Here is a 120,062-nt window from a genome sequence, read left to right on the forward strand (position 1 = left end):
AGCGTGGTCTACGTGCTAGACGACCTGCAAGGGTACCTGACCACACCACCAGGCACAGGCATCATCGTCTTGCATGGACCAGGGAGCATTTACGCTGGACGAGGGACCAGTGGCCTCAGTGCTGTTCTCTGATGAAAAGATGTTGGAGACGTCAAGGAGAGCGCTATGCATCAGCAACTTGTCACCGGACGAGCCTTTGGTGGTGGTGGTGTTACAGTGTGGGCAGGTGTGTCTAGTCAATACAGAACTGCCCTACACTTTGTGAATGGTACAGTGACAAGCCCATACTACCTGAATAACATCATTAATCCATTCATTGTGCCCCTGCATGAACAACACAGGCCTAATTTCATCTTCATGGACGACAATGCTCCAGCTCATGGAGGTGGCATCATTAGGGAACGGCTGCTGGAGACTGGGGCACCTCAAATGGAGTGGCCTGCACTTTCTCCAGACCTGAATCCCATAGAAAACCTATGGAATCAGCTGAGTCGCCGTGTAGAGGCTCGTAACTCTGTGCCCCAGAACCTCAATGACCTGAGGACCACCCTTCAAGAAGAGTGGGGGACCAGGCCTCAGCAGACAATAAGTCGACTTGTGAACAGCATGAGACGTGGTTTTCAAGCTGTAATTGATGCTCAAGGGCACATGACAAGTTATTGAGACATTTTTTGTTGTGTTATACCCACCACTGTTGTTGGCTTTTGTTTCAATAAATTGTTTGAGATGAGGAAATCACCATTGCATGCTTCTACTTAAATGCCCTACTCTCATGATATAATATCACTGTGGGGTGAACTTTTTACGTTTTCCATAAATTTCACCTGAAAGCCAAATATCCCTAACTTTTGTGAGTAGTGTTTATACATACATACATACATACATACATACATAGAGTGTGTGTGTGTGTACACACTCCCAAGCCACTTTATTAGGTACACCTTGCTAGTACCGGGTTGGACCCCCTTTTACCATTAGAACTGCCTTAATTCTTCGTGGCATAGATTCAACAAAGTGTTCGAAACATTTTGGTCCAACAGAGATTTTGATCCATATTGACATGATAGCATCACGCAGTTGCTGCAGATTTGTCGGCTGCACATCCATGATGCGAATCTCCCGTCCCACCACATCCCAAAGATGCTCTATTGGATTGACATCTGGTGACTGTGGAGGCTATTGGAGTACAGTGAACTCATTGTCATGTTCAAGAAACCAGTTTGAGATGATTTGGATGGATCCATGCTTTCATGTTGTTTACGCCAAATTCTGACCCTACCATCTGAATGTCGCAGCTCAAATGGAGACTCCTCAGACCAGGCAACGTTTTTCACATCTTCTATTGTCCATCTTTGGTGAGCCTGTGCGAATTGTAGCCCCATTTTACTGTTCTTAGCTGACAGGAGTGGCACCCGGTGTGGTCTTCTGCCGCTGTAGCCCATCTGCTTCAAGGTTCCGAGTGTTGTGCGTTCAGAGATGGTCTTCTGCGTACCTTGGTTGTAATGAGTAGTTATTTGAGTTACTGTTGCCTTTCTATCATCTCCAACCAGTCTGCCCATTCTCCTCTGACATCAACAAGCCATTTTTCAACAAGCCCACACAACTGCCGCTCACTGGACATTTTCTCTTTTTCGGCCATTCTCTCTAAACCATAGAGATGGTTGTGTGTGAAAATCCCCGTAGGTCAGCAGTTTCTGAAATACTCAGACCAGCCCGTCTGGCACCAACAACCGTGCCACGTTCAAAGTCACTTAAATGCCCTTTCTTCCCCATACTGATGCTCGGTTTGAACTTCAGCAAGTCATCCTCACCATGTCTACATGCCTAAATGCAACGAGTTGCTGCCATGTGATTGGCTGATTGGATATTTGTGTTAACAAGCAATTGAACAGGTGTACCTAATAAAGTGGCCGGTGAGTACATATGTGTGTGTGTGTGTGTGTGTGTGTGTGTGTGTGTGTGTATATATATGTACAGTATATGTGTGTGTGTGTGTGTGTGTGTATGTGTATATATATATATATATATGTACACACAAGTTTTATTTTTGAGGATTCATTTTATTATTGAACAACTACAGTGCTCTCGGTCAATCCAAAATGTTAATAAACCTCAAACCTGAATATTTAAGAAAGTAAAAGTGAGGTTTTGCCTCTCTTAGGAGAATATCTATGTGTGCACAATTATTGGGCAACTATTAGTGTGCAGAATTATGCAACTAAATGAAAAATGAAAAATTTCCCATCTCACTTGTTGAAGTGAGAATAATAAACAACTCAAAATTTACAAATAAACATTTCTGACATTTAAAAAAAAAAAAAAATTGTTGTGACCAATATAGCCACCCTTCTTCTCAATAACATTCAAAAGCCTTCCATTCATGGAGTCTGGCAGTTTCTTTATCTGTTGACAATCAACTTTTTGTGCAACAGCAACCACAGCCTCCCAGACACTGTTCAAGAGACGTGTACTGTTTTCCTTCACCCTAAATCTCACGTTTAAGAAGGGCCCAGAAGTTCTCAATAGGGTTTAGGTCAGGTGAGGAAGGGGGCCATGTCATTATTCTTTCATCTTTAAGGCCTTTACTGACTAGCCACGCAGTGGAGTACTTCGATGCATTCGATGGAGCATTGTCCTGCGTAAAAATCATGGTCTTCTTGAAAGATGCAGACTTTTTCCTGTACCACTGCTTGAAGAAAGTGTCTTCTAAAAACTGGCAGTTGGTTTGGGAGTTGATTTTGAGTCCATCTTCAACCCAAAAAGGTCCAACTAGCTCATCCTTCATAATACCAGCCCATACCAGTGCCCCACCCCCACCTTGCTGGCGTCTGAGTCGAAGTGGAGTTCTGTGCCCATTACTGATCCAGCCACGGGCCCATCCATCTGGTTCGTCAAGTCACTGTCATCTCATCAGTCCATAAAACCTTTGAGAAATCTGTCCTCAGATATTTCTTGGCCCAGTCTTGACGTCTCAACTTATGTGTCTTATTCAGTGGTGGTCTGGTTTCAGCCTTCCTTACCGTGGCCATGTCACTGAGCACTGAACCACATACTCTGGGCACTCCGGGTAGGTTGCAGTTCTGGAATATGACAGCACTGGAGGATAATGGGTTCCTTTTAGCTTCACATTTGATTCTTCTCAAATCTTTGGCAGTTAATTTGCATCTTTTTTTCTCAACACTCCACACTCTCCCTCATTACACAAATACACATCACCTGATATGCTTAAATCCAATAAGCATTCAAGTTTATACAGCTTGGTGTTGGAAAATATGCATAAAAATTATTATATGGTCAAAATACTCACTTGCCTAATAATTCTGTGTGTGTGTGTGTGTACTGAATATGTGTGTGTGTGTGTTTATATGTGTGTCTTGATTGCAGTATTTATGTACAACAATACATTTAAAAAAAACAGGGGGTTCCTCTCTTGTACAACCCGTCCAATTGAACCTGAATGATGATATATTCTATTGTGGAGAAAATTGAGGGGAAAAAAGTGGGTTTGCGCATATGTACACAGTTCCATTTGATGAAGTGGATGTTTTTCTCCTTTACGTTGCATTTTACAATCCTCCCAGTTCTCTGCAATGCATAGCTAAAAGTATTAAGTAATAACATAAGAGGTGCTTGGGGCTCCACGTGAGCTTAAAAGAAAAGTGTCAAAACCTCAGTGGGGCCTTTACGGTGGACAAGTCAAATTTTTACGGATAGTTTCTTGCACGGGTTTTCTTTTTTGTATACTTTGTTTTTATGGATGTAGTATAAAAAAAAAAAAGGTTTTCAGGTTTCGTTTTTTTTCTCATTGTGTGTGATGGCGAAATAGGTGCGTTGTCGTGCCAATGCATGTACAGGTAATGAAGTTTTTTGTCCTTGTTTTGGTCATATGAAAAGACTTGTCTAAATATGCACATTAAAAAGACAATGGAGTTTTAAATTGATTTGATTCTAAGTTATTACATGTTGTCGCAGCTAATGAGACAATAGAGACACGATACAGCCACGACATTAAACCAGTGACAGGTGAAGACAGGTCTTGTGGGGTGTTCCTGGTATGCAGTGGTTAGTACCTACTACAAGTGGTCCAAGGAAGGACAACCGGTGAACAGGTGACAGGGTCATGGGCGCCCAAGGCTCATCGATGCACGTGGGGGGTGAACTCTAGCCCGTCTGGTTCGATTTCACAGAAGAGCTACTGCAGCACAAATTGGTGAAAAAGTTAATGCTGCTATGATAGAAAGGTGTCAGAACACACAATGCATCGCAGCTTGCTATGTTTGGGGCTGCATAGCCGCAGATTGGTCACAGTGTCCATGCTGACCCCTGTCCACCGCCCAAAGCACCAACAATGGTCACGTGAGCGTCAGAACTGGACCATGGAGCAATGGAAGAAGGTGGCCTGGTCTGATGAATCATGTTTTCTTCTACATCATGTGGATGGCCGGGGTTAGGGTTCAATCCGATGGAGCATCTGTGGGATGTGCTGGAACAACAAGCCCGATCCATGGGGGCCCCACCTCACAACTTCCAGGACTTAAAGAATCTGCTGCTCACATCTTGGTGCCAGATACCACAGGACACCTTCAAAGGTCTTGTGGAGTCCATGCCTCCACGGGTCAGAGCTGTTTGGGGGATCGAGGGGGAGCTACACAATATTAGTGGTTCTTAGTGGTGGTTTTAATGTTGTGGCTGATTGGTGTTATCCATAATTCATTACATATTTGTGTGTGTGTGTCTATGTATGTGTATATATATATATACATACAACATAATATATAGATATATATCTACGATTTATTGATATATAAATATTTAAAGATTTATGGATATAGTGTCTCTATTGTCCCAATATATATAAATATACTGATGTATTGCGATTATCATATTTGAATATATAGTTCAAGATTCAAGATTTTTCTTTGTCACATACATATACATACTTTCATACAAATATGCAGTGAAATGTAATGTTGTAGTTGTATATAGTTGTATATCACAATATAAAGTTATCGTTATATCTATTGTGTTTGGCTATCCGTCATATTGTGATTAAAAATATGCGATTTTCTCAACTTCATTGTTATTTCATAGGTTGTTTCTGAAATATTTCTTGTCTGTAAACATCTTATGAAAGCGCCTATATTCATCATCCAAAATATCGCCACTGTGTCATATCGGGGTCATCGTTCAGAAATAGTGATTTTCTCCATAGGGGCCGGTCCCAGGTCACATCCAGACCCCACCAGTATCGCACCACATGGATCTGGTTAAGCTGATTCTTTCTTTCTCCCCCTTTTTCCTCCATTTAAAGTGAAAGGCGGAGGAGGAGATGGAAGACTGAAACTTTAATTAGTTATTGAAATGGAAAAAGAAGGATGTCTGCATGTCAGTATTAATCCCACGGAAGCTCCGTCCAAACTCTCTCCCTCCCTCCCTCCCTCGCTGAAACTCTGTGTCCATCCGGACGCAGAGGCGACTTATTTCGTAAAAAAAATAAATCCAAAAAGCGCTGACCTGCTCCTATTTCATAATGGCTCTTTCAGTCTGCTCTCATTCACCCTCTTTTCTGCCAGAGAACCACTCACGAGATTAGCACCGGGGGCCATGGGATTGATCCGCCGGCCATGCATCCATCCATCCATCGTCCCGGGTCCCGAAAACAGCCCCTCCATTACCGAGCATCGCGCGGGAAGCCGATCGATCCGTCCAATTTACGATTTCACGTCTGAATGTGAGCGGTCTTTGTTCACGCACAAGTTGGAGTCTCACACCGAAAGTGGTCGCGTTGCTGCACGTCCTTAAAGTTCGGACGAAGAGTAAATCAGATGTTTCTCCCCCAGAAGCTCTGCCTCCTCCCTCCTTTAAATTAGGGATTGGAATTGGAGGGGTCGAGGTGTTTATTATTAATATTAATAATAAAAAGAGAACTCAGAGCAATCACATGCGTACTAGTACACTTCTAAGTACGCTCAGTTAGTGGTTATCGTGTCCTTTCGTAGTTGCCTCGTCAACCTGTTGAACCGTCAAATCCATCGACCAATCTCACCCAGTTATAGAAAACAATTAAAATTTGGCCACCGTTTTGTCAGTCTTGGCAACCAAAAGCCCATGCATGGTTGCCGACATGGTCACCATTTCTGAAATGGGATGTGAAATGTGCTGACTATATGTGAGACGTTCCAGGATGATATAATACATCCCGTGAAGTGTCATAGTATACAAACACTGCACGCTGGGAAATGTATCCCACAATGCATTTGGAGGGCAAGGTGCTGATAACAGTCACACGTTATGGGTCGATGACCACATGTAATATGCCGTGCATTAACTGCAGTTTGGGGGATGGTGATTCTTTATGCCATTTTAGATCCAAAATCTTCTTTTGTTCTTTTTAATCCCGTGGATCAGACGAGGAGGCTGAATGTCCACAATTCGCCAGAGTTCATGTTTCTCCTGAGTGGACCTTGAGACCTTGGTGAAATGGCATTTGTGAATAAATCTCTCTGAGGCTTTTTAGCTGTAAACCTTGATCCAGTGCTTGGCTCATGTATGACGGTACCATGAGACAAGTATTTATGAAGTATCGTAATAAAAATTATTTAAAAAAAATCTATGCTCAAAGCTGCAGCCTGACTAAGGATTGATAATGTATGATCGAAGATATATATATATATATATATATATATTTTTTGTGATTTTATGATATATCACTTTTTTTATTCGAAACCACATTTGTATTTTGATATGATATTTTTATATTCATATGATATATATTTTATATATATATATATATATATACACACATGTATATACATATATTATTATTATTTTTTTAACAAAGAGTAGACCTTTTTTACGCCAGAATTCTTGCATTTTTTTTTTCTTTTGGGGGTGCTCCAGATACATAGTTGCAGTACTCACTTACGGCCAGCAGGTGTCAGTAGTGTTCCACTGTGGGTTGGCCGTTGGACGAAGAGGAGGAGGAGGAGGGGGATGAAGAGGAGGAGTAGGAAGGCTCTGTGTATCTGGGGCACCCTGCTGCTGAAGCCTTCCAGCTGATGAGAGAGGGGTAGAGATGAAGGCACCGAGGTCTGATCACACCTCGCTGGGCACGTCTGTTACTGCAAGCAGGGAGAGAGGGATGGAGGGAGAGAGGAGGAAAATCCCCATCCCAGCGTCAGGAGAATCTGTTCTCTGCACCATCTCTGCGGACGTGGATCCTCTATGCACAATGTTCGTTTTCCCAACACACATGCCCGGACACACGCACATACACACACACACACACACACAGGGTAAACACACCTGTGCACATGTAGATGCTGCTTTGATGCGCATCATTAGCCACCGTCCACACACACACACACACACACGGTAGTATCGGCAGTTCAAAGAGAGCAGCAGAGTGTGTCCTCCTGTATACCTCCTCCTGACCAGTGGTTCTGCTGCTGCTGTTTTGAATCTCCATGCTGATATAAAGTGTGTGTCTCTCTCTCTCTCTCTCTCTCTCTCTCTCTCTCTCTCTCTCTCTCTCTCTCTATATATATATATATATATATCCAAACTATATATATATATATATATGAGTTCTTCTGGACCTAATGGAGTGACGAGCCGTGTCCTGACTGATGAGTGGCGGCCTGGTCTATCCGTCCATCCTCCCCTCCATCCATACTTCATGAGTAACCAGAACCGGAGGGTCATTGGGACTTGTTTACTGCAACACTGGGGCTAATTAGACCGTGAACGTGTCACACTGCACTAAATTACTTATATCCCTGCTAACCCCTCTGTGTGTCTAATATTTGTGTGTTGAAGGGAGAGAGATTGTGTGTTTGCATCTATTTGTGCATGCATGCGTACATGCGTGTGCGTTTGCGTGCGTGCATGCGTGCGTGCATGTGTGTGTTCACGCTGCAGAAGGCCCGGCGCGTGGGTGTGCCCCATTTGATGCTGATTGTGTAAGAGAAGGCAAAATGCGTACGTCCATAAGTTAACATCAAACGCAGGAGGCGGGGGGTGAACAAACTGGGAGGAACAGACGCAGAGAGAGAAGAGAGGATTTAACATTGACCACACTGCAGCCTGCAGGGTCATTTATTTTTGGCGAGACTGAGGAAAACCTGTGCTGCAGATGAGCCGCTCTGGGCCTGGCAAGCGGTGATGCTGGTGGAAAGTACTTTGTTGTTGTGTTTAAGTGCATTTCTACTTTCTGTACTTACTTAAGTGTATTTAGATTTGGAGATTTTCGACTTTTAGAGGAGGGAGTGTAACCAAATCCACTAAACCAATCAAATGGCACAGTCCGTATTATTCTTCTCCCACAGGACACTGGATACGACAAGTACTTTAACGTTTAATACTTTAATCACCACCAAGAGCAGCTACTTATGTACTCTTACTACTAGAGTAGAAAATGTCAATGTGGTACTTTTACTCCACTAATGAGTGGAGTAAGTTCTATTTGTACTTCTGAGTACTTCTTCCACCGCTGCCGTCATTGCCTTTTGGTCTGGAATTGCCACCTCTTGCCCCCAATCCGGCTCCACTGACCAACAGAGGATCTCTTTTCCCGAGAGACAAAAAAGGATTGTATTGGAAATACACAGACAGTAGTACACAAAGTGTGTACACAAACGTGCAATCCCAGGCCGCTCATTTCATCTCCAAAAGCCAGAAAAATCTTAAAAATGAACCCTGTAGTTTGTATTTTCAAGGTTTACTGGCCTCACGTGCTGCGGTGTTCGGCTTCTCTCAGGTATCTCTCTCTCTCTCTCTCTCTCTCTCTCTCTCTCTCTCTCTCTCTCTGTTTATCTGTCTGCCACCGTATCAGTGGTTTTCCATGGAGGATTTATCACGTGCACTCTGCACGAGGCTCAATATGAAAATGTAGTAAAATGACCAACTGGCGTCTGTGGCTCTGACGGATGCTGAGGATCCTCCTGCGATGCAGCTTTTTACGAGGGACTTTCTCCAACGTGCAGACGCTGTTGTGTGTTGTGTTGTGTGAGTGCACATGCACACTCACACAGAAACACAAAACATATACACAATCAATCCTGTGTGTGTTTTGATACTTAGATGCGTGTTTACACTTCTTTACTGTGTGTGTGTGTGTGTGTGTGTTCGTGCAGGTTGGAGGTTGTGAGGCATGTGATTATACAAGTTTCTATGTGTGTGTTTATGTCCAATTGTAAAACTCATATTTGTGTGTTTGTGTGCCTGTGCAGGGTGGTGTGTGCGTGTGCGTGCGTGTGTGTGTGTGGCAATGTGTGTGTTCAAGAGTAAAACTCATATTTGTCTGTCAGTGTGTGTATTTGTGTGCAGGGTTTAGGTACACACATATTTGTGTGTGTGTGTGTGTGTGTGTGTGTGTGTGTGCGTGTGCGTGTGCACGTGCACGGGACCCGGAACCAGCGGAGTGGGAAGGAGGCAGCCCGCCACGCCGCTTGGCTGCAGTCCTAATTGGCTGCTGCAGACAGGAAGCTGACGGAGCCGACAGGTAGCGTAGCTTCCTCCTCCAGCTTCACCATCAGAGGCGGAGAAACCCTCCCGCTGCACCGGCTTTCCATCAAGACAGAGGAGAGAAGCTTTGGTGGCTTGTTGTTGTTTTCCCGGTGTTTGGGGGAGAATATAACGAGGAAGAGAGTAAAGAGGAAGTGTGGTGCCAGCGCTAATGAGACTGTTTTGTCCTTTATCGGGCCTAAGTGTGTTTACTGTGGGTGACCTGCCTGGAACCCCACCCCCACTCCACCTACTGCACACTGGGGGTGGGTGCATATGCACAAATATGCACAAACAAACAGACACATTCTCGTACTGGGATCAAAGTTAGGTCCTAGTAAATACACTTGATACCGAAAGGGAGGACCGTGTTTCCGGTGCACTTCTAAACCAAAAATGAGTCAATTCGTAGATGGGTCCTCACAAGTACAGTAAAGCAAACACACTCAGTGACCAATGGGGATGCAACCAAGTAGAAAGGAATATTATTTCCGGGTATTATTTCCATGAAGGGAGACAAGATGGCTGCCTCTCAGATGGCTTTTAGCAGAAAACCCCCTTTGCTTCAGCGACTGAGCCTGCGATGCCTTCAGGTGCTTTTCATGTCACATGCATTTTGCTGCATTTGAAGTTATGTCACATCCGCCTTTTCAAAAGCAATGAAGGGCAATGCACCCATTCACCCTGCACACACACACGCACACACACACACACACACGCATTGCATCAACACCACGATTCAAACATCAAAGCATGCGGTCTGACTGGCTGGCTGCTTTTCTTTCTTTCTTTTTTTCTTTCGAGGGAATCTCTCCCCCCGAAAAAAAGGAAAAGGAAAGGAAAGGAAACACTGAGCGAGAACCAAAGCGTCTTTCATTTTCCCCCAAAAGACAAGTGTGGCCCTGAGAGCTGCCGATCTGAGAAAGCCAGGGTCCCCCCCCCCCCTTTCTCTCTCTCTCTCCTCTCTCTCTCCATCCTTCGTTCTCTCTCTCTCTCTCGTCCTCTTGATCACTTGCACTATTTCCCCCCTCACTCCTTCCCTTCATGTTCTTTGTGTACATGAATGAATTAAGTGTTTGGTAATTGACTTAATTTCTCACGTTGCAGGTCCTATACTTCTTCGTGTTATATCTCCAAAATGACTGCCAAGGAGCAGAAGACATTCCCCCTGATCTGATTTTTACAATTTCGCACCCTTTTCTAGGACTGAAAATCAACGTGTTTTGCTTTGTTCCATCTTAATTTTCTACGTTTTTGTGTTCACTGGATCCATATTCCGAGCCTCTCAGCTATCCGTGGAGACCGGAACTATGTGTATCAGCCTTTTAGTTGTGGACCTATGACTGAATTATGTTGCATATGTCATTTAGCCAGAATTTAAGAAGAAAAAAATTTCCATGGGTTCAAGCACCAGCACAAATCTTTTAAAACAAAGAGGAATTAATACCGATTGTCTGTGAAGAAACTGCCGACGATGGAAATATAAGTGTTTGAAAAACATTTCTGCTGTGTTTCTTTACAATATTTTAAAAAAAGTATTCGTTGGATAGACTGTAGGCTGCATGATCCGCTGTGCGTTTCTCCAAACAAAACCAATAAAAATAGTGTTTTTATTGTAGATGTTTTTATTTTATTTTATTTTATTTTCAGACGTTTACAGGGAACAGCAAAAGTCAAAACAAACTTTCAAATGAGGCCTTGTAGATCTAAAATGAGTGAAGATGCAGCGACTGGATTGTTTATTTCTCCGTCAAATTTGTTCAGAAACAGATTTCAGTGGACTGATATGGTGAAATCTGTGAAAGTTTATGAAATTAATACAACGAAACCCGGAGTAAATGTGAGACGACGAAACCCCATCGGCTCACAGAACCAGGAACTTGTGCTCAAACTCCATTGGCACAGAACTAGGGGCCTGGCTGCTCATTTACATTTAAAGCTACACAAACCGAAACAGCCTGTTTTGGACAGAGGGTTTTGAGGCATGTTTCAATGGCTTGAATGCATAATCTGAGTGGTATTTCAGCATTAAAAACTACAAAAGCATGTTTTTGGGACCTCAGAGACCTATATTAACTTGTTGAAAAGGAGCATAATAGGTCCCTTTTAAAATCTTGAGACATCTTCCCATAAAGTTTGTTTTTGCTTTGCTGCAGCTGACAGCTGTACAGACGATATCATACCTGTTGTTTGGATTATGATGGAAAATAGTTTTGGGTTATTTGCTGGGAAATTTGTGAGTCAAATATAAGGAATGATGCAAATTAGATTTACATGTCCACATTTGGGCTACAGGGGCCATTCTCAAAACCCAGCGGTAAATATTTGCTCATAGAATTGAATGTAGATAACAACACTATTATAAACAGCATTCTGCGGCTCCTAACGGTTTTAAAGCACCGACTGTTCGTCATCTCACAGAACTTCTGTTTTTATCCTGCGGGCCACGATACCGAAACTACGATGGAGCTCATTTTCTCCTCCCGCGCCTTCATTCCCACATTTCATAAATATGATATAAAACAAAAAAAACGACCTGTACTGTGAATATGAGGATCTTTTATTTTTCAAACAGCAATTATAGGATCTGAAGTGAGCGAACCAAGCACGTCGGCTGACGTGACGAATGTGGACTCCCCGACGCCGCCCCACATTTATTTAGTTCCCGTTCCGTCCCGTCGTATGAAAGGACGTGCTGGCAACTCTCAGACCCTCAGTATTTATTCAAACACTGTGGAAATGTTTCAAATCCCACTTCAAATACATCAACAATGGAAACTAGCTCTTGTGTTGCAAGTTCAAAATTGCCACTAATTCATCCAGACACAGCAGCTCTGTGTTGATCAAAACAAGATCCAGTTTCACAGGGTCGGCCGTGACAAAAGGTTCGACTCCTTTCGAGATTCGTTCCTGACGAGTCGCTCAGTAAAAAGAGTGGTTTGTTTTTTGCGACTCAGAAGAGTCATTTTAAAGTTGTGAATGGGAGAATCATTTCATTCTGTCCATATTATTCATTTTGGTGGAATGCAAAGAGTAAATCGGTCCCAATCACTATGGATTATGCCGAACGTCAAGACCTGTTTCACCATGGACTAATTGAGTCCTCAGAAATTATTTTCAGTTTGTGAGTTGACTCGCAAACCACCATTTTAGTTATTTAAAAGAGTTGTTTGATACGAACGAATCGTCACAAGTCGTTTTTAGCAGTCAACAGGATAGCTGTTCAGTGCCGTGGGGTTGTTTGTTGTAAAAAGTTTGCTGTGGCAGAAAAAAAGGCTAGAAAACTCTGCCTTCGATGCATTGTGAGCTCTGCAAAAAAAAGGATCTGAGGATCATTTCTTCACGGTAGACTGTGGAACGTCAGTGCCCTAGTGGAGGCTGTCGCTCTGATGTACGATCAGGAGCTGGGTCCAAACTGCAGCGCCTACTATGCAGCGCCAAGGCAGGTGTGGCCGGCGGCGCCGGCGGCCCACGTGGGCTCCACGGGGCCGTCTGAGCGTGCGGCGGAAGAGAGCTGACTCATAAATACAAATGAGAGCGCAACGTACGTCAAATTCCCACATCAAACAGAGCACTTCTGCCGAGCGGGCTGCCTCAATTCAATTTGGTGGGGTCGCGCCGGGGTCAGCCCACATTACGCTGTGTTCCAGGATGTGTCTGGACGAGGAGCCCCTATGATGATTCATCGCGAAAGATCTGTCGAAATCACTCCCCTCCAAATTGGAACAGTGAACCAACACATACGCTTTTCCTTAATTTCCTTGTGCAAAGGAGAGGACGAAAGGGGGAAAAGGGAAAAGGGAAGACGTAGTCCACAATTCTTCCTTCAGACAATGTGCGAATTAATGTGTGGTTGGGTTTTTTAGTGTGTGTGTGTGTGTGTGTGTGTGTGTGTGTGTGTGTGTCTTTGTGGGTGTGTGGGTGTATGTGTGTGTGTGTGCACATGGCCTCTGCACATGCATGCCCGGTTTAACATTTGGAAGTGTGTGGGCGGGTGGGTAGTTAGAGAGAGAGAGAGAGAGAGAGAGAGAGAGAGATAAAGTCGCAGGGGAGAGCACCATGCGTACGTTACTGTGCGGTTTCTCTCATAGTGTCTGGGAGGGAGTTGTGAGTTCTTATAGTGCATTCAGGGATTTGTCGGAAGTTCGGAACGTCGCACCTGTGACATCGTCACTCTGACTTCAGACCGTTCAGGTGCTTTTCGTCCAAAAGGAACTTAAAGCGGATGGACAAAAACATGGAGTCTGTCAAAAAGCTGTTTTGTGTGGATGTGCCTTACCTACAAATGTACTAATTCAGTGACTTGGAGGCTCATAGATAGCGAAATAGATGCCTAATGATTTCAGAGCTCTCCTGGGTTAGAGTTCAAAGGTCGGCAAACTCGGCAACTCAGGCATCATGGATGTAGATCGAGTTCCCCACTTGGAATTATCAGCTGGCGCCAGGTTGCACACCTTCCAGAATTCTGATTCCTGATTCCTGAATTCTGAGTTCTGAATACTGAATTCTGAGTTCTAAGTTCCAAGTTCTAAGTTCTGATTTCTGGGGCGTTGATTTCAATGCTATTTCGGTGGCTGCTCCCGCTCGTGAATATTCATGAGGCTCGCCTTGTCTTGGGTTGAAAGCCTGTTCTGTTCTGTTCTGTTCTGTTCCGCTTCAGTCCAGGTCCACAGCAGAACCCAGGGCCCGGGCAGAGGGTGAATCCATGTCCCATTAACGCCTGGAAGAGGGGGGAGGAGGGATGGAGGAACGGGTGGAGGAGGTGGAGGAGCTCCAAAACGCCCACGGAGAGTTTTGCTCATTTCTGGACCGCAGATAGAAGGATTTAGCCCGAAGATTTAAACATGAGAGGAACCACCAAGAAGGAAGAAGAAAGAGGCATGATGTGGCCGCCACGCTGCGGTATAAACAAGAATTCTAACGGGAGCAAATCATTTGTCTCACACAGACACACACACACACTACACACACACACACACACACACACACACACACACACACACACACACACACACACACACACACTCACCATACTCTTGCGCTACTTCTGCAGTGTGACAGGAATGCTGGATTTCTGTTTATGAATAAGTAAAGAGAAGTTGGACCGACGCCGCCTCAGTTTGCTGCAGAACCTTCCAGTCACTGCTGGGGAGGATGGTCACGCACACACACACACACACACACACATGCATGCACGCACACACACACACACACACGCATGCACGCACGCGCACACACACACACACACGCGCGCGCACACACACACACACACACACACACACACACATACACACACACACACTCACAAAACATTCATTCATACGTACACATTCATACACCATTATACATATACAGACTATATATATATATATACTGTATAATGAAGATTTGAAATACTATATTATATTAATTTAGTATGTACACTTTCATAAACACTTTTAAACACAACCATACATATATATATACACATATACACATTCACATATATATATATACAAACATACCCTCACACATACATTCAGTATACAGTTTATGCCCTCCAGACACACACACACACACACACACACACACACACACACACACACACACACACACACATAGTATAACGCACCTAGCAGCCCTTTAACGTCACAGACTCCACTTTCACCTCGGGCAGCGTCAGCACCGTCCTGCACCGTCCTGCACCGTGCTCCTTCCATCCTTACATAAGGCTGAGAGGACGAGGAGGAGGCAAGAGGAGAGAGAAGGAAAGAGAAGAGAAGAGAGAGGGAAGAAAAAGAGGAAGAAGAGGGTGAGGAGGACGCTCTGTCTTTATGCTCTGGCTTCATTGAGCTTTAGCGGCGCCCCAAGCGGCGTGTTAGCCCCTGCAGACTGCACCGGAACATACATAAAGACACAGAGTCAGCGTCGGGGCCCCGGACCCAAAAACCCTCCCTCCATTCCTCCTATCACATGCATGTTTAAAGCGGAATGATGAGTGAATGGGTCCAATGTGTTCGCGTACGCTTTAGAAGGAAACGCTCTGTTTCCTTTATCTGTCAGCGAACTAATGCGACAGGGCTTTTATTGTGAAAGGGGACGCACCTTTAATGGGTTAGTGGCGGATGGTGAAGGGGGAGAGAGAGAGAGAGAGAGAGAGAGAGAGAGAGGGTCGAGAGACGCTAATGGAGTCCAGCATCCTCCAATCATCAAGGCCAAATCATTCCAATGGGTTCTTTATAGAAATGAATTCACTTCGCTTTCGAGGCGGTTAGAGCGGCGTACACCCTCATGATGTAACTGTGACCTCACAACGGCACAACAACACAAGCGACCCCTCCAGTGGCCAAATTTAGATGTGAACAAAATGGGGTTACCAACAGTTTATCCCACTAATGGTCTCATCAATAACAAACGGGGAAGAACAGTTCATTTTCACCACCCATAACCTCTGAATAGGATTGCTCCACCCAACCGCAGGTCACAAACTGCAACAAATATTAATTAAATTAATGGAGGATTGTCTCCCTCTTTTCTGTCACAATTGCCATTGAGTCAAATTTATTTAACCCTCAATAATACTACAAAATAATAATAATAATAATAATAATAATAATAATTAAAACAGTGGCGAGCATTTTAGGGGCATTTTATATTTTTTTTCCGACCAAAGGGGCATCAGGAATTGCCACAGGTTCAAGTCACGATTTTTCTATTCGAGTCACCACTATTGTTCCTTAAATCGGATGATAGGAGGAGACAAGCTCCCTTGGTAAGACTTGGTGGCTCAAGTAGATAAGCCGCTGTAGGAGGACTTGCGGGTTCAATGCCGAGTGAGATGTGGTGGGCAGCACCCCAAGACATGTACAAAGTGCCCGGAGACCAGGGCCAAGCGTGAAGGTGACCTGGTGGTATGATGGTCTGGACGCTGCCTTCCAGCGTTGCTGTCACAGGTTCACAATTCTTCAGAAGATGATAGGAGGAGATGACCTTGCTCAGTAAGACTCAATTGTTGCAGGTAATTATGTTTCAGACGTTCAAAATAATCATGATTTCTTCAACTCCCTGAGGGAGGGAGGGAGGGGGTCTTACCCTTCTTCTGGTGAGAAGTGCCCAATTTCTGATTTTCACCCCTCCCCCTCAAATGCTCTTTGTACATCACTGCTGTATGTTGATCTACATGCTTCACTGAACACGTCTGTCGTTTGAGGTGATGAGTTCATTGTCAGCAATAACCCTCATGTCACGAGAAGCCAGTGAAGATCATCTCCGAGAAGCAGGACTTTGTGGTGAGACAGGTTGAGATGCCAGGTTTCAGCACTGTAGTCACAGGTTCTGGTTCTTCCATCCAAGTCCTGTTCCTTTAATCGGAGGACTGGAGGAGACGGCCAAACTGATAACACTCAGTGGCTCAAAGAGATCAGTCGCTGGAAGAGAACTTTGATGTTTGATGCCGGGTGAGTTTTTGTTCATGAAACCGTCATCGTTCCTGGAGTCGCCAAGCACTCCCCCCCCCCCCAGACCCAATGCAGCAGGATTTATTGTTGTTGCGATACAGCCAGGGGCTTGTCATGACAGGGCTCTTTTACGGAGTGTGTGTGGATAGGGTTTTTAAACCTGCCACGTGTTAGCCCAACCAACGAGCGCCAGGTGTGGCTGCTCAAGCCATCCCAACCACCACATGCATCCTCAGGGTGCCGCCTTTCAAAAGCTTGCCCGGCATTGATCACTGAACTCCACAATCCTGAGATCCTCCGTTTCCAGCAGCTTATCCCTTTGAGCCAGTGAGTCTTACTGAGCTTGGTCATCTCCTCCTCCTCCTCCTCCTCTTCTGATCAAAGAAAACATCGACTTCAAGACAAATCAGGACACAAACCTGAGACGGTAACACTGGAAGGAAGCATGTGAATCATCACGCCACCAGGTCTCCTTCACCCTCGACCCTGGTCTCTGGGCGCTTTTAAAAGCACACATCTTGCCAGTATGAAATGCTCACCCAGCAACACTCACACCAGTTGCACACCAGAGAACACCGAAGACAAATGTTCACCAAAAAGTATGTAGATCAATATAAAACAGTGGGGTGCGTATACAGAGCCTTTTAGAGGCAGGTGCAAAAATCTGAAAGTGCACTCACCGGTGGAAACAGAGCAGGTCTGTGGCGGGGCGTCTGAGATCTGAACACCATTTCCTGCAATCTAGGGCCATATGGTTGCATTTAGCAATTTGCATTTTTCTGCAAAATTATAGCATTTGTTCTAGAAAAGGGGGATGGTCCATAACACTTTCTCCAGTGTAGGGGCATGTCTATACTTTCCAGCTATCAATTACCTGAAGCTTTTATTCACATAGATATATGTATTTGTCAACTACACACGCACACATACACAGACACATTTCTTGTTTTGTAATGTTTTCTCTGTTGTAGGGGCACTCTAGAGGCCCTTCACACCGGCGTGCATGCCACTGGAAAAGAATAATTCCTCTATTTTTATTTCTTCTTTTGACATAGACATTGATTTGACATAAAGTGTTGGCGACTCATTAACCCTCTCATGTCCTGCACAGTGCTGCTTGCCCGCCAGGTCCCCGTACCCACTGCCCTCTATTTACCCTCCATATGACCTGTCTGCCCTCCATTTGCCATCCGTTTTCTCTCTGTTTGCCCTCTGTTTACCACCATTTGACCTGTCTGCCCTCCGCTTGCCCGTACATTTACCGACGTTTTCCCTCTTACCTCAGCTTTCCTCCCTTTGCCCTCTTTTTCCCCTTTTGCCCTCTGGTTGCCCTCCTTTTGCCCTCTGTCTGCCCCCTCTCCATTGTTGCCTCTAAATGTCGGTCCTGTCACTGCTCCTGCTGGCAGCGGAGCTCTGACCGTCTGTCCAGCTGAAGCCTCTCCATTATTAACCGTGCGTCTCAGGTCTCCCCCGTCATAAACACTCTTATCATTTAGGATCCAGTGTCTCATTACCGCCTTTCACTGCTCTGCTCCCACTCGTGCCATTTCAGCCAGGCCGGCACGCCAACCTCCACACCGCCACCGCCACCACCATCACCACCTCAACCCCCGTCCGTCGCTCCAGCACTCACTGGGGATCGTAATTTGGAAACAAAAAACGCCTCACGGCTGGAGGTAGTGAGGAGGGAGCTTCAGCGACGTCTCGGGTTTTTGTCTCCGTCAGGGTTCTGTGGCAAATACTGGGATATTTTGATAATGTTATTATGATTATTGTTTATTTTATTTATAATTCTCTTGTTTTACTGATGCGTAGTTTAAATAAAATAATATACAATAATACAATATGGAAGACAAAATACACCAAAGTATGAATGTGCCACATGTGCAAAATGTAAAAAAAAAAAAAAAGTTGTGCTTCAGTGCAATGACAATCATCAAAGTGATGCTTACCTTCTCTAACTTTACCAACTGTAACAACTTAAGGAAATAATTGTAATCATTTGAATCGTGTTATTAATTATTTGCGTTTTATCTTTGATTTTCGTCTTCATCAAGTATAGTTTCGGTGTCTACGAAACGCAAGGGAAAGATGAACTTTCCTCTTCCTAAGACGCAGTGAATTATAGTTTAATTGTGACATGCACATTGGCCTGCTCCCTTTGGCTAAATATAAAACCATGAATAGAAATAACATAATCATACAATAAAGTTTTTTATGTTATTATTTTGGTAGTCTCAATGTGACAGATCTAGGACGGAAAATTATCCAATCAACCTTTATTTCACCTCGAGAGGACATTAAGGAAGAATCCTCATTTACAGTGGTGTGAAGGTGAAGTTTAAATTGAAAATGCAAATATATGCCTTTAGAAACAGAATAGATAAATTAGTAAAAAGTTTAAAAAAAAAATCCTTAAATAAAATCAATAGAAAAATAACAATGGGGATATAAAAGCCATTGAGATAAAATGGAATCATTTACAAAAAAAATTACATTCAAAACAAATAAGCTCAAGTGTTTGACATGGCTGAGTTGGCAAAGATGCGGGCTAAAACTAAATAAAATGTAATTCAAAATAAATTTATATAGAATAATATCAGAATAATCAAAATGTTTCCCTGAGGCATTTAGCCTCCCATCAATTGTGCGTTGGTTGTCCGGTCGTCATCCCCATGAAAACCAAATCAACAGACTTGAACGTCATTTGGGGAACACGATACAAGCCAATCCAACGCCCCCCTCTGGCTATAGCCCTGTACTGCACTACAACCTCCCTTCCATATTCAGATGTTTTTGTTGTATCTTGTTTTAGCCCCAGCCAAGGTCGCCCGTCCCTAATTCGTCTTCCTCCTCCTCCTCTCCTCCCCCTATTCTTTTCCTTCCAAAGTAAATCAGTTCTCTCTTTCTCGCAACACACGCATATATAAACTCCTACATAATAACAACTGGCTTTGAGTCTCGTCCTCCCTGCACGTTCACACCATTATCCCCCTGAATGTCTTCAGCAAACTGGGCCTCTATCTGACGATCCACTATTAGCCTCCTTGTTTTCAAAAAACAAGGCGGAGAGGCTGCTAATTAAGGGCAAGGCTGCTGTTTTCTATTTAACGAGTGTATCCTCCTCATTAGAGTGCCAGCCGGTAATTAGAGAGCGAGCGGCGAAAAGAGAAGGGGTGGAAGAGGAACAAGGAGGGGAAGAAGGGGAAGAAGAAGAAGGAGCGTTCATCCTTCTCCTCTCACTGGAGGACAGGGATGCTGTTGTGACAACTCTTTGTACCGATCCGACTGTTTCTCGTGTCTTGTTCCAGTAAATCTCTATAAACTTTGCAGAAATTTTCTCTGGGAAGTTAAGCAGAAGGATTTTTGGAAATATTGTCATTTTTTTTAAAGTGATCTGATTTTTGAGGGGAAAATACATGCAACACGCAAAGAACATAGAGAGAAGAAATCGAGAGAACATGGAGGGGGCATGGAGAGAACATGCAGAGAACATGAGTAAATTAATAGGGCATGGTGAGAACATGTAAAGAACATGCAGAGAAGAAAATAAAGCGAGAGAACATGGAGGGGACATGGAGAGAAGACTGAGAAGATGAAGAGTACTTGGATAGAACATGGAGACAACATAAAGGAGATGGGAGAACATAGAGAACATGGAGAGAACATATAGAGAACATGGAGAAAACATACAGAGAACATAGAGGAGATGGAGAGAACATGGAGAGAACATGGAGAAGATGGGTTTTGTTGTTGATGTAATTTCAAAGGATGAATTTCATCATTTATCTGCAGGAATGTCAACACCTGAAAGCAAGGTGCTGCACTCTAGAATTTCGCCATTTAACAGACAACGGGTTATGTTTGTTGTTTTTGGATTAAAAATGTTGCATCTGATTCATCCTGACCCAACTTGTCCTATCAACCAAAAACCACCTAAACTATAAGCTCTGGCTTGAAGACGGTAATGGATCGAGTGGGGCTTTTACTCAATGCCACTTGACATTTCCATTACCATTTGCATTAGTTAAACACGACTAAAAAGACTTAGAAGCAAGACTACTGACGGCCTCGCAGGTCCCTGCACTGCATGGAGCCCCGTCGACTTCTTAGAATTCTAAACTATCGCTTTAAATTCTTAGCACAAGCTCATCAAAGGAGGGTGATGGCATAAAAACTATTTATATCAAGGTAACACTCTCTCCTACTATCTCTCTCTCCCTCTCTCTCGCCCTCCCTCGTTCTGAATCAGCCCCTACCATCTCTGCGGCAGGGATGAGTGTGCAGGGAGATGAGGAGATGGAAATCGTTTCCTTTGGCAGGCAGAGCCATCTTATCCGAGGCTTCCAGTGGCGCTGGCCCAGGCAAACGAGTGGGGGCGCAGGGCACAGCCGCCCACCTGGCGACCGGGGCCCGGCCGCCCACCTGGCGACCGGGGCCCGGCGTGGGAGGATGGAGCCAAGGAAGACGGACTGGTCGGGGCTCGAAACCGCAGTCGCCCGCCGTGACATGCTTATCACACACTGACACACACATTCAAAACTGACACAACACGGTATTCCAAGAATTTTCATCACACTGGGAATGCTTGCCACTTGACCATTTCTCAGTATATATACAGTGTGTGTGTGTGTGTGTGTGTGTATGTATGTGTGTATATATGTATGTGTGTATATATATATATATATATATATATATATATATATATATATATATATACATACACACACACACACACACACACACACACACACACACACACAATCAGCCACAACATTAAAATCACCACTGAGAACCACTAATATTGTGTAGCTCACACTCATTCCCCAAAACAGCTCTGACCCGTGGAGGCATGGACTCCACAAGACCTTTGAAGGTGTCCTGTGGTATCTGGCACCAAGATGTGAGCAGCAGATCCTTTAAGTCCTGGAAGTTGTGAGGTGGGGCCCCCATGTATCGGGCTCATTGTTCTAGCACATCCCACAGATGCTCCATCGGATCAGACCCTAACCCCGGCCATCCACATGATGTAGAAGAAAACATGATTCATCAGACCAGGCCACCTTCTTCCATTGCTCCATGGTCCAGTTCTGAAGAACCTACAATGGTTACGTGAGCTTTCACTTGACCACTGTAGGTTCTTTCGGTCACTCTGACCGGTCTGCAGCTACACAGCCTAATACGCAGCAAGCTACGATGCACTGTGTGTTCTGACACCTTTCTTTATTTTGTTTTTATTTTTTAACCTGTGCTGTCAGCATGCTGGGCATTCAATACAGAGTATTTGTGCCATCGTATCTAGGACAGAGTTAGTTTGCAAGTGGAGTTCAACTTCTCAACCTACAGTGCCACTCTTTAATCATTCTTTAATCATCAAGAACTGCTGCAATAACGACCTGTGGGACATGTGTCCACCGGTGAGTGCACAGGACTTGTCCCAATTAGTTCTGGTATATGAGGTCGGAATTATATTGTATTCCACCAAGCAGCCAAAAAGCCCTCGCAGCCACCCCTGAGTCCCGCAGCTGAAGAGACGCTCCACGACTGCAGGAAACCCGGGAGCACCATGCTCCCCAGCCACAGGAGACCTGCCAGCCCCCAGAGAAGCTGGGCGCCCGTGGAGCAATCGCCCACCCCACAGGCAAGCTGGCAGGGCCCCCATATACTCACCACTGCCCCGCGCAAAGGCGAGGCCCCCGTACCGGCAAGATGCCCTATCCCTCCACAAGCCTTGAGCGCCTACCCACTTAGCGGGGTGCTCTCTGTGCAGGACACCACGATGTCAGCTCCCCCCACACCGACGCCCATATACAGCCAGATATGTAGGCTGTCCACCATCCCCGCACCCGTGGCAGCCACCGCAGAGAAGCCACGTAGCGGGACCAAGGCCAACAGTTCCCACACTGCAACCCACTGACACTTTTCTATCATAGCAGCATTAACTTTTTAAGCTATCCGTGCTACAGTGTCTCTTCTGAGGGATCGAACCAGACGGGGCTAAACTTCACTCCCCATGCACATCAGTGAGCCCATGAGCACCCATGACCCTGTTGCCTGTTCACCGGTTGTCCTTCTTTGGACCACTGTTGGTGGGTACTAACCACTGCATACCGGGAACACCCCACAAGACCTGTCATTTTGGAGATGCTCTGACCCAGTCTAGCCATCACAATTTGGCCCTTGTCAAAGTGGCTGAGATCCATATGCTTGCCCATTTTTCCTGCCTTCAAAACATCAACTTTGAGGATTGACTGTTTCACTTGCTGCCTAATATATCCCACCCCTTGAGAGGAAGACTTTCAAAATAATTTCAATAATTCTTACCCATCCAGGTTGTGCACCCAATATAGGATCTAGCCGGACAGTGATCACAGGGAAGCATCTTGGGATTCTAGCACGTACAATAGGACCAGAGACTGAAGACTGAAGATAATGTCAAACCAATTTGATTCTCAGGCTAGTCTTGGACTGATCACATTTCTGACCATCTCAAAACCAGCGACCATGGGACCCTGGCTCATGGGGAACAACAACCTTTAAGACTTCCTTATGATTGTCTGAAGATCTTGAAAATTTGTCTGGGGCTATTCAACTCTTCAAGCTTCAATCGTGAATGACAATGAAAAGATTGAACAGCACACATTGTACGATTGACATTTACTTCTTCAGTTTCTTTTGCACACGCACATAACAGCTGCTGTCTAGGAGGAGCACAAGTCTAAAGACGGAGAATGGACGGACGGAGCTCTGTGGTACTCCAGCATGTATGTATCTTCTCGCGAGAGGCAGAACATTTTGTGCCATTCTGACACCAAAACAAACATGGATGCCATTCAGTTCGCTACTGTGGTTGTTTGTGCAGCAAACTTGCAGCGCTGACATTAAACACTAAGCAGACACTATTCCACAAGTCCCTCCTCCGTTTCACAAGTCCACACTCGGCCACTTGCTTTCCTTGGCTTCCCCATCGTGCGGGCGCACAATGTCATTGGCTGTTGAAAATCGCTGTAGCGATTTGAGACTTGGACTCGCACACACCAAAGGCCCCGATGGAAACAAATATGTTTGATTGGCCTGGCCGATTAGAATCGTATAGAGACAGATTTGAGTCTTTCACTCTAGCTGCGATTCTACAGCGCAACTACACTGGACTACCCCAGACTCGGCCCGATATCATATCATTGCCAAATCTGCCTTGAAAATCATGTAATGTGGCCCTAGCTTTAGCCGAAGTCCTTTGGTGTATCATAGACCTAAAATGTTGTCAGATTAAGAAGAACCCAAGCCCCTGAATTGTCATAGCCATGCCAGTGCTGTGTGGTATCTTCTGACATGTAAACGATGATGATGATGATGATGATGAGGATGGGTGCAACACACACTCATCTCTTCGGGCTTCGACCCCATTTTAAATCAGCACGTTCTCACTTGTCCAAACATGCGTGGCCTGCAGTTCCATGCGTGACACACGTCCACTCGGGGCGCCCCACTCTTATTTGCCACTGAGCTTTGGATGCGTGCGCAGGGAAGCAGGCTTTGTCATTTGCTGACAGCCGGGGATCTGTCATTCAGGCTTCCAGCTTCCCATCCCGATGTCCTTTTTAACACCCACCGCCCACCCCACCCCCACCCTCCGTCAGCACCTTTCCCGTAGAATACCACCCCACGTCCGGTGAAACCTCCGCTCCTGCCCCATCACATCATACCCCGTAGCTCTTCCCCCATCTCTTCCCACCTACCAACCTCTTGACAGCAGTTTTTTCTTTTATTCTCCACAGCACAAAATGTGACCGGCGGCTCATCACAGCAGGACAGAAAAAACTCTGAGTCGGCGAATTGCCTCAGCTCGCCTGGCGCTGAAATATACTGTCAATGCAGAAGGGAGAGGCAGGGAACGATGGAGAGGGAGAGATAGAGGTTGTTGGTTGATGGTGCGGGTGGGGGTGGTTGGGTGGATGGGGGGGTTAAACAAACATGACATATAAATAAGGGAACCAAACATAAATCAGTTTCTCTGCCAACACAGTTGTTCTTGGCAGCCACGAAGGGCGGCGGTGGAGCCATTTCAACTTTAGTTTTATTGAATTATTAAATCAGAAAAGGAGGGCATTAACATTTACAGAACATCCTGCAGACTGTTTTGGTGGGAGCAGGAAGAGGGGAGGAGGTTAGGAGGGGATGAGGGGACGAGTCTCACCGGCTGGACCAAGGCAATGTCTTGACAAGGACCCGAAAACAAGATTACTTAAATTGTAAATTAAATTGTATTAGGCTGCACTACGTCAATGTTTCGTTGCCGGGTCCACGTTACTCAGTCCTGGCCTGTGTGTGTGTGTGTGTGTGTGTGTCTGTATGTCTGTGTGTGTCTGTGCGTGTGCGCACGCGTTCCATGTATATATTGACTTTGAATAATTAGTTGGTGGGCTCCATGTGTGTTTGCTCAATAGTGTGTTCATGCCTGTGTGAGTCAGAGCGCCAACGAATCTGTGCACATGCGACGTCAAGTGGAAGAGGGGTGGGTGGGGCTGGGCGGGGCTGAAGATGCTTGATTAGACGCTGCACCGCAACACTCCATTTCCCACGGAGCCGGATGGGTTGCAGGGTCTGCAAGGGCCCGCAGGCTCTGGAGGGCCACGGAGGAGGTGTTCAAGGAGTGCGTCCACGCCATCCATGCCCACACCACGCTCTTAAACCCATGGACTCTTCTTACAATATGTAATTTCTGTCACTGGGAGTCTCTCAATCAAAACAATAACTAAAGACGGAGTGAAGTAACTTGGGGTCATGGGAGTTTACTTTACGGGGACAGCTTCGGTGACCGAACTCACCCAAACGACAATAAATAAGTGTGCTCCATCAAACAATAGTTACAGAAGATGAGTAATAGTAGAGCAATACAAACAATACAGTGGCTAGCTAACGTGAGGTACTTTGTTGAGTCCCTTCCTCACTCCCTGACGTATCATCCTTCTACGTGTTTCCCTGGAACACAGGGTGGCAGGGAACAGGGTGTGACAGGGTTGGGTCAAGTAAAAGGGTGAAGGGGATATGACGCCATCAACAGGCAACCAAATGAAACGGACTGTTACCAATATTACAATGACGGGTTTGAAAATTGTTTAAACATTTGCGATAATGTAAGTATAACGCACAACAAAATATATTTCCTAGATCAAGTCCTTTTTAGACATTTTAATGCGGAAAAGTTACAAATTGTACCTTTAATCTCAACCCTTAAATTGACGTCCATCTTCTTCGTCTGTCGTCTTCCGCCTTCTGTCCGTCTTCAAGATGCTTGGTGAGACGCTGCACCACAACAACACACCCTAGCCCTAACCCTCCATCATAACCACCCTTATCAAACGTCCATTTTGGATTTTGAGATACGTAATTTTGTGCGTGTGTTGTGTCCAAAATATTCCCTGGGACGTCCTTGCCCCGTCTCATCTGCAGTGCCTCCACCGGCGCCACTGCATTATGTTGCATCTGCATCCTATTGCCTCTCTGCATTGCCCCCAACCCCCCCCCCCCCCCATCCCTCTCTTCCCCCACCCCCGCCCCAGCGGGCTGGAGACTAGTGACTGGCAGGCTGCAGAGGTCTGGTGTCGGGGCCAGGCCAGGACAGGACGTGGATCAGCTGGTCTACGGTTTTAGAGGGTGGTGATGGTGGGGGCGGGGAGTGTGCCGAGTGGGGGGGCGTGCACGAGTGGGGAGCGTGCACGAGTGGGAGGCGTGCACGGAGCAGGGGGCGCGCACAGAGTCCCGGACAGATTACGTTGCAGCAGAGTGAAAAGAAAGAAATGAGTGAGGATGGAGAGCAACATGGGGGATACATAAGAAGGAGGAAATCCCTCACAAGGAGGAAGCACTTTCTCATTCTCCTTCCTTCCCTCAGTCTCTCTCCTCCTCCACCTCCCACATTACCCCCCAGTTGTTATTTGTTTTCTTCTCCTCTGCATTTCTCAAATTTCGCTTCATGCCCCCCCCTCCATCACCCCACCCACCTATCCACCCACACCCCCTCCCCACATCCACCCCTCCCTCCCACCCTCCCCCATCCTTTAGGGTTTATCCCCCTGAAAGAGATGCTGTGGCTGACGCAATGCACTGCCACCAACTCACCCCACCCCCATCCAGTACACGGTGATGAGAGGGGTGGCGGTGGTGGTGGTGGTGGGGGGGGGGGTGAAGGATTGTGTTTTTACTCACCCTTTCAACATCCCACCCCCCTGACACGTCTATCATATTGTTTCAGTTACAAAGGGACTTCTCTCGTGGCAGGATGTTCACCTCGCACCACTGATTTCTGTTTAACCCTGCCACACACCGCCACCACCAGCACCACCACCACCACAACACACCACCACCAGCACCACCAACGTCCATCGTTGGTGGTGCGACCACTAAAAACGCGAAAGAACGTCACAAACCAGAACTGTACTTATTATTATTATGGTCCACCAATAGTTAGAGAGGAAAACTATTCTCGCAAGCGATACGTTCTTAGCAAGCAAATTTGTTGAATGAGTCAGGATTCTGAGTCAAATTAGTGAATCTGTCACTCATAAACTGAAGATAATTAGTTTGAATCCAAGGCGGAAAAGGTCCAGGCGTTTGGCACAGTTCATAGTGGATGTGACGGATTAACTCTTTACAATCCACTAAAATAGGAGAAGAATTCCATTCACAACTCACAGCTGAAGCGTCTCTTCCTCCTCTGGTTCACGATTCAGGAAGTCCTCCCTCGCTCACCGTCCGTTACACCGACTGAACCAAACCAACCAAGAATCTGAAAATGGAACGATTCTGTTTACCGAGCGACTCGTCAATAACTGACTCTCAAAAAAGAGTTGAAATTTTCACAGCGTGAAACTTGTTCTGATTGACGCGGAGCTGTTGTTCTGCTGGAACTGATGGATTCGATGAATTAGTGCTACCGTGCAATGTAGATCTTGCAACGCAAAAGCTAATTTCCATTATTTATTTTCTTAAAGTGGAATTTGAGACATTTTCACGTCACACCTGGCGAGCTCTTACAGCATAGTGGTGGTGGGTGGGGGGGGTTAGGGTTGGGGGGGGGGGGGGGTGTAGGCGGGGGTGGGGGTGCCCCCAGGCCACAGGTGGTCGGGCTCCACGGTGCGGCCAGGTGTTCCTCACAGTTCAACCCAGTCCCCGGGCCGACAGACATGTATACCTTTCATGCCCCCCCCTCCACGACCCCATCCAGCAACACCCCCATCCATCCCTTCCAGGCGGTGGCAGGCTGCTCACCACTGCCCTGTTATTAAAGGCCTGTTTGTGTCACCTGCTGTTTTTTTTCATTAGCAGGAATCTTATATCATCACCTCTGAATATTGCATGAGGGTCTGGGAGGCTGCGGTTGTCGTGACACCGCCGTAATATTTCACAACAATCAAAGATGGATGAGCCTATTCTTCCAGGGTAAATGGAGAGGGGGCGGGGGGGGGGGGGGGGCCAAAGATGATGACAGTGACACTGACGCACCGTAAAGGGAGTCTGGGAGGGGTGGAGGCGTGCGGGAGGGCGGGGGTATCCAATAATAAAGTGGAATAGTGATGGTCGTCCATAAAAATGAAAGTGCCACCGTAACAAAAACAGGAGGGAGTAACGCAAGAGGAGGTTGTGCGAGGTAATAGGGTGGGAAAGAGGCAGAGAGAGAGAGAGAGAGAGAGAGAGGTGGTAAAGAAAGCTGAAACGGGAGGGTATGAGAGGGGGAGAATGAAAGAAGAAGGAAGAAAGAGAGGGGAGAGAAGGACAAGAGGGCCCATGCTGCTGGAAGGGATTGAAAAAGGGATTGAGAGCTTGGAGCTGGGATGGGGTTTGATGAAGAGTGCGTGTGTGTGTGTGTGTGTGTGTGTGTGTATGTGTGGGTGGGTCAGTGTGTGCCCACCCGCAGCGCAGCCCTCCAGCTTCCCTGCAAGTCGTCATTAGTGCAATTTGATGAGCGTGGCCCCAAACGTTAAGTATATATGTATATACTGTATATACTGTGTATATATATAATTATTATACACTAATTGTATTCATTTATTATTATTATTATTATTATTATTATTATTATTGTTATTATTGTTATACACTTTATTCAAATATATTATTTTAGGCTTAAGAGTCATACAGTATGGGATCTCATTTTACATAATTAGTTGCAGTTGACAAATCTATGAAATTGCTTTGCAATCAACAGTGGAGGATGCTCTTATTGTCCCCATCACTGTTTCATTTCATCACCCTTGGGCAAAATAAATCAATAAAACGTTTTTTCATTCTGAAAATGTGTCATTTGGGTTTCTATACATTCCCCTGTGTGTGTGAGAGAACAGCACGAGGCTGAACTGCTGCAGACATGAAGGATGGGGAGCGGTAGCGGAGCCTGGTGATTTGTGTGTGCGCGTGCGTGTGTGTGTGTGTGTCTGTGCGTGTGCGTGTGTGTGTGTGTGTACCTGGGTGTGTGTGTGTGTTTGTATCTGCTCGTATGGGTCATTGCACAGGTCTGTCAGTGTGTGTGTGTGTGTGTAATTGGGTGTGTGTGTGTTTATATCTGCTCGTATGGGTCATTGCATGTGTCTGTCAGTGTGTGTGCGTGTGTGTGTGTGTGTGTGTGTGTGTGTGTGTGTGTGTGTGTGTGTTTTGGAATATCTTGCTTCATTAGCAGGTTAGACCCGTCGCCTTGATGAGCTGAGCTGAATGTTGAGTAACTTCAGGCGCGCTCCCTCTTCACACAGGCAGGTAGCGGCGTACACGCACGCGCGCGCACACACACACGACCACACACACAACCACACATACACAGGGCCGTATCTCACAGGGCCCTCTCTTTCCAGAGGCTGCTGATACCTAATCTGGCCTTGTCGCTGCTTCTCGCCTTACTGCCTCTGCAGTGCGCTGCTTCATTTACACGTCCAATATTGATGTGCTTCATTTAACCCCGGGGTGCTCAGGTGTCTCTTCCTCACCAGGGACCGGGAGACTCGGCTCTTTTTGGGAGGGAGCTCATGAATCCACAGCCCTATCTGAACCCTGCCACCCCCCGCCTGGCCAGGGATTGGCTGGCGGTGCCGGTTGGGCAGGGCCTGGGTGCAGTAACCCCATCAAATCAACATAGCCCCACCCCGATGGAGACACCGACCCACCTGTTGTAATCTGTGTGTGTGTGTGTGTGTGTCTGCGCGAATGTGTGTGTGTTATATTTTGAAGTGATATCTATATGTTTATCAATAAGCTACAACATTAAAAACACCACTAAGAACCACTAATATTGTGTAGCTTCCCGTCATGCCCCAAAACAGCTCTGACCCGTGGAGGCATGGACTCCACAAGACCTCTGAAGGTGTCCTGTGGTATCTATCTAAATTTAAGACGTAGTCAGACGTATTCTGAACTCGGATAACACTGCCTCCACCAGCTTGCCTTCTTCCCATAATTCATCCTGGTGACGTCTCTTCCCCACGTAAACAACACACACACTGCTGGAACAACAAGCCCGATACATGGGGGACCCACCTCACAACTTTCAGGACTTAAAGGATCTGCTAACATATTGGTGCCAGATACCACAGGACACCTTCAGAGGTCTTATGGAGTCCATGCCTCCACGGGTCAGAGCTGTTTTGAGGGGAGCAACACAATATTAGTGTTTATTAGTGGTGGTTTTAATGTTGTGGCTGATCGCTATATATAAATAAAATAAATTAGGATTCTTCATTGTTTAATCTCCTTTAATGTCCTAGAGAAGTACTCAGCCTGATGCTGGCTCTCGCCTGGTTTGTGTGTGTGTGTGTGTGTGGGGAGGGTGGAGGGGAAACCAGCTGATCCTGGCTGCGGTCCAGATGCAGTCAGATCACTGTCCAAATATGGTCAAACAATGTGGCTGCAACATGGATTTATTTTATTTTTGGATTTAAAAGAGTATTGTGTGAGGAGGAACCAGCTGAGCCCCGGCCAACTCTCTCCTTAAAGTGTGTGTGTGTGTGTGTGTTTGTGTGCGTCTTTGGGATACGAAGGCTCCCAGTAGTGGCCTGGTTTGCCTTACTAGGACAAGCCAACATGGAGTCATCATCATCAGCATCATCGTCGTCGAAGCAGCAGAGGATTTATTCAAACTCCCACTTGCCTTTCCACAAAACCCCCAACAACCCAGTTACAGCATGTTCCTGTTGCTTGGCAACCCAGCGGGCCTGGGGAGAGCAGAGCGGCGTCATCCGTGCGCCTGTCGATCCAGCACTCCGCCTCTCCTACCGAGAGCAAACATGCCTGGCTACCTCTGGCCAAACATCCCAACACATGGATGTACATTATATTACATTTTGGACTGCTGGGACTCACATCGACAGAGCTGGAAAGTGACTAAGTACAAGCACTTCATGACTGTGCTTCAGTACATCTTTCCACTATCTGTACTTATTTAGGTAGGCTCGGAGACTTTCAAATTTTACTCTACTACATTTCTACATTTCATTTCTCACATTATTTTAGTTTATTTTTGAAATCTTGATTCATTACTGCATATCCTTGTGAATTACAACAATGCATGAGCAACCATCTGCAGAAAAGAGCTGCAGTAGCACTGTAGACACTGGATCTAAGTATTTATACTTTTTATATTTAAAGTACTTATAAACTTTGGCCATAGAAACATCAATGAGGTACTTTCAATTTTACTAGAGTACATTTTGTGTCAGGGGTATCTGTACCAATTTAAGTAAAAGGTCCGAGTACTTCTTCCACCATTGCAAATGCGACGATAACATGCTTCGGATTTTAATAATTCGCAGAAAATGACACGAGAAAATAAAGCGTAAAGTTCATGGTCTTTTTATTTGAAAAAAATAAAATAAAATAAAGACTAGCATGTACAACTTGGAATGAATGTAAACTGAACTCAGAGGAACACTTGCAAATGAGTGTGTGTGTGTGTCTGTGTGTGTGTGTGTGTGTGTGTGAGCAGAACGCTTCGTGAAACACACACACACACACACACACACACACATACACACACACTCCTCGCTGTGCTTCCCTCTGAGTCAAGAAACAGAAGAAAAAGAAAAAGAAAAAAGTGAAGGCCAGTGATTCTCTCTTGCCGAAAAGAGGGCAGACACTATCTCAGCAAAAAAAAAAAAAAAAAAAAAGAATAAAATAAGAATAAGAACGAAGCTCACCGTAAGACTTAGTCCCCCCCCCCACCTTGTTTTTGTTGGGTTTTTTTGGAGAAGGGCCGGACGTACAACTAGTTTGATAACCGTTCAAATGACAAAAAACTAAAACAAATGAACATGCCAAACATTTGAGGGGAAAAAAATAAAATAAAATCAGACAAAGCAAAAACAAAAATAAATGGTTGGGCTTTTTTTCCGTTATTTTGTTGTCTCTGTTTATCTAGCATTACAATTCATTTCACTTTCCGGCTTGAGTTGGTATATTCTCTCTTCATAACAGTAAAGGCGTTTCCTCTCTAAATACAAAAAAAAAAAAAAAAAAGTAAAATCAAATTTAAATAAAAGAAGAGAAAACAAACTGTACCAAAACCAACAAGAGGACAGCTTACAGTGGAGTCAGCAAGCTCTGGTACACCGGAAGGATGGAGTGGTGGATGGGGGGGGGGGGGGGGGGGGGGGGGGGGGGGTTAGCTCTCCGGCTCTCAAGCTGCATGCATGAAAAACAGAAAACAAGAGAAGGAGGAAGAGAAGGAGAAGTGAAGGAGAGATGGCCATCCAAGACATGTACCACTCAGCGGGTGGAACTTGAAGACGTTCGCCCAAATGCTTCAGCTTTAGTTCACAACGTCGTAGTTACAGGGTCCAAGTTGTTATTTCGTTTTTACTGGGTTTTTTTTCTCTTACGTACTGATGCTATACTGATCTCTGGGAGTAGTAGTAGTAGTAGTAGTAGTAGTAGTCGTAGTAGTAGCGGGGGGGGGGGGGGGGGGGGTCGGGGTCACTAACCATCATTTTCATGCAGATATTTTTATTTTTTTGTATTTTTTTTTTCCCTGTGTGGACAGAAGAATATTTTATTTCAACATTCAATTATTTTCTATACAGAAACAGTATGAATAAATGAACATTTTTTTTTCTTTTTTTTTTTTCCCAAGAGGTAAGTAAAACATTTTGATTCTTTTTTTTTTCTTTCTTCTAATAGGGGACAGGGCGGGCAACCTTCACTTTGCGGTCATCATCTGTACAAACTCTGCAGATGGAGAGATGGGGAGACAGAGAGAGAGAGAGCTGTTAGGGTGTCCAGTACTTGAAATGGCAGCCATCTGCTAAATTGATAAAATGTATTATTAGTTTTTTTTTTTTCCCCCTCATCTTTCTTTAATCAATTCAGACAGATTTAAAACACACATCCTAATTAGTGTCGCCGCTCCAAACGCATTCAATGTTCCTCTCATTAAGCCTCTTTGATTAAAAAGCCACACACACACACACACACACACACACACACACACACACACACACACACACACACACACACACACACACACACACACACACACACACACACACACACACACACACACACACACCTAAACAAAAAAAATAAATTGTCCTCAAGTATAGTCACACACACGCATGCACGGCGCCAAAAGGGAGGCTTGCACTGCTATATACTGTCCATGGTTTAATGAGACTTAACACGGGTTTATTAAGCCAGCAACAGCTTTTTAAATGTCAAACTAAGGTCATTCCAGACTCAACTTTCCTGACTTCTCAGTAGATTTCTTTCAGCGACATTTGACATCTCTAGTACAAGTAATGACATGTTTACTGTGTCATTATTACTACAGAATAGGGGTTATAGTCTGGAGACTAGTAATAATTAACTGGAAATGACCAAAATCTGATTCCGTACTTTTCCATGCTGCGCATGCTGCAGGAAGGAATGCAAAAAAAAAAAAAAATAATATTTTTTGATAACATATCTGCACCTTCATAATTGACCTGTCCGTCCCCGTCGATGTCTGCTTCTCTGATCATCTCGTCCACCTCCTCGTCCGTTAGCTTCTCTCCCAGGTTTGTCATGACGTGACGGAGCTCCGCGGCACTGATGTAGCCGTTCCCGTCCTGGAAGCCAATGCCAACGCAACCATTACAAGGGTGGATGGAATGGATGGAGGTGGAAATCCACCACCAACCGGGCGGAGCGGACACAGTGGCTGTTGCTAGGTCAATGTTGAAATAAATACAAAACCTTGAGGTTTTTCCGATAAAGGTTTTTGGTTTTTTGAAGCATATCGGGGCTGGTTTGGTGAGCGTTAGATTTCTGTAAGCAATGTCATGTTTAGTCATTTAATTTACTTAAAATTCATTCATTTTTAATTAATTTCATTAAATGTTTTAATTTTTAATTACATTTAATTCATTTTTTATCAATTTTATTTATACATTAACGCCTGTCTCACTTGTTCAACCAGTTTGATGAAAATGCAACAAAAATACAGCAATTTTTTTTCAGAACCTCATTTAGACGGACATTGGAATATACTGTATGAGCAGACTGTAAAATGACATAAGGTATTACTGGTGATGAAAGGGATGCATGTGGAATGATATAATGTGATGATTTCATAATACAAAACTCTTCACCCAACCCTAAATTAAATTGAACCGCTTTACCTTGTCAAATACCCGGAAGGCCTCACGGATTTCCTCCTCGCTGTCCGTGTCCTTCATTTTTCTGGCCATCATGGTCAGGAACTCAGGGAAATCGATGGTTCCATTACCTGGAACAGCAGGTACATTTAATCAGCAAAAAACGCAATTACATAAGCGTGAGTGCACATGAAAGACAGATAAAATAACAAAGCACTTCGTTGATTACAAGATGGTAATATTCATCTGGTCAAACCTGTCCTCCTTTTCCCACCAAATCTACAGATTATGTTGTGAGCATGTGTGGGGAGAGAGGGGGAAACAATGACTAAGCAATTTGAGCCGTGGGAAACTGCACAGAAGGAACAACCTACAAAAAAAAAACAAAAAAAAAAACATCTTCCTTGTACAGTCAAGGCCCCCCCGCAGTACAGAAAGCTACGTCAGGCGAGGAAGAGGGCTCTGCTCCTTGCTCCTCCTTCAGGGAAACCAATGGAGAAGGTCGTGCACGTTCTGCATCGCAGGGAAACCCACGACGAGGCATACATAATGCATGGATGTAGCTTGGGCTGCGACCAGGCTTCATAAATCAGAGCAGCATCCCTCCCCGCCTCAAGAAGCATAGGTGCCGTTGTGTACTGGAGAGTATGTGTGTGTGTGTGTGTGTGTGTGTGTGTGTGTGTGTGTGTGTGAGTGAGAGACAGGGCTGCGCAATATGTTGAATTTAGGGCAGGGTGAAATTGATGAAATATTGCAATATATTCAACCAATACCTCACTATCGATATTTTGACACTATGTTTGTTGTGGATATTAGTGATTTCATTCGATATTTACGCACAATAAATATTTGAAAAAGAAAATTAATTTAATAATGTGGATATTACGACCAAACAGGAAGCTTAGACTAGAACTAGAGCGGTTTAGGAGCTCAGAAAATAATGTGCAACTATAATAATATATTTAACTATGCTGTGATATTTTGATAACCACAATCCCAGATGATTAACATTAATTAACACACATTTTATTTCTATTTCACAATTTTTGCTTATTTAATTCAAAAGCTGGTATAAAAGAAACAATTAGATGAGATAAACAGAAACCAAAAGGACGCAGAGTATCTCAAAATGGAGGACTTCACTTACGCTCAAGCAAAGACTGGTGGGAGTAAGAAGCTCAACGTTGAGAAAGTCCAGGGGCTCATCACAGCAACAGAGCTACCGAACATCCTTTGAGACGCATCAAAAGCTAAACTATACTTTAAAATCCATCGCAGTGTCTATCCCGATAACCATTACCCACAGCACATTTCATATTGTTAAGCCCCACTTCGGATCCAGGCTTCACTCTCGCTCCATCTCTACATCATCCTACCTCTCTATTAAGCTATGACTTCGTTGATCCTATCTTTCTATCTTTCCATTTCCTGCTCCACAACCACTTCTTTTACACAGCCATCCCTCTTCTGCATTCCCGCTACCCTCCCCCTTGTTCTCTTTATACCCACCTTCAGTAATTGGCTTATTTTCTACTCCTTCTTTTGTACCTTTCTGTATTGTGTTTGTTCCTAGGCACTAAGTCCCACTTTGTTGTGAACGTACATTGAGAATGTTAACTTTTCAACCCCCGCCGCCTTTTTTTTTTCTCTATTTTCATCCATCCCTACCCCCTCTCCTCACAACTACCATCCAACCATTCCTCTATTCAGCTCCCCCCCCCCCCCGCCCTTCATCCACCTATCTATTGCTCTCACCTGTGTGTGTGGATGGGTGTAAACGGCTGTGGTTGCCGTGGTGGTGGTTGCAGTTAGTGGAGGAAGTGGCTTCTAATGGCCTAGCGGTTATGTTAGCTTCGGGTAGGATCAATATCTGTGTTGCTGTTGTCGAGGCAGGATTACCTGGGGATCAGGCCCTCTTGACTGCAGAAGGACCTGTGATTCTCAGCTGTGAGCGGGGGGGGGGGGGTGTATTTTATAGCGGCGGCGAGCTTGAGAACCTGGAGACACCGCCGCGAGTGGGTGGGATGGCGGTGATTAGGAGATTAATTACTGTTGCTCAGTAAAATGTCAGTTAAAAGGGGGGTGGGGGGGGGGGGGTAGAGGAGGAGGAGGTGGGGGTATTCTTCAATGCGGGTGGGGTGGGGTGGGAGAGTGTTTGCGTGGGTGTGCTGGGATTGCTGTGGAGATCAGGAACGGAGTGACAAAGTAGGATTATCTTTGTGGGTGGGTGGAGTAGGAGAGCGTGGGGCTTCTGGAAAGAGTGGGAGGCAAGGCAGGAGGAGGCCTAGATTAACCAATGGTGTGCCTTGATGAGCTCCCGGAGAGAGAGAAAGACTTATCAGGAGCGCCAGGAAAACAATAACAAATAAATAAACAAACAAACAAACAAATAAATAAATAAAGCTGTGAGCCCCGCAAGAACGTGAACAGACAAGCGGTAATGCAATGGGGCAGATGGTGATCTAATGGCCCAGGGTAACGATCTAAGGACCTGTTATCTAACGCACAGAGACAGCCAGCAGCAGCCAGGGAGCACATGCTGCTGCTGGAGGTAGGTTCGTCCGGTCCATGATGGGGTGGGGTGGGTTGGGGGGGGGGGGGTAAAAAAGAACTCCGGAGACGCATCTGCTGCGCTCATCTGCTTTTATCGAGCGAGGACGGCACAGATGAGGACGAGGCGAAAAGGAAATCAGAGAGGAGAGAACAAGCAGGAAATAAGGACCAGGGAGGGAGGGAGTGAGGGCGGGAGGAAGGAGGGGAAGAGAGCAAACGAGTAAGTGGGTGGGAGAGAAAGAGAGAGGGAGAGAGAGAGACAGAGAGATGGAAAGAGCGAGGTGTGGAGATGAAGGGAGCTGTGGAGAGGAGAGTATATAAGGAGTTCACCGAGTGGGAGAGATGGCGCGATTACACATAAGAGGCACTGATGCAAAACTATAGAAGGGCTGAGGCATCTCTGCACACTTCTGTGTTTGGTCAACGCCCCCCCCCCCCACTGCTTTTTTAACTCTCAATTCCTTGAATAAGAACAGTAGGATTGTATAACAATGATTAATATATCAAGTGGGCTACAGCGCCACTCAGTCATCAATCTCTATGAAACCTGGAGAACGCAGATTTCGACTTCAACACCAAGTCGATACCTTCACGATCTGAACCGCTTTCACTTCCTGTTAAATCAAGGGCTGTAACTCTACTTTGTGTAAGATGAAGGTTTTCTTGTGTTTGAATTCCAATCCTTTTTTAATAATTGAAAAAAGAAACCCACAGGAAATTCACCTTTTTCATTTGCGTCTATTAAGCTGATGCGTTGCCCTTTCGCTTTCCAATTAAAAAGCCAAAGGAGCCGTTAGACGCCGCAGCTTTCCGCCCCTCGCCAGATTAAGTCGACTGAGCGACCTCTTTGCTTGTCCATTGTCATTCATTTCCACAGCCTCCCAATTTGGTAAATAAAGCTGATTTTCAATAAGCCAGCTGACATCCCATGACTGCCTATGTGGGTACGGGATGTGCGAAGCGCAGAGAGACCTTATGTAACCGCTTTTATTTTCCATTACTAGCTTCATTGCTGTCTGACCTAGATTGCATCAGCTAAGGGAGGCAGAGGCAGAACAAGGGTATGTTAGTGGTGGTGCGCGCTTACATGCATCCGTGTGTGTGTGTGTGTGTGTGTGTGTGTGTGTGTGTGTGTGTGTGTGTGTGTGTGTGTGTGTGTGTGTGTGTGTGGTGTGAGTGCATAAACAAAAGTATGAGTGTAATAGAGGGGGAGATGGGGGGGGGGGGCAACTATGGCTGGAGAACGTTTCAATAAAGGGGCAGCCGAGCGTCGCTTCAGATGCCGGAATCGATTCCTCCTGATCAATGTGGCCCTATTTACGAAATCCTATAAGCTGACAGAGCATTATTGTGGTAGAGTGCCACTGACAAATTCTACCCCCCACGCCCCCCAAAAAAGTGTGTGTGTCCAAGGACGACGAGGGAGAGTGCTGCCAGCCAACCCTTTCCATCTCTCCACCTATACATCACAATCTCTTTCAAACAAGTGCAAATGGAAGGGTATGCAAGAGGGAGCGGACGGCAGTATGAGCTGTCACAAATCATGACATTTTAGTTGAGGATTATTTGTCATACCAATAATTTCGACTAACACTTAAATTGTCTTATGTTTGTTTTATGTCACTACGAAAGTGTGACATGAAGGGGGGGGGGTGTTTCTGGAATCCTGGGAGACATTGAGGATTTTTCACATTTGGCTTGAAATTCACCCAGAACTTCGGACAAAAACACGACAGTGGAACCTAATGATTTTTACGAAATGATTACGATTTCCTCAAATAAATGCCATCGGGCGATGATGTCATACAGGAGAGAGCAGAATGTCTGAGTAATGGCTCTTGATAGCCTCTAGATACTGGTGCAACCTCAAGGATGGTCTTTTGACGCTCGGCCCTCTTCGACCCACCAGCAAGCCCATGGCATCGCACTCACACACATCTCCAACGCCGTCATCTGTGACTGACTTAAACACACTGTGACTAAACCGCTGACACAGAACATCGCATCATTCCCCCCCCCCCCAAAAAAAAAAAAAAAAAAAAAAAAAAAAAGGTCACTGGCCGGACATTTGGCTCACTGTTGATGGGAAGGAGGGGAAGTTGGGCATTAACAGCGCTGATGTGTGTTTTTGTTTTTTTTAACCGAGAAAGGGGAGGCAGCGGCTGCTCCGTGTTACCCTACTGGTGTCCCGATCTAGGGTTTGTCACGAGTGAAGCGCTAAACACGACAACAAGGCCGAGCACATTTCACTTAAGCATTCCAGAACAACCACGAGTCTGCTCCGCTGACGGTACTTCAGATACGCAGCGGAAATGATTGAGACAAATGTGTATCTAACATCACTGCATTTCAGAGTGACGGCTGTGACTGACTGATTGACACAAACCATTTGCTTTTTCTTCACTTCAACTTCAAATATTGACTAAATTGTTGGAAGAGTAAAGACAAATTGGAAAGAGAAAACGTTCTATGTTCTTAAATGAAAATATTGTGACAGTTCAAAACTGCTCTGAAAGGCAGTGTCATTGTAAAGTAAACTTCATAGACTGTTCTAGGTCTATCAGCCTGGTTATAATATCCACAAATTTAATGATTGTTTCTCAGATACTTCATGTGTGTAAATATCTTATGAAAGTACTCCCCAAGTCATCCCCAAAATATCTTCATTGTCGATATCAGACGCGCACCTCATTGTGCATTGTGCATATTTGTGTGGTCATGTCGTGTACACTGACCATCAGCGTCCACTTCGTTGATCATGTCCTGCAGCTCGGCCTCTGTGGGGTTCTGGCCCAAAGACCTCATTACGGTGCCCAGCTCTTTGGTGGTGATGGTGCCGTCACCGTCCTTGTCGAATAAGGAGAACGCCTCCTTGAACTCTGCAGGGGGGGGGGGGTCCGAGGGCGGAGGTTAAATGACTGTAAAATGTGGGCAGGTGATCGGCAAAATAAGCAAGGGTGCCACATGATGATAGGTTGTAGAAGGTTATTCCAGTAGTTGCTTGGGGATGGGATTCTAGGGGCTGGGGTGTCTGTAGTTGCCCCACATACGTCTTTTAAAGCCATTGAATTATGTAACATGAACAAAAGTTAAGTTTCAAATCCACAGTGATTTCAAACTATAGCAGAGGCACTGGGATGAGTTGGAGAAAAAAGGCCCAAGAACCTCAAAACATGCAACGGTTCTCTCTTGGTACAGACAGCCTTTTGAAAACCGAGGGCCAGTGAAGCCCATTGGCAGCAAGATGTCTGAAGTGCAGGCAATAGTGAGAATTAGCCTCCGAGCCATAGCACAGAATAATTAGTCACAGAGGGGGTTTGACTAAGGAGAAACAGAACAGGCTCCGGATTTAGCACAAATCCAAATCATTGAATTTTATTTATCAGGAATAATACAAAAGGTGCCATGATTGTTGGTTGGACAACAACGCTTCACTAGAGAACTGCACAGGCTTGAGCACTGACCCATATCATAGATCGATCAAAAGACCCCCCCCCCCATGTAGCATGAAGCTTAATTTTGTTGTTCAGAAGCTAACGAACAGTCCCAATCATTATTTTTTATTTTGTAGAATTCAACTGAACAGCGAAAGAATGATGCCTCCATGGTCACAGTTGGGCTTGTGTCATCTTAGGACCTAGTCTTAATCAAAATGATGTGGGAGTTTGCTTGTCAATTTTACAACAAAGGTCAGAAAAAACCTCCTGCAAGGAGGGAGAGAACAAGAAACAAATGCTGTACGTTCCTACCTGCAATCTGTTCCTCTGTTAGTTGGTCAGCCTGCGATTGGAAAAGGAGGGGGAGGGGTGGACAAAAACAAAAACTCAAGTTACTCAAAAAGCAATTATTCTAAATACCCAACTGTGAAAGGTTTCTTCCCCACATCATCAACACCCACTGACTAAATATCCCAACATTGGGAGCAGTGTTCATAGGGCCTCCAACCTCATGTGCTGCCTGAGATGTGAGGCCCTCGAACATCTATTTTTGATAGGATACTTTACACTATTATGCCAACAGGCCATTTCAACAAATTGTTTCCTCTGTGTACTGTGTGGCGACGTCGCACTTTATTTCTGAAACAGAACATGATGAATTGATGTTGTCAATAAAATATGCCACCAAATTCAACACAAAACTGAATTCAGATTGGTTTCCTTTAGGGCTGGACGATAATTGCCAAAAATGTTATTGTCGATTATTATCACAATATATATATTTAATAATTAATAATAATAATAATACATTTACAATTATAAGTATATTCTCATGGCTTTACATTAAAACACTGAATAAATAAAATATATAAACAAAGAAAGATAAATAAACCAAACAAATAATTATATTTTATGACATTTAAATATATAAATATAATCATCATTGTCATCTGAAAGCAGTCCAAAAATTTCAGAATACAGAATCAATCGTGTTGGACCAGACTTCTCTGAAAATCGCGGATTCTTTATTTAATCGCTCTCAATTTGCGGGGATGGGGGCCAAGCCCAGCTCGGGTCGGGAGAACAGTTCGAGTTCAAGTTGGTGTTTAAGGAAAACCCGCATCAGCTCCGGGGGGGCCCTCATCCTCGCTATGCACCACTGGGCCGGAGAGTACCGCGGCCGGGAGAGAGAGGAAGACCTGGCGCCCCTGTTCAGGGGTTGGCTGTTTGTGTCACATGGTTGTTTCTCTGCTGTATGATTGACTGTTTGTGTCGTGTCTTTGTAGATAGAGGAAAACTGACTCCAAAAATGTATAAAATAAATCTCATAAATGTATCATTGTTATCGTTTAAGATTCTATCGTGAATTATCAAGATTGTTTTAACGCCCAGCCCTAGTTAGCTTATTTTTCTACTTTTATTGCCGCCCAATTGATAATAGTCAATAAAAAGACTCTCTCTCCCAACGTAGATCAACAGGAATGATATGACCAGTTGCAGACTGCATATAAGACATTTGAATGCCAGAAAGAGCTTTCATCAACATAAAAGCCAGCTTTAAGAACTACTGTTTTACATTTGGCTTTCAGACATTCAGATATCATCATCTGAAGAGGTCTTACTGGGACAGGAGTGGAAAATAAGTGAGCACATGGTAGTGTGTATTCGGTCCATTAGGACAATAAATGAGGGATGAAAAAAGGGTCCTCCCGCTGGGGAAGAGATTTGGGCTGGGTTGTTTCAGGACAAATCAACAGCAGAGAGTTCTACCACTGCCGACCAACAGGGAAGAGAGCCTGCTGACTTAGTGTGGTTTGTGTCGTCCTAAGCCAGTGCCACCCATGAGCAAGGCCCTCAAACGGCTTTAAGTGACTCACACAGGCTTTAAACCGTTGGGAGAGTCCATGTCCAATGTCGTTTTTCACAGATGGATGGAGCATCGTAACGTAGGGCTGCAGGTATTCCTCTATAATCCCATTCGAATTTGTATGCATTTTTTATTTTTTTATTTTGTGGGGCGGGGGGTTACACACGGTTCCGCATCTCTGATCAGAGTGATATTTTCTCTAAACAACGCAAATAAAAACTCTAGATGTATTTAATTTACTCAGTTTCCTTCTATTGCTCCATTGCAGAGCAGATCACAGACTGCCCCAGAAAAAAATCCCACTGCTGTTCTCACGTTCTGGTTGCAAATGCCCCGTGGCCCGGCACGATCCACGAGTCGGCGGTTGGGAACCTCTGCACTAAAGGACATTCGCTAGAGGAGAGAGAGGCACTGGTGCGCTCGTGCATCTCCGCCGACGCAGACTTGGCATCGTTACCGGGAATATTTCTCTCTAATGTGCGTTCACTGTGCAACAAACTAGATGAACTTATATTGAACTGTATTGCTCATCACATATGAATTGATTCGCTAACGTTGGCCAAACATTTCTAATCAATTATTACTTATAAAACAAATATATAATCGAATGGCAATTTCAGCATTTGAAAATCGATATTTCTTTTAATATTCAAATTCTATTTGAATTTAATTTCTGCAGCTCTATTGCAAAAGAGCCACAGCTTTCATACAAACGTCCCCAGCAGTAAAGTGTGAATACCAGACTGGTGGTGCAAATAACACCTCCCACAGGTGTCTTGCTAGCACTGAAAACAGAAGCTTAATATTATTATTATCGTTAACAGGCCACTGACGTCATTCTGCTTGGCAGCAACACAGCAACTCGACACTCACCCGCACAACCTGAGACTGGTATTATGTGATTGAACCTATGCACAGATGTGCATACGCAAACAGACATGCGTATATGAGGGCATGTGCACACGCTCGCTCACACACACACACACACACACACACACACACACACACACACACACACACACACACACACACACTTTACATTTCCATGTTTCCTGTGAATTAGTCAGAGCAGCCAGTTCTGCCCCAAAGCAAATTCCTGCCACCAATTGGTGTGTTTGTGTTCTTTCCACACAATCCAGCTTCAGATACAGTCAAGCATACGTCAACTGACAAAGGCTTACTTAAATCTCAAGGCAGTGGAACCCATAAGCTTGCTGAGGCCCTGTGTTAGATGAGTGGGTTCTTTCTTCTATAAAGCAGAAGCACAACTTCCAAAGGCAGCTCAAGTCGATTACATTTATTTTGTGGCTTAAGGGCCAGATTCAGTTAGCCAGATGTAATTTATTGCGATCTCCGCGCGACACTGGTAGATGCCCTTTAACTCAGGCTTTCAAAAAAAGAAAAGGCTTCTAGTCGTGGCTTTAGCGGTAGCCACGAGAGGGATCGATGTGCCCAGTGAAGGTTCATGGATAACTTCAGAAGCCTTCATGCGATTAGCTGACATGACTCAATAACCTGTACCAGACACAATCCACCCAGTTTCTATTTCCGTCTTGCACATTTGTGAAATGTCAAATAGACCATGCAGCCTTCCAGGGTTAGGGGATATGAGGATGAAGGCCTGGGTATCGCTGAAATTAACTCCATGTGAGTCGATTATTTTTCACTGTCCTCCCTCGCACTGCCTATGTTCGTTGTTCCTTCATCATCTAACTCAAGTTATTCCCCTCACCCTCTTTCTCCGTCAAAACCCCCACCATATCTTCATCTCACTCTCCGATCGACTGCTCCGCCCCCCCGTTTACTTCAAACTCATTTGCCTGTTTTATTACCAAACGACCGATTACAATCTCTCTCTGTCTCTGGGAGAAGACCAGGGTGTGGGGTGCAGTGATTCAGATCTGTGCATCCTCCCCCTGGCTCTGCCCCAGGGCTTCACAGTGCTGCTGCACCACCAGGCCCAATACTTGCCCATCTCCCTCTCTCTCTCTCAGGAAACTCCCTCTGATTCATGCAGTTCTGTGGAGGGGCAGTATGTTGCCAGGCTTCCTGCCTTAGTAACAGCTTGTTGGGGCATATAGGTGGGGGGATCCTGGCAGCAGGTTGCTGGCAGGAATCTATCAACCACTCCCACTGTTGCCTGGGCAGTTGGTCACAGCAAAAATAAACAATTAAATTAAAAAAATACCCCCAAACAGGGCTGACAAATTCAGTAGTTCAAAAGGCCAGCAGCCCACCTCCATTTAGCTTTTTCTTCTAAATGGTTTGCTTTCACATGATGTCATAGTGACTTGCAATGAGCACGTTTTCCAGAAAGCAGTGGTTTTAACTTGAGTGAGATGGAGGGTGCAATGCTGAAGCCTACAAACAACTCACACCCTTCCCTGTGAGTTGCCAATCTGTTTTTTGGGAGGTGTAAAAACAATTACTAAGATGCTACTTCATATCATTTGAATGGTGCCAAACCAGCTGTCAATATGACAGATGGATGTGACACACACACATACACACACACACACACACACACACACACACACACACACACACACACACACACACACACACACACACACACACACACACACACACACACACACGTTTGACAATGACAGATACATACCCCCTCTCAATAGGGGGCATTGAGCTGAACAGAGTGCTGAACGCCTCTTCTTTTTGAGCCAGGACAAAAGACACATGGGGCCTTTGGGCTGGCTTGTGACTGGAGGGGAGGAGGGTGATGGTGTAAAATACACTGGCCTGAGGGCCAGGCCAGCCTGCCATATGGCACAGTAGTGGTGGATCCCCGGGCGTGCTCCTCAACATTGATGGGAGCAAATTACCTCTCATAGACACTGGGAACATGGAACATGGCTAGGCTTAGCCACCAAGCATATTAATTATTCAATGCAGTGGATCGCATGTCCTCAGAGTTACTAAACATGCATCAGCAAACAAGGGCGTAACAGGAATAGGAGAGGGCCTTAGCATGGTTCGACTACTTATTCAATACTTCCACCTCAATGGGGGTGGCTTTCCACATGAAAGACTGTATTGATGCGGACAAGGGGCTTTACCCCCGTGATTAAACTTTTCAGAGATGCTGATACACAGGCAAGCTCCATAACAATTCCACTGTCGTGTTGCAACATGAAACTGCATCAGGGCTCAATACCATATATAGGGTTATTCGATCAGAGTGTGTGTGTGTGTGTGGGGGGGGGGTCTATGGCTTCTTGACTCCCGCGGGCCATTAATGATCTATCAAGGTGATAATCAATGGATTCGCTTGAAGGCTTCCTTGTCACATCCAGATCATTTCCACAGAATAACTTCCCCTAATGTGACGTAGCTAGTGGAAAAAAACAAACGAAAAAAAACCAAAACAATGTTTCCTTAGGTGGTTGCAGATGTAGGGCCGAGCTGCCTTGTATATTTTTGTGCATGCGTTTCTCAGAGAGACTGTGTGCCTCCAACATCTGCTGAAATTACCCAAGTCTATGGACTTGACACATTATTTTGCTTATTATCATGTTTTACTTAGTATAATATAGGATAATAATATTCTCAGTAAATTATTTGCAGTGGCAATGAAAAAGTTGACATAACTCCAAAGCCATTCTACGTGCAGATGCGGCCAGAGCCAGAGGGCTTTCTTTGACTTAACCCAGACGGATGTAGGATTTGCATGCCACGAAAAATTTGCAAGAGACAAGCAAATCAAACAGCGTTACATGGAGATAAACTCAAAAGGCGGGGCTGCGTCTGATATACTTGTGCAGCCGGTATAATGTGGCGCTAACATTTGCAATTACAATATGCGGAGACCTCCGGCGCGGAGCAGACCATGCAGTGTAGTATAAGATGGTGCAGCCGGGTGGAAATAGCTTTTACCACCCCCCACCAATTTGATCCATCAAAACCTGCAGATGGAAATCCATACGTTCATGACAACCGCTGAATTGGAACTGTGTTGAATTGGGAAAAAAACAACAACAACAACAACAACAACAACGGTCTCTATTTCTTATTACATTTTATTATAGCGTTTTGGTCTCTCAGAAGTGTGTCAGCGTGCAAAATGGGGGAAAGCTTTTTTTCCTCCATCTCATTTTGTCAAAACCTGCGGATGAATATCCCCGCATTCAACATAAGCTTCTGTGGGAAACTGAAGTGGAAGCAAACAGCAGAAAACCTCTTCATATTACAGCTTCTTGGGCTGGTCAGGGCGTCCCACTGCGCCTGCGCGGCGCAAAAAAAAAAATAAATAAATAAATAAATAAAATAAATCAATTAAATAAATAAATAAACCCCTCACACGCACACGGAGAATTACACTGAAAACAGCGAAGAACCTCCCGCTGCTTCGCCCCAAACCTATTAAACGCGGCGGCGGAATCAACCAGCTCTCCCGCTCCCCTCCACCCTGCGCGTCGCCGCGAACCGCCAACACGAGTCCACGCCGCCATATCGCGGTCAATAACGGGGCGGAGGGCGGCGGGGGGGGGGGGGGGTAAAGAAGGACACGGCGCTCAGCAGTGAGGGCGGAAATAAAGCCGATAAGCGCGGTTAAAAAAAAAGCTCGTACTTCGTGGCCTTCACGTCGCCCCGTACAACAACGGGGACGAGCGGCATGGAGGAAGACACCGTTCGCGGGCGTTTCCGCCTCAGGTGAAAGGATGTTCCGCGGGTGAACAGGGAGTGGGGTGGTGGTGGTGGTGGGGGCTACAACAGCCGTCGCCCATTAACGGGAGCGTTAAAAAATAAAAGCAGTAGGGAATGTAATACGTACCATGTCTGGTGCTGGTGCGCTCGGTCTGTGGCGGACTGGGAGTGTATCGTTCCACCGGCGGAGCAGCGCTGTGTGTATATTGGCCGCGGCGCGGTCAGAGTGGGGATTGCCTCTGCGTGTATCCCTCCGCCACACTACGCCACTCGCTCGCTCGCTTCCTTCCTCCAGCCCGGGGCTGCTGCGGCGTCGGCGTCCCCGCTCCGCGCCACCCCGCTCACCCCGCTCACCCCGCTCACCGGGCCCGGTGCGCAAAGTGGCCGCGGGGCAGGCCCGGGCGTTAACGCGGCGCCGTGCGCTCTATGCACCCTGCAGGCTCCTCGGCCGGGGTGCGGTCTTGGGGTGACTGGGGCCATTTCAGTTGGCGTTTGAACAGGCAAAATCAAACGAACCCCCAAAGGTCAGTTGGGTTCAATAAACAGAAAAATGGCCCTTGTCCGGGTTAGTTGAAAAAGTATATCAATTGTAATAATAACAGCAATTACAACAACTACTCAGCTACTACTGTGTTGGTACCACGCACAAACACACAAACACGTTTATTACATGGATGTTGTCCTATTTTGCTTGCGTTTTGTGCTTTAATATATAGTTCTATTTCTATAATAATAAAAAGAAATCGAACAAGCGAAACGTATTCCGCAAAAATAATGACTAATAGTTATGATATTATTACTCAAGGCCTTCCTCAATCTGCCTTCTTGTCCGTACTTGTGTTCCTGTGGACCTGTAAAACGTCATCAGTCGCAGCCCAAGTACTGTTCCAATTCAAAGTCCGCATCAAGCCAAGTCCAGTCCAGATGCCCGGATGTGGACTTGCTCTGCCCATTTTATCGAGGATGCACCAGTGGTGACTTGCGTGGACTTGGGACAGCCAAGTATCACAGAATGCATTTCACACCAAGCGGTGGTAATGGCAATGGCGGAGAGGAGTCTGTACCCCCGAGTCGAACTTGCCAAGTCTGAACTACCCAGTTTCAGCGTTTTGGTCTTTAGTTTAGACCCTGACGACTGGACAAGTCCACAGGCTTTGTGCTTCGGGTCAAAAGGTCTTGTGGAGTTATGGAGGCAAATAAATAAGATCTGAGGTGGAAAAAGCTTTAAAACATCACACCACTGGTGCTTTATAAACATCACACCACTGGTGCTTTATAAACATCACACCACTGGTGCTTTAAAAACATCACACCACTGGTGATTTAAAAACATCACATCACTGGTGCTTTATAAACATCACACCACTGGTGATTTAAAAACATCACACCACTGGTGCTTTATAAACATCACACCACTGGTGCTTTATAAACATCACACCACTGGTGATTTAAAAACATCACACCACTGGTGATTTAAAAACATCACACCACTGGTGCTTTATAAACATCACACCACTGGTGCTTTATAAACATCACACCACTGGTGCTTTATAAACATCACACCACTGGTGCTTTATAAACATCACACCACTGGTGCTTTATAAACATCACACCACTGGTGCTTTATAAACATCACACCACTGGTGCTTTATAAACATCACATCACTGGTGCTTTATAAACATCACACCACTGGTGCTTTATAAACATCACTATAAAGTCACAGTAAGTCAACACCATCCCAACCAAGGCCCATTGCTACGTAATAAACATAGAAATAAAGAACAGCCGTTAACCAGGCCTTTGTATACAGTTTAAAATGATATTGTTCCAGATTTAGTCACATTTCATTTGAAATACAGTATTTTTTCCCCCATTTGGTGGAAAATACTCTACTCTTGGTCTACAACCAGTTCTATAGGCAGCCATGATATTTTGTGTCTTACTTTATTACTACTGAAAGTTGTAATTATTATTATTATTATTATTATTATTATTATTAATAATAATAATAATAATAATAATATACTCCAAGCTTGTTGGGGCCTATGGCACACATCCTTATGTACTTTCCAACTATTTGGCTGTGTTCCCAAAATATAGCAGGAGTCCCCTAACACTGGGGAACTAACCCGCGGCAGCGGAAGGATACCTCTCGTATACACGTTGCCGGGTTGACTCTGGAGAACTTGCGGTCTCGATGAGACAGTGCTGCTGATTGGCCGCTGCGGAGCCGCAATATTATACTCCGTGTGTCGGCGGCGGCGATTTGCTACGTGGGACCTGCATTGCACCAGGCAGCGGCACTCGACGGAAATACAATAAATGTAATTATGAAATAGCTGATAATGAACGTGTCAATCGATATTATTTATGATCATCCTTTTTATTCGCCCTGTGCTTGTACCGTTTTCGTGTCTGAAAACGACGCGAAATGCAAGTTTTTTTTATTATTATTATCATAGGTTCAGCGGGGAGTGCAAGACTTGCCATTGGTTAGTGGTCATTCATTTGCCCGAGAGGACAGTAATAACAATAACAGAAATAAAAATAACAATAATAATAATAATAATAATAATAATAATAATGATAATAATAATAATTAAAAAGACAACGCAACATTAAATAGAGCGGCGTGGCAGTGATATAATAGTAAAGCGATCTACACGCACAATCCTTAAAGCGGGGATTGTTAACGACAGCGGCACCTAGTGGCTGATGCTGAGAATGCGCCTGGGACGAGCATGGATGGCAGTTATTACAGTGTTTGAAATGTATGGAGTTAAGGACATCAATGAGACACACACACACACACACACACACACACACACACACACACACACACACACACACACAGACACACACAGACACAGACACACACTGCTTAGAGTCATCTAGAGAAAATAAACATTAAACTCAAGATTAGTTGGAATTATGCACATTTAAAACAGCACTATACCAGTTTTTAGTCGTGAGGGCAACTCAGGAGATATATTAAAAATATATTAAAACATGTAAAACTCCATTAAACCTATTTTTATGAGGACACTAAATTGTGAGGACAAAATTATGGGATTAACTATGAGACGATGAGGACAGTAAATGTGTCCCGACGATCCCAGTGTCCTACAAATGCTGGTGCCTGGTGGGTGTTACGCCCTTTTTAAACTACACTCGCACACGCACACGCACGGGTTGAAGTCTCTTGTCCTTGGCATGGTTTTATTCTTTTGGACACTGTTTCCTCCTCTTAAGGGGAACATTAACTTTTGGGTCACCTGAATCTCTGCCAGTCCCCCTGCGACTCTTAAATATACCTATAAAAATATATGAGAGATATATATATATATATATATATATAAATATAAATAAATAAATAAACTTTCCAATTCAATTAGATTTTTATACATTGAAATAAAATATATAGATTATTAAATTAGAATATATAGACCTAAAAAAAAAAGATTAAGGTTGCTGGTGGAATCTTGTGAGTGGCACCGTGTTCACTGGCACTCGTCAGGGTTGAGTGCCTTGCTCTAGGGCACAGCGGGCTGATGACATTTCAGTCACACGCCTGTTCCCGAACTAACAGGCCGCGGCCATGAGACAACGACAAGAAATTAGGTTGTGTCCGGATCGATCCTGTCCTCCAGGTCTCCGGGGCGGCTGCAGCATCCGTCGTCTCTCAGGGGTTCACTCCTATCGTTTCCCAAGCTGCCAAGTCCATGTCAAGCCTCCATTGACGAATGTCGGGGCGCGCGACTTGAGTTTATCCAAATTGACGCCATTGACACTGATTTGTTTCATTCCCTTATCTCATCTTCTCCCTTGATTCTCGGCCTACTGTATCTTTTGATAATCCCTGTGTAATTGCAGTAAATTAGCTTTGCCAATTACCCTTCTGATAAATGGCATTGTAAACAAACACCCTGAGCATCATATAGTACCATCCCTCATGCAACTCCATGTCACACTCACCGACTCAGAACAGATGTGAACCCATAAGCACGGCACAAAAAACGACCACGTCGGAAGTCAAAGTCCACAAGGTTTATTCCAAAAAACAGGCAGGGGGCAAACTTATCCGGCAGGGAACAGGTAGAGAACGGGGCCCAGGGAATCAGGCAGAGGTTCGGACGGAAGATGCAGGAACCAGGTACAAGTGCAGAAAGACTGAGGGACTAATGAGGGAATGAGCTGCAGGCGGGGGAAACCATAAGGGACAGAAAGGAGGGACAGCAAAGCAAAAGGGAGTGTGCAGATCTGAAAGGACATGGCATGAGGAAATGACCAGATGAAAATAAAACATGAGAACAAAGGTAAATACTGGGAGATCAGGGAGGACTCACGACACTCCAGCTTTGTTAAGAGAATCTATGCAGCCTTGTAAATGATGCATCCGTTTGTTCTTTATTTTTTTTCTTCCACAATCCCAACACATGAATGAATAATAACACCAATGTGACATTTCAGAGAATGCCAGCAACGCGGTCAGCCCCGTCACGGCGATGTCTGCGCGCTGGCGGGGGCGGCTGACAAAAAAAACGGAGCGACGTTTTCCCTGAGCTGACAGGGCAAATGCCTCAGAGAACACACACACACACACACACACACACAGCCTCCCAGACGCAGCACGCTTTTCTCAAATGAAGTGCCCCCCCCCCCCCATTTGCTGAACGTGCTGTAATGTGTGAGTTACAGCTGAAGGCCGTGACTGATGTAATAAGGGGAGAGGCCAAGTGAGGCGGGGCTGCGGCAGCCGCATCCCCTCCTCGGCGGGATGCCTGGCCGCACGGCGCCTCTTTCTGCTGAGCAGCGACTCCCACACACGGCTCCGCGTCAAGAGGAATTTAATTAAATGTTGCGTTTGGCTCCACGTGTCAAAAGCACAGCCCCTTCTCACCGAGGACGACTCAAGGGGCCGCCCTGGAAGAAGAGGGTGACATGGAGCCTTGGAATGCCCTCGCTCCATTTGTCAACACGACCACGCGCCGCAGCTCCTCACTCCCTGAGGCCCGCCCACATCAATGAAGCAATTTGATGATATTCTGCATCTTGGCAAAGTTTTTATTCCTGTTCCTGTTTTTATTCTTTTGTGTTCACAAAGATGCCCATGCAGCCGCTGTCCAGCGCGTCCTTGGTATTTAAAATACGTTAGTGATAACAAGAGTTGTTCTTTGGAGGTTATTCATTTCAGTATATGAGTGACCATCCTCAGGTCTTTATTATTTTGTCTTGTAGATCTTTTAAAGCGTGTGTGTGTATGGAGGGTATACTGTGTGTGGGTGGAGGGTAATCAGGCCGATTGTATGTATGTGTGTTTATGGATAATATATAATGTATGTCTACGGCGGGTATAGGCCTACTGTGTGTGTGGAGAGGGTATATAGGTCTACTGTGTGTGGAGGGTATATAGGCCTACTGTATGTGTGTATGGAGGGTATATACTGTGTGCGTGCGTGTGGGGCAGTATATAGACCTACTGTGAGTGTGTGTGGAGGGTATATAAACTTACCGGCCACTTTATTAGGTACACCTGTTCAATTGCTTGTTAACACAAATAGCCAATCAGCCAATCACATGGCAGCAACTCATTGCATTTAGGCATGTAGACATGGTGAGGATGACTTGCTGAAGTTCAAACCGAGCATCAGTATGGGGAAGAAAGGGCATTTAAGTGACTTTGAACGTGGCACGATTATTGGTGCCAGACGGGCTGGTCTGAGTATTTCAGAAACTGCTGACCTACGGGGATTTTCACACACAACCATCTCTAGGGTTTACAGAGAATGGTCCGAAAAAGAGAAAATGTCCAGTGAGCGGCAGTTGTGTGGGCTTGTTGAAAAATGGCTTGTTGATGTCAGAGGAGAATGGGCAGACTGGTTGGAGATGATAGAAAGGCAACAGTAACTCAAATAACCACTCGTTACAACCAAGGTACGCAGAAGACCATCTCTGAACGCACAACACTCGGAACCTTGAAGCAGATGGGCTACAGCGGCAGAAGACCACACCGGGTGCCACTCCTGTCAGCTAAGAACAGTAAAATGGGGCTACAATTCGCACAGACTCACCAAAAATGGACAACAGAAGTGTAGTGTGTGTGTGTGTGTGGAGTATATACTGTATGCACGTTCAAGTTCAATCTGTGTGTATTTGCGTGTGAAGGCTAGAGATTGCAGGACAGAACGGTTACTGGATTCATTTAATTTTGAATTCTGAATAATTGAAGAATTAATGTAATTACTTATTTAAGGTTATTAACCAAAAAAACAACCCATATTAACTCATCTAACAGGGTGCAGACTGAAGCAGAATTCTCTAAAATCACTAAAGAGCCAGTTTGTTTTTTCCCCCATTTTGTTTTTATTTATGTATTTATCTATTTATTGTCATATCACATAACGGTAACAACAAAGCGTGTTTGGGGGAGCGGACAAAACATGCACAAAATATATCAAAACTCTCTCTGAGGAACCGAGAAGACGGCCAATAAAACGAGCCGCCCCCTCCCTCCCTCCCTCCCGCTCTCTCTCTCTCTCTCTCTCTCTGAGAGGGGTGGGGGTCTAGAGGTAGAGCCCCTCCGGCGTCCCCTCCTGCTTCTTGTACAGGACGTTCTCCTTGGACTTCTTAAAGTCCTCGTTGGTGACCTTCATGCGGCGCTCTCGCAGAGCCATGAGGCCGGCCTCTGTGCAGATGGCCTGGAAGAGGACAGGGGGGTCGAGGAAGAGTGAGTGAGTTAATGGCCGTCGCTCGCAAAAATATGCAGCATGAACAACTGCAATGCTGGTTGCAATGGTGAGTAAAACCGGGAAACAACAACGGATCTGTTGATCATTTGATTTTATTCAACTCTCCCAACGCCGGGGCTGCAGGGAAGAGACAAATCTTAAAAAAAAACCAAAAACAAAACATTGATTAAAAGTATTAATGTCCCATGTGAAAAATTTATTTTAAGTCATTATTCTCCTTTTTAGGTGCAGTAAATCTCACACATTAATAATAATGTCATACATTATTTATTTTTGAATTTTACCCTAGAATGCATAGGTATATTGACCCACCTGAAAATGCATGTCGGGTCAAAAATTACCCAACATAAAATTATTATTTCTTTATTGCATTTTAGGATTAAAATATAATTCCATTCTCCTCTGTTGCTGATAAATACATTTGTTTTATACATGTATTTAGGGCCGCAGGTGATATTTACACCATTGAACTGTACTTCCAGAGAAGATATGTAATGTCTCACCCAAATTGAAACAAAACCTAAATGGATGTAGACGTGCACATTCAAAAAATGTCAAATTTAACAAAAAAGGCCCGTCCATTACTGCCTGTTATTCAATTCAAATTACCTCCCCTCACAAAATCTCACCCGACCATTCAGTTTAGGGTACGCAAACAATGCTGGTTTGTGGTTATGGAAAGTCATGAATGAGGAGTAGCAGGAGATCTTTCTGCCCATCTCAAAAAAATATTGCATGTACATATGTATTCACACCCTTTACTCAGTACTTTGTTGAAGCACCTTTGCAGTGATGACAGCCTCCAGTCTTCTCTGGAATAATGCTCCAAGCTTGGCACACCTGTATTTGGGGTATTTCTCCCATTCTTCCTGCAGATCCTCTCAAGCTCTGTCAGGTTAGATGGGGAGCATCGCTGTACAGCTATTTTCAGGTCTTTGCAGAGATGTTCAATCGGGTTCAAGTCTGGGCTCTGGCTGGGCCACTCAAGGAAATTCACAGACTTGTCCCGAAGCCACTCCTTCGTTGTCTTGGCTGTGTGCTTGGGGTCTTTGTCCTGTTGGAAGGTAAACCTTCGCCCCAGTCTGAGGTCCTGAGTTCTCTGGAGCAGGTTTTCATCAAGGATCTCTCTGTGCATTGTTCCGTTCATCTTTCCCTCGATCCTGACTCGTCTCCCAGTTCCTGCCGCTGAAAAACATCTCCACAGCATGATGCTGCCACCGCCATGCTTCAGCGTAGGGATGGTATTAACCAGGTGATGAGAGGTGCCCGGTTTCCTCCAGACGTGACACTTGACATTCAGGCCAAAGAGTTCAATCTTGGTTTCATCAGACCAGAGAATCTTGTTTCTCATGGTCTGAGAGTTCTTTAGGTGCCTTCTGGCAAACTCCAAGCGGGCTGTCATGTGCCTTTTACTGAGTAGAGGCTTCTGTCTGGTCACTCTACCACAACGGCCTGATTGGTGGAGTGCTGCAGAGATGGTTGTCCTTCTGGAAGGTTCTCCCATCTCCACAGAGGAACGCTGGAGCTCTGTCAGAGTGACCATCAGGTTCTTGGTCACCTCCCTGACCAAGACCTTTCTCCCCCGATTGCTCAGTTTGGCTGGGCGGCTAGCTCTAGGAAGAGTGCTGGTGGTTCCAGACTTCTTCCATTTAAAAATGATGGAGACCACATGTGCTCTTTGGGACCTTCAATGCTGCAGAAATTTTTTTGAACCCTTCTCCAGATCTGTGCCTCAATACAATCCTGTCTCGGAGGTCTACAGACAATTCCTTTGACTTTATGGCTTGGTTTCGGCTTTGCCATGCACTGTCAACGGTGGGACCTTACAGAGAATGTGTGCTTTCCAAATCATGTCCAATCAATTGAATTTACTACAGGTGGACTCCAATCAAGCTGTAGAAACATCTCAAGGATGATCAGTGGAAACAGGATACACCTAGCTCAATTTTGAGTGTCATAACAAAGGGTGTGAATACATATGTACATGCGATATTTCAGTTTTTTATTTTTAATACATTTGCAAAATTTTCTAAAAAACCTTTTTCACTTTGTCATTATGGGATATTGTGTGTATATTGATGAGGGAAAAAAATGAATTCAATCCATTTTGGAATAAGGCTGTAACATAACAAAATGTGGGGAAAGTGAAGGGGTGTGAATACTTTCCGGAATCACTGTGTGTGTGTGTGTGTGTGTGTGTGTGTGTGTATATGTAAATATATATATATATAAATAATGTTCAACAGCTAAAGCTGAACCTATCCAAAACCAACTAATGTCATTGAAAATTCAACTGTATGAGTTTATAAGGGTCAACCAATCAAAACAGGGCAAAATGGCTAACTAATAGATGTAAACTGGGTCAAACTATCGCTGCAAAATTGTGTTGTTCCAGAAAACACCACACGGAGGTGCTAGAGACACGTTGAGCTGTGATGACGGAGCGTGTTTGAGTCTTGATTTAACTTGTGCACATTATTTAAGTAGTTTTAATTTGTGTTTAATGGTGTGTTTAGATCCAGAATACACAAGAAAACGTGTCTTGGTACCTCTTAAGGGTGTCTCCAGGTTTCCCAGGGTTAAATGTTACGCTTTATAAGAAACATTTTAAAAGATGTTTATATATATTTCAAACAGATTTTTGGATTAGGTAGAAAAAGGGTAACTTATTCCATGAAATGTTTTCCATAGAACCCCAGACAGGCAAGTACAAGGATTTTCTTAGATTTCTCCCTATGAAGTGACTCTGGGTTAATCTACAGGTAAGTATGGAGGAAAGTATTAGGTTTGACTCTGATGCAGAATAACGGACTAGTTTGGACAAAAATTAATGTATGGATGAATCAGCCAAGATACATTTGTTGAAATTAAGGCCTATAAATTCAAATGTAAAACTATGGAAATACATTTTAAGAAATCTTTAAGTTCCTGTGGACACCTTGTAAGCAAAGTAATCACAGCGCAAACCTAGACTAGGAGAGGCCTCTCTGCTGGCATGGAGTAAATAAAATGTGTTCCCGACTTCCCTTCACCTTTACACACGTCGCATTTAGACGAGTGACTCCTAAAAACTTTACATTTGGAAGAGGTTGTTTTAATTGGGAACAATTCTGAGTTCCATTTCACTCGAATAACAGTTTTCCTGCTCAGACAATCAGTACCTTGATGTCGGCTCCTGACAGGTCATCCTTGGCCAGGATGAGGTCGTCAAGGGTGACGTCGTCGGCCACCGTCATGCGGCTGGTGTGTATTTGGAAGATCCTTCGCTTGGTCTTCTCGTCCGGCAGAGGAAATTCAATCTTACGGTCAATCCTCCCTGAAGAGCAGAGACCGAGGGGGAAGAATGAGGCGTTGTAGAGGAGTGCAAGGAAGCAATGTTTCCCTGGAGCAACTTGTTCTGTTTTCAGTCACTACCTTCAGCTTCTCTTTTGGGTTAAAATGGCTCATTGTGTTACGATACAAGTCAACACCCGACCACCCTTACTTCATCAGGATGGAATATTAACCTCAACTCTTCAATGTATTCTTCCCCTGACATCATTTTGTACCAAAAAGGTGCCATTACCACAGAATCAATGAAAAATAGACCTGGTTCAGATATCCTTGTGCTCTGTAGACAACTGCGGTGTCCCACGTACCATCTGAGCAGCTCAGGAGGATCATTTCAGACTCTGCCTGATAGCACTCACTTTTTAAAAATTTTCAATTTTATTATGCTATATGAAAGAAAATAAAAAAATCTGTGCCCAGGAATAAAAAAAAGACAGGTTTCTCACAACCGTTAATCTACAGCAGGCGAGAGCTCTCGTGTACACCGTGCATGTACACCAAGAGGAGAAATGCAGCCGTTTGCCCAATGTCAGCGAGATGGTGATGAAGGAGGAAGAGGGATCGAGTGAGACATGGAACGGAGGAGGAGATGTGAGTTACTGACCAGGTCTGATGAGCGCTGGGTCGAGGGTCTCTATCCGGTTGGTGGCCATGATCACCTTGACATCTCCTCTGGAATCGAAGCCGTCGAGCTGGTTGAGTAGCTCTAGCATCGTCCTCTGGATCTCCCTCTCCCCACCGGAGTTAGAGTCGTACCTAGAACACGTGGGATGGCACCTCAGGTCTTACTAGGCTGAGAGTGTTAAGTTCACTCTTTAAATCTGATATGTTTATAAATCATACTTTAACGTGGCGGGTGAATGACGCTTCAAAGCCACAGGTTGCATAGTCAGACAAAGTAACTTACATCGCCATTTTTCCATATAACAGTTTATAAGGATTACATTTAAATACTATTACAACCCTCTCTTCCCTCCAGAGGACCACATACACAGAGTAAGACCATTGTAGGCCTAAAACTACCGAGTCATTACCTGCTATGACGTAAATGACTCTTTAAGTTACCTCATATATATATATATATATATATAAATAATGTGTAGTATGCAAGAGACACTAAATGGGCTAATATCAAGGTGAGGAACATTGGAACTGTACTTACTATCGCTGTTATATCCAATTTTCTAAACTATGCAAGTATTGTTTTTAATAGACCTCTGAAATCGTGCCCTAAAAACTCTTTCTGTCACTAACAGGTTCCCAATTATCGAATTCAACACCAAGTCATCTGCTGTGACCCGTCAACACCACATGGTAAGACATTGGCACTCTGCAGAGGTGTGCAGGATGCCAACGCTGTCTCTTGCAGACACCAGGACGACACAGTATTACCGATTTATAGTGGCACTGCATTATGAGCAATCAAAACCTATGTTACAAAGAGTTCGTGAGAATTGTCTATAAACATTACAGCAAAGTAAAATAATTATGAGTGACATATGTGGAACGGTTTCAATGCCCATTTTCTGCACTATCAATATACAGGTAGTAGCTGCTTCCTCACTCTCTCTTCTCTCTGACAGCGAGTTGAAGCACAAGCTGCTGCAGCACCAACATAGCCCCGCCTCCTCTCACTCACAGTGCTGTCTTCACTTGTCTCATTCGCTCTGGTTTGTTATGGTTAGCTCATTAAAGAAGGCAAGCGCAGAGCCTCCGCGACCGCCTTTGAAAGGCAAAATGTAAACTTAACTCAGAGAATTCGAGTGGAGTTTTTTTTCCCCTCCACCAGACAGCAAGTTTTTAAACACAACAGAGTTAAGGGACGGTCCTGTTCCATCCCATTACTAACAAAAACCCTATGTCCCCACTGTCCCGTGCAGCATCACGCCATCTCCCCAATGCTATGGGACTTAATTTATTACTTGTCAATAATATATCCTGCACTTCTGTAACGCGGAGACTATTTCCAGACCAGACTTTAATATGACGGCGTTTATTATCATATATATTTATCATATTTATTTTATATTTTATATATTTGTTCATTTTCCATTCATAAGTTTATTTTTTAGAAAGTTTAGGTCTTTGATTACCTGTGGACATTTATTTAGTTGATACATTTTTTATTTAAAATAAGTGCACTGCAGAGACAATTGAGACAATAACATTAGTGTTAAATAAATGTTAATTTAAGTTCAGCATTCTTGTGTCTCATTTGTTATTATTAAATTGTTGTTTTTTATCAGATGAAAAAAAAATAATAACTACATGACATTGGCCACCCAGCTCTCCGAATATCTGTCATTGAAAAATCCATATGGGGCAACCACTAATATCTATCCATAACAAGCAGCACCACTCTACCTTTTAGTCCCTATGGCGTCGATCTCATCTATGAAGACAATTGAAGGTGCGTGTTCCTCTGCCACCCTGAAGAGCTCTCGCACCAGTTTGGGTCCATCCCCGAGATACTTCTGGATCAGCTCCGAGCCCACCACGCGCAGGAATGTGGCCGATGTCTGATTTGCCACCGCTTTGGCGAGCAGAGTCTTACCTGGAACCGAGAAAAATCGAGACAAAGTCAGGCGTTGTTTCCAGACTAAAATCCATTTCCATGTCAGAACTGATGTTTTTCAAGATGAATATTCATGGGATCTCAAAAGTCCCAGCGCAACCCGCAGAGGTGTCATTATTGTTTAAGTATGATGCAATCTGATGGTTATATAAGCATTTGTATTTAGACCTAAAGAAATTGATAATGAAATAATGATTGATCTAGTATTGAAAAAATTAGCTTCAGCTGACTGCAATAAGTTGTACAAAACTGCCTTGCACCGGAGCAAAAAAATTTGCGAAGGTGCTAATCACTCAAGTTAATTCCCAATTATTCAAAAATAAGTGTAATAAATAAATACTTACAACTTTTGAAAGAACAAACATTTCATAAACATTTAGTGACAACATGTTTTCATTCCTAAAAAATATCCGTATCTGAACAAACCAACTTTTGCCTTTTGTTTATCATGCCATTACGAATGAACTCAGGCTTCCAACGATATAAAAATCAAAAACAACTTGATACGCCTGCATGAGATAAAATATCCCCATCAGAGCAGTAATACCCATGACAGGACTCTTTATCGGCAACATGCTTAGGCAGCTTCAAAGAAAATAAAGGAAACACCAAAGCTCACATAGATAAGTCCGTCCTCAAAGGTTGTGCGGCTTTTGTAAAAGGCTGCTGTCAGATGTACCATCCCAAGTTCAATTTTAATAGGAGTGTGCATATATGGAAATGGGGAAAAAGGTCGCTAATTAGCTCTGTGTATTACCACAAGTGTTGGCATAGCAACCACTATTGGAATTACCAGAACAGATGGAGCATTTCGCTCGCTGATCAGATCGCCTGGCTTCGTGTCCTCATTGTGTTAATATGCCACACGTTTAACACCGGCTAATTTGATGGAGGACGCTACTCAGAACCTAAACCTGCAAGTGTGTTGAATCATATTAGAGGACACGTTAGGTGGAACCCTTTCAAACTACAGAAAGCTCTTATCTGCGACCCAGAGGCTGCGCTGGGTAGGCAAAAAATAATAATATGTTTCATCCTTCCTGGCGCAGTGCCCTTTAAAAAGGTCTCTAGGGGGCGAATGGAATTTGCCAAAGCTGTCAAACCTGTACGGTCGCACGCTAATTTGTTGGAATGGTTGGAAAAGAGGTGCTATACTGATGGGGCAGAATCGGAAATTAAAAAGGTTCGACTATGTAAAATTGCTCTATTAAATTCTTCCTGAAAAGAACGTAGTTCATTCTTTTTTTTTATATCCATTTAATGAGGGGCTACGATCTGGGATAACGACTGATTATTGATATCACATTTTGGAATCGGTTATTTTTCTCTTCTGGCTGTTCATAAAAACATAAAAATAATACTGTCAAATATTTAACTTGTTTTGTCAGATGAAAAAGCTACCGGCATGAACACACTCACCTGTTCCAGGCGGACCGTACAGGATGACTCCTTTGGGAGGTTTGATGCCCATCTCTTCATAATACTCTGGATGTGTGAGAGGCAGCTCGACAGACTCCTACACACGGTACGATGTTAAAATATTGAGTCAATTAGACTCAATGTATAGAAAACAACAGCAACGCAAACATATATAAACTAAAATATTTTTTAAAGCTTCAGTTTTTAAGTTATTAATGTCTTGCTATGTGTTTTAAAGTAATGTATGCTGCAATCACAATATACCTTGCAACAATACACCGTAATGGACACATATTTCATTACACGTACACATACAAAACAATGACTGACAACCTGCATTTTTTAAGGCATTTAATGTATGTAATGTAATTTTCTTCAGCTCTGTAGAATCACTTTTATAAACACTTGGCACAAAAAAAACAGCAATTATTTTAGCAGAGATTATCAAGATGCCAAATGCTTGTTAAAACTGTACGGGGTGTATGTTTGCTGTGATGGACCTTGATCTCCTGGATCTGGTTGTCCAATCCTCCAATGTCTGCATAGGTTTCTTGAGGGGCTTTTTCTACTTTCATCACCGTCACCAAAGGGTCAGTGTCATCCATCAGCACACCGATAACAGCATGCACCTTCAGGACACACAAACAGGATAACAGTAAGCAATTCAACTTAGCGACAGAATCTCCCCCCCAAAAATAAAAATAATAATAATACACCATTACTCAGTGTTTAACTATATTGTAATGTAATGTTTGATAACAAAACAATATATATTTTTTATTAACAAACAAACCCCCTCTTATATTTCAGACCTTACTTCATCCATTTGGTAATTTCTTATTTATTTATACTACAAATTAGGGCATCACAAAATCTAAGCACAGTAGTAAGACTTGGAGAATATCTCCTGGTCAAAGCATCCACCATCTCACCTTGTGGTTGAGCAGGACGGAGCAGCCCGGCTCCAACAGGTCTTTGTCCACGAAGGACAAGATGCTGACATAGTGCTCGGAGCCCACTGAGGTGGAGACGATGGCGTGGTTGTCGTCGATGATCTCCTCCAAGGTTCCCACGGACATGGGGGTCCCGCGCAGATCGTCCACCTTAGACCTCTCCTCCTGGGGAAAAAGAGCAAGAGATTCAGAGCTGGATTCAGAGGGTGTCAAGCACCTGTTTTATCAAATAAGCTTAACCACCTTGGTGTAAGAAAATAAAAATAAAATGCACAATGACATCATGACTTATACCTTGAAGTTGAGTCATTCGCATCACCAAATAAGCGTAAATAGTGAACTTAATTTTTCAATAAAATGTATTTTCCCTTACATAGGCATGCACTATTCCAAGCTGCCATGGCTATGTTAATGTTGTTAAGTTGTGTTGCATTTGGGTTTGTTAAATAAAACAACATAATTTCTGTTAAAACAAGGCATTTTTTCCTACATTAAATCCCGATTCCTGTTTTAGTAACTAATCTGTAATCTCTTATTTTGGGGTTTTTATTCCATTGCTGAAATGAGACAACATTTATGTCAGAAACGTAAAGTCCCAAACGGAACAGTGGCTCAACCAAGTCAAAATTGTATACGAAATCTTTTTTTTTTAAAGAATTAATTAAAAACAATTTCCCTAAATGCCCTTTTTGGAATCCCCAAAACTGCAATGTTATACATTGGATTGGTAGTTACATGCTCTATGGCTGCCACGATCCAGGAATTTAGTTGACAATAGTCATACAAATAATGGTTTGCGAACGCTGTTATTGTCTTTATGTCTCTATCAGCGTAATAATATAGAGCCAGCTTACAAAGAGCCATTTATCCGCAAAAAAATTGGGAGGACTGTTCATTTTCCCCGACTCAACAGATGGAAACGTCAAATTCCAAATTCACACTGTTTGTTGCAGCATGTATGACACTGGCTCAAACTTGTATGAAATATTTGTTATGAAATCCAACAATACTGCAAAACACTTGCGATCAGCTGAAATAAATAAACTGTAATAGCGCCAACCCGTTTCAGGGGAGAGATTAAGTATGCCTATGTCTCTCCCCCTAAGGAAGCAGGGAAAAATATTTCAATTGTCGAGCGTGCAGTGATGTAGACATTCAACAAGCATTGTGCAACATCTAGCTGGGCCCGACCTCTTGTTTCTCCTCAAGGGGCTTCATCTGCTCCTGGTTCCTGATGAACTCCTCCTCCATCAGCAGGTAGTCCTTGATTCTTTCCTGCTTCAGCAGCTTCAGGCGGCACTGGGTGTGAGGAGTGACTGTGGGGGGGTGGGGGGTGAGTGAGAAGATTGCGGTAAGGAAACAACTAAATACTGTGGCTGGTATTCCCGTTACCATAGCAACAAACTCCCTCCTGCCCTCCACATTGCCTGAAGGTTAGAGTTTGTTTTGTCTTACTCTTTATGTCAGTTACACTGATATTTTAGTTTGTGAGTGGAATTTGGTTTTGGTTGTATGGTCAGGTTTAGGTCAGACATTATTCAGTTTAGATGACAATATGTTTTAGTCTTCGAACTCAAATTGTTGAGTTTAGGGATTAAGTTAAGAGCTTCAGGTTAGTTAAGTTTAAGGTAATTGCAGATACAAAACGCAGATACAAATATATAAAGGTAAAGGTTCAGCTACAATAAGAGTGATATCGCTGGTTTGGAAGACCATGTTTGAGTATTATTTCACAGTAATTGATATATTCATTGCATTCATTGCAAAGTCAGATTGACCACAGCACACTGCAAATACATCACGTTACGCTGATATCAAGTTTGGGAATTGGAGCATTTCTACAAGTTCACAGCAACGGAGCCGCTACCGGTATCTGCGTACCCAGTAGACCCATAAGCAGGGAAAAACATAAAAAATGTAGGATAATGCCACATTCTGCCCAGTTTAAAATATGACTTTCATCAGACTTAATTTAAAGTCATCAAGATGCAAATCAAGGTGTTTCCTACAATTTGTGTTTCACTTGTGCACTTTTTGATCATCATGAAGAGTAAAATGCCCCCCCCCACTCAATCAAAAAGGAACTTAATTTCTATGGGGAGACAGTTTGTGATATGCCTCTCATTGTAATCTATTTATCTGTTCTCACCAGAATAATTATTTAGGTCTTTTATTAGACTTTACAAGAAAAAATAATAATAATTTGAACATTTCTTCCTAATCCACCATCCTCCATGAATTAAGACTGTTAAATAAGCATTTACTAAACCTCTATAGTCTATAAGCAGCTGCAGGGAGTGTCTCAAATTACCTTTTCATTTCTAAGGAGTGGTGCATGCAATGGAAGTTTCTGTGAAGCTGTTGGGTTGAAGTCAAATCAATAAAGCATGAAAAAAAACCAACTGCAAACTATCACCTGAAGCTTGGGGTCAGTTAGGCCCACAGAGAATTAACTACTGCACTGCACTGTGGCCTAGTCATGAAAGGAGACTGCTATTCTGATCCCAGTCAACCATGGCCTATCCTCCGCTTCCATGGAAACAGAGAGGGAGAATCACAAAAGGCACAGACTGAATCTAATTCACTATTTAGGAAGAAAACTGCATAAAAAAACCCCAACAACCTAGAAACATATATTTAAGTATGAATAAAAAGGAAAACTTAGATGAAAAGTCCTCTGCTTGTTTAGTTCCTCACCTAATGGGAGCTTGCTCGCCGCGTCCGGTCCCTTGGTCTTCTTCTTCTTCTTGCCGACTCTGGTGGGGATTGGAGGCTCATACTTCTTCTTCTTGTCCTGCGAGGAACATAATGACATTATGGACAGAATACAAGTACAAGTATAAAAGCAAACGAGCACTCAAATGTATCCGAACTACACCCGTGCACGTGGCTTATGTGCAAATGGAGAAGCAGAATCCAGACATTACTGTGGTAACTAGGGTTGAATATTTTTCCAGAAAATGTAGACATTTTCTATCCCCGGAAAAGAAGCACATTCCCCCGGGAATTTTACTTGTTTTCAGCTATTGTCAAACCCTTAGGACATATTTCATGCAACACTTAATGCAACAACACCTTTTATGTTAATCAACATTAGAATGAACATAATATAAACTTTGCATGCAGCTTGAATTTCGCTGTAGCTGTGACTCCTTCGAGGAATATGAAATGCCAAGTTCATTGCCTGTGATATGTCTGCTGAATACAGCCTCATGGAAAAAACAACAAGTTGACAACTCTTCATTGTAAAAACAAACAAAATTCATTAAAGCAATTAATTTGGTGTTTACGAAATCATTCTATTAAGCTGAGACGGATCCCATATTCTGTTAGTGCTCAGAGGCTGCTGGTGCACATGGCGCACTGTGAGCCTTTCGTAGCTCAGCAAAGTTAGATATATTTATAAAGTCAATGATCACTCAAAAGTGAACGGAACATTTATTTATTTTAACTTCAGCATTTTAAAGTTAAATGTGCAATTGCACATCTAAGCCAATACAATCTCAAAGGCCTGCATGTCACGCTTCATGTGCAAAATGCAAATCAACATTTTAAGAATATAGCAGGCCTACAACAGAGCTCTTGCATTACAACAACATAATAGCTCATAAAACATTAGAGATAGGCCTATGCTAAAACAAAATATAACAAAATGGCCTTTAATTATACAGAATTGACTAAATAATCTATTATAAATAAATCCGACCCGAGTTATTCATAAATAAAACACATACAATACGTTGTGTTGGCATTGCACCGCCTCCGTATTCAACTTGTAGTTTTGTGTTTATTATTTGTATTCTATTTGGATTTTTGCATGCAGTGCACTATCGCTCTTACAATATGAACGACAAGCACTCCTGGACGTCTGTTCGACACTTAACATTACATTTACATTTAGTCATTTAGCAGACGCTTTTATCCAAAGCGACTTACAATTGTTCAAACACCGACGGACGCAGCCATCAGGAGCAATTAGGGTTAAGTGTCTTGCTCAAGGACACTACAGCATGCTAGCAGGAGGAGCCTGGGATCGAACCAGCAACCTTTAGATCACTAGACCACCAGCTCTACCGCCTGAGCTACCATCCCCGTAGCACTTAATACAGACTTTTTCGCAACTAACCGGAGTATGTGCTGTGATCTCTTTGTCCTGCCGCCGCTGTGTTTACCAATACCCCGGCAGAGGAGAAAGAGAAGCGGCAAACGTGCCGGAATTCTATGCAGATCTCGGACGAGATACTGCAATCCGCCGCTACCGAGCATTTTACTGGCAAACGTTCAATCCCTGGACAATAAAATGTACGAATCTTTATTTGTCACATGACCGCACTACAACACATGCATGCATATATATATATATGCATGTGTTGTAGTGCGGTCATGTGACAAATAAAGATTTGTACACGTACGCGCGCGTATTTTCTTTTGGGGTGGTGGCCAGTGAAATATGGCCTCTGCATTTTTCCCCATCCTGCCTTGTCCTTCCTTTGGGGGGGGCAGCCAGGAGCAGTGGGCAGCATTAGTCAACGCGCCCGGGGACCTGGTACCAAGTGTCCATCGTTGGTCAGAGGATGATGTGTGGAGGAAACTCCATGTGAGCACCGGGAGAACATGCAAACTCCACACAGAAAGGCTCCTATTTGGGAGATAACCCACCTGAGCACAGTGCCAACAGCGCCCCAGGCGGGAATCGAACCCAGGACCTTCTTGCCATATATTTCTCTGCATTTTACCCATCCTAGTAACTGACGTATCTAGCTAACAGGAGGAGCCAGGGATCGAACCGGCAATCTTCCAATAGCTAGACAACACTCTTCTTCCTGAGCCACTGCCCCCTACACGCACGATTTAACTTTCAGCGGGACATCGCAAACTGCTGTGTGCTGGCGTTCACAGAAACCTGGCTGGACGCTACGGTGCCAGAATCTGCCGTTACTCCGGCCGGATTTTCCATCTACCGGCACGACAGAACCACGGAGTCAGGTAAATGCAGAAGCGGCGGGGTCTGCATTATGGTTAGCTCTCGCTGGGGTTCGGATATATCAGTCCTTTCAAAACACTGCTTTCCGGACCTGGATCTCTCAACTTTAAAAGTTTGTCCCCTTTGTTAGTCGACCTTTACAGAGTAATCAATGGACTGGAGAACGCTCACCCTGAGGCAGCTTCTATTGTTGGTGGCGACTTCAATAGGGTTAATATGAGGTAAGTTTTGCCTAATTATCACCAGCATATCAACTTTCCTACCAGGGGTGATCAGACTGTAACTGGATCCTGGACTTCATGAGGGGCAGACCCCATGAGGTGAGAATGGAAAACGTCTCATCAACTGCACTGACCCTGAGCACCAGAGCCCCGCAGGGCTGCGTACTCAGTCCCCTCCTGTACCCCCTGTTCACACATGACTGTGTGGCCTACACAGTCATGCGTGCACCAACACCATCCTTAACTTTGCAGACACCACCACCATCCTAGGTCTCATCTCCAACAACGATGAGTCTTCCTGCAGAGAGGAGGTCAGCTTCTTGGCAACATGGTGCCAGGATAACAACCTCTCTCTCAATGTCTGCAAGACTAAAGAGATGATCGTGGACTACAGGAAATGACAGCGGGGGCGCGGGGGGTAGGGGCACGCCCCCATCCACATCGATGGAGCTGAAGTGGAGAGTCTCCTGCTTCAAGTTCCTCGGTGTGTTCATCAGTGATGACCTCTCCTGGTCCAGACAATCGGACGCGGCAATAAAAACTGCCCAAAAGCGTTTATTCTTCCTGAGGAGACTCAAGAAGTTTAAATTAAACTACATGTACATATCCACTGGCACTCCTTCACTTTATATTTATATCCATATCTGCAATAGACTGACTTATTTCTGTTAGAACTGTTCCATTTTTTTTAGTTTCCGTTTTAGGATTATTTTTCTTATTTTATGTACACACACTGCGACCTCTTGCCCGTATTTGTAATATCGACTCTTACTTTTTTATATTACTCTTATTTTATATATATATATAAAAGTATTTCCTCCTTATGTTTGCCTTGTAATTTTATCTTTTTATGCCCACTACGCAGTTGTTGCCTGTCTTGCCCCAAGAATTTCATTGTACCGAATGACCTTGTGTTGTACTATACACTTGACAAATAAAACACTTTGAACTTTGCTTATTAATTACAATAATCTTTCAGTGTGCCACCAGCACATGCAGAGCGCACACAGCTGTTGCTTAAACTTAAAAACATGTCTAAAACATTGCAATGCATATATTTTAAGAAAGAAAACTTTAGGCCTACATATTTTCTAAATATATAGCTATTTCAATATGTTCTAAATGTAAAAATAAAATAAAATCAATCCCATTTCCCCGCTATTATATTTCCCTGAAATGACAAATGGTTTGGATGGGCATTCCTGTGAATCCCGTTTCCCTGGGATTAAACCCCATTGGCAATAGCCTTGGCAGTCGTGGAGAAAAGGACTCAGGCAGCATTTATCAGCATTGTAGCTTCAAGGAATATTGTGTGATTGTTCACCACAAGCACTCTGCTTTGACTTGTTCTTCTAGAAAGTAGGAGATGTCGATGTCGCCCCCTATGAAGAAAGATTTTCCATAGGCTTACCTCTCCAACCTCTCTCCACCGCTCGTGTATTTCAGATGCACGTGAGTAGCATTTTCACTGGTGTTATTATCAGCGCCAGGGATTTAACATCAGATCCTGTGTATTATTGTATGCATGATTTGGTCTGACATATAATATATATACAAAAGACAATACATGACAATATATACAAAAGATAAAGATATTTCAAGTAGCATTTATGTTCCCAAATAAATGGAAACATCTAGCTGTCGTTGATAATGTTGCTCTGAACATGACTGCAGCCTTATTCCAGTTGTATAATCCAAGCAATGCCCGAAACAGACTATCCAAATGATTTTTAGTGTGCAGTGTAATTGTCTATTGGCCCAGTGAATCTATCTAATTTTTGTGGAGATTTGAGATAAGGTAAAGTCACATATTGTTATTCCATCACCAAAGGGGGTCCTGACCGGCTGATATAAGAACAGCCACTTTAAAAACAAAATGGCCCAGTAGATCAGAAAAAAACTGCTTTGTTGAAAGCATCTCCTAGTGTGCAGTGATGTAGCGGAAGACGTTCTGTGAAATTGGTGTGGCAGAAGAATATTTCCTCAAGAACAGCCAGTTGCTAAACTCATTCTAGAATCAGAGAACTACAATCTCTAAACTTGTGTAAACTTTAAAATTGTGTACACGCCACTAGGCCTGTCACGATAATATAAAACCACACAATCAAAATAATAAATAAAATGGACTCTCAGGCTTGAGTAACACGTCAATAATAATAATGGCTTTAATATATTACATATATTGCCTTTCAAGGGACCCAAGGGCACTTTACACATATATTATATCTCCTTATTGAATGAAACAAGTGTGTGTGGAGCGAAACCGTGTGTAATGGGGATACTTGCCCCATAACTCTCTTAACACCCCAGCCTCTAGCAATTGATTTAACTAAACCCCACGCAGCCCTCCGCTGCTCCGACCCGGGCTGCGGTGCGTTGTGCGTGTGCTGCTGGCAGAGCCCAGAACACCTGTCGAGTCCGGACAGAGCCTGTTCCAGAACACTGCGTCTGTTTTTTTTTTTAACCTTTTTTTAATTGAATGAGCATAAAGCTGTCCCCAAGGACAGCAGCTCTCAGTGTATGTGGACATTTGTGCACAACATTATTTTTATAAAAATAATGTTCTGTTTAAACCCGATATAGTAATAATCGCGACAGGCATACACACCACTATCATTTGAGATGCACGTTTCTTTTGAGAATGTTTAAGAAGTGACACCATTGATTACGAAGCCTTCCTGCTGTTTAAGACCAATGTGAAGTCAATGGCTGTAGACACAATTAAATATGCTTAACATTTAATGTGTTGGCTTTGAGAAATATATATTGAGTATATATATAATATATTGGATAGATAGATAGATCAGTAACTCTTAATAGTCGAGACCAACACATTCCGTGTTCTTCTCACCTTGTCATCCTTCTTTCCTCCTCCTGGACCGTGGCCTCCACTCTGACTTTGACCCTGTCATAACAGATATGGACAAATTCATAGATAGATAGATAGATAATTCATCCCCGGGGGGAAATAGCACGGTTACAGCAGAAACAATAAGCAATAATGATAAAGTAATGAGAATCAAAAATAGAAAAAATATGGCAACATGCATTAAACCCAATTGACTAAAATAGAAAAATATATAAAAATGATATAGTTAGAATATATAGAATACGCTCTCTCTCTCAGAGAGATATTAAAAAGGATGGGTGTTCTAACGTGCCGTCTGACTCAGGTTAACTCAGGTTAACCCAAATAGTTAGATAGCGGCTCTACAGGTTCATCGCAGACCAGGCTAACGACATCGGCATGAAAATATTGCTTGGAATCCAAATAAGAAAAGTCATTTAAAACAACATCACTGCTTTAAACCCCGAACAAATAATTGTATTCAACAAATATTCGGAATCCATTGCTGCTAGCCGGGTAAGCCGTAACCGCAGCATTAGCTAACGATGAGCTAGCAAACTTTAAAACGCCTATTCTCTGCCAATACTGCGCAAGAAATGACACCAAATCACCTCAACTTTTGTGAAAACGTGAGATATTACGCCGCCCCCACTCCTTATTTTGTGTTTTGACGTGGACACGGAGATTTTATTCCGGTTCAAATACAAGCCGAGCACAAATCTGCTTGCTCACTTACCATTGTTTGTCGTCGCTTTGGAGTGACGTCACCGTGTACGGCAAGCCCTGCGGGACAGACCACAGCAGAAAGTCAAAGGGAATGACTCTTCCCTTTAGTTCTTTTGTTTTAATATCTGATCCATTGGTCTTTCTATCGTTATTATGTTCCATGCGCTGTCATTTCTAAACAGGTCTAATATCATCTTATACTATGTAAAAAGGTCTCGACTACTCTATATACAGGTATTCCTATATATATATATATATATATATATACACATACAGGTAGTCCTCACTGAACACCCTACCTGTTTAACGACCGTTCAGACTTACGACCAGTTCTCTGACCAGACTATTTTGCGCTGTGTACAATACCGTGGCGTCTCAGCGTCAAGCATCTCATCTCATCACCCTTTATATACTATATATAGTATATATAGTATATATACTATTTACACTATATATACTATATACACTATATATGCTATATATACTATATACGCAATATACTCTATATACACTATATACACTATATATACATATACACTATATATACTGTATACATTGTATATATACTATATATACTTTATATACCATACACACTATATACTATATATACACTATATATACTATTTACACTATATACTCTATATATACTATATATACTATATACACTATATATACTATATATACTTTATACACTGTATACCTCTCATCTCATCACCGTTCTCAGTCTCAGTCTTGTTCCTGCAGTCTGTCAGTATTCACTACACTAGCGTTCGCAATTGCCACGCATCCTTACCGTGAAATAACACTATATACACTATATATACTATATACACTATATACACATATACTCTACATATACTATATACACTATATACACTATATTCACTATATATACTATATTCACTATATATACTATATACGCTATATATATATATATATATATATATATATATATATATATATATATATAATATATATACTTTGTATACTATACACACGATATACTCTATATACACTATACACACTATATACACTATATACTCTATATACTCTATATATACTATATATACTATATACACTATATACTCTATATACACTATATATACTATATACACTGTATACATCTCATCACCGTTCTCAGTCTCAGTCTCGTTCACGCAGTCTGTCAGTATTTACTACACTAGCGTTCGCAATCGCCATGCCCCCTTACTGTGAAAGAATACTATAAAGACTATATATAATATATACACTATATATACCAGCCACGGCCCCTCACTGTGAAATCGACCTGGTCCTCGGAACGGAATTCGGTCGTTAAGTGAGGAGTACCTATATATATGTATATCCACAGTAGTTGTGGGTCAACTATGTTCTACTATTAGATCTTTAGATTCTATTCTACTCATGCACACACACACACACACACACACACACACACACACACACACACACACACACACACACACACACACACACACACACACACACACACACACACACACACACACACACACACACACACACACACACATATTCTATAACAAACTACAGTGTGTGTGTGTGTGTGTGTGTGTGTGTGTGTTTGGGTTGCCAAGAAAAGAGACAGCACATTCTCTACATGATTCTCAATTATTTTCAGGGGTTTAAACGTCTCCATGGCAACGGTCGTTGTGCTGCTGGGCGCTGTTTGATCAAATTGTACATTTCATTGAATCCTTCATCCCTCACAGCCATCGCAACCCCTAGCATCCGACAGTTGTTCCTTCCAGATGTATTGTTTTCCTTCTCTTGCCTTGTAGTTGTGTTTTCGTCGTCAGAAAGCACCGTGAAAAAGTTCGACCCGAACGTAAATCACTTCCAGGGGCGGTTTGACAGATACAGATCAGGCCTCATCTGAGAGCAAATCAAACCTTTAATCTAGGTGATCTGAAATGGCCTTTCTCAGTCCTGGTTTAAGATAGTCTCAGTCTTGCCCTTGTCTTGGTTTAAACAAATCTGATTTCCAGAAGTAGGATAAAAGTAAATATGCTTCTAATGGAAGGTTTAAGCCAAAACCATACAGGATGGTGGTTAGAGACAGTTCTGACAGACAACTCTTACATTTATTTAAGAAATGATCTCTATTCATTTAGCATCGTTTGAATTTGGCGTCTGGCTCGACTGTTCATCACTCCCAGCGAGGTGTGCAGCAAACATAGGCGTATTGAATGAGCTAGAATTATAAGAGTGAGGAGCTGGAATCCCCAGGGGAGGTGGAGGGAGCACAGCAGTGCAGCAAGTAAAGCAGGCAGGGCTGGAGGGATTGGGATTAATTTGCATGGCACATAAGGGGGCGTGGACGCATGTGGCGCTGTGGAGTTGTCCGACAGAACTAGCTCTGCCAGCTACCCCTCATGAGCTGACCAGTCCTTAATGACCTTAGTGTAGGACTTCCCAGTCTAGAGCTAATTAATCATCTCAGAAAGGCATTTTAAAATTCTGGATACATTTAAGTAGGATTATCTCAATTCTGATTTAAATTAAACCTCATCTGCGGACTGCCCCATAGAGTAAAAGAGAAAAAAAAAACAAATTAGCCAAAGATTTTGATTTATTTGAACAATGTTCATAGTATATAGTTCACTGCAGTTGTAAATAGGCTCTGAACAGTAGAATTGTTATAGCCACAGTCACAAGTCATATTGTTTGGAAGGAAAAGAATCAAAGCTGCATCAGTTCTTGTTTTGTTGTTTAATTTTTACAGGCACATGCATTCATCGTGTTGATTGTTTTTTAGTTTTTATTTGTCCATTATTTGACTTTGTGTGTCATTTCCATCTGAGCTCGAAATTACAAGATCGGAACCGCTCATTTGAAAGCATAACGGGAATGAATTTGTCACACCAAAATATTAGTGCTAATTCTTGAACCGCTCGCTTTCATTAATCCATGTTCAACATTGACTTTTCTCTAGATGAGCCTGAAGATGTCCAAGTCAAACGCACGCTTAACCCGGGTGCGTGACATCTGGGTTTAGAGCAAAATTACTCTTTATTTTTTAGATTTTTTTTAAGCATCTACCAATTTAGTGACATAAAACAGTCGGAAAAAAAGTTGAACTTGCAAGCGAAAAAACAATGATTGCTGCTGGTTCAGGCTTATTCCCAGCACCGGGAAGGCGTAAACTGTGTGGGAGGCTGTTCCCAGTTTGAAACGGGATTTCTAATGCAGTGGTATTCAAACTTGTTTTGCCGATTTCCCTCCCGAGGATTTCAAGGACTTGACGCCCGTACACATAAAAAATGTGTCATATGCAAAATAACATGGTTCATAGGAAACCATGCAGGTCGAGAAGTCCCATTAATTTATGGCTTTAATTGGCTATTTATACAGGGGGCGGAAATGTGCACAAGTAATGAAATAATAATAATAATCATAATAATAATAATAATAATAATAATAATAACAATAATAATAAAAACAACAACATCAACAATAATAATAATAATAATAATAATAATATAATAATAATAATAATAACAATAATAATTTTTAAAAATGAATGAAATGAAAACAACTAACAAGCCCTAAACGATTATCCCATTAGATTGAGAAACTTTAAATAACCATATTTCATGAAATGTAATTAGTCAAATTAGTGCTTAAAATAAATTAAAGGGCCAACGTTTCAGTTTAATTTTATTCTTTCATTTTCTCGTGGCCCCCTTGCAATCCCTCCGTGGACCACAAGGGAGACATGGCCCACAGTTTGAATACCCTATGCATCCTTTAAAAAAACCTGCTCACACCCAGGGGGCTTGTGGTTGTAAGGTGTGTAAGAGACGTGAGAAAGAGCTTTTGTGTGTCAATCAAATTTGGGCAGATGCGGACAGAGCTGACCTTCGCTCCCACTTTTAATGTGTGAAAGGAGCCGTTAGACCCCGAATCAAAAAACAAAACCCAACACTGTTTTTTTTCCTTCTTCTCGGGACTGGGGAGAAATCAACTATTGCATTTTCCCTCCTACATTTACCTCTGATTCGAACAGTTTCCTCATGTTTTCTTGGACATTTAATGACTGAACGAAAATAATTAACAGATCAATGAAATTACATGGTTTAGTGTGTTATTTTCAAACCGGAATTCTAATCATCATCATCATTGTCATCATCTTCATCATCATCTCTTGGGCTGCTTGAAATTTTCACCATGTCGGCTGCTCTGCCAGACAGCATCTCCTTCCCGAACGTCCTCGATCCCTCCTTGGGGTTTATTGTTAGTTTTACGGGCCCTGTGGGGGCCTCGATTTGAGCCCCTGCACATTGCAGATATCAAGATTGTTTCTTTAAAAACGCCTTTATTGCTGCCGCTTGACTTGGCAAAATGAGTTGGCGAGCTGCAGTCACTGTCAGTTCACCCATCCTGCATACAGTTCGTGAGGAGATAAAGTGGTCATGCGTTGTCCGAAGGTCATTACAACCCCGTTTCAGAGTCAGGTCATTAAGTTAGCAGCCTTCTCTCCACCGCCTTTTGAGTCGGCAGAACATGAGAGAGGACTTTAGGGCAGTTGTTTGTGGGCTTTGGTGCCCAGGCAAAGCGTAGACCCTTACAGAAAGTATACCAAAAGCATTTTGCTCACATGTCCGCTGGCATGTCTGTGATAGAAACTTAAGTGGGGGGTTTCGTTATAATGTGGACCTCCCTTAGGCAATCACCATACTATCGCGTGATGGTATACGCTACATACGCCATATACAACGTCGTTTCTTCTTCTGCCATCCGGCGTGAATGCAGAGTCTTCAATTGGATTACATGATCTGTCTATCAGTGCCATGAGTAATAGATCTGATCCCTTCTCACGGAACCATGGTTGCTTATCCAACCTAGACAATATTTCCACTGATGCTGTGGCACCAGTTCCCCAGTTCACCAGTTCCACAATAGGGTTTGTGCTCCGCACCTGAAATACCATCACTTCAGCTGCCGATGGGTCTGTCCTACTCACAATAAGGTCCTGTGAGTGCGGTGTCGTCTGCTTAATGCACTGAGGAATAAAAGGGAAGCTGCAGGAAAACAGAGCCATCAGGGAAGGAAATGGTATAAATGTACACCCCAATGCAGGTTCATCTCCATGGGGGCTGCAGTATTCATAGAATAATGCAGCAGGCTATGACGTCCGCAGGCTGAACTGCAGAGGATATCTGGCTGATAATAGACCTATCGAATATGACATGATATTTAACAGTCCATACTTTCTACTTCTCCTTTCGGATTTCTATACTAGAGAATTGCAGTTTATTTGTTTCCTTAATATGTTTTAAATAACCAGCACTGTTGCACAGAACTTAAGAATACTAGTCACGTTATATTATATATTGTTGTCATCATCTTTGTTAACACACTGTCTCTGTTTTTTATTTATTTTTTGGTATAAAGCATGATTGTGAAAGGCCCAAACAGGACTTAAAGACGCAGTGTTTAAGTGGCTCTTTCGTGCCAATTGTAAAGCTTACAGTAAAGAAGAGCTCTTGATGTAGGTGGAAACAGATCACCATGGAAACGGATCGCTCTGATGGGGTGCATTCCAGCTCACGGGGCCCCATCCAGATGTGAGACTCAGGCGGATGGATCAGGCATCACTTCATTTACCTGTGTCTACCACCGGAGAGCGAGCCGAGAAACATTGGATTCAATAGTTAGAGGAAATGGGTCAGCCACGGGAAAAACAGAATTTTCTATTCATATCGCATTCATATTCGGTCTCTATATCAAAGGCCGAGATCAGTGCTTTTGAAGTATTCCATCTTGCGGCCACTCTGGGTGCGTTTGTTTCCGAGCAGTCTTGCCATTTTGGCACCTTTTTGTTTTGCATCCTTCATAGCAGATATGTTCCAGCTTCCTCTATCTGTCCACGCTGGTCTCTGCCAGACGGTTGTTCATGATGCCGAGGGCGCCGACGCCTTCGGAGAAGCCGTTCTGCCGCGAACTGGAGCTGGGCTGGCGTGGGTGACCGTTTGCCATTTCCGATAACTGCTTCTGCATTATGGCCAGATTCACCTGCAGAGAGCAGAGGCGAGATCAATACATGCAGGGATGTGCGATATGTTGTTTCCTGTAAAACAAGATGTTGGTTTACCAAAGCTACTAGATGACCTCCAAATCTTTACATGAAACCAATGAATGAATGAATAAGATGAGACAAACAATGACGATTTGTTCATAATTTTCTAGACTCCCGATTTTCCCCACGGGTTAGACGTACTGTATGTCCGGTTCCTTCTAAACAATTAAGACAAAATAAGATGAGACTATATCTTATTTTGTCTTAATTGTTTAGAAGGAACCAGACATACAGTACGTCTTCCTACTCATAAAACCTTTTTTTTCCATTTCTATTACTTTTTTAGATTTAACATTCAAGTCACTTCACTGTCGCTGTGAAACTATTACGAGGCTTGAGACATACACACAAAAAAAATACACTATAATTAAAATTAATGGTTTTGCAATAAAGCCCCCAGACAGATCAATACCACAATCATCTTGGTTATCTAAGCTCCGCTCAAGCAGAGAATACTTTAGTATATTTCTGAGTGAGTTCATCTGGACCTTTGGGAATATGAGGGACAGACGTCACTTTTTGGTTTAACCAAAACTTCATCGCCAGCCGAATCATTTCCCAAAATAAGGGACATCCTTTCAATTGGAAAACAATGATGGGCAAACACCCACAACCACTTTGACCCGTGACTATGTCTGACTCCAGGTTAACAGTATGCAGAGGCACACCCGAGTCCTCCCAAAACCCTGCAGAAGAACACTAGACTGTAGAGGGAAAAGCAAGATATCTGTCTTTCAAAATAAAAGTCAGAAGGCTGCGGTATCTATCACATCGGTCAATGCAACAATTAATGACCATACCCCTTCACAAGGATAGTAGCATAAACTTCCATCTCAGACTTTTCATCAATCACTGAAGGAACCTCTGATGATTGGCTCCCCCTAGTTCCCCCAAATCCTCCTTATCAATCTCACCCCCAGTAGCATGAGGAAAAGTGGCTTTTAACAGCACAACAGAGCCACTAGGACATCCCTGAGGACCAACATCGCGAGGGGGAACTGAAAACTTCATCATGTTTTCAAAACTTTTTAGTCCACATGAGTGGGAATTTAACGGGGGGACAGCTCTGAAATCGTCGCTCGTGCATACATCCGATCTATAATGCTCCTTTCCCTCTTGCACTGAATTGCACACTCTATTTGTGTCACGTGGGAAAAGGAGCCGGTGTCGATGTTCCGTAAAAGTTGTTCCGTCAATTTTCTCGACCTCATATAATTTCCGGGAAAAATGGCGGTATGGCTGTAAATGGAATGTCAATCCAAATAGAGCACAAAGTGGGTTTTTACGAATATTTTTTTCGTAGAAATAGCTTGTAAAAATAAAAAAACCATTAAAATAATTTGTTTTAGGGAAGAAAAAAAAAACCTTTAGAAAAATGAGTTTGATCTGAACCGTGGAGGTGGGCTACAAAGACGAGAAACTGAAACACGTCCAGTCTCTAAGGAGACAGGTCTTTTTATTCTTAAATTTGATTCTTTTTCTTCTTAAAAATGTCATTCAGACCCTAGATGTGTCATGGCACAAGCGGATCCCTGTGTCGGCTGCACCACAGAATGGAGCTGGAGGGAGTGAGGTAGAATGGGGGCGGAAAACTTTATTCAAAACTCAAAGTCAGAAGATTGTGGTGAGTTGCATAAAGATTATCTACACTTGATTATTTTTAGTCCATCATCTGAATGAAATGAAAAGTTCCAGCCTGTACTAAACAGAAATGATACTCCTGTTGATCAAAAACAGCAACACAAAACTTAGGAGAGGCATCTCAAATAGACGCTTTGGCAAACAAATTACGAGGATACAACAAAGTAACACACACTGATATCACACCCCTCCAACTGATATCACAACCCCCCGAAACCAGCACTTCCCTGTTAATTAACTCTGAGAATCAGAACAACAATCTAATATCTGTTTGCTTGACATACAGTATATTTAATTTGAATGCAGTTATTGCATCATCAGGAGGTGCCAGAAGGTAAGGAGGACACAGAAAAACAGAACAAAACAGAAAACTGATGCATTATAACACAACTCTGAAAAAAGGTGATGGAACATGAGTCAACATTGAAAAGGACGGAATACAACATGGACCTTGTAGCCTCAGCGCTCACCTTGTTTGCGGCCAGGAAGTCTCTCATGGAGATCATCTCTCCAGACATCCTGCGTCCCGTGTCCGTCTCGCTCTCGTTGACGGCATCCGTCTCGATAGAGAGGTCCCGGCGCGCGCGCAGGTGGCCCGGCGCCACCACGTTGCGTCTTGGGTGGCGGTGCGGGTGGTGGCCGCCCCTCACCGGGAAGCAGCAGCGGCAGCCGGCCTCCAGCCTCCTCAGCAGCCAGTTGAGGACCTGCTTGATGATGATGGAAATGACGTTGAAGAGGGAGTAGATGCAGCAGACGCCCGTCAGGATGAAGAGGAAGTTTCCCAGGTGGTAGGCGGCCGTGGCGTGGCCATCGTAGGCTACGCGCTGGCTGCTCACCATGTCCCCGAAGCCGATGGTGCTGAAGGCCACGAAGCAGAAGTACAGCGAATCCAGGTAGCCCCAGCCCTCGGCCGCCGAGTACATGAACGATGCGCAACACGACACCAATATGGCCGCCACGCCCAGGATTAACATCACACAGTAGACGGAGGGTTTCCAGCCGGCCAGGCCTTCCCCTTTGCCATCCCCGCCGCCCCCACCTCCGCCTCTGCCTCCTCTGCTTCCAACGGAGATGCGGCGGCCATTTTGCGAAAGCACGCCTTTGTTCTGGTGCCGCCTGTGGCAGGATTTCAGGACGTAGGCGATGACAGTGATGACGCGCTCCAGGAAGAGGTTGAAGAAGAGGATGCAGGCGGCACAGCCAATCAGGCCGTAGAACATGAGGAAGATTTTCCCTCCGATGGTGGCGGGTGTGGTCATTCCAAAACCTAGGACACGGGGAAGATGTCGCAGAGGTTAGGTATGCTCAGTGGTGTATTGGTGCCTGGAGAAGTGTGTAGGATCTTAATTTTTGCCAAAAAGTTTTTTCTTTTGGCCCTGTGCTATAAACAGTGACTTGTAAGACTACTCTTGCATATTAAGTTCACCCAAAAATGGGCCAGTAGTATTTGAAAACTGTCGTATAACTTTCTGCTTGACTTCAGGGTGTAATGATCATTATGGAATTAACGTTAGACACAGAAGCAATCAATCAATCAATACTGACCCACAGACTATAGGGTAAGACAACCACATAATTATACAGTGTTTATGTGAAGATCATCTCTTTAGCGGCTGTTTTTAAGGGAACATTGGCTCGGACTGTCTCATGATTTGAGATTTGAAATAGGTATACGCTGTATGCCTGCGTATACCCTGCACTACACCACTGGTTACGCTGGTTCCTCAGTTATGGACCTTAGAACCTTCAGCCCTGTCCACACGTAGACTGATTTTTTTGAAAACATTGTATTTTCTCTGTGTTTTGGTCTCCTGTCCACACCAAAACGGTGTTTTAGGAACTGAAAACAAAGCTTTTGGAAAACGCCTCCCAGGGCAGAGGTTCTTCAAAACTCTGTTTTCTGTGTATCGTCAGGAACAGGTAAAACAGAGCTTCTTGAAAACGCTGACGTTACAAACTCAACTTTCACATTTACACATCGGTTGGGAACCTAATGGCGACGGCCGACAACCGTTGATGTCCGCGGTGTCCCCGTTAAAAGTTTAAAACTCTCTCAGACCTTGGGAATGGCGGCCATACAGTGTAACGTATGAGTATATGAAGAAGCTCATTACACTGCATGCTCCGAATGTTCTTCTGTGATGTTTGACATCAAGTTGTATGAGCTATTTTCGCCCCCTACTGGCCTTGTATGCTTATGCAAGTGTTTTCAATTGTTTTTGCATTCTCGAGGGAGGGAATAATGCATTTTTGTAAAAATGCGTATACGTGTGGACGTGGCCTGAGAGCATGAGCGGACCCTTCACTGGAAACAAAAACCACAATCCCATAAAAACGTCGATTGGTCATGCTTATTCATTCTCTCCATTTGCCTCCCTCTCACTGGCGAACGTACACATATACTGCCAGGCTCAAGCGAGAGCTCATGAATGAAGGGATTGTTCTCCCGAGTGAAGGGGGCGGACAGAATCCGGGAGAAAATAAGGTCTTCAAGGGTCTTTATCGCCACCCGCTTGGAGACACCTGGGTGAGGACTGTGCTTGGAGATTTTTTTTTAAATCCCATTCACTGGGATGGCTGATGACCAACACCCGCCAAAAAAAACCCTCTCTCACACAGGCTCACACACACATACATACGTACAAACAAACAGCAGAACCACAGCACTACCTGGGTGTAAGAGGAGGCGTGGAACATCAACCTACATGGGCCAAGCTGACACGTCGATACGTTTTTGTTTTTTATTTTGCTCCACTTTTCCGTATTTGAGTTATCTCTAAATTATTTCGCAATTGACTGTGTTTAGTGGATTGCAGGTTGCAGAACAAGTGGAACATCATGGCAAGAAAAAAATGTGAACAGCGTTGAGGACGCATTGTGCCGCCTTTTTGACTCTGCACACACTAATTATTATGTAAATGATCAGCACCGTGCGGTTGTTAGAAGTGAGTCTCTCGACAAACACCCACATCCATCCAGGTGGTTTTTAGGTCGCATTTAATAAAAGGTCCCCGCGATGATGATAGTGTTTCGTCCTCCTTTTATTAGTTCCATGTTCTGTTTATATTTTCAGCAGTAAAATTCATTTGAATTTTTTTTTTCTATTGGCTCATTGGATCTATTGAAAAATAGTTGATACCAGTGCCAATATTCATGGCAGGAGTTTGATTGTGGTTCGTAAACACATTTTCCGATACCATTTTTAATTCATACCACAAATACTGTGTTAAGTTCATAGATTATAACGCTTTAAAAGTGTCACCTAAAAAACAAGCTTTAAAAAATATCCCTTTGAACGAAAGGCAAATGGCCCATCTCTTATTTGGGCCATCCGACGCGGAGGTTGTTAAATACTTGGGTATTGACATTTGTTATTGAACGCCACAGAATGTTTCAATACCCAATCGCGTTGATGCAGTTTGGGTCGACGCCATGAAAAGTATTGAATCTAAATTCCCAGCCCTGTTGGACGACTGGACTCACACTTACAGACGAGTGGAGATGGCGTTTGGCTCGTTGGCTCTCCAGATAAATGAAAACGGGTCGTAGACAAAACAATGGCGACCCACGTCAGAGTCTTAGACCGACCCCCTCGACGGCGCCTGCCTTTTACCCTCCATTTCACACTGATTTTCTCTGAGTTGGAGCAGTCTCTCCTTCCCTCCCTCCATCAAATTTTCTCCCGGTATCTCCTCATTTGACTCCTCTCTCGCTCTCTCTCTGTCCATTAAACAAACATGTTTCTCATTTGAGGTCCACCTTGGCGACGCTCGTTATTGTGCTGTGGCTGTGGGGGAAGCCTGGAGGAGCAATATTTTACTGAACTGAAGTCACTGCGATGTACACGGTTGTAAAGTCCTGGACCATTACAGCCTTTAAGGTGGCCGTTGCTGAGATACGGGACACAATAGATAAGATATGTTACCACATCTCCAGTCATAAAACTCATAACACACAACATGGCTATTACCTCTTTGGGAAGGAAGCACTAATTGGTTCTTTGGGTACTAATTAAGGCGGGCTTCGCTTTGGCAGAGCAATTTCTGCACTCACAGCAATTAGATCTTGACAGGTTTTTGGAGAGGCTTCACAGCTGTTTATGAAATAAAATATAGTGCAGGTTTAAAGAAGGAAAAGAAGGGATTTATTATCTAATCTTATGTTGTTGTTTTTTTTTACTTTAATAGAGCACTCAAGTCTCTTAACCGTCAAACAGTCATTTATATTGAACTTTTTTTTTTTTAACCAATTCTCAACCCGAGTAACTCCATTATAAAAAGTTCAGGTACCTCCAGGGCCCAAAGCCCATAGAAAGCTATTATTATTCTTTATTCAAAGAGATCTCCTCTGGTGTTATGTTTTATTCCTTTATATGTGTATCCTTTATACCCTTTCATTTATTAAAGATAAAAGTTGTGTTCTTTTTACCTCAAACTTTGGAGAAGCTGCTTGTATTTGCTAAGCCCCACCTGCCTGAGCACCAGATCTGCCCCATCACCATCAATATTTAAAATTTGGATCTAAACTTTTCTCTTTTCATCTGCAATTTCATTTTATGTTTTTCATTTAAATGATGCGGCATGCATGTAGAGTATCTGCATCATGCATGTATCTGTCGCATGCATGTGTATTTGTGCGCCAACAGTATGTGCACATGCATACATGCAGCAGATACTGTATATGCATACACACAATAAAAAGGACAAAATAGCAGAAACCCTTAATAAATTAAACGCAGATGAAAACATGTATTTTTTATTTTGTGCGTCCATGTATCTGCTGCCTGCATCCATGTGTGTGTGCATATGTTAACCTGCACATATGCTTTTGTTGTTATTTCTCTTCTGCGCAGCACATTGTATTTCATGCAGAATGGAATGTGCTATATAAATAAAGTTTCGCTTGCCTGTATGCTATTTGCTATTCACCCCTCTATGTTTGCTATTTATTTTACCTATTGTGGAGACGACCGTTCCCACGAAGTAGAAAGCCCCCGTGAAGTCCCAGCGAGGTCTGATGGTGTCCACACGGATCCCGGCCACGTTGGCCTCCTCATAGCTCCGGAGGAAGTGGTTGAGCTCCGTTTTGCTCAAGTTGTACTTCTGGCTGAAGTGCTCGAACCTTTGCGTCCAGCGCGCCTTGGCCTCCCGCTCCTTGGGCTCCTCCAGGGCGGAGAAGACCGCGGCTCCACACAGCAGGTAGAGGATGATGAGCAGGGCCAGCAGCAGGAACCTGGCGTTGTCCTCGTTCAGTGAACCGCAGCCGCAGCAGCAGCTGTGTCTGCATGCCATCATGGACCACGGACCTGGACCGCGGTCACCGAGGAGGCGCAGTGAGGGACCCTTGGCACGGGGGTCTCACCCTGGAACGCAGCGTTTGGATTCTGCAACATTATCCTCGGATGCGATGGGAATGAATACAAGTAAGACCAGTTTTCTACCAAAACCCCCCACCCCCCCAAAAAACGCCCCTGTCTTTTCTTTTATTTAACTCACCCGAATGAGACGATCTCTGCTGCGCACTTTGCGTTTTTTAACCGATTGTTCTCCAAGTCCGAGTATTTCCTCATCTTCATCTCTGTCGACGCGCATCTCCCTCAATTCACGTGTCCCTTAAAGTTATCCTCCGAGCAGCCCATCGAATTAGGGGATGCGACGTCTGCAACCTGTGGATAGACAGAGTCCCGTCGTTCCATGAGCCGCGGACTTCTCCACCTCCTCCTCCCTCTCCAGAGGAGCCTCCTCCCGGGAGCGCACGCTTTACGCACCTTGAACCCGATCAATCTGTCCCCCTCGTGTGGTTATATTGGAAAGCTGTATCCCTGCGTGCGTCTGTCTGGCGGTTCCTCGGTCTGGTCATAGAGTGAGAATTTATTGAAATATGCCCACGCGCCCAGTTATTCCAAATTCCAACTTGGGAGGTCCGAATTTAACCCGCAGATCAATGCCGCTTGACCTTTCCGGAGGTGGGTTTGAGGGATCGGTGCCGCTTCATTCCCACCCAGGGACGATGTGAGCAAATGTCACCGCGGAACAAGGGCGGCAGGCAAATACATTATTCACAATCTCCTGGACAACAGAAGAGCTATTTTTGAAAAAAAAATAAATAAAAAAATAAATAAATAAAAATAAAAAGAATACATTTAAAAAAGAAAAAGAAAAAGATTTGGAGACGAACGAAGTGATGCCGTTTGTAACGCTGCAGTGTCCATTTCAGAACCATGGAGAGCAACTCAAGTAGAAATTGTATTTAGTACATAGCCATTGATTTCTGGGTTGTTAATGGTGATAACGACGATAGTTATGATAATAAAGATGATGATGATGATGATGATGATGATGATGATAAAAAAAGAAGTAAATAAATAAGTAACTCAGTAAATAAATAAATTCATTGATTAATTAATTATTATTAATAATAATACAATGAATAACAACAATAACAATTATTATCATTATAACAATGTTATAATAACATTGTTGTTATTATTTTTTATTATAACAATGTTAAAAAAATAATGTTATATATGTTATATAAAAAAATAATAATATAAAAACCTGATATTAACCTTTAACTTCATGAGAAATCTGATCTCCAAACTATCTACCATTTAAATCGATCCGCGATTTTACCACCATTTAAGTTGATACGCGTTGCTTGTGACTACCTCAGACTGAATTCTGCTTAGCAACGTGGTTGTTGATGAAAACAAGCTCATTTTGTCAAGGTGAACTTGTTTTTTTTATGGGGGGTGACTTCACTGACCAGGGGATTGTCCTTTTCCACAGGGACTTTCCTGAACGTGTGACTGGGTTCGGGAAGACGTGAGAACATGTCACTGTGTCATCTGTCAACCGCCTTTTTATCTGTTTTTGTTTATTATCATTGAATCTGAGCCACCAGCTGCACCTGCAGGTATAATGGTGTAAATATAACATAGATTAGCATTTTATCACAGTATTGTTATTGATTTTCCCTCTCAGCAAAGTAATGATAAACAACAGCAACAGCAGAAAGTAACAGAGCACTTCCTCCCAGTACTACATTTTTGAAGTATCTGTACTTAACTATATTTAGTGTATTTGTATTCTATTCTTAGACTAGATTTTAAGAAAAAAGCTAATCTAAACACTTTTGAACTCTTACACTTTTAACATGTAACACAGCCCTTGGCAAAAAAATCGATTTATATAGATTATTTTATGTTTTATAATTTATATTTGTATATATTTCTATATTTGTATTTTCTTGTAAATCACTATGACTTTATACGTTATGTTTGTGTAAAATGTAATCAGGATTTGCATGAACACTCCAGCGCCTGCATTACAGGCGCTGTTATATCAGGACACTGGATGTAACAAATACTTTTACTTTGAATACTTTTAACTACGTTGAAGAGCAAGTTCTGGTGTCCATTTGCTTCAGAAGAAATGCCAATGTACCGCTTATTTTGGATCTCATATTTGTACTTTTACTCCTGTAAAAGCTCTGAGTGGCTACTTCCTCCCCACAACGCAAATCGTTGATTAAAGGCAGGAAACAGGCATTTCTTACACAATAGGGAATGTGACGCTGACATCACACGCCGGAGCGAGCCGCCATGTTAGGGGGATTACTCGGATTGATTGGAAACGTCGGTCGGCATTTTTGAGTTAAAAGATGTCTCGGAAATCTTGTTCGGTGAGAGACTGCCACAGGAAATCGTGCAACCATCTTGTGTGAAACCTCGACACTTCTTTTTCTCCCTCCCTTTTTGTACATTTTTTTTGCTATTTCTCTGTACAACTGAATGGAAGTGATCCTCCAAAAGTGGTGACCTGAGTCCATAGCAACCGTCACATTCACATTCCCTTTACTCTGCGCCGTTCACTGCAGGGGCTGATGCCATGCAAAATAATTTAATTTTTTTTTACCTTAAATGCAATGATGTAATGACTCCTTGTTTGTGTATGTGTGTGAGACAAAGTTTTCTATGGCGTTGCACCGGCCAAGGTCAATGCAGATTGTCATCAGCCCCTGTAGGGCTCTGAGTGGGCTCTTCACCTTATTTACACCAATTTCTATGAGCAGTGTCATTAGGGCTATGTGGCCTAATGACTTTCGCACAAACACACACGCATGCACGCACGCACGCACGCACACACACACACACACACACACACACACAGACACACACACACACACACACACACACACACACACACACACACACACACACACACTTGAGACCTGAACAACTGTGTCAACTAACATTGCCATTGTATTTTAGAAGGTGCCTTGTATTGGTGAGGAACTTTCTCCCGTTTGCTGTGAAGAGCACTCTCCTGGGGATGCATCCAATCACCCAGCACAGGGTAACCATGGTAACAGGAAACTAGGCTATAAAAAATGTAAACAAAAATATAATGGGCGGGGCGTATGAGATGAATCAATGAGAGAATCAGCTCTGTATTCGCTCATTATACTAAAAAGTTCTAAAAGCTCATATTTATTCTGGGGTTTTTTAAGTAACGGTTGTGTACTCGTGTCTATGCCTCGTGCACATACACTTGCACACGTGCATGTGCACTTAGTTCTGCAGCTATATCAGGCAGAGTCACACACCTTTGTGTGATTTGGCCTCAGAATCGGTTATGTTTGCATGCAAAATGAATGTCGAGTTAAAGATTTGTTGACTGCTTAGACTTTAATGTTTATTCCTTTTTGGATTTCAGTAGATTCTGGTTGGGAATTCTAGCCATATACTGTGAATTTGGTTACAATTAGCGATAGTACATAGTAATAATTCAAAACAATATTTATAATTCATACCCTATATACCCATGGCAATAATGTATCTGGTGCATAGTATCACATTTTGTATATTATATTATATATAGGGGGGAGACTGGAGAGTTTTGTAACGCAGGGTTAGTTCAACAATGTCAGTTTGACCTATCAGAAAAGAGCTGCGATGATGTCCCCCAATTCCTTTAAGAGCTCACGGGCAAGTGACATCTCTCTGTGAGCAACATTGTGGATTTTACGACTAAAAAATGCCAAGGCCAAGGCCAATTCCATCTATGACATGACGTTGTACAGATATTGTAAAGCCTCACAGAAGCTAAGAGCAGCGGGTTCAAGTGAGCAGCTCTGTGTAGGCTCCTGTGGTAACAGGCCACTGAGCTGATCTGTGCTATGGGTGAACCCCCGAGAAGTACGAATGAGATGGGCCTAAATATATAAAAATTGGGCACCTTATATGTGCGTGAAAGTGTGAAGTGAAGTGACTGAACCGCGATACATGCATGTTCAGGAATACAGTCCACACACACACACACACACACACACACACACACACACACACACACACACACACACACACACACACACACACACACACACACACAGCAATTGTGTTTGTGCTAAATTTAAAGTTTTATAATAAATAAATGTTTTTTGTCACGAATTGTTCACTGCATTCAAAAGTGTTATTCTTTATTGTTCAATAAAGTTCTTGGATGAATTGGATCGTGTGGCTCTTATTTCAAATAATCTGTGACTGTGTAGTAGACGTCCAAGTGAGTTTTTTTGTAGTGGACAAATACGCTCAAGCAAAATTCTGTTACTCCCATTCCTGGTTTCCCCCTTATATTTTATATCTGCATATTTCTGTTTTGTATTTTCTTTTGGTTATTTGTATACATTTGACTATTTTCATAGAATACTTCACTTTTTATTCTATTTCATTTTATTATTATTATTATTATTATTATTATTATTATTATTATTATTATTATTGTTATTATTATTATTTATTTTCTTTTATTATTTGTTTTCTTTTATTTTTATATAAAATATGAAAAAAAATTGTCATTGTTCTCTACTTTTTCAGACCGTTAAGCTTTTTTATTTTTATGCTTATCATCTCCAGTGAAACACACCAAACCTAACCAGCGCAAATTCCCGATTGAATGAACTGATTCCGATTCTGATTCTGATTCTGATTCTTAAATACTGGAAACCAAGAAGAAGTTGCATTCTATTTGCTCCATTTCACCGCGGAGCCATCAGTCGTTTACAATTAACCCCATGGGGTCAGGAACTGCCTCCGAGGTGATGGCAGTCCATCGGCACTGTCCTGTTGCTCGCGGTAATGAAACAGGTAATTTGAATAAATTACCCACCCGCCCCCGCATCTACCTCCATCAGCATCTTCTTTCGACTGCGTTGGGAATTGTTCCGCGGTGGAAAATCAAGGTAATTCTCATAGAGTCCTCCTTTTGTCTCCAGGAGGAATTTTTGTTTTCTCGTAATTGGTCGTCTCCGTGTATGAATCCATAAAGGTTGTTATGGGATGTGCGAGACTCCAGATGTTCCTCCGTTGACACGGAGCACAGCTCATTCTCAGCCGAAGACCAAACCTCCAAAACCCACAGCTTTCCTTCGTGCCGTTTGAAGCAAATTTAAACAGCAATAACATCGTAATATTATGACTAACATTGCAATCGCTTCTCAGTCTCAGGTGGAATTTTAAATATCCGCCCCAACTCTAGGGTAAGATTAATGGCAATATCCCGCAGCTTGTGTTTTGGGAGGATCCGTTTCCTCCACCTTTCATTTACACTTGTAACAACAACAACAACAACAACAACAACAACAGCAACAATCCAATTGCCTGGTCCCACTCAAAATGCAAATAAGCACCTGTGGAAATCCTCCATTCCACATCCACCACATCCACGGCTAGTGGTGCCGGTGGCCCACCCAACAGATGTTTGGGGAAAAACAGTTTAGGAGAAAATCGCTCGGCCGTTTGCTTCCATAACTGCAGCTCAACAGCAACAACTGCCGTCTGGGAGGGATCCACAGCCAGCACAAATTGTGATTGTTTTTAATTAACAACCCATAATGAGCATCCATTTTCATAGAGTTCGTTGGCCAAACGGCAAGTCGGTTTGGGCGTTTTCATTTTATTTCCTATTTCGATCCTTTTTGTTTTTTTCTAATCCTGTCAATTGAAATTTACACATAATGGTCGAAATAGGTTTTCAAATAAGTCTGAAAATCATAGTTTTTTGCACTGACGCATTGACCTCAATCTGTCCATGAGAACAAAAGGCCAATTTTGTTAAATTCAATCATTCATTTGTCTAGTTTTTGACATTGCTTATAAAGCCACAACGAGGCCCTTGAACCATGTATAATCACTTTGACAGATGAATAAAAAATAAGATGTAGTCATGTGATAGTTTTAATCACCTATTTGATCATTTGATGCAATGTACAAAATCCAAAAATAATGAAAAATAATTCATATACAGTATATGTATGGATTTAGATATATCGTATATATATATATATATATATATATATATGAGCTTGTCAAAGAAGAAGTATGGTCTGTGGGATAATATTTTTTTTCGGGAGGGGAGACTCTGAGTCGAGTCATAGAAGAAGGAAATTAGAGAACATCGGAAAGAACCATCCGGATAAATGTCATCGCTATGGTTTCCATGAAGGTCTTGGTGGGAGAGCAAGTGCGCCAACTAATCGTCAAATAAAAAGTTGCCCACAGAGACTCATCATTTTGTATTAGCGTTACATCCTTGTGGCGGATTATGAGACATTTAATTTTGAAAAGTTTCAAAAAGGAAACCGCCTTGATTGGAGCTGATTGTACCCTGTTAAGATTGGAAGTAAAGTCAGAATTCTCATTTGAATATACGCAGAATTCTCATTTTATTCTCAGAATTCTGTATTTCTAATTTTGATTATAAACTCAAAATGTTGAAATCTTTCTACTGAATTGACCAAAAATTGCTCTCATGGTGAGCGATTGAGATTAAAATCGATTTATTTATAGTTTATTTCTCAAATTTCTGACGTTTCCTCTGTCTGTGTTCTGGCTTTTGATCGGCATATTTAGTTTATTTCACTTCGACCTAATCCTCTACCGTACAGATAAAATGGGGAGGGGCATTGTAGGTCAACCAGAGAGTAGGCAGGCTATTTAGAAGGAGTCATTTGTTGATATTTCAACACTATTTAAAGTGACGAAGCGAAAACAAGTCTCAATATTGAATCAAACATTCATGCATAATTGGGTGAAAGTTAATTTCAGTTCAACTCAAACTGGGTGAAAGGTCATGCCCACAATGACTCTCATCCTTGAAGGAGCATGGGATGACAATGAGGAAAAGCCCTCCGAGAGCCTAAGCCGCTTTTCCAAGCATCGACCGTGGTATCCAATGACCCTAACCTGGAAAAACCAAACAAAAAAACAGGCTCCACAGAACACACCTCGAACGGGAAAAACAAGGACCCACCCCCCCCACCCAACTAGAGAGGCAATGTGTGAGAGTGAGTGTGTTCTGAATTACAACGCACGTCCGCGAATGTTAATTGAGACGTAGAATTGGGAATTTGCTCGCCGGAACCTCCCTTGACGGCTACCCTGGCAACGGCAACATCCTCCTAATTCACCCCATCCACCCCTTAGCGATTGCACTTTGCATTGAATTTTAAAATGTTTAATAGGTCCTTTTTTTTACCACACTATAAAAGGCGCAGAAACGCAGCATAAATCTAAATATAGCGGGCGCAGATTTTGTCCTGGTGTCTCTTAGCCGTCTCACTTTTTCGTTCCGTAGCCGTCCGCCCGTCGTCAATGTCCGCTTCCACATTGACGGCACAGGGATTGTTCCTGGATTTTCTGTTTTTTTCAAGGAGTTTTGTTTCGGCCAGTTGAAAACACCGGTTCTTCTCGGTATGAATCAAAATAGTGTGTGTGAGTCTTTTAACAGTATCACTTTTTCTGTGTGTCCCATCACCCCTGCCCCCCTTGACTTTCGCCCTGCTGTCAATGTCGATTTCTTTTATTTTTTTTTCGTTTTTTTGTTTTGGCCAATTGTCACTGAATGTAATCTCGATTCAGTGAAATTTTCAGTGACCTTCAACAAAAACCCTCTGTGCAGTGGAGTGGAATCGCTGCAAGATTTATTCTGACTTTCCTGCCAATAGTTAAGTGTTGGAAGGAAAGTCAGAATTCTGAGCAACAGCCCTCTAAACCTCCTCCTCCTCCTCCTCCCCCTCCGCCTCCATCCACTGGTCCACCCATCCACCCATCTTCCTACACACAGCTTCAAGGAGCCACCGTTGGGATGGTCCGAAGGTCCTGACGGACGGACTGTCGAACAGAGGGATGGAGGAACGGACAGAGCGAAGCAGAGACGGAGGGATGGATGGAGGGACCGAGGGAGGGGTGGATGGAGGGACCAAGGGAGGGAGTGAGGGACGGTGCCTCCATGCCCGAGGGGGCATGAGCTCCTGTCAGAGGGGACACAGAAGATCAATTCAAGTCCCCAATGGGTTTCCTCCACAGCATCATGGCAACTGCCGCGATGCTGTGATAGTGCCGGTGGGGGGACAGTTGTAGCACTCAGGACGGGCCCCAAAAGACGGCGGCAGTGTAATGATAGAGTACGACTAAATGGATGTGTATGTTTTTGATTTAATCGTGAAACCAAACTCAAGGTGACAGAAAATAAGAGGAAGCTTTTATTGGGGCCCATGAGCCCATATTAAGGGCCCCAAATTGTCACAATAACAGCAACTATAGAGTGTGATAAAGGACAAATGTGTGGGAAATGATTTATTTATTTGGTGATTTATTGATTTATTTATGTAATTATTGATTTCATCATTTAATTGATTTATTAATTAATTAAGTAATTAATAAAGTAATTGACCTGTTATCTAATTATTTTTGTATTGTATTTATAAATTGTATTTACTTATTTATTTATTAATTGTATTTATTAATTTACATTCACATTCACATTGCAATTCACAGTTCATATAAATTGACCTAAATCAATTTAGTTCAGCAATTAAGTACAATTTTGAATCTTGAAGGAAAATATTGAGACTAAACATGGGTGTGGCCGACGAGGGGGGCGTGATTAAGCCACGGCCTGCAAGTGACGGTGCTGGCTTCACCCCGCGGCGGCGCAGCTTTACCGGACCAGCCATTGGTCAGACCCGGCAGGGAGAGTCTTCATATATGTCGTCCGCAGCCGGTGCTTGACCACGCCCCTTTGTCCGCCACAATGTTGTTTTGTCTTTCAGTGGGGGGGCGAAGGCGCATGATGCAGACACACCCACGGTCTGGAGCGCGACCACGAGAAACAAACTGCAATCCCTTTTGGTTTATCTTCCCGATTTGGCTTGTTTTCTGTTACCGTTACGAATAAAATCCTCGCCATGTCGGCGCTGCGCTGCCCGAACGACTCCATCTCCCTCCTGAAACCCGTGCATGTGGGTGGAGACACCCACACGGTGTACAGTATGTCAGGTCCAAATGCAGATATTCCACATGGCATATTAGGAAACTGTGGTTTCGGGAGAATTGGTTTCATGTGAATTTCCCATCGGTTGCAATTTTGATATCTTGGGGGGGGGGTTCTGTCTGTCTATTATCTGTAATCTGTTTGTAGAATCCAAATGGATTTGCTCCAAAAACGTGAAAAAGGGCAGAGGGCCGAGCCTGGCAACAAAGGGAAAAGATGAACAGAAACGGCATCGAACAAGATAACCAGCCATTAGGATGAGAGGAGAGGAAGAAGGGAGACGGAGAGATGAGTCTGTGCTCGGCTCGGACCTTGAAGGACCAAAAATTGCTCTCATGATGAGTGATGAAAATGCGTGTGTGTGTGTGTGTGTGTATGTGGTCCACCTCGTCAGACACAACCATTCTATTCTATTTCAATCTCTTTCCAGAGCCCCCTGTCCCTGAAGGAGGGCCCCGGCATGGTGGCCGCAGCGTATTTAGCATCGGTGTTTGCATGCCGTGGCTAAATTTAGGCGCCAGGCGAAGGATGCACGGCTAATTAGCATCTGCTGGTGACATTGGCGGAGCAGATGTGACTCATGATTGGCTCGTGACAACTTGAGTGCTTCAAACAAAGACTCTGAGGACCTTGGAACACGGGACGGCGGTGGCAGCTGATTGCAATGGACGGACGGACAAGAGTGAGAGGAGAGAAAGAGAGAGAGAGAGGGTGGAGAGAGAGAGAGAGAGGGTATAGAGAAAGTAGAGAGAGAGAGAGAGTAGAGGGAGGGGGGAGAGAGAGAAAGAGAGCGAGAGAGAGAGAAGAAAAAGAGCAAGACAGAGTGAGAGGGTCGAGAGAGTGTAGAGAGAGGAAAGGGAGAGAGTGGGGTAGAGCGAGAGAGAGAGAGAGAGAGAGAGAGAGAGAGAGAGAGAGAGAGTGAGTCTCCTACTCCATCAACAACTACCTGCCCTTGTGAATCTGTATTTAATAGTGTTTTCTGTAAATCTTCAGAAAATGAATGTTCGATGGGAGATACCGACGTCCTTCACTCATCCCCCTGGTGGAGAAATTGGGACATTGCAGCAGGGGCAGCGGCTCAGGAGGTAGAGCAGGTCGCCTAGTGATCAGAAGATTGCCGGTTCAATCCCTGGCTTCTCCTGGTAGCGTGCTGATGTGTCCTTGAGCAAGACACATGCTCCCCAGGCAGCACTACATGGCAGCCCACTGCTCCTAGGCACGTCAGTTACTAGGATGGTGAAATGCATTTTATTGCCTCAGTACCCTGTGCAATGACAATTAATTTCAACTTCAAACCAACTCTGACAAATGACAAAAACAGACCGTAAGTCCATTCATTCCTATGGAGAGCCAGATTTCACTGTGACACACCACGGTGTGGAATTTCAGCCTTCCATCAAGGGTCCAGGATTCATTTTTCAACTCCTGCGACAAGTTTCGGTCCAACACTTGACCGGAAGTTACATGTCAAGGTTTTTTTTTTGTAACTGGGCTTTAAGCGAAGTAAACAAGTCACGTACATAAAATAATGACGTCATGAACATCAACCATGGATGTCACCATATTAACTGATCTCTTTATATCAGTGAATTGTGCATATTTTTGGCCAACACTATACTGTAAAAAGGATGTTTTAAACTCTCGTAAATGGAAAATGGTTAATGTCCATCTGATCAAACTACTCATTGTTGCACTGGGGAAAAAAAACAGCGCTCACATGTTCCCTGACATGTTTTATGATGTGAAACTCGGATGCAGTTCATCTGACGGCCACTAGGTGGGCGGAACTGACTGTCGGGTGCGGATATGCATTCAGTTACGCTCTAGTTCACAAACTGTATAAATACAAAATAAAAATCAGAAAATATACAGCGATGCAATCACGAGTACAAATATGCAATGAACAAAAAATATATAAGATAAACTTAAGTATAAGTATAAAATAAAGCAATGTGCACTGAAGTGTGATAGGCATGTCTGCACAGTTAATATTCACATGTATATAAAAACGTTAAGTTACAGACAAAAATCCAGATATTCATGAATATTAGGGATTTTGTTCCGCCAGGATATGATTCGAAGGTTTTAGTTTTCTATTTACAGATTTTTTCGCTCTACATTCTTTGATTTCTCCCCTCCTGCTGAAGACATGCATGTCAGGCTGATTGGAGACTTTAAATTGTCCCGATGTGAAAATGGTGTTTGAGCAAAAATTTGTCACCCTGTGACAGAACTAGGGAGCCTCCTTGCCTTAGGATATCCAGTGAAGCATTTCTGGGGCTGGGGCTTGGCTGGGGCTTGGCTGGGGCTTGGCTGGGGCTTGGCTGGGGCTTGGCTGGGGCTTGGCTGGGGCTTGGCTGGGGCTTGGCTGGGGCTTGGCTGGGGCTGGGGGCCTGGGCTGGGCCAGTTCAGTTCGGTTCAGTTCAGTTCAGTTCAGTTCAGTTCAGTTTGGTCTTCCCGGAGCTCTATGAGTATTCTGTGGCTGTGGGAGTTAGAACCGACTCCCTTTCCTCTGGGAGTTGAGGGTTTTATGCTGATTAGGGTGGATTGGAGGCATCTGGCTGGCCCAGGTTGTGCTTATCAGCCCAGCGCTGAGTGTGAGAGGTCGCCAGGTGTGCCACTGCGAATAATTCTGAAATTCCACTTTAAAGATTTTGTGTCGCAAGATCCAAATTGCAAGGCTGCACTAATTCATCAAATTAATCAGTTCCAACAGCACAGCGAGTTTGTGTTGATCAGAACACACTCTAAAAGTCAGAACTTAGCGACAGAAGGTTGGCCTCTATTCTGAGAGTCGGTTCTTGACAAGTCGCTCGGTATAAAGAATTGTTCTATTTTCCGACTCTTGGTTTGTTTGGACTTTCTGAACCGTGAACCGTGATGCTCTGAGTTGTGAATGTAATTCTCACAAGAATTATTTAATTCTGTCTAAATTGTTTATTTTTGTAGAATGCAAAGAGTAAATCAGGCACATTCAATATGAATTATGCCAAACACTTAGTCCTTAGTGATTATTTCCAGTCAGGGAGTAGAAGATTCACTGTTTTGTTTGAGTGACTCCAGACTCCTGAGACATTTAAAGGATTTGTTCACCACGAACAAATTGTTCCTGAATCTTGCACCATAGCAGACCATAATATTAACAATAAGCACAGCTCTATGGATTGTTATGAGATGTTTTTAGAGGTTAACAGGATGGTGATGTCGTGCAGTGGGATTATCCAGTGCTGGGGGTGGTGGACTGGTCGTCGTCTCGGCGTGGGGCTCAAAATACAGGTGGTAGGGGGGCGGCAAAGTCACAAAAGGCTTGGCTTTTGCGGCTGCTAAACCTGCACAAATAAGACAAAAAGCAAAACAAAGCCGTTTTTATTGGGCTCATAGGTGCGAATGTGCTTCACACACACACACGCACACACACACACACACACACACACACACACACACACACACACACACACACACACACACACACACACACACACAGTGGTAGGAAATTAACCCCTAACTGCGCTGCCACGAAAATAGCATCTCGGTGCGGCGGTGCTATTTGCATGTATTCAAATAAGGTATTATTCATACATTTGGGGCAAAATCTGACCCTTCTTATGCAAATGAGCCTCATTGCAAAGACCAGCGCTTATAGCCACACGCAGTAAAAGTGCAATTGTTACCATCTGCAGAGCACTGGTGGTCCCTGAAGAACATTCATAACGGGTGTCCTGTCCGAGAAGCTAGTGAGGCACGGTGGGATCATTTTTTCTTTCGTCCTCCGCTCCAAATCCTGCCTGTCTCCTTTTACAGTCTGCGTTTGTGGGTTTGAAAACACCAGCAGCGCCTGGTAGACTGGGATATTTGATCCCAGATACGGTTTCTCTCCGTCACGTTAAAATTCCCTGCCGGAAGTTTTGAAGAATGCCTCTGCACCTCATCGGCCAGGACTGAAATTCTCCTTCTCCCCGCCATTGTCCCGCACAGTGTTGTTGGTGTAAAGCCTCCATTCATACTTCACCGCAAGGATAATTGCGATCGTATGCAAAACAAGGACAAATTGCACTCAGCTGCAAAACGTTATGGGTGTGGTCTTTCAAACCTCAGAGTCTCAAATCGGCACCAAACCCCCACATTAGCCACTGCGCCGAGTTCCTCCAGATTTGGCTTTGACTAGGAAATCTTTTTTCATTGCTGTTTCGCTGTTGTCGGTGCAGAGCGAGCAGGAAGAAACTTCCCAAACTTCCTGCAACGACTCACTTCCCAGCCCCCTCCCTCACACGCTGGAGAGTCAGGGTTTGTCTGTACACACACACACATCAAAACGCCCTCCCAATTCTCCCATCATCGAACAAAGACGATTGAGCTGGTTTAAGTATAAAGTATAAGCGGCGGGTTGCTCTGCACTCCGACAGCACCAGCTTTTAGAAGAAGACTCCAATCAAGTCAAATACCGTGTGTGCCAAGCACCCCCCTTCCCAACATGAACAATTAAATATTACTGTTCCCATCCGGAGTGAGTTTTAATGCCATATTAAAACCTGAAATTCAGCTTCAATGTCATGTCTTACTCAAAGTTGTGAACAACATTGACCTTTTTGGTGCTGCTCAGCCTTCCTTGGTTGAAGGTTAAATAGTTGCATGAATATTTCTTCAGGTGTTTTTGAAAATGAGTGTTATCACAAAAACAAGAAGACAGTGTACTATGTATCTCAGTCAGGAAAATGTAATTTAGAGGCTCTTTTATACTATATTTAAAGGATAAAAGAGTAAAAAAAAACAAAAAACGGATTAAAATAAGAAAATACAGAAAATAAAGAAAACGTGAGTGAAAGTACATTGATATATGCAATTTACTGAATTAGTGACAATAATAAAAAGTTAAATAAAAAAAAAATATATATATATGTGACAGAGAAGGATTATAATCCAGGCTTTAAGCAGCAATGCCTGGATCCCTATGTCCACCAGTACCAGGTTATAAATGTGGAGAACAGCTCTCTGTTGCTATCTAGCGGTGACATAGAGCCAGTGCATCAGGATTCCTTATAAATTGATACGCGTAAGACACCAATAATGTTATCATTATTAGTGTCTATCATCATTTTGATTCAGTTAATCTGCTGAAGTGGAAAATATTTATCACCAAACTTTCTATATGACGATAGTGGCATATGGACATCCAATATGCCTAATACTAAGAAAGCAATACTCTACCAAACAATATATGAAGTAAAATAATTTTAGTTTAGATTCATTCTCCTGTTAATAAAAATCAACATATATGAAACCCAATGAATTACATTTTGTTATTTAGGATGCCAGAATAAATGTCAAACTTGAATTTATTCACAAAACACTTTTTAAATTCAAATTCAAAGTCAATTTTAAGTTTCAATAGTTTTAGTAATGATGCACAACTTAAACTATAACGAATAAAGCTCCACATAAACGCACACAGAAAGACATATACACCTATAAAATCGCTATTAATCAAATTCAGGGGATATTTTTTCATTTTAAATCCATTCTGTTTATGTCATTATATATTTTAAAATAGATATTGTTATCTGTCTATTTTGTAAATACCTCAAGCTGTCAAGTCGCTTTGCGTTTAATCACCAATAGGGGGCGCCAAGATACTCTTAAATCAGTCGTAGAAAATGTTTTATATAGATACAGTATATAGTCTATATATAGTGTCTCTGTTGTTGATAAGCTTTTTATTTTTCTTTATTCACTCTGTGTTTATTTTAGGACTGGGTGTGTTCATGCACGTGTAGCCTACAGTATAGTAGTTTGCGTGTGTGTGTGTGTGTGTGTGTGTGTGTGTGTGTGTGTGTGTGTGTGTGTGTGTGTGTGTGTGTGTGTGTGTGTGTGTGTGTGTGTGTGTGTGTGTGTGTGTGTGTGTGTGTGTGTGCGTGTTTCTCTGTTGTGGAACAAATCTCGCGTGGCTGTGGAGCCAAATGACTAATCAGTGCTGCACAGATTAAAATCCAATTGCAGCAATTTGAAGCCACGCAGGAGCCGTGTGTGAAATTAACAAGCATATAGCTTTCACTGCTACGCGCAACAGGTTCACCTGTTTGATCCTGTTCCCGCAGGAACAGGATCAAACAATATTTCAATTTTGAAATATTTTCAAAATGAAAGATCCTTTTAATTTCAAATATCTTATCTTTTTGAAGACCATGAAATTGCATGTTGAAAACCAGTAATCAAACCAAACCAAAACCAATCAATAGAATCAATAAAATCCACTATTTCATGAGATCTTCACTTGGAAATGCGTCATCTGGGATCATGGCTCTTTAGTTGTTTTGCGTTTTTTTATGACCTTATTTATAGTGTAAAAACCAGGCTAGAAGCAGAATGAGGACTTGCTCAAAATATATTATTGTTAAAATTCTACAGTTAAAAAATAATGTTCCAATTTAATTGTACGTGGGAGGAGGAAGATGCTTGGTGATGTACAGGTGAAGTGATAACATCAACAGACCATAATAGCCCGTGTCTGACCCCGGGGCCCAGTGAGTTTCCTGGCCGAATTGAAAGCGCTGTCGTTTATCATAAAGGGGCAATAAAAAAACAAATAACAGCGCTCTATTGATTCCCATTCTTATTCTTTGCTCACATTTTATTGGAAAGGGAAAAGGACAGATCTGTACACTCCAGCAAAACGGGCAGAGACACAACGCGAGCGCTCGGCAGGGAATAATCTCAATGGCAAAAATAAAAGAAAGAATAATCTCATTTGGTTGGGGAGTGTAAAATCCTGTTTGCATGGCTGCGGCGCGCGTCTTTGTGCCCGAGTGTCTTATGGCAAGCGCTCGACTCGTGTGCCGGCAGCCGCCAAACGCTGCCTCCAAAATTGCGACAATCCGGCCGGCACATTTTTATTGGAACTGGATTGAAGCATGTTGTGGTTGTCCATTTCACAGATGTAGCGTACTTTAGATTCGGGGGGGTGGAGCAAATGTGGGGCAGTTTTCCGGATGATGCCTCGGTCGTTTAACTCGTGTTAAAACGATGTTCCTCCGCTGATGCAGCTCCTGATGCCGTGCTCAAGGACACCTCAGGAGGAACATTTTGAAGGAGCGTCATTTCCGTCCTAAAGTATCTGTGTAGGTATTTGTATTTTCCTCCAGTGTTTCTGTCTTCAGCTGATATGAAACACATGTGTGTAATGGCAATTTAGAGCATCTTGATTCGACTTGAATCGTGTCTTGTCCCAGCAGATTTGTCTGGATTTTGGGGTGTGAAAGTTGTGACATCGGGCGTTGACCGGCGGTTTCTTCAGATGAGCCACTCGGGCGTCGGTTTAACACTGAATCCGACGATGGACCCGACTGTGGGAGCTCCCCTTAGTGGCCGCAGTGGTGCAGTCTTCTCCAGTACAACGGTACAACGGCGAGAGGTTTGCTCAACTGGAGATTTAAGGTTTTCAAATGAGTGAACCAAAGCTGAACACTTCATTTGTATGAATAATGCTAACAATGAATTCATATACAAACAGAGTTATTGATAGTGTATATGTTGACATCCAACATAACGGTAATAATGTCATTATCTTATACATACTTACTTTTAAGCCCACTTCAAATAACTTTAGTTTCTCATAATCGGCTGCAGTGCTGTCCGTTTGTGGTGTCGGATCCTAAATTTGTCGCAACAGTTGAAAAACAGAAGTCTCCGTTTTGTCGTCTCCTGAATTCAGTGTAAAGCCGCCTTAATCCCTCTCTTCCTGATCTGACGGCCCACTGTGCTTGTGTTGGGAGCCCGGGCACTTGGTATTCTTTCCATATTCCCGCCACACAATGTGGTTTTCCTGTTGCCAGAGGTCTGATTAACGGATTTTTAAGTGTAATGTTCCTCGGTGCAAGTATACTACGCTCCCAAGGTCTCCCTTTTCACATTCCTCCTCTCCTTCTGCTCCACGCATCTTTGCCAGGGGCTTGGAAGACTTTCTCTCCCGTACAGCTTCTCTCACACGATAGGCCTTAAGACGACAATAAATGCGGCGTAGCATCCGGTGACAGGGAGAGCGATACACTCACCTGGAAAGATATGTCACAACAACAGCTGCGGCTAACCTGCAGGAAGGCTGCTGATAACGCCCCGAACGACCGTCGAGGAATCTCAATTTGTTCTTTTTAGAAAACATAAACGTGTCCTTCAAGTTCAAGATGGGCCAAGGTGTATTTTTTTCCCAAAATACCCCGGAACAATCGGGGGAAGGGATGCACAAAGTCCCGAGGAGGAGCCGAGATAGGAGCATTGGTCAAGGAGGGTTTGGAAAAACGAGAGGAAAGGAGGAAAAAAAACAAGTGACTGTCTGACTGCAGGCGACTGACGGGGGATGATAGAAGCTCGCTGACAACATTTCCACTACCCAGTGTCCTTTCGTGCAGTTCGACAGAAGACAATTTTAATTAATTCAGTGAAGCATTCCCACAGATGACTAAAACAATATTGGGGATCCAGAGATTGTTTTCTTACGAGCATTCATTTGGTCCCATAGTCAAAAGGCATTACCTTGTCAATAAGTCATTACCTTAAGTGACAGCAGCTCCAGGCGTGGTCAAAGGAGCACCCGACTCCCATGACTCCAGATGGTGCATTATGGGGCCGGCATCATCACGATCGTAACAGCCCCCTCCTTCCCTTCCCTTTCCTTTCATATGAAGTTGGCAGATAATAACATAGTGTTCAGCTCCCATGAGCACCGGTGGGGACCTTCCCATACCCGTTGACAAGTTGACAATAAATGACAGGGAAGGATTGCAAGAGGCGTAGAGGACTTCATACAGTTAACCCACTCAATTTAAAGTATAGTATAATATCTTCCAACAGCCAAACCCTTGAAGGACTCGATAGTGTTTTGAGCCGGTCTCGGACAGTGGGGACTCTCAACATCATTTGAGGATGGATCGAGTGCGGAGGATTATTTTTCTATTTTTGAAGCGAATGTGGAACAAAAGGAAATATTGGCCGAAAAGTACAGACAGTCACAGGCAGTCGCGGTATTCACTTTGACTTTCAATGTTCTGGTGCCAGTCTGGCACTCAAGTTTCAACCCCATTAATCTTCAGTTGGACTCATTATAAAATTCCTAGAACTGTCTCATAATCGGGAACATAATTCAATTCAATAGAATAATTTCATTTATCTTCTGGATATCCATGTTCAGTATTGGTTTGTGTTGTTTTGTTGTCATTTGAAAACCCCACACACATCTGCACAAAGACGCGAAGGGACCTCTTCCTTTAAAGGTTGAAGACGTCAACGTTGGCCCTGATAAGTCTCAGCCTCAAAGTGCTGATTCAAGCGATGGGTCAGAAGATTAACCATCCAATCTCCTTTCTTTATTGTCCACTCCTCATGAAACTCCTTGACCGACCGTTGCTGTTTTCCGATGAATTCCACGCTCCACAACACCATCACCCTGTCCCGCTTGATCTTCCAGATGCCTTGGAGAGAGCCACACCAAGCTTTAAAACCCAAGGTCTACGCGGAGACTCGGAGAAGCAGGCGTAGAATGCACAGAGGGCGGACTTACATTCAGTCTCCTTATATCGCAGAGGAAAAACAACCTTGACATTTGACATGCACTCCATGACAGTAAGTGTACTGCTGCGCTTTCTTTGGCTCCTGAGGTAAGATGGTGGTGAAGTGGGGATGATGCCTGCATGAGCTCTCTGAATTCACATTCATGAAATCAGCAGAGCACCACTGGTGAAACTGTTTTAGTGAGGTTGTTTTAGGGCAGTGGCGAGAGCACTAACTTCTTTGGCAAACTGGTAAATATGGCCTTGATGGCACTGCATTGACCTTTGGGCTGTCTTTGGGTAAGGAAGGGCATTTTTTCCGAAGAACAATGGTGAGGGTTGAGCTCCATATCCATCCGTTTCTGAGGAATTAAATGGGGCTGGATTGTGTTACACCCACTGGGATGACCAACAAATATTACATGGTTACATAAATATTACATTACTGACATGGAGCTTTGGGGCTTCCAGGTGTCCATGATCGAGGTGGAGCAGTAGCCAGGAAAAGCATCACCCCTTAACACCAATAGACGACTGGAGAGCATGCTGAAGATCTGTATACTCTTGATCTTTGAGGGCACCAGATGTTCCAAACCTTTCAAGATGATGGGTGTTGAAGCCACAGGTCCGAAGTCATGAGATAGTCGCTGGGTTCTGCCTCGTAGGTACGGGGGATACGACGGATGGACTTCCATTATGCTCTTTGAGTGAGCCATTGAACAGATCACAGAAAACCCTGGGCCTCTTCATTATGACGGGACCTCTTTCAGTTTCAACCTTTTTCAGACCGTATAAACCTCTCCTATTAATGTGCCACCGGCGTCCCGAGTCCCGAGTCAGCAATAGAATTGCTGATGTTACATCACCGTGTTCTGCTCTGAAGTCATATTTGTCAAATCAAGTATAAAAGGTGTTGTGAGACTCAGCAAACTGCCGGCAGTATTCCTCCATCTGTGATGTTCATTCACCCTGCCCTGATGAAAAACCCCCAGAGAGCCTTAAGTCCGTTAAACATCTGGTATGTGGACTCCCTGAACCAGAATTTCAACTTTTTGTCTTTATACGTCCTTTATACGTCCTCGATGCCCACTCCTGTGTTGGTTGGGCTTTTGCCTGGATGGTTTTTGACTCCGCTCTATCTGATGATGGAATGCCCTGTCTTGCAAGGCGCTTTGTTATCCATAGCTGTTGCTGAAAACACCTTTGCCTTTTTGCTTGGTACAATATTCCTGAATTTCCCTCCGGGGATTAATAGTGTTCTCTTCCCTTTCCTTCTCTTTTCTTATCATTTCTTATCGTCTCTTATCTTCTCTTCTCTTAGATCGCTCACAGGTCTCAGGCTAAATGCAGACTTGACCAGCTTTGGTCTCAGACTTTTCTTGGATGTGACCCCGAAAGACTTGGTCTCGGCTTGGGTTAGGGCATTGTCCTACAGCATTGTCCTGTCCACACACAAACACACACACGCGCATACACACACACACACACACACACACACACTCACTGTTCTTCTTCTGTGTCTTCAATCTCCAACTTAAATGAAGAGCCTTCCTTGGGGTGAAACCATCTCTCCTCTCTCCCGTCCGTATTTCTAAATATACTTATCCATTAGTGGGACGCCGAAGAGTTGCGCTGGCTTTTAGCGTGGGCTCCCCCCTCCTCTTCTTCTTCCTTCTCCTCCACAGTGTGTTCATGCTCTGCTGGGCTCCCACACACACACATCACAGTCCGCCTTTGTGTCTTTATTACAGCCGGTGCTGAAAGAGAAATGAGATTACAGATGGGTTTGACGAAGGTACTGCAGAGGTAATCTGCATGTGTGTGTGTGTGTGTGTGTGTGTGTGTGTATGTGCTTGTTTGTGTGTGTGTGTGTGTGTGTGTGTGTGTGTGTGTGTGTGTGTGTGTGTGGATCATCCATGGCCCTATGAATACAGAAGATGCGATCATGCAATTTCAAAATCACTTTCGGTCCTAAATTCTTGTACAATTTTAATAAAATAATAATCATTTAAAAAAATAATAATTGGGACCACTAAATAACTCAATGTCACATGCTTTATTTATCTTCTTAACGTATTGGCAAAGGGTAGCTAAAAAGACATGAAAGTATTTATTTATTTAAAACATTTTCCAACAAAGCATTTCTATATTTATCTTATTTCTGTTATTTCATTTCTATTAACATTTAAAGACCTAATTATAGGTCTATCAGATGCATGAGAGACGTAATGCTGGGGTCACGCCCGCCAACGGGGCTCCACACCAAGCAGCCCTCGTCTCTGTGCCCTTGGTGTTTGTGGGCGTGTCGGCTCAAAATCGACCTCTTTCCATATTTAATATGTATGATATAGATAGAAGCGGCCGTGTCTAAGTTTTTATCAAAATATAGCTCCGCCCCCTGCAGTCGGACAAAGCCGAGCTCGGTGTGACCGTAGGCTCAGCCTAAGGTACTGTGAAAGCAAATCCGTCGGCAAATCTCGTTTCCAGACCTCGTCGCCAAATCCCGTCCCCAGATCTCGTTGGCAACGTGACCAGCAGGTTCTGCTTCCCCGGTGGTCCAATGGGAGATCCCGGTGGATAATTGATGCCGACAAGCTTGAATGAAATCTCTGTGACAGCTTTCAACGCGCCACATGCTCACTTTTGATGGATGCTTCCTTGTCAAAACCTCCACCCACTGTCTGTCTCTGTCTCTCTCTCTCTCTCTCTCTCTCTCTCTCTCTCTCTCTCCATATCTCTGCTTCTCTCTCATTCACTTCACCGTTGCGCTCTCATGTCTCTCTCTCTCTCTCTCACTCTCCCTGATATTTTCCCCGTCATTCTGTCATTCTCTTTTATCCTCTCTCTCTCTCTCCCTATCTCTCTCTCTCTCGCTCTCTCTCTCTCTCTCTCTCTCTCTCTCTCTCTCTGTCTCCTTCTCCCTTTATCTTCCATCAGGGCTCTAAAGGAGCAGTCACTTGGCGGCGCCACACCAGCTGAGCAGTGACACGAAAGACTCGGAGGGCACCCACTGTGTGATATAGAGGGGGCACAGAGGCCAAGGCTCAGGTTGGTCTGGGAGGGAAAGTGGGAGGGGGTTGCTGTATTAACTGGGAGAGAGAGAGAGAGAGAGAGAGAGAGAGAGAGAGAGAGCTGGGTGGTGGATGAGTACAGATGATGAAGGAGAGGAGGTATAGAGGGGGAGGGGTGTGGTGGTGGGGAGGATGGAGGTGATTATGGATACGTAAGGATAGATGTTAATGGGGTGGAGGAGAACGGCATGCAGGGTTGGGAATGATGGAGGAAAGGGAAGGCTGAGGAACAGAGGGAGGAGAGGAGGTGAGTGGACAGGTGGAGTTTGAAGAACAGTCAGAAATCCCATTCACTGCTTTAAGCTCCTTGTTAACCGAATATCACTTTTTCATTAGAAAGGGGAAGTTTAGGAAGGTGGAAATGGAAGCAAACTGCCCGATGGTCGACACTTGAGAAGGCTCAAACAGTTCCTTCGCAAAACAGTGTTTTTTTTAATGCAACCATCAAAAATCAGCGTTTCAACATTTACGTAAGTGGTAATCCGTGAGATTATTTTATTCAAGAAATACCATATTTGACACTTTTTTTAGCTGCCACTTTTCAAGAAATGGCCTCTCAATGTATTTGCGTGATGCCTGTCACTCCTCTGTGCCGTTTCCAATGTTGGTGGCGGGGTCCGCCACCTTTCCCGGCAAAAAGGCAAAGATCAGGCATGTACATGGAGTGACAAGCAGCCATGGTAGTAAACCGTCAACATGGATGAACATTCACAAAAAAGAAAAACAAATGAGTCAATCAATCAGACGAAGGCACACTTTCGAGAAAGTGAGTGTCTTCCGGTAAAGCCCGGTGTTGAGAAAAAACTTGCGGTTTCAAATGGAATTCTGGGACTTGTAGCGTAATCCACCCGACACAGGCGGTCTGATGGATTTGCACTTTAAAGATTGAAATTAGCAGAGCTGTGAGCGTTTTGTACGGAGGGTGGCAAAGCCAAGGTGCTTTGCATTTTCTTCCCTTTTCCTCCCCAGCGCTCTCTCTCTCTCTCTCTCTCTCTCTCATGCTCTCTGAGACACACCCGCTCCTACCTTCAACTTTAGAGCTGCCTCAGCAGGGAACATGGAGATGTTAAAGTGGCGTGATTAATTTTGGATGCAGGGTGCCTTTTTTGGGGGGGGAATTCAGGAACACACGCACCCAGCCAAGCACGCACGTGGAACGCACACACAAGCACAGGCGCTTGCATTTGCACTCATACACACACACACACACACACACACACACACACACACACACAGACTCTGCATGACAAAACTGGAGGAAATGACTTTCCGAAACACCAGCTCCCCGCCATGAAATATGCATCAGGTTTGACCTTTGTATATAAAAATGATAGAACGAATCATGAAATGAACACACAGACACAGCTGCCTTACAGACCCAAGACGCATATCAGCTCGCCGTTGGCTCCGGCCTCATGGTTCTAGTTAAGGGACCTTTAAAGGAGGCGGGTCGAGCCTCAGCTGGTCAGTCGAACCCCGGGGACCGAGGAAATAGACAACGCTAAAGAGGGCCGGCTCTCCTGCCTTGCATTACTGCACAACTACCACGTGTTCTCCCGTGTTTGGGGAGGGCTTCCAGTCTTTCAAATCAAGCCACTAGGTCTTTCTGTCTGCGAATCCATATCTCTATATCTGTCTCTCTGCTCACCAATACATGGCTTTCTTTCTGTCTTGAGGAACAGCTCTATGATGTGTATATTTCTGTTAATTCACCAATACAGCATATTTAAACGGCGGCCGTTTCGCTCTTACTGTGCATTGCACATGTGTGGGAAACTCTCCCGGGAACAGCCAGTAAACAAACGAGCTGACTCAGCAAAGTAAACCCAAAACATGGCTTCGGTCCTAAAACAAACTCCGAAAATGAGAGAAACGTGGCCGGACGAAGATCCGGACGAAAGACTGCGGTGACTGGATCGAAGGACGTATCCAAGACGTTGAGAGCCAGAACAAGTTATCTGGCTCGGCTCGTAGGAGACAAAGCATTTCATCAACTTTCTAACCTGTGGAACGACTACTTCTGTCCAGCCGGATTTAGGCGCGGTCGAGCAGCGTCTTGACCCGTTTGGTAGTTCCCAGCAGACGGCGTTTAGGCAGCCTCAACAATGGCCGTCATGGTTGTTGCTCGGGATGGACGGGATCATTCGCGAAAACGATTCCACCTCTATCTGAAACGATAGCTCTTAATAAGTCGATCGCTGTCAAGTGTTACATTTCCTCAGAATGCACCTTTATTTATTAAAATATATTGTTTGGCTAGAGATCGTGACTAAAACTGAAGATCAGATCTCAGGCCCTTTTTTGCAGAAACAAAAGTAAAAGTCCCTCTTTTTGGGAAACAGGGGAGATGCGACTTTGCAAAGACAATGATTGAGGTCCATCCCCACCAACAACCTGAAGAATCATCGATCAAACTCTAATTTCCCTGAAAGCGCCGACGATGACGCACCCGTTTCCCCACCTCTGTGTCCTAGCTTAACAAAGCTGTTGAAAGGCGTTCGGTCTTCTGACTAAAAGTAGGACCGGAGTGAGGACCGATCAAAAGGTGACAAAAGGAGATGATGGCGACGGCTCTCGAACTATGACCTTGTCATTTATTGACAAATTGCTCCACGGCGCTGAAATGATGGTTGGCACCGCCACGCGAATTGGACCACGGTTCTGGTCGTGGGAAGTGTTCGTCTTCCGCTGTCGTGAGCACCCACGGTGCCACGCGGGGCTGGCCAGCTCAGAAACAGACCCATCTGTTGACTGAGATTGTTTCAGAAGCGGGAGCAACGACCAGGATGTCACCTGTTTGGAGAGGCTGGGGTGGAGCTGCAGGGGATTATGGGGGAGGGTGTGGGCGGGTGGGACGAGATATTAGAGGAGAGTATCTCCAGAAGACGTGTTGTCACTAGCTGGCCACACACACACACACACACACACACACACACACACACACACACACACACACACACACACACACACACACACACACACACACACACAATGTTATGTCAGGGAGTGTATGGACTCTATGTGTGTGTGTTGAGTTAATTTCTACATGGTACCAGTTGTTCTGAACGTGGGGTCCGGGGACCACCAGGGGTCCTTGAAGAGGTTGCTGGTGGTGCCAGCAAAGTGAGTAATAGTTAAAAGATCACAATTATTATCACAGATTCTAGATTGTGAGAACATTAACCTCGTTAGAATGTACAATAATGACTGTTTTGATCCTAGTTTTACTGTTATCTCTTGTATAGACAGGTGTGGAAGTTCGGGCTTCTCCAATCAGGGATCAGGAAGAGACAAAATCTTATAGAATGGGGTTCCCATCCTTGTGCCGATTAAATCGAGGGTCTGTGATGTGAAAAAGGTTGAGAATCACAGTACTCTACAACCAAAATGTAAATACGTGGATGCTGCTCGTACGCTGTTGCCTATAAAACCTGAACAAGATATCAGTAGTTTCACAATTCCCCAAATGGATGTTTGGTGTTTGGATGTTAAATGCACATATCTGTATATACATAGCCATATTCCTTCAACCTATTCCATTTTATTTCAATTTATTTTTTATTGTATTTTATTCTATATATTTTTTATCTTATTCTATAAGTATTCCACTTACTGTATTACGTTTTAGGAGTCAGTTAGTCGGTCTATTAGAAAGGAATTTTCTACTTTTTATTTTATTTTATTTTTGTACTTTTTCCTAGGACTTATTGTGTGCTATCACCGGGTGCGTTGCATTACATTTCACTGCATATATGTATGAAAGTATGTATATGTATGTGACAAATAAAAATCTTGAATCTTGAATCTTGAATCTTGGTAGTCAAATTACTCAGTCGAACCAACCACTAATCACAATGGTATATACTTGAAATGCAGTAGTTGGTAGTCCTGAGTAATATCCCAATCTCAATGACACAGTGTAAAATCAGTATTTCATAGTGTAAACCCTATTTTTCCTATTGGCGTTTAAAGGGGCAATCATGGCACGTTTGCCAGGAAAGGCGGACCCCGCCATCCACGAAGAAAACAGCATATAGAGGAGCACACATACCTGTATAACGAAAATACACTGAAAATGGCTGTCTCTTTTAAAATGCCAATACTTAACAAATTGTCAAATATGGGATATTTTGAACAAAATATTACTATGTATTTCCACTTCAAACTAACAAACCAAAGCCCCATACCAGGCAATTGGATGGATAGCAGAGTGGACGGAGGCTGCATTAGCGAGTGACCTCTCCAAGTCAAGGTAGAGGAAGAGCGAACCTTCATTCAAGGTTAAAGTTATGCACCCCCTGCATACAAACGGCAATAAAACAGGATCCCTGCCTCCAGCTGATGAATGAGTGTCGTGTCAGGAGGGAAGGATAACGGGGAAGGGGAGGGGGAGAGGGTGAAGGAGGAGGCTTGGCGCAGGAGAGTTTGCCCACAGGAGTCCCAGGCTCTAGCCTCAGGAAGCGCTAACCCCTTCACACCGCCATCTGTGGCTCTCCACTGCACGTGTGTGTGTGTGTGTGTGTGTGTGTGTGTGTGTGTGTGTGTGTGTGTGTGTGTGTGTGTGTGTGTGTGTGTGTGTGTGTGTGTGTGTGGGTGTGTGTTTCATTAACTGTGTGAGCATAAGCGTTTTAATCAGAATAAAATTGTAATTGTGTGTGTGTGTGTGTGTGTGTGTGTGTGTGTGTGTGTGTGTGTGTGTGTGTGTGTGTGTGTGTGTGTGTGTGTGTGGGTGTGTGGGTGTGTGTGATTTGCACTATAGGTGTGTTTCATTTACTGTGTGCATAAAAGTTTTTTTCGGAATTTAAAGGCGCAATAGTCAACTTTTCAACTCCGCCGTATTGTAAGTGGTATTATAGTTTAAGCCGCAGACATGTCGCAACAACAGCCGGTTGTCTTTATGTTTTCCTCAGCTTTAAGTTCTGTGTATGAAATGCGTAGCTGCCAACCCTTCCATTTTCTCGGGATCTTCCTGCATTTGTCCTTTGTTTTCCGCTGTCTTCTCATTTTTGTTTTTTCCCTGGAATTTTAACGCATACTGCCTGATCTGCTGCGCATCCCGTCCCTGTTTCCTAATTCTCCAAACAAAACCAATAATAACAGTGTCTTTTTTTAGTGTTTTTATTGTAGATGTATTAGTTGTAACAAAAAAGTCACTTTATCAGCCACTCTCTAAGCTACAAAGTTGTCTATTGCTGCTTTAAGTTGAAGTGCTGATGTATGTGTGGGTGTGTTTTAAAGTCAGTATGTACAGTATGTGTGTTTGTGTGTACTGCATGTGTGCTTGCATTTATACTTGCATTCAAGTTTATATATTTGTATGCTATAGTGTTACTTCATGAGTGTGTGTGTGTGTGTGTGTGTGTGTGTGTGTGTGTGTGTGTGTGTGTGTGTGTGTGTGTGTGTGTGTGTGTCTGTATTTTTAACATAGGTATGTGGTTGATTCCCTGCTTGTGTGTGTGTGTGTTTGCTTCAGTGTGTGTTCGTTTGTGCTTCTGTTTTGTGCTTGTGTCTTGTATTTTGTTTGTTTTTCTAACACCCCGTCAAGACAACCAACACACATGCTCACACACGCACACAGCTCCTCCACCGAGCAGATGGGAGAACAGAGTTTCCACCTCCACCTCATCCAAACCCTACTGCACCCTGCCAGAATAACACAGACACACACACACACACACACACACACACACACACACACACACACACACACACACACACATATAGACCGGAAGTTCATATACAGTAATTCACATGAAGATAGGGGATGGTAGCTCAGGAGGTAGAGCTGGTCGTCTAGTAATCCAAAGGTCGCTGGTTCGATCCCAGGCTCCTCCTGATAGCATGCTGTAGTGTCCTTGAGCAAGACACTTAACCCCTCATTGCTCCTGATGGCTGCGTCCGTCGGTGTTTGAACAATTGTAAGTCGCTTTGGATAAAAGCGTCTGCTAAATGACTAAATGTAAATGTAAAATGTAAAAGATAATGCACAGACAGACCAAACATGAACACACATACACACAGGTTGTATACACACGTATATGCACACACACACACACACACACACACACACACGCACACACACATGCTCCCGGATGACACCACCAGGCCAGTACGTGATGAGGTAATCAAAGTGTCGTTATCCTCGCTCTCCCATCTCCCTGCTAATACCAATCCACTTCCATGCCGCTCGGCAGCAAGCGGTAAAACAGGTTGTTGATTTGAACAGGAAGTGAAACGAGAGCGAGAGAGAGAGGGAGAGGGAGAGGGAGAGAGAGATAGAGAGTGAGGGAGAGGGAGGCGAGCGAGAGAGAGAGGGAGGGAGGGCGAGAGAGAGGAATTACATGATGAGTTAAGTGCCACAGCTGATAAATGACTGAAAAAAAACAACTCAAAACACACCCCACCGCAAAGTGAGTAAAAAAAAACAAAAGAAAAAACAAATCAATGGCTGCCTCCACCCAGCCCCCGCCTGGCCCTGAATCAGCCACCTGCGCCCTCCCACCAGGGGCAGCAACCGCTATCCATGGAGCTATAGCAATCACCGCAGGCCTCCTCCAGTTTACACCAGCTCCCACGGTGAGTCCAGATGATATGGACTCCTTCCCTCACACACCCCTCCCTCACTCTCTCCCGCCCTCCCTCCCTCACCCGCCGTCTCCCCTTAAGTCGTCGAAGAGGGGAACTACTACGGCCCCCCTACGACCTCGAATGGCGTCAGCAGTCATTTTGGGAGGAAATCACGACACGGGGGGTTTCGCTCCCGTCCATGTTCCCTTCCCGAGCCTCAAGACGACTTTTGATCCGCTGAGTGAGCGACAGACGGCGAGAGAGAGGGAGAGAGAGAGAGTCCGAAATGGCTGGCGGATGGGTTTAAAAATCATTGCACAGGGCTTAAGCCGGGTATCAATACAGGCTTAGCAGAGGTTGGGGTCGGGGATAAGCACAGCAGATTGCTTCAAAGGAGAGAGCATTGATGTGCGATTAAAAGCACGAACCGCGCCCTGAGACCAGCCAGTCGTACAGAACTTGTGAGTGAGGTCTCTGACGCCGGGGTAATTGGCACGCGGGGGAAAATCAATGGGGTCGGCGAGCGAGACAGTCGCAGCTGTGGCGGCATCAGAGCGGGACGCAGGGCGACATCTTGACATTTGGGCCTGAAACCGAGCTTGACATTTACTCTTGAGACGGGGAGGGGCCCCCGGCCGGGGGGGCCACTGGGCGGCGGACTGAACTCGACCGAATCCGGCCCAAAGGTACACAATGGTTGTTCTGGTCGCGTTGGGCTAAATTTGATGCATCCCGACTACAGATGCATGCATCGCGGTCATTTCCATCTTGTTAAATTTGGGTCGTGCTCTGAACAAGAGCCATTTGGTCATTTAGGTTCATTCTCTATTGGTTTTTGTCCATTTTTAAGATTTAATTTGATGCTTTTGTCAAAAGGATTATTGATAGGATCACCATTTTTTCCCCTCATATTTGATTCAGCTTTACGGTTCACTACGAGCTTTATTTCATTAAAAAAAACATCTATCTATCTATCTATCTATCTATCTATCTATCTATCTATCTATCTAACTATCTGTCTGTCTGCCTGTCTGCCTGTCTATCTTTCTACTGGGACACACAGGGTTTCCACTCAGGTCTGAGACATTTCATTAATCAGATGGCATCAGTGGTTGGCAGCTGGTGTTTTTAACACAATCACACACACACACACGCACACACGCACACGCACATACCCACATACACACACACATACACACACATGCACACACACACACACACACACACACACACACACACACACACACACACACACACACACACACACACACACACACACACACAATCAGTAAATCCACTGCATTGTGTGGCAGTGTAGGTAATCAGTTCAATCAATGCCTTTATTTGGAGTTTGGTTCCTAATCTGGCTTGATTGTTCTGCAGATAGAGCAAAGCAAAGCACACCACTTCACCTTCCAGTATCACAGCTAATCCAGACGAACACAAGACGGTTATATTTGGCAAATTATAATTGGGGAAAATTAAAGCAAGAAAAATGGGGTACAGACAAGAGAATTTCAGATGTGCGTAAAAATAGTTGGTTGGCACCTATTACTGGAGCACCAGTGGGGCTTTTAATTTTTTCGCCGGCACATGTCTGCAGCGCAATCAGAGCAGCCCCCCTGTGGAGCAACACAGGTGTGTGTTTGTGTGTGTGTGTGTGTGTGTGTGTGTGTGTGTGTGTATGTGTGTGTGTGTGTGTATAATGCCAGTGGTGGCTCTAGACCAGACCAACCCACCACATCACATATAATAAATTACAAATAATTTAGGATATAGTCAGCACATGAGCATGGGGAAAAATAAATATAATAAAAATATAATATAAATGTACTAAAAAAGATGATAAAAAATATTATAATATTATAAATATTTATATTAATCTAGCCACTGGGGGTGCATAGAGAGGGATGCGTCAGGAAGGGCATTCGGCGTAAAAACCATGCCAAATCAAACACGCGGACAACGAATATGATTTTCATCCAGGATCGGCTGAGGCCCGGGTTAACAACGACTGCCACTGGTGCCGTTAGCCAACAGGGTGCCTGTGGAAATTGTGCTACTGTCAGCCAAAGAAGAAGAAGAGGGGGAGGCATGTCCGGAGACAGCAGGAGAGGAAGAAGGGTAGGAGAGTAGAGTTGAGAGTAGGAACTTTGAACGTTGGCACTATGAAGGGTCAAGAGAGAGCTGACTGACATGATGGAAGGAAGGAAGATAGAAGGAAGGTAGATGTACTATGTGTACAAGAGACCAGGTGGAAGGGGAGTAGGGCCAGGAGTATCAGAGCCGGGTACAAACTGTTCTACCAGGGAGTGGATGGCAGGAGAAATGGGGTTCCCTATCCCTAGTCTTGAAGAAAGAATGTGTCAAGAGTGTTTTGGAGGTGACGAGAGTGTCGGACAGAGTGATGAGCAGCAAGCTGGAAATTGATGAGGTGATAATGAATGTAGTCAGTGCATATGCTCCCCAAGTTGGGTGTGAGATGGAAGAGAAAGAAGAATTCTTTAGTGAGTTGGATGAAGTGGTGGAGAGCGTCCCCAAGGGAGAGAGTGTGGTCGGATGGTGGTCTGGAGGATGACTCTGGAGGCCAAGAAGAGGAAGAGAGTGAAAGAAGAGCCAAAGATAAAATGGTGGAAGTTGAAAAAGGATTTAGGAAGAGGTAAGGGAAGAGGCAATTTAGGGAAGAGGTAAGGCAGGCAATAGGTGGGAATGAGCGGTTACCAAATGACTGGGAAACAACTGCAGAAGTGGTGAGGGAGACGGCCAAGAAGCTATTTGGTGTATCATGTGGGAAGAGGAAGGAAGACAAGGACTCTTGGTGGTGGAATGAGGAAGTACAGGAGAGGTTTTACATTACATTTAGCAGACGCTTTCATCCAAAGTGACTTACAATTATTCAACCTACAACGGACGCAGCAATCAGGGGTTAAGTGTCTTGCTCAAGGATACTACAGCATGCTAGCAGGCAGAGTCTGGGATTGAGCGAGCAAACTTTAGATTGCTAGACGACCAGCTCTACCTCCTGAGCTAGTGAGGAGAGTGTGTTAAGAAGGTGGAAGGAGTACTTTGAGGAGTTGATGAATGAAGAAAATGAGAGGGAGAGAAGAGTGGATGACGTGGGGATAGTGGATCAAGAAGTGCAGCAAATTAGCAAGGATGAGGTGAGAACAGCATTGAAGAGTGGAAAGGTTGGCCAAGGTGACATACCTGGGGAAGCATGGAAATGTTTAGGTGAGATGGCAGTGGTGTTCCTAACTAGACTGTTTAACACCATCTTGGAAAGGGAGAGGATGCCGGAGGAGTGGAGAAGAAGTGTACTGGTACCTATCTTCAAGAATAAGGGAGAGGTACAGAGCTGTAGTGACTACAGGGGAATAAAGTTGATCAGCCACAGCATGAAGCTATGGAAAAGGGTAGTGGAGGCTAGGTTAAGAGGAGAGGTGGGGATCAGCGAGTAGCAGTATGGTTTCATGCCAGGAAAGAGTACTACAGATGCAATGTTTGCTTTAAGAATGCTGATGGAAAAGTACAGGGAAGGTCAGATTGACAAAAAGGCAGGTGGCTGAACTGGAGGTGGCAAAGCTGAGGATGTTAAGATTTTCATTGGAATGACAAGGATGGACAAGATTAAGAATGAGTACATTAGAGGGACAGCTCAGGTTGGACAGTTTGGTGGAAAAGTGAGAGAGGCTAGATTGAGATGGTTTGGACACGTGTGTAGGAGAGATGAGAGTTACATTGGGAGGATGGAGCTGCCAGGCAAGAGGAAAAGAGGAAGGCAAAAGAGAAGGTTTATGGATGTGGTGAGGGAGGACATGCAGGCGGTTGGTGTAAGGGAGGAAGATGCGCCGAACAAAAGGTATTGCAGGCAGATGATCCGCTGTGGCGAACTCTAACGGGAGCAGCCAAAAGAAAAACAAAATAAATATTTATATTATACAGTATTATAACAATATTCAATAGCAAATTCTTTAAAAAAGACTTTGACATAAGAATCTCTCTCCTACAGCATGTCAGACATTGGAATAATACTGGATGATTTCTTGTTCTTCACCTACGTAGTAAAACCCCTGCAGCATGCATACATAGTGTGTGCAGATTTGTGTATACAGTGTATATTACCCGACATCGCCGGCATGAGAGTCTAAGTCCAGCTAGCCTCAATGTCAGATGCACAATCCAGACAAACAAGGAGGAGCGGAGTACGGAAAGCTTTCGTAAAGGAACGGTTCCAGTGCACTGCAGGGAAAATAAACAGCCGGTCTACATTTCTGGGCTGTATTCATCCTTGTTCGGAGCGCCCGTCTGAGAAGGTGGATCTCTGCTACGCAAAGCCATCATCTTTCAAAAGGTCATTGATGATGCGCGGAGGCATCAGCATACATCTGATCTGCTGACAGCCGTGCCTGGGAGCCATGCCTCTCGCAGCGCACGCCAATTAGAGGAGGCCTGGTATCAATCAGAAATCAAATAACATCTCATCAAAACGCACGTTGGCGTTTGGTTCCTCGCCCTTCCCCGAGAGGGAAGGAGCTGGTCCCAAGATCCCTCCTTCATTGGCCCCCACCTTAGCTTCTCTCTTCTTTCAATATATTTCTGCTGTTTGAAGGCCACTGAGCCGACCTCACACACACACGCGCGCACACACACATACGCACACACACACACACACACACACACACACACACACACACACACACACACACACACACACACACAGGCATACGTGCATATGCACACACATAGAAGAATGTGCGAACATAAGCAGTCAGAACACATTTAAACGTCCATGCCTTTTCTTCTTCCTCATGCGCAACACACACACACACACACACACACACACACACACACACACACACACACACACACACACACACACACAGTCATACACAAACACAGCAAAACCCACACTACCCACGGTATTGCGGGAGAGGGTGGGTAACCAAACCAATTAACACCTTAATATGGAGGTCCCATGGTTATGGGCTGTTTTACTCTGCCTGCGCAGCAGAACTTACGTCCCTCATCCGTGGGGAGAGGGAAATCATAAAGCCGCCTTTTGGATAATCACATAGATAGGAACCATATTCGGTAGCTAATGATTTCCTGAAGGGAGTTTCACATTTAAAAAAGAAGCGTTCTGTGGCTAAGTTAAAAGAACGTAGCACCGGACTGCCAGTGGTTGCACCAAATTCAGTTAATTTCAATCCGACCAGATTTATTTCTGGTCGGAAAAGCAAATTTGTGCAGAGTTTAACCTTGATGAACTCCGACACACAAAATCATGGAGTTGACCAACAGCAAAGTCCAAGGACAGGGAAGTCAAAGGATAGGAGAATGGAAAACAGAGCAAATGTTTATATTAGCTGTGACATCATCGCATTTTATACCACCAGAAAATAAATTGTTACATAAAATAAACAAAATGATTTGCCTTGAGTCATCAGGCAGCAGTAAATAGTGATATCATGTGGTGATATGGAAGACTATCATTAATATCTTCAATGTGATTTGGGAATAATACTATAATAATAATACACTCCAACACCATAAGAATTACTGCTATTAGAAGTAGTTGTAGTAGTTTCTAAATTATAGTCGTAGTAGTCGCTGAAGAAGCTAGAAAAATGATGATGACCGTCATTTGTGTCCAGATCTTGCTTTGACTTATTTGTCCCTGTGCGGTCGACACGGTATCTCGCCCCTTTTGGGTTGGTTAATGTAGTTGCTACCTCCTTGGTAGCGGAATAACATTTTGTGGGAATAATGATGCCACCTTGATGAGGCTGTGTGCCGCACGCTGTGGCATTAGGGCCGGGAGTTTGATTTATGCTTCTGACAAAAAGCCTCTTGTTTATGATCACACAACATCTGCTAAGGGTGAATCACTCCTTCTAATCAGCACTCTGCTGTTATTTGATAATTTTTTGCCCAGGCATTGTTACCTATGTGTGTGTGTGTGTGTGTGTGTGTGTGTGTGTGTGTGTGTGTGTGTGTGTGTGTGTGTGTGTGTGTGTGTGTGTGTTTGTGTGTGTCAGAAGAAGAGCCCCATGTTACAATCATTGATTCAGAACAGATGTGAACCCATCAGTATGACACAAAAACTATCAGGTAAGAAGTCAAAGTTCACAAGGTTTATTCCAAAAAACGGGCAGGGGTCAAAACTCGGAGATCAGTCAGAGAAGGCAAACTTGTCCAGCAAGGGTCAGGCAGGGAATCAGGGTCCAGGGAATCAGGCAGAGGTTCGGACAGTCCATTGTTTTGTTTTTTTGGTGGGGGCAGTGCATTGCACAGCTGCCTCACAGCAGGAATGTCCTGGGTTTGATTCCCACCGGGGACACTGCTGTCATCGCGCTCTGGTGGGTTATCTCCCCATTAGGTTCTTTCTGTGTGGACTTTGCATGTTCTCTCCAAGCTCACATGGGTTTTCCTCCTTGTAACATCAGATTAGACTGGACAAGCTTTAGCTCGTCTTTTAATGTCACACACACACATCACAACACATGCATTTCATGCAGCTACGGCCGACACACACGCAGATGGAGGCCGTGAAATGTCTTTTCCGCATTTTTCCTCCCATCGAGGCTTGTCCTTCCTCCGGGGAACAGTCCAGGAGGGGCAACAGAACAGCTGCTGTTATTTTTTAGTGAGGGTCCTTACGAGAGTACGGGGAGAACATGGAAACTCCACACAGAAAGGCCCCTAGTCAGGAGATACTCTCCGGAGTGCGATGCCAACAGCGCCCCAGGCGGGAATGGAACCCAGGACCCTCTTGTTGTGAACATCATTGTCTGACCAGCGATGGACGCTTGAAATTGGGCCAACGGAGGAAGTACAAGCCAGGATGGTTTAAAAGCAGAGAACTCATTTCACGGGCCACCATTTGAAGCATGTTTGTGTGTGTGTGTGTTGGTCGCCGTCGCTGCATGAGTGCGTGTGTTGTGGTGTGTGTGCCGTGTGATAAATAAACAATCTTCTTCTTCTTAGGAAATAACTGTGTGAAAACAAATATAAATACCGGGAGATCAGATAGGATTCATGACACGCCAAGCGTGTATTATGCTTGTAACTCATAAAACTGTGTTGGTGTGTGTGTGTGTGTGTGTGTGTGTGTGTGTGTGTGTGTGTGTGTTTGCATGTGCACCTTTCACACAGGAACTACTCCAATTAAGACTTAAGGCATTTGGAAGCAATAATATAAACTGAAGCAATAATCGACTTGCGAGCATGCTGACCAACTGTTAAGCGGCCTTGACCAACAGAACCCCCCCCCCCCCACCTCTAGGGACATCCCTGACGTCCCACCAGGCTGATCCAGAAGGTCTAGGTGGAAGTCCTGGATGAGGGATGGTGTCTCAGTGGAAGGCCTGAATGAAGGATCCAGGATGGCACCTGTATGGACTCACGACCTCTCCTTAGGTCCGTATCCCTCCCAATCTACCAGATACTGGAAACCCCTTCCTCTGCGCTGAGACCTCAGTAGGCGACTGACCGTAGAAATGCAGGAGACCCATCAATGATCCGGGTGAGCAGTGGGGGTCTGGAGGAGGGCTGAAGAGGACTCTCCTTAACTGGCTTGAGTCAATAGATGTGGAAGGTGGGAAGGATGCGGAGAGACTGGGGAAGACAACTGGGTTCATGATCTTGGCAATGGAGAATGACCCTAAAAAGCGTTGGGCCAGCTTTCTGGACTCAACCTGAAGGGGTAGGTCTCACGTAGAGAGCCAGACCTTCTATCTCAGAGTGTAGGCGGGAGTGCAGTGACAGTTGGCTGAAAGCACCGGGAACACTTGAAATGCAAGAGGCAAGTAGCAGACCTGGGCAAGGTGTTATGGGCATATTCTAGCCAGTACAGTTGTCTGGAACATGAGGTAGGATTCCGTGATACCATGCAGTGTAGCACGGTCATCTCCTGGTTCATCCTCTCTGTCTGGCCA

The 120,062-nt window shown here is 43.9% G+C and overlaps 3 protein-coding genes across 3 annotated transcripts; all 3 read right to left on the reverse strand.

The window, feature by feature from the left end:
- Positions 1-31,759: 31,759 nt before the first annotated feature.
- Positions 31,760-47,333, reverse strand: LOC307248198 (calmodulin-1). The gene is made up of 6 exons (XM_080024483.1): positions 47,199-47,333; positions 40,855-40,885; positions 39,841-39,984; positions 34,577-34,683; positions 33,889-34,024; positions 31,760-33,146 (listed from the first exon to the last, which is right to left on the reverse strand). The coding sequence occupies exons 1-6, from the start codon at positions 47,199-47,201 to the stop codon at positions 33,118-33,120; spliced, it is 450 nt and encodes a 149-aa protein (XP_079880609.1). The 5' UTR covers positions 47,202-47,333; the 3' UTR covers positions 31,760-33,117.
- A 6,264-nt stretch (positions 47,334-53,597) lies between these two features.
- Positions 53,598-70,896, reverse strand: LOC307248196 (26S proteasome regulatory subunit 4). The gene is made up of 11 exons (XM_080024481.1): positions 70,888-70,896; positions 70,155-70,208; positions 64,796-64,892; positions 63,290-63,414; positions 62,078-62,263; positions 61,646-61,774; positions 61,146-61,242; positions 59,516-59,705; positions 57,756-57,907; positions 56,983-57,137; positions 53,598-53,770 (listed from the first exon to the last, which is right to left on the reverse strand). Exons 1-11 carry the CDS (start codon positions 70,888-70,890, stop codon positions 53,636-53,638), a joined length of 1,323 nt encoding a protein of 440 aa, XP_079880607.1. The 5' UTR covers positions 70,891-70,896; the 3' UTR covers positions 53,598-53,635.
- Positions 70,897-76,757: 5,861 nt separating this feature from the next.
- Positions 76,758-83,912, reverse strand: LOC307248197 (potassium channel subfamily K member 13-like; the record flags this gene model as incomplete). The annotated part of the gene is made up of 3 exons (XM_080024482.1): positions 76,758-76,913; positions 79,089-79,885; positions 83,573-83,912. 3 exons carry the CDS (start codon positions 83,910-83,912, stop codon positions 76,758-76,760), a joined length of 1,293 nt encoding a protein of 430 aa, XP_079880608.1.
- Positions 83,913-120,062: the final 36,150 nt, after the last annotated feature.

Source organism: Zeus faber (assembly GCF_960531495.2).
Source record: "Zeus faber genome assembly, chromosome: 2".
Lineage (NCBI taxonomy): Eukaryota > Metazoa > Chordata > Actinopteri > Zeiformes > Zeidae > Zeus > Zeus faber.

Coding starts and splice junctions, on each gene's coding strand:
- LOC307248198 (XM_080024483.1), bottom strand. Junction 39,985..40,854: donor AACAGAGGAACAGATTGCAG/GTAGGAACGTAC, acceptor CCCCCCCTGCAG/AGTTCAAGGAGGCGTTCTCC. Junction 33,147..33,888: donor CGGACAGGTCAATTATGAAG/GTGCAGATATGT, acceptor CTCCATCTGCAG/AGTTTGTACAGATGATGACC.
- LOC307248196 (XM_080024481.1), bottom strand. Junction 63,415..64,795: donor GGCGAGCAAGCTCCCATTAG/GTGAGGAACTAA, acceptor ACCCCCCCACAG/TCACTCCTCACACCCAGTGC. Junction 61,243..61,645: donor ACCAGATCCAGGAGATCAAG/GTCCATCACAGC, acceptor TACCGTGTGTAG/GAGTCTGTCGAGCTGCCTCT.